At 45.2% G+C, this 108058-nt stretch overlaps 1 protein-coding gene and 2 long non-coding RNA genes across 5 annotated transcripts; 1 reads left to right on the top strand and 2 right to left on the bottom strand.

Annotated features, from left to right (window-relative positions):
* Positions 1 to 3141: 3141 nt before the first annotated feature.
* On the bottom strand, positions 3142 to 23144 carry LOC122237821. The gene is made up of 4 exons (XR_006216467.1): positions 23078 to 23144; positions 21625 to 21767; positions 4696 to 4882; positions 3142 to 4226 (listed from the first exon to the last, which is right to left on the bottom strand). It is a non-coding gene; the product is annotated as an uncharacterized LOC122237821 (long non-coding RNA).
* Positions 23145 to 30683: 7539 nt separating this feature from the next.
* On the bottom strand, positions 30684 to 97584 carry AGPAT5 (1-acylglycerol-3-phosphate O-acyltransferase 5). Of its 3 annotated transcripts, none has more exons than XM_042982862.1 (9): positions 97245 to 97584; positions 81961 to 82030; positions 76942 to 77057; positions 74441 to 74530; positions 62622 to 62712; positions 49031 to 49192; positions 42534 to 42657; positions 40057 to 40264; positions 30684 to 30883 (listed from the first exon to the last, which is right to left on the bottom strand). In XM_042982862.1, exons 1-9 carry the CDS (start codon positions 97461 to 97463, stop codon positions 30857 to 30859), a joined length of 1107 nt encoding a protein of 368 aa, XP_042838796.1. In that variant the 5' UTR covers positions 97464 to 97584; the 3' UTR covers positions 30684 to 30856. The 3 variants fall into 3 exon arrangements, with proteins under 3 accessions (XP_042838796.1, XP_042838798.1, XP_042838797.1); XM_042982864.1 differs by lacking the exon at positions 30684 to 30883 and adding an exon at positions 38119 to 39439; XM_042982863.1 differs by lacking the exon at positions 30684 to 30883 and having other exon boundaries at positions 39920 to 40264.
* A 367-nt stretch (positions 97585 to 97951) lies between these two features.
* On the top strand, positions 97952 to 104883 carry LOC107180275. The gene is made up of 3 exons (XR_001511047.2): positions 97952 to 98063; positions 102171 to 102329; positions 104709 to 104883. It is a non-coding gene; the product is annotated as an uncharacterized LOC107180275 (long non-coding RNA).
* The last annotated feature ends 3175 nt before the right edge of the window (positions 104884 to 108058 follow it).

Genomic DNA, 108058 nt, shown 5'->3' with positions numbered 1-108058 from the left:
CTAATGCCCCCCCCCCTTGCCAATCATGACTGCCACAGTCAATATAATCACTAGCTTCAAGCTATAGCAATGTCAGCTATATCAATGTTAGAGATCCTGCTGTAAGTCAAAGCTATAATCCAGATTTTAAGTTAACATCCCTCAGGGAGGAAATCTCCCATGGAAAAATACCATGGAAAAATCCGTGACTTTGACCACACAGATACATTCATTACGGCAAGACCATAATCACAACTTTGCCCGTCAGGGTTTCCATTATCAACAGGGTCTGAATCTTGGTGGAGCACAATTCTTTCCAGCTGGAGTAAACCATGGACAGGTTTTCAGCCCATTGGGGATTTTTTTGATTTGTTTACAAATTGGCAAGGCTGGGGGTGGTGGTGCAGGGAAAGAGCAAGAGGATGAGGCTGGGAATGGAATACACACTATGGACTTTCGTTCTTAGTGTATTCTTTAAACTGAAACTAAGAAAACACAAAAACCAACCAACCGAGGTCAGTTAAGGATGTCATTTAGACCTGATACTTTTGGCTTTAAAGGCAACACTTTGTCTTTAACTTTAAAAGATGGAGTGTTTGATAAAAGAACAGAGATTTTTTTTTTTTTTTTTCTTATACCTGAAGCTTAGTCAACCACAGATATGAGCTTTGGCTCTCTCTGCCTTGAGGGAAGCCACGTGACGGGGAGACCTTGTGGGAGATTCCATCCGGGTTCTCTCTGGGTTCTTTTCCTAGCCCATTCTCGGACTGTTTGTAAACCACTCGATCTCCCTGAGCCTCAGGTTCCTGTTCTGTAAGGGTGCTGTAAGTTGGCCTGGCTCGGTTATAGGATTCTTACTCACACCCACCAAGGCAAGGGTGAAGCGTCTTGCCCAAGTGACCGTAGCCTTCTGTTCTTTTCCATTCCTCATGCTGATGGCCTCTGGAAAGCCGCAGTCCGAGAGGCATCCTGTGCAGCCAGGGGTCCACTGTTTCCTGAGACCACGGACGATGGAGGCACCTTCACCCCCTGTTCTGAATATTGACTCATCCCAAAGAAAATGTGTCCTGGATCCTGAAGAAGAGTGAAGCTTGTTTTCTCTAAAAAGTTTCAAAGTAATTACTCCAAAGCCATAAAATTGTTTGGGGTCAACTTCCTATGGTCTTCTGACCTTGTTTGACGTGAGAGGCAAAAATCTCATCTGTGGTTGAAGAGTGGAGCAGAGAGACCCTTCTCAGGCCCTGTGGGTTCACAGGGTGACAACATGGCCCTGGTGAAATGACTAGGGCACGAAATGGGAATCCCCCAAAGTGTCAGATCGCTGCGTTCCCTCTCATCACCAGAACTTCTGGGAATCGTGAAGGGAACCAATTCTAGTCGTTGATCGTGCATCTGTTTGCTTTAATCACAGCCACCGTGAAGGGGCCCCTGGGTGGCTCCGTCGGTTAAGCGTCCGACTTCGGCCCATGATCTCATGGTTCTTGAGTTTTGTGCTGACAGCTCGGAGCCGGGAGCCTGCTTCAGGTCTGTGTCTCCCTCTGTCTGTGCCCCTCCCCGGCTCATGCTCTCTCTCTCTCTCAAAAATAAATAAGCATTAAAAAAAATTTAAATCACAGCCATTTTGAAGTGGACGATAAAAAGAAAGTTTTACTTGTATTAGGACCCCACTCACCATTCTCAAATGTCTGAAGAATTTGGAAGTCAATATATATTTTTCCCCAGCAGCCAAGAAGTAATGTGATTAATTTGAGTAATGGAGTTAGGTGGGCAAGGGTCCAGGTTGAATTTTGTCAGGCTACGAAAACTTTCAGGGTTTTGAGTCATTCATTTTAAACACCTGTCAGCTAAAAGCTCAATGTGGCTTACTTTTGACCTAGTTTTGAAATAAATGGCCAAATGCCTTCGTCTCTCACTTATGACAACACTCACCCGCACCCACGAGTTCCAAGGAGCCGGTCCTGGGTAGGAATGAACAGCTCGCTGACAGGTTAAGGCCCTGAGCGGCTGGGGACCTGGCTGGCGTTCCCGATGGAGACATTCCGCGGGGGCAATTAGAATAGGCCGATATTACGAGCGGAGCACACTTCACACTCATGTTTTAATTGAGCACCTGATGCCATTGTAATGTCGCCTAATTCCCAGCTCTGGGCAGAGCGTAGAGAGAGTACTTGAAGCTGGGATTTCAAGCGGCCCCCCTGAGCCCCCAGCTGCAGGCGCGCTCGCCGTGTGGCGCAGGGCCGCGTGGGCCCGGCAGGTGGCGCTGTTGCCCCTCCATCCCGACGAGGACTCGGCGTCCCGGTGTCGGTGTCGTATCCAGTTCTCCACCTCCTGTCCTATTTCAAGTGTAAACTTGGGTGGTTGATTTATCAGTTCGTTACTCTCGGTCACACACACAAACACCCCACGGGGACTGTACCCCGAGCTTGTGAACGCTTGGCACAGACAGCGCCTTCTGCATTTTCTCAGCAAGCTGGGGACCTGTCCTGGTTCAAGTCGTGTGCTTAAGGGTTTATTGAGATAGGGACCTGTTCAAATGCGGTTACACATTCCCCTTAAAGGAATATGACAAATCTCCAATTTCGATGGCAAGTGCCCTTAACTTGGAAGTCAGCATTCGTGAGATATCCAGCAAATGTCTTTCTTTTTATTTATTTAAATCCAAGTTATTTAACATACAGTGTAATAATGATTTCAGGAGTAGAATACAGCTGACTCCTTGCTCACATGTAACACCCAGTGCTCATCCCTACAAGTGCCCTCCTTAGTGTCCATCACCCATTCAGACCTTCCCCCCCCCACCTCCCCTCCAGCAACCCTGTTTGTTCTCTATATTTGAGTCTCTTATGCTTTGCCTTCCTCTCCGTTTTTATCTTATTTTATTTTTCCTTCCCCTGTGTTCATCTGTTTTCCTTAAATTCCACATAGGAGTGAATCATATGTTACTTCTCTTTCTCTGACTTCTTTCCCTTAGCATATAATACACTATAGTTCCATCCACGTTGTTGCAAATGGCAGGATTTCATCCTTTTTGATCGTCGAGTAGCATCCCATTGTATGTATGCACCACATCTTCTTCATCCATTCGTCTGTCGATGGATATTTGGGCTCTTTCCATACTTTGGTTATTGTCGATAGTGCTGCTATAAACATTGGGGTGCATGTGCTCCCTGAATCAGCACACCTGTATCCTTTGGATAAATACCTAGAAGTGCAATTTCCCGCAAGCGCTTTATTCATGGAGCTAAGCATGACGGTCCTTGAGACTGGACTGTATACATAATAGCTAGTTCGCACTTCAGATGACAGGCCCACATGGGCTGCTTTTTATCATGGGAACCTATGGGTCAGGATCCCATCGCAATTGCCATTCAGGGGGAAAAAATTATTTTCTGTGTCTCTTTAGGGACAGTGGATCCTGGATGTGCCAGCTGTTCTGTGCTGGGTCTGGCTCCGACGCTCAGGACAAATTCCATGGATCTAGGGAGTGCTTTTCACTTCTATGAGATGAAAATTATGCTCTCCTTAGACAACGGACTAATACTCAGCACTGAAGGGAAATGACCTATCAAGCCGTGACCAGACAAGGAGGAACCTTAAGCGCAAATCACTAAGCGAAAGAAGCCAATCTGAAAAGGCTATGTACTGAATGATTCCAACTATATGACCTTCTAGAAAAGGCGAAAGAACGGAGACAGTAAGAGCAGTGGTTGCCAGGGGCTGGGTGGGGAAGCGTTAGAAGGCAGAGCACAGAGAACTGGTAGGGCAGTGGAACTATTCTGAATGATACCGTCTGGTGCATGCATGTCCTTCTACAGTTGTCGAACCCCACGGAATGCACACCACCAAGAGTGAGCCCTGGCGTGAACTATGGACTCTGGGTGATGATGGTTGATCCGTGCAGGTTCATCAGCCATAACCGGTGCAGGGGTGAGGGAGCACTCTGTACTGTCCCCTCAATGTTACTGTGAATCTAAAACTGCTCTAGCAAGCAGCCTATTTTTTTTTTTAAAGCCTGTTAATTATGCTCTCTTCTCAGTGATGGACCAAAACTTAATTCTTATCAAAAGATTTAATCAAGCACCTCTACGCACCAGGGGCTGGAAACATAAGGTCTGACTCTTGGATATTGGAATCTGGTGGGAGGAAGGGGCAGAGGCTTGCTCTGAAGATCAAATGTGGCCCCTCCACGGGAAGTTCAGCACACTTTGTAACTCGTTCCTGGTGCTTTGCCAGTGGGAGCTTGGAACCTGTGGATTGTTTGAGGAGAATCCTAGATGAGTAGGGTGCAATCTTGAAAGGTCCTCAAGACCTACACCACCCTCCCTGGGGGGAAGGGGGCAAATCCCTCAAAGTCTAGTCTGGTTGTTAGTATATCGGCATTCAGTCGGTCTCCCTGGGTTTGAATCCCTGCTCCCTTCCTTGTGAGGTCCGTGACATCAGCAGCTTCCCCTTTCTGTGCAAAGCATCCCTCTCTCTAAAACAAGGGTGCCAGTAACAGCCTACATATTAGGACTGTGTGTAGAATCAAGTAGGATAAGACCCAGAGAGCTTTCAGCCAAGTATTTGGCCCAGATTAAAAACACAGCATTTAGCGTACATTATTTTTCCGGGTGAAGAGAAGTGAGTAAGCCATGAACTCATTATCTTCGTGACTATGTGTAGTTACACATCTTTTCTCTGACATATTTGAAGTCCCTCAAAACTTGCAATACCCACTTGGCAACTTTTGTGTGCCCCGTGCAGGGACCAGGACCACACCAAGCCTCCATTCTGTATCTTGTGGGGGCTCACTGTCAACCATCTGGCAGGCGTGTTCAGACTTTCCTAAGACAAATGTGAAAATCCTACGGGGTCTTTGTGGACCAAAGGTAAAGTCAAGGAGCAGATCTCATAGAACTTTCTCCTGGAAAAAAAAAAAAAAAAAGGTTACAGTGCTGTGGGTTTTTTTTCTTTTTTTCTGGTTCAGAGAGTTCCTGACATGCTTCTTCTTGTTTTTCTTCATACTTTGGGAGCAGCAGAAATGACACACAGCCCCTCCACAATCACGGGGCGCTATCCACTGGACCGTGATATATTTACTGAGAAATTTTTAATAAATAAACCACAGCCGTGAACCCATGTGCCCTTATAAACTAGCCGTTTCTCATGGGGAGAGTTCAGGAGTTTTTATGGAGCAATACCACATTCTCATGAGAATTTTATTAGAAATCAGAGACTTGAAATCCATCAAGCAGGAAATTTATGAGGTTACATGGGAACCATCCTTGCATTGTGTCATTCTGGGTTAATTTACTTCTTCATATTATGTTGATTTACTTTGTAAATTTCAGCCATGAACGTTGTTCTGAATTCCTCAGCAAATTCAAGCCAGCTAATTGATTTCTTGAACTTTTCACTTTCCATTTTTGTCCTTAAAACAAGATGGATAATTATTGACCGTCTACATAAGAAAACCCCCAAATCTGTGGGAAATGCATACTTCTGGTCAGAAACGTGTCCAAGCAGGTCTTTTCAAATGCCAAGGAATAAACAGAGCTTAGTGGAAAACATTTTTATAGCCACATGCAATTCTTTACGTCTCTAACTTTTCCGCTCAATAGTTTCTTCAAATAACTTTTTTTTAAATTGTGTTTTGCAAAGTACCCAGTTAAAATTGCACTTACCAAAAAAAATAATAATAATAAATAATTAATTAATTAAAGTAAAACAACTTGTTTATCATCATGTAACCCACGTTGGAAAATAGCCCAAACCCAGAATAGATGTTTGTGCCGGTGAAGTGGAGAGGAAGTGTTCTAAACAAGTGTTTCGTCTGGGCCCTGTTCCAGTATTTCATTAATTGTCGTGTTAATGGTGTGAGGAAGGAGGCCAGGCCAGCACTGACCTTGAGCGGAGTCGCGAAAATGACTGAGTGGCATAGAGACCAGTCTTCCGTTAACCAGCTGACCCCTTTGCTGACATTTGAGCCTGACTCCTGGGTGACATCCCAAAACTAGCTAATTCCTCTTAATCTCTAAATTTAATTCTTAAATCGTAACTGTGTTTTCCCAGCAGACACTTGCTTGGGGACTTAAAGTTTACTGAGCTGTCTCCATGGCATGGTTGTTTTGTTTTAACCTTTTCTACCTATCCATTACCCAAAAGCTCCTAGGCACCCATTTTAGAAAAAATATCCATAAGAAAACAATGCAAGAAACCACTCTGCTTGCTTGGCTTCATGTTTCTTCGTGTCAGAGAATACCAGCTGGTCTGTCCCAGCTCAGGCCTTCTTTGGACTAATGGAACGTCGCCGTGCTTCCGAAAAGCAATTAATCATTGTTGACAGCTAATCTTTCCTGAGCGTTGCCCGTGTGAGAGGCTCTGAGCTACATTATATGTATTAGCACATTTACCGCTGGAAACTCTCTCAAAGTAGGTCCTATTCATCTCCCATTTCCCAGATGAAGAGCTTGAGGCTCAGGTTGGTGAAGCAGTCTCTCCGTGATCCCACAGCAGGTATGGCTCTTACTTACCCCACTGGGCCCACTGTAGCAGACAGGACAGACGTGCTCTGCCTGCGGGAAGCACTCATCCTCATTTCAGAAATAAGGAACTCGGGAACGAGGCCCATACTCAGTTCTGGTGGTGGCTGTTGTGTGTCTGTCATTGCGTGGGGGAAAAGATGCCCTGATGGCCAATGAGCACAGGACAAGACCCTCCACATCGTCTGTCATCAGGGAAATGCGACTATGAACACCCCACTGCACACCTGTGAGAACGGCCAGAATCTGAAAGCACTGAGAACACCAAATGCTGGGGACGACGTGGAGAAACAGGAACTCTAGCTCACATCCGGTGGGGATGCAAACTCTGCAGCCCCTTTGGAAGACAGTTTGGCAATTTCTTACACATTAAACATGCTCTTACCATGTGACCCGGCAACGGGTATTTACCCAAAGGACTTAAAAACTTAGGGGCGCCTGGGTGGCTCGGTCGGTTAAGCAGCCGACTTCGGCTCAGGTCATGATCTCACGGTCCGTGGGTTCGAGCCCCGCGTCGGGCTCTGTGCTGACAGCTCAGAGCCTGGAACCTGCATTAGAGTCTGTGTCTCCCTCTCTCTCTGTCCCTCCCCTGTTCATGCTCTGTCGTTCTCGGTCTCAAAAATAAATAAACGTTAAAAAAATTAAAAAAAAAAAAAACTTATGTCCACGCATACCTCTGCACATGGAGGTGGACAGGAGCCTTATAACTGCCAAAACTTGGATGCAATCAAGATACCCCTTAGTAGGTGATGGATAAATAAATAGGTCCATCCAGACAACGAAAGAGCATTAAGTGCTGAAAAGAAACGAGCTCCCAAAGCATGAGAACACGGAGGAAACTTAAAGACGTGTTACTAAGTGAAAGAAGCCAATGTGAAAAGGCTACACACTGTATCATTCCAACTATCTGACATTCTAGAAAAGGCAAAACTATGGAGACAGTAAGAAGATTTGCAGCTGGGGGAAGGGAGGCATAGACGAGCACAGAGGGCTTTTTAGGGCAGCGAAAAGACTCTGTGTGATATCACAATGGTGTATACGTGTCGTTAGGGACTTGTGCAAACCCACAGAATGCACAACACCAAGAATGAATGCTGATATGGACTACGGATTCTGGGTGATAATGACGCGCCAATCAATGGAAGTTCATCGATCACAACAACTGTACCACTGTGGTTCAGGATGTGGATATTGGGGGAGGCCGAGTGAGGGGGACAGGGGCTAAGTGGGAAATCTCTCCACCTTCCATTCAATTTTACTATGATTGAATGGAATCAAGCAATGTCTCATTGCTCTAAAAAAAATGAACTCCATTAAAAAAAATAAAACAAGGAAACAAAAATGTCCTGATGGCTCAGGAGCAGGGCACTTTGAAGCAGGGTTGCACCATACGAAGAAACATAAAAACAAATCAAAATGACAATGATATGGAGGTCATGTCCTACGGGGTAAAAAAGAGAGCGGGGTAATACAATGGAGAACAGCAGGGAGACTTCCTGGTGGAGGAGGCCCCGAGGGGCAGGAGGGTGTGTCGGACTCAGGGCCAAGCACGGAGGCAAAGGGAGTGCCTGGACCAGAGCCTCTCACTCCGCCTGTGGTCCTTGCCTTGAGGGTTTTGCCTCTAGATTCTTCTCCCTCCCCTCCTCTGGCTCATTTTATGACAATTGTTAACAAATTGGTTTGCTCCACCTCCGGGAAAGCCGTGTTTGGCGAAGGACCAAGGAAAACACCCACCGAATAGAAACCGGTGTCTCACTGAGGGCGCCCAGGAAAGTGCCACGGGTGACCATTTGTCTTCAGCAAGCGCCCACAGAAGCAGACTCCCCAGGCCCTCCCAGGGGTCGGAGGCCCCGGGGACATTGTGTTGCAGGTGGCCCACAGAGGCGGGGCAGTAAGAAGGACTAACAGGTCTCGGCTGGGCCTGCTTCCCTTTCGCCTCGTTTGGGACCCGGGACGTTTTCAGCGTCACACAGGCACACCGAGGGAAGTCTTCCAGCCCCGGGAGGAGCTCCAGGGGGCACACCCCCCAGAATAGAGGCAGTCCAGGGCGGGCGCTGCAGGGGGGCCAGTGGGCAGCGTGGTGTATCCCCGGGGCCCTGACTGCTGCCCCAGCCTCCTCCACATCCTCACCCCCAGCCGGGCAGACCGCTGCTCCGGCCGAGACCTGGACGCTCGCGTTACACCTCAGACCCAGACAGGCTCCCCACGGGTACCCTCACTGCAGACGGCCCCCCACGGGCCCCGTTACCACGTGCACTGGGAAGGTGACCCCATTTCCACGGACTCCTGCTTTCAACCAACTGTCCTGTTGGGGACTGCCCTGATGAGGGCTGCGGGCGCATTCTTTCTGCCTAGAGAGAGTTCTGGAACATTTGAAAAGGCTCCGGCTCAACAAGAGGCAAAAGGTTATAGGGGTTGAGCACCGGTCTTGCAGTGTCTTCAGCAACAGGTGCTGACTCAGCATAGGATGGCTGGTTTCTCCCACACAGCAATGACCCCACCCGTCTCTGCCCTTTCCATCCAGAAAGCCGAGCTGAAGGCAGGACGCGGGTCAAAGCCACTGCACGGACCAATTTGGATCACACAGAAAGCAGCTTCCTCACTGAGCGGGGGCAGAAACACTGGCCAGAGGCCAGCGGTGATGACACGCTCCCGACTGAAAATTAAGCGAACTTCTTAAATGCGTTTCTGCTCCGCGAGGGACCCCTGTTGCGCACTCAGAGGAGCGGGTTTCGGAAGCATCCACAGGGGAACCCGGGCGGGCGGCTCAGTCGGTTAGGCATCCGACTCTTGATTTTGGCTCAGGTCATGATCTCAAGGTCTGTGAGACGAGCCCGCATCGGGCTCTGCACTGACAGCACCCGCTTCTAATCCCCGGGGCTTAGAACCATGCCCGGAATACCCTAGGTGCTCAATACATGTTTCCTAAACAGATTGACTTTTTTAGTGCCTTCGACTCTGCAGTGAAATGGTGATGAGACCTAGGCTATTCCTCTTTTTCATGATGAACCCAAAATGAGGGAGGCCTCCAGACCCTGGGGAGAAAGCCCCTGACACTGACTGCAGGTCCCCGTGGCTTGAGGGAGTGTGCACCTGCTGCCGAGGGCACCGGGCCCCTCCCTCCTCATCCGGCCATCACAGCCCGCTGACACTGACTGGGAAGTGCCAGACAGGGAATGGCAACTGTGAACCTTATCCTGGAGCCCTGGGAACCATCCTCTAGGCTCCTGGAGAAAAGCAGCAGAGCAGGCAACCAACTTCACTATAAATTCACCCTCTTGATTCCAAGTGAGGATCTTTGTGCTTTCTTGAAAATGCTGGACTCCCCGCCCCTCAGTCCCTGTGACGCTGGCCACGCCATTTACCCCAACACCTTCCTCTGGAGGGAACACAGAACGCCCTTGAGTCCCAGGTCTTCCCACTATAAAGGGTCCCACTATAAAGGGTTTGAATTGTCCCTCCTCCTTACAAAAACCCATCTCCCCCTCTGGTGCTTCACCCCTTCCTGCTTCCTCCTGCCCTTCCTCCACAAGTGACCCTGCTTCCCTCTCTCTAGATGCCTCCTCCCCTAAGGTCCCAAGCGCATCTGAGTGTTCTCCACTAAGAAGGACTGCCCTACACCCTTCTCTCGCCCCACTCCCTCCTCGACTCCCCCCTTCTCCACCCCCATGCCTCACCCCCTGCGGCTCAACCCCAGCCTCTGCGTCCATTGCCAGCGCTCTCCCAGACTGTGGCAGCCGCCACCGGCACGCAGGCTGTGTCTGATCTAGACGAGATCTCAGCTCTCCTTGCTAGGCTGAAGGGTGAGTACAGGTGACACTCTCCTCCCAGAGTCACAGGAGTGAAGGCGGGCTCGGGATCAGAGCCCTGAACTACTTTCCCATTCAGAGCTCCCCTCTCCCACGCCCCTCCCCACCCCAGGACCACCTAACAACGCGCTCTCTCCCTCACCCACAGCTCAGCTGGTCCCCCTCCTTCCGCTCCTACTTGGGCTGATTTTCTGCACCGGCCCCAGGGCTGCCCTGCGAGCTGGGACACTTCTTCACTCCCCACAAGCCGCTCTGGGTCAGTGCCTCCCACCCCTACACTTCATCCCTGGACGTGAAGCCCTGGCCCCTTCTCTTCCACAATGCAATGAAGGGCACAGGCTCCCTGCTTCCACTCTGGGGGCTTGCTTTTGAAATGCGGAGTCCTTCCTGCAGGAATCGTGAAAGCAGTGCACACAGACCTCCCCGGTGTGTCTCCAACAGCGCGGAAAAGGGCTGAGGCAAAAGACATTTTGAAGTAACTTAGCATCCAATCATTGGTTTGTTCATATTCATAGCGTTCTTTAAACAGCATACAGTTTTCTTTCGGGAGGGCCGGTCAGTAAGCCTATCAATTCCATCGTTCTGGCTCCCTTCTAAAGTTAAAGAGGCCCTATAGGTTTGTCCCGTAGAAAAGGTAACAGATGCACTAGAATCCAGTTGACAGTTAGGGTCAAGATTCCTCCAGAAGCAGGGCACCTGGGCGGCTGGGTCGGTTAAGTGTCAGACTCTCGACTTCAGCTCAGGTCACGATCTTGCAATTTGTGAGTTCAAGCCCCGCACTGGGCTCTGCACTAGCAGTGTGGAACCTGCTTGGGATTCTCCCTCCCTCCCTCTCTTTTTCCCCCATCCCTCTAAAATAAATAAATAAACTTTTAAAAAGGTAAAAAAAAAAAAAAAAAAAAAAGATTCTTCCAGAAGCAATTACTCTGGTCCTTACCACCTTTTCATTCATTCACTCATTCACTCTTCATTTTTCCTTTAGTTATTTAACCAATTATTTAACCAATTCTCCTTCAGTGAGGTTGATTCCTGTCTGGATGCAGCACAGACACCCATGCAGACACCTTGGATAGCCTCTGTCTGGAGAGCTAGTCAGAGAAGTCCTTTCTTCCTTTCCTTTCCCACCCATCTCGGGGTCAGTCCTTAGGCAGTAAAAGGAAACGCCAATTCTAGGACATGTTTACAGCATCCTAATAAGAGAAACCACAACACTTTGTGCCACACCGTATAATGAGGCTGTTTGCAATACTGTCTCTGGGACATTCAGCAATTTTCAAGATACTCTCTTTATGCTTTTCCCATCCCACAGAAAGATGCTATTTTTATTTGAAAATTGATGTAATGTCATTGATCGGGAGGCCTCCATGTGGGGGTGGGGAGGAGCAGACAAATGCAAACCAAAGTTCTTAGCTCTCGACTCAAGCCATCCTGCTGATGGCTGTGGCCAGGTTACCGACCTGGGGCCTCAGTCTCCTCATCCATCGAGTGGGTCTAACCTAACAGCTGCTGTGCAGGGACATCATGCAAGTAAAGTGCCTACCGTGGTGTTTGGCATTTTAGACTCATAATAAATGCCAGTGGCAAAAACAAAACAAAACAACGCAAAGAACAAAAGAAAGAAACTTGGTTGAACTACTGTGGCAGTGAACCTCGTGCTGGACATCAGCTTCTCCCCTTCCACGGCCCCCTGCCCCCACAGCACGGCGGGCTCCAGTTCCAGCCACCACCAGCCCTCATGGCCCCCCTCATACAGGTCAAGAGAGGGCTCCCCGATCTGGGTTGGGTTGGACTCCCTCTTTCCCAGACGCCTGCTGCGAAATACCACTCACACAGCCGTGCCCGGTGACCCTCCCACCACAGCCCCGCTTTGTCACACACAAGACCGGTGTCCATGCCTCCTCAGTGCCCTTGATGGATCTGGATACTCAGTTCTCCCATCAACCGGTCTCACTCTGGGCAGCTGGAGCCCCATTTTCCTCCACGCCCCAGTTTAAAAGCCCCTGTGGGGCCCGGAACCTCAGCCAGACATCCACACACATGCACCTTGGACTCCTTCTCACAAAATCCAAGGCAGACATGCCCCTGGCAGAGGCGTGGGCTTCCGCTGGAACAGGCTGGCTGGGAGGGAGCACCTCAGGAAGAACGGTATCAGCTGGGAGCCCTGGAGGAGAGGCTGTCGCGGAGCTCGCCCAAAGCAGGTGGCGGGAGCGGCCAGGAAGCAATTACTCTGAGCTCCACGGACGCAGGAGGCATCTCAAGTAAGTGTTAGTGCAGGTGTGGACCCTTTCCTCGCACCTTTCCAATAGCCCCTCAATGTGCATCCTGCCCTGTGGCCACCAAAGCTCTTAGGTGTAACGCTGTGTGGCCGCTCTTTTCGCAGTGTCTTGGGAGTTCTTGTCAATTCATCTTGGCCCGGAAAATGGAAAGCTGGAGCAGTGGAACCCCATCACATGGCCCCTGGGGGGGCATGGGGCTGGTGTACAAGGAGAAACTTCGCATGGCCAAGATGGGGGTGGTTCTTGGCTTGAACTCAAGGGGAGCGTTCATGAATCTCCCTGGGGGACGGGAAGAGGAGACTAGAGCAATCAAAACTTCTGAGTTATGGGGTCTTTTGGGAGGCGGTGGGGGTGTGGCAGAGGGCTACCTTATACAGGCTATAGGGACTAGAGCCACCTAGAATCAGGTCGTGGCTGTCTGTGACATTAAATCATAATCGCAGCTATAGTTTATTGACCCAAGCACTGTGCTAAGCACATACATGCCTCGTCTCAATTTACTTCAGTTCGTCATAGTGTCCTCATTTTCTAGATAATGAAACTGCTGTTTAGGGAAAACAAGGGTCCTAAGCTGGTAGTTGTCAGAGTCACAAACAGAACCTAGCTCCGTCTGACCATTTGCCCCTCTTTCCTCCCTCACCAACCCCACGCACCTCCTCATGGCCCCCTGTCACCCCATTTTCCCCAGACACACGCACGGCCCTCTGCAAAGCCTCATCACCCACTGATGATGCACACATTCACTTCCCTGCACAAGGTCCCAGATGGCCTGCACCTCCTCTTGGCTTTACTTATCATGCCGTACTGATTCTTTAAAACACTCTGAGGGATCCTGCCAGCCCCGGCTGAAGCCGCCTGGTGCCCACAAATGGACCAGCTCACCTGCAAGCATTGGCTTCCGATGATGCTGCTTACACTGGGAAAGAGCGTTAGACCCAGCCTGTCACAAGGCTATGCTTCAAACAAAGGCTGTATTAGATGTGTAAATATTTGGGCAATTGGAAAGTTGAGATTTTAGACAAAGATTCGGTTATCCGCATCCCAAAAAAATGCTTATATACAAAATGGTTTTAATGCAATCTATTCTCCTTATGATAGCCATTAGGGCTTTGTACAAATGTTCTGGTTCTCCTCTCCTTTCGGTCACATGGAACTATGTCCCTTTTGACGTAAAGCATGGCCATGTACGTGCTCTGCCCCGTGAAATGCGAAAGCATCTGATGTGTGTCACTTCTAGGTGGGAGTTTCAAGTTGCCGTGTCTCCATCTACTTTCCCTTTCCTGGTGCAGCGATCATGGGAACACGTGTTCCAATGGGGCCCCCATAAGTCTAGACCCCTCAGGAATTTCCAAAAGCAGGGACACCTGCCAGTCCGGCCAGACAGGCAGACTGAGCAAGAAAAAACTTTTAGTCCTAAGTTCTGAGAGTTTTTGTCTTTCGCTGTTTGTCTGTTACCATAATAACCTAGCGCACCTAATACCATCCTATCAGTGCTTTTCATAAAAGAAGGAGCCAGGAAGTGGGATGGCAGAGAGGAGGAGGAAAGAGGGGGGACAGGAGGTAGAGAGGGCACCTTGAGAGGAGGAGGGCACTCCTGACATCACACGTCATGTTCTCTGTTGTAAATGATTCGGTAAAACATAAGAGCTACTTGGGGTATTAAAACAGAGGATCCAGGGGCACCTGGGTGGCTCAGTCGTTTAAGTGCCCAACTCTTGATTTCTGCTCAGTTCATGATCTCAGCGTTCGTGAGTTCAATCCCTACATTGGGCTCTGTGCTAACAACATGGAGCCTGCTTGGGATTCCCTCTCTCCCTCTCTCTGCTCCTCCCCAGCTCCCACACGCCCTCTCTCTCAAAATAAATAAATAAACTTAAAAAACATAAAAAGTAAAATAATATGAAATTAAAGATCCATGTCATTTGGTCCGTAATGACACCTCAATGTAGCACTGGGCAGCACAGCTTTTCAGAGGTTATTTCTTGATCAAATTTATGTCAGTTAAGAAACTTAAGCTGTACAGATTTTCAATTCTGGATGATGAAAAACTTCCGGAGAGGGCTATCAAGCCATGGGAAGACCTCGGGGAATCTTAAATGCATATCACCAAGGGAAAGAAGTCAATCTGGGAAGACTACGTACTGAATGATTCCAACATATAACATTCTGGAAAAAGCAAAACTATGGACAGAGTGAGAAGGTCAGAGGTTTCCAGGGGTAGAAGGAGGAATGAATAGGTGCAACACAGGGGAGTTTTAGACCAGTAAAAACACACTGTATGATATTATAATGATGGATACATATCATTATGCCCTTGTCCAAACCCATAAAGTGTGCAACGGCCAGAGTGAACTCTAACGTAAACTGTGGACTCGCCGTGATTGGGACATGTCACTGTAGGTCCATCAGTTGTAGCCAGTGCCCCACTCTGGTGGGGGGTGATGGTAATGGGGGAGGTAGTGCACGTGGCAGGGCAGAGGGTACATGGGAATTTAGTGCCCTCCGCTCAATTTTGCTGTGAACCTAAAACTACTCTAAAACATAATGTCTATTTAAAAGGGGAAAACAAGTTCTATTTAAAAGGGGAAAATAGTGATGTTGACACAGAATGTATTTAATGCCGCTGAACTACATGGTTAGCCATCGTCTAAAGGGAACTCATGCAACTCAATAGCAAAGAAAAAATCTGATTTAAACATGGGCAGGGGCACCTGGGCAGCTCAGTCGGTTAAGCGCCTGACTCTTGATTTTGGCTCAGGTCATGATCTCACAGTGTGTAAGACCAAGCCCCATGTCAGGCTCATGCTGTCAGCACAGAGACTGCTTGTGATTCTCTCTCTCCCTCTCTCTCTCTCTGCTCCTCCTGTGTGTGCACTGTCTTTCAAAATAAATCAACTTTAAAAAGTTAAATAAAAATGGTCAGAGATCTGAATAGACATTTTTTCCAAAGAAGACATATAGATGGCCAACAAGCACGCGAAAAGACGCTCAACAGCCCTCATCATCAGGGAAACGCAAGTCCAAACCATATGAACTACCACCCCACAGCAGTCAGAATGGCTAGGATCAAAAAGACAAGAAATCACAAGTATTGGTGAGGATGTGGAGAAAAGAAAACCCGTGTGCCCTGCTGGTGGGAATGCAAACTGGTGCAGCCACCCTGGAACACAGTCTGGAGGTTCCTCAAAACATTAAAAATAGAACTACCCTATGATCCAGTAATCCACTTCTGGGTATTTACCCAAATATTAATCAGCCATACAACAAAAGAGATCCTGCCGTTTGCAACACAAGGATATAATGCTAAATACATAAATACAAATGATCAGCCAAGAGAACTGTATCCTACACTCTACACACATAATACATGGTTAAGATTTAAAGAAAGGCGCACATCTAAGTATTCATTGACATCACCTGTCTCTGCATCAAACCTCCATCTGGTTTCCCAGTGTCGTGTTTATTACGCATCTCAGTGGGGACGGAGGGGAGCCATTTGAATGTACTGACAGCACGTTCAGAGGACACAACACAACAAGAAAACGGATCTGGGCCGCCTTCAGGGCACATTTGAGGAGTATGACCAAGACCTCGAGGAGGATAGTCACCATACAAAGCAGTTTCCTGCAGCCAAGCGCAAGTTGCATTGACTCAGGACCTTGACTTTGCCAAGAGGGACAAAGCAGAGTGTGACAGGGGAGCTGGAGATGCCTGGGAGGCAGCCACGCAGTGATCAATGGTGCATCTCTGCTGGGTGGTGGGGAGGAGAGCGAGGAAAGGCACTCCAGGGAAGGACTGCAGGTCCCCAGGTCCCCAGTGTCAAGAGACGGCAGGAATGGGGGCACTGGAGCAAGCAAGCCCCAGAGCAAGAACGTGACGGCTGAAATGTGCAGTAGTGGGCGTTGAGATTCTGGAGGGATGGCTCTGAGGGTGTGGCCGGCATGAATGTCTGAGCTGGAAGGCAGACACCATTGAGAAGAAAGAGGTGAGGGGCCGGGAGTTCTCCTTGAGGAGCACTCACTACAGTGGGTAACAGTGTAGTCATTCATCTGTGGACTCTGACTCCTATACTCGTGTATAACTAGACTGTTAGCCCCTCCAGGGCGGAGAAAGGCTGTCTGACTGGTAGTAAACTAGGTCGGCTTCTGAGATGTAGGAGGAGTTGGCTAAGTTGTCGACTGAGCTCAGTTAAACAAAAAGCCAGATGGCGGGCAGGCACTGGCTTCGCATGGTTGTTCCAGAGCGAACTACCCATGCGTGGTGCTTCTCCCATTGCAGAGCCATAAGAATAGTTATTTCATGCTGGGGGTGAGTTAAGACATCGGGAGGAAGGGTGCCTTTAGAAATCTGTCTGCTGGACAAGATGGCTCCCAGCTGGCTGGGCCACACCACTCTTCTCCCTGGCTTTCCGCGGCCTGGTCAGGGGCAGGTGAACAGACAGAAACACAGAGGGGAGTGTGTGTCATGGAGGGAGAGAGCAGGGAAGCGCAGATCCCTGTGGGGTGTAAGTGTGAGCTGGTGTGAGAGAGGGAGCTCGTGTGAGTGCGCATGGATGTGTTCAGGTGTGAGTGCGTGTGTTTGAGCGTTAGTTGTATGCTGGGGCATGTGTGTTCAAGCGTGAACACGTGTGTTCGGGTGTGAACACGTGTTTGAGTTGTTAGGATTGTGAGCGTGCTCAGTTGTAAGCGCGTGTGTTTGAGTGCGAGTGTGTTCGGGTGCGAGCGCACGCGTTTGCCTGTGTTGGTTGTGTGTTGGGGTGTGAATGTGTTTGGGTGTGAGCGTGTGTTTGCTGGTTGTGTCGGTATGAGTGTGTTCGGGGGTGCGAGCGCGCGCGTGTGAGTGTGTGTTGTGGTGTGAACGTGCGCCACAGGGACAGGTCAAAGGGCAGCGGTGGTGAGGGAGGAGGGACTGATGGAGGAAGAAAGGCAGGGCCAGCCCAAGCGCGGAATGTCACTAGAGCGGACGGACAAGAGGGAAGGGAATGCCCTCACGGCCCACAAACATCCAAGAGGCATCAACAGCAGGAAAGGAACTGACTTTGCCAGCAGGTGGAGAGGGAAGCGCGAGTAGGGGGTGTGATTAAGGAAGAGGAAACGCAGTGGCCTGTCGGGAAGACTTCCCGGTGGCATCACACTGTGGACTCGGGGTACCGCGGCTGGTCTAGAGCTGCCCTCCTGGGGCCCCGCGAGGTGGGAAGGGCCAGAGCCCCGGGGGGGTGGGGGGACATGGTGGGCACGGCCCAGATGCCAGAGGGGGGGCAACGCCAGGCAGGTGCTCAGGACGGTGGTCACCTGCCAGTGCGCGGACAGAGGGTGACCCCGGGGTCCCCACCTGCGGGCTGCACCCTGAACCTGGAAGGGGAGTCCCCGTGGCCCGCCCTGCTCACCTCCCGCCTGCCAGCGAGCACCGGGTGGGTGGCTCTTGACCTCTTGAAAAAAAACAGGGTCATTTCCTGAAACAAAACCAGGTGAACTGAGCCAAGTCAGCCGGTAATTCCTACCCCTTGCAGCTGGCCTCAGCGCCAGTGTGGAAAACTACTAGGCTGCAGAAAACTTTCCCGTAGTGAAGCTTTCAGATTTGATATATAAAACTGGACAGGGGATGCCGGAGAGGCTGGTCACCCCACGCACCTGCACCCAGCTGCCATCTCCCGGACAGAGAACTCTGCTTACGACGGCCATGGTGATCCTGCCTGTGTTTTTTGTCCTTTTTCGGTCCCATGAGCCAAAGTAAGTTTTAGGGGGAAAGGCATGATTTATAAAAGGCAACTCTAGAGTAGTAACCACACATGACGATGAATGACAAGGAGGAAGTGCCCTAGGGCACGTGGGCGTGGGGAAGAGTGAGGTCTTAGGACAGATAAAGACAGCCAAGAGGTAGAAACCACCCAAGGCGGTGCGGGGAATGTGGTGCGGCCATACCCCATACCAGGGAATATCAATGAGTCTCCAAACAAGGAATGGGATCCTGACACCGCCAACAGCACAGATGAGTCCTGGGGACGTTATGCGAGGTGAACCGAGCCAGTCACTTAAGGGTAAAAGCCGCGTGACCTGACTGCACTCACGTGAGGCCCCTAGAGGAGCCAAACTGATAGAGACAGAAAATAGAGCGGAGGCTTCCAGGGCCTGGGGAGTTAGGATTTCACTGGGACAGAGTTTCAGTCTGGGAAGACGAGAAAGTTCTGGAGGCTGGATGGCTGAATAACAATGGGAATGCGCTTAATGCCACTGAAGTGTACCCTTACAAATGGTTAGGATGGTAAATTTGTGTATTTTTTACCATAATTTTGACAAGTCAATAAGGAAAAAAAGAGAGGTAGGCTGTTGTTAGCAGTCTTTTGGGGAGGCCAACATTCCCAGAGCATTTACGACGGGGAGCAGGCCAGTGCCAGGCTCAACGCAGGGTCCACCGCCCAGGTTCAACACGCCCCACTCCCTGGATGGCCTCCTCCAGGAGTGTGCAGACCATATGGTCCTCGGCTCGAAACCCCCCAACCCAGGTAACAGAGCAAAGAGGAGGGCACTGGAAGCTTTATTATTATTAACTATATATTATATTATATATTATTTATAATTTATTAGTAGTAGTCTTTTTTATTAGTAGTATTATTAGTATCACCAAGGGGCACCTGGGTGGCTCAGTTAGCTAAGGGTCTGACTTCAGCTCAGGTCATGATCTCACAGTTCATGAATTTGGGCCCCACATCAGGCTCTGTGCCGACAGCTCAGAGCCTGGAGCCTGCTTCAGATTCTGTGTCTCCCTCTCTCTCTGCCCCTCCCCTGCTCACACTCTGTCTCTCTCTCTGTCCAAAATAAATAAACGTTAAAAAAAAAAAAGAGTATCAGCAAGATGTTGACTGGCAGTTATTATAATAAAAGCCACCGTCATTGAGGGCCTACTCTGTGTCAGGTGCTTTATACACATGTTTAGTATTCAAAGCAAGCCAGTGAAGTAGGTATTCTTAGCTCCATATTAGGTTATAGGCTGAACCGTTTCCCTGAAATACATATGTCAAAGTCCAACTTCTAGTCCCTCAGAATGTGACCTGATTTGGCGATAGAGTCTTCACAGAGGTGATCAAGTTAAAATGAGGTCATTGGAGCAGGCCCTGATTGATACGACCGGTTAAACTGCTTCCTAGGACTGCTGTACCAAAATACCACGGCAGAGGCTGGGGGCTTAAACAACGAAAATGTATTCCTCGCAGTTCTGGAAGCTGCAAGTGCAAGATCAAGGTTCTGGCTGGTTCGGTTTCTAGTAAGGCTGTCTTCCTGGCTTGCAGAGAGCTGCCTTCTTGCTGTGTGCTCACACGGCCTTTCTCTGCGTGGGTGTGTGCGTGCATGCGTGTTTGTGTGTGGAGAGGCAGAGAGAAAGAGAAAGTGTGCTCTCTCGTGTCCCTTCTTACAAGGACACCACTCCTACTTGTTTTCTGAGACCAGGGAGCACAGCCAGACGCTTGCAGAAGTGGTGCAGAGATTCCCCACAATCTGGAATACAGCCTAAGTCAAGTGCACCTGCTTCTCAGGGTTCACCCTCATGTTATAGGAATCCACAAAGAGGATTCGATGGGGTTGTTTGCTCCCATTCGACATGGCGGACCCGTATCAGGTGGAAACTCACACCAAGCCCAATGGGACTCAATTGGTCTTCTTCTAGGTTTGTGCCATGGTGTGGTTGTCACTGGCCTCGTCCCTTAGTCCCTTACCCCTGGTGTCCCTGGTATCCCTGTGGGTCTTCTGTTACTCCCAACACACACAGCACAATCCGCAACAGCTCTGTAGGGGGAAACCTACTGCCATCACCATTCTTAAAAAGCAACAGGCATGTAAGGTTTTTTGAGACTTTTCCAGAAGTCTTTAGGAAACAGACTAATTCCTCCTGTACCCACACTGATGTATTTGCCGGATCTCTCCTTCAGATAAGTGGGAGCATTTGACATATATTCACCAACATACTGAAAATTTTTTCTCACAGTTTCCACAAACCTTTTGCAATCCTAACCTTACCAACATATCAGCCCTTCCCCTACTACATACTCATACATGCATGAGTGAATATGTAAATACTATTCACTTAGTATTTACACATCCAGCGTTGTATAACAAACCTTCATATTCCGGGGTTTTATTCCTCACACGTTAACCCTGTTAGCTTCTATTGCCTCATTTTACAGATGAATACCCAGAAACTGGAAAGGAAGAATATCTCAAGACCATACAGTTGGTAAATACCCTTGAGGGCAGCATGGTGTCCGTGCAAAGGCTAATTCCTACTCATCCTCTGAGCAGGGGCCCTGGTACAAACGAGGAACACCCACACTACCAGTGCGTTCCAACTTGAGTCGAATGGCTGTGGTCGGGGAAAATTCTAGTCATGTCAGACGGACTTTCACGTTTAAAACAGGGTCAGTGCTCCTGGTGGTCAGACTCTAGGGAAATGGACTAGGAAATGCTTCTGACGTCATGAGATGCAAAGGACTCCGGGACTCTGATCTCTCCCAGTAGATGCAGTTTTTCCATGTGGAAAGAAAGCAGTCACCTCAGATTGGTCAGTGGCCAGTGGGAACCATCCCCAGAGCACGGTAGACGTCACACATGGAAAATCGGCCTGCATCGTTTTGTCCAGTCACGGGAAGGGCATCCTTGAATAACTCCGCGGGCCAGAGGTATGGAGCAATGGGCTTCTACCCGGTCCCAAGGGGGGGCCTTGCAATTTAATGACAACCCACAATTGTAAATTTCCTTTAGTTCATTTGCTTGTTTACGTTTAGGAAGAATTTTTTTTAATGGAAAACCCAGCCAAAAAGGAAAATACAACTTGGGGTTTTTTTGTTTGGTTTTAGCCTAAAGACGATGGTTTTCCATTCATAGGAAAACATACCAGCTTAACATCTGCACTGATTTCTTTGGACTTCTTTCAACGAGTTATACTGTTTTCAGGTAGCAAATATTTATCAAGCACTTGTTACACGTGTCAGACATAATGCAGTGTTTCACCTGATCCCTCCAACAACCCAGCAGGGAGGGAACTGTTTACCTCTTCCCCATGCTGCTGATGAGGCCAGCAAAACTTGGAGACACTCTTGCCCAGAGCCGGAGGTCCACGCTTACGTCACCACAGGACACGGGAGCGAAACTCCACACCTCATAACTTTCCTGTCTATGCCAGCTTCATTCAACCTGGAAATAAGCACATTTTAATAGCAACCCTAAGAATTATGATCTGTTGCAGATTATATGTGGGCCCCTAACCCTGTTTTAGTTATAGTCCATAATGCTTTTCTTCCCAAGACCTTCTTCAGACCTCACCGTGTGCTTTCTGGGGCATGATTCTCCACTGTTCTGTGAAAACAAAGGCACGACTGCAAGGGGGATGGCTGAGGCTTGTCTCCTCCGAGTCCCCTGCCTCTGAAAACCCCATCCATCACAGGACTCAAAGGCCAGGCTCTCTGTGATTCTCCTCTTTGCAGCTGTCTGAAACTGTCCCTTTGCTTTATATTTTCACCGAATATCTTACCCCCTGGTGTCCAAACAGAAAGCAGAAATACCCATTTCTAGGTATCTTGCACAGTCCACCACATGTCAGCAGGACCCAAACCGGTTGTCCTTGCAACAACCAGTCTCCTCCTGAGAGATGAAAGCCTGTGCCACCCCAAGGCGGCCACTGTATCCTCAGAGGAAGAGCTGGCCCAGGTCACTGGTGCACGAGATTATGAACGTGGGTGGCTGTGGCAGAAAATGTGGGGTGGCCACACACAGGCCAACTCCTGCTTACCACTGGGAGCCATTGCCCCTTGTCCACACAGCCTGGCTCAGATTCACCTGGCAGGTGTTTAAGGCAGAGAGTTTCTGGGATCCTCTCAGACCTACTGACCCGGCCTCTGGAGGATGGACCTGGGAGATTTAGTGACCAGACCATCAGGGACGCTAACCCCATCGTCTCCCCGCAGTGTGCAGGGCTCTGCGCAGAGCTAGGCCGATGGAAAACTCTGGCTCTGTTCTGGCAGCAGCTGGGAGGCAGGAGGGAACCCGGAGGAATGTGGGATGCGGGCAGACACAAATCCCTGCAGGTCAAGCCCGGGCCTTGCATCCACAGCTTCTCTGTAAAGTAGGTCCCAAGGCAGAACCGAAGACCCGGGCCCACTGGGTCTACAGTGCTGTCCCCACCCAAGTGGGGGGCTGAGGCAGGACCAGTTTGCGTTAACACAGACCCCTGCCCGTAACTTCGATTTGCTCTGTGCATCTTTGGATTTGAACTCCTGGCTGAGGGACATGGATAAACGTCTACTTTATCTAATTCCCAGCTCATATGCAGCCTCAAGCGGCCGATAGCCACAGGGACGCCTCTCTGCGCCGCACCAGCTGGGGCCCGACCCGGGGGAGTGTGTGACCGCCCCCCTCCCCCTTCCCGGGAGGGCCGCGGGAGAGAAGCCAGAAGGGCCATCAAATCTAGAAAAGATTTGCAGAAAACGCGCCAAATACAAACGCACCAAATCTGGAGGCCGGTCTGGGAAACAATATGGCGCCGAAACAATGCGTGGGACACCGGAAGTGGAATGTTCTCGGTGAAAATCAGCACAGCCCCACCCCCACCCCGCAAAGTGCACGAGAACTCGGGCGCTCCCAAGGGGGGCCCGTGAGACCCGCAGCTTTCTGTCCCAGGGCGGCATAGGAAGTCGCTACTGGGTCTTGTTTTGCACCCGGGCATTTCGGGCCGCAGCGCCCCCCGCAGGAAGCCCCGGGCTGCTTGTGCCTCTGGGGTCCCTGGAGGGCTCGGGCGCGGTGTTTACGAGGCTAGCTGTAAATCCCTCAGAGCCAGAGCCTGCCCGGGGTCGCCACCTTCCTCGTGCAAACCATGCAGACCTTGCAGACCGTCCTTCCCGGCGCGCTGCTGTGACTTTCCACGGGGGGCCTCGCTGAGCGGCGGCGGGGCTCCAGCGGGCTGTGCCCCTAACAAGCTCCGCCCACCGGGAAAACCAGCAAGGCCTGGAGACCAGGATCAAGAAAGCACCGTTCAGCTGCTCTGCACTTCACTTTGATGGCCTTTTGATAGCGGTTTTCTTATCACATAAAGGATAGAGGCTTTTCCTCGCCCCCTAAAATACCACCGGTTTGTTCTGGGCTGCCTCCGGAGTAGAACGTTCCGAAACCATCACACCCTAAGGTTAAGCAACAACCTGCGAGGTGCTTGGGGCCTGTGGGGTGGTTGGATCCCTGACGTGGCAGCTCATTCATTCGCCTCCTCATTGGGGGGCATCCTCCTATGCGCAGAGCTGTGCCCAGATGCTTCCAGAGAGCGGCGCCAAAGCCCCGCTCCCCTCCAGGCGCCCCCACCCCACCTGGAAGCCACACAGACCGTGTCTCCGTCCGCCCGCTCTGCTGCTGTAACAAAATGCTTCAGACTGGAGGCCTGAACAGCAGACGTGTTTCTCAGCTGTGGAGGCTGCAAGTCTGAGGTCAAGGTGCCAGCAGGTCAGGTGTCTGGGGAAGTCCTGCAGCCTGGTTCACAGGCAGTGTCTTCTTGCTGTGTCCTCACATGATGGAGAAAGCCCGCTCTGGTCTCTTCCTTTGTTTACCAGGTTGCCAATTCCATCCTCATGACTTCTTCTAACCTAATCACCTTTCAAGGGACCACCTCCAAATGCCATCACATTGGGGGTTAGGGTGTTAACATATTAAATTTAGGGGGGACGCATTCAGTCCATAGCAAACTGGTCATAGGGTTTAACAAGGAGTGATAGTGTTAAAGAGGGGCTAGTCAGCTCAGCTTAGGGAAGACAAACCCCTGAGTTGGGTTTTGAGAGATGTGTAGGAGTTTGTCAAGGATGAAGTAAGTAGCAGACCAAGGGAAAGGGAATCCCAGCCAAGGATTTAGGTGGTAGCAATTTTTCTTAATTGTTCAAGGAGTAAAACAATGGACAAATCCATCCAATAAATTACTCCTCCACAAAGCATTTAACTCACTCAAAGGGGTGTCCCTCGTGAACAGCATTGAGAAGTGAGTCCGTATAGAATCTCCAGAGCGACCATTCCACTGTAATGGACCTTAAGAGATCTCCAGACGGATGGACAAGTATTGAGTTACTTTCAGAACGTCAACAATAAGAGGTATTTAGATCTCAGTGATTTGGGATGGCAGGGAGATATAAAAGCCTCAGTCAAGGCCATCTCAACTTGCCTCTGTCTGGTGCAGGTTCAGTGTATGCGGGATGTGCCTGGAGAGCTAGCCTGAACTGGTAATTAAATACAGGTGTGGAGGGGGACACCGGAGAGGCAGGCCAATCAGAGGGAAAGCATGCTGCTTTTCTTTTCTCTTCTTTTTTTTAAATGTTTTTATTTACTATTGAGAGAGAAAGAGAGAGAGAATGTGAGCAGGGGAGAGGCAGACAGAGGGGGGAGAGAGCTGACAGCACAGAGGCCGAGGTGGGGCTTGAACTCATGAACTGCGAGATCATGACCTGAGCTGAAGACAGTTGCTTAACCGACTGAGCCACCCAGGTGCCCTAATGTTCCTTTTCTGCTACAACACATACATTGTAGGTGTGAGCGCCACCTGTAGACAGTGAGGCCTCCGAGGTGGAGAGGATCTCTGTATCCTCTGTTGAACTCTGTATCAGTCAGCTCCGGCTGCCGTAACAAAGACCACTGACTGGGGGCTTAACCAACAGGAATTTACTTGCTCACAGTCCTGAAAGCTGGTGTGTAGATGCCATCTTCTTGCTGTGTCCTCACATGGTCCCCCCTCTGTGCACACACACATCCCTGGGCTCTCTTTCAATTCTTTTTTTTTTTTTTAATTTTTAAAATGTTTATTTTTGAGAGAGAAAGCCAGAGCATGAGTGGGGGAGGGGCAGAAAGAGAGGGAGACACAGAATCTGAAGCAGCTCCAGGCTCTGAGCTGTCCTCAGAGAGCCCGACTCGGGGGGTCGAACCCACAAACCGTGAGATCATGACCTGAGCTGAAGTCGGACGCTTAACCGACTGAGCCACCCAGGCGCCCCTCTCTTTCAATTCTTATAAGGACCCCGGTCAGATGGGATTAAGGCCCAATTCTAACGACCTCATTTTACCTCGCTCATCTCTTTCAAGACCGTATCTCCAAACACAGTCACACTCTGAGGTCCTGGGGTCAAGACTTCAACATACGGCTTTGGGAGGACACAGTTCAGTCCGTAACAGCTCCATGATTCCAGACCCACCTGGCACGTTGCAGAGGGGAGTGTTGACACATATTCATTCACTCAACCCAACATCCTTTTGTGTCCACGGGACTCCCGTCGGCCCTAGAAAAATGGGCTAACTTGTCAACGGTGGATTTACATAGACTAAACATCAACAGGTACTTCGAGGGCAGAAAAGGATCCATGAACTGGGCTGGGCTGGGCATTTGAGCGTGTCCGAGTGCTCCGGAAGGAGGTGGTCAGAAGCTCCTCTGCGCACAGCTCCCTCCTGGGGAAATGGCTGTCTGGTGTCCCACCTGCTGCTCATCCCCTGGGTTTCACCCTGACCGTCCGCACAGAATAACACCCCCCTGCAGACAGATGCCCCAGCCAGAGTGGATAGGGACAGACTCACTGTCTCCCCCTGCCATCGCCACCAATCAATCTTGGCCCTGGTGCCACCGGTGGCAAAAACAGACAGAGCCAACTGCTTGCTCACTGACCGCACTTGCTTTCTTCGTCGTCCATGCAACACCCCCACTGCAGGAGCCTGCCTGAAGGGACCGAAGCCATGAAAAGCAGAGAGGCACCGAAAGACAATGTGGACGGCACAGCCCATCCTTTCTGGTTGAGTTGGGACAGCGAGGTCGTGCTTGTCCAAGCCAAAACTCCCCCGAAGGAAGATGTTGTGCAAGCAGAAGAACAAGTAGAAAGCAGGAAGAACCGGCAGCAGGAAGCATCAGCTGTTCTCCGGGGCCAAGTTCAGTCCTGCCGGCAGGTGCACTCTGCGGGCAGGAGAAGGTGGGCCCGTGTTTCTCCGCCAGCTGCATACGGGTTATAATGCAGATCACCTCGCCCGCGCCCGCTCTGCGGGCAGAGTACAAACCCACATGTGCAAACAGCTTCTCAGTTAGCTGTCGGTAGTTCCGTAGCTGAGAGCGAGCTTGTGGATTAACTGTACTTTTGCACAGACGCGGGAAATGACCCAGCGCAGCAGATGCCTTGCCCGGCTGCATGAAGATGGGGGCAGGCCTGCCTCTCCTCACTTCCAGGCGGTGGTGTTTCTTGAGGCCCCCTCTGAGGCCCTGGGGAGTGTGGGGAAAGCCCTGGTTGTGGGGTCCGGGCCCAGCTGCTCGCTCTTCCAGCAACTTTGGATGCATTATGTAGCCTGTGGCTTCGTTCACCTCAGTGGTGGAAGCGGGATGAACTTCCGTGTCCTAAGGGTTTTGTGAGGAGCGAGCAGGATGAGACCCCCAAATGCCAGCCCAGGGCTGGCAGGTGTGGGCGTGGCCTGGTGTGGAGTCATCTCCTTATGTTTTCTCTGTCCCGTTCTCCAGGCGGCCCTCCCTTCCCCACGCCCCTGCTGGTGTTATTGTCCCGTGCATGTTCTGTCCATTCACAGATGCCAAGCCTTTCCTCACGTACTCTGCTTGCCTGAACCCCCCCCCCCCGCCCCCCTGCTTATCTGCCCTCTAAGGCTCGTGGGGTCAAGTGTCAGCAGCTCTTTGTGACAGTTCTGTGGCGAAGGGCATGTCTTCTCCCAACTCCGAGGCCTCCTTGGCTGTTGAGTGGCAACCACGAGGCCCACTTTATAAAACTGTGAGGAGGCAGAAAACGTGTAAAACACCTACCGTGCAGGGGCGCCTGGGTGGCTCAGTTGGTAAAGCGCCTGGCTCTTGGTTTTGGCTCAGGTCACCATCTCAAAGTTTCACGAGTTCGAGCCCCGCGTCGGGCTCTGCGCTGACAGCGGGGAGCCTGCTTGGGATTCTCTCTCTCCCCCATCTCCCTGCCCCTCCTCCACCCATGCTCTCTGTCTCTCTCAAATCATAAAAATAAATAAACTTAAAAATAAAACACCTGTGCAGTGGGCGCCCAAGATACGATAACTGACATTTGGTGGTGTTACTACTCAAGTGCAGCTCAGGGTCCATCTGTTCCACGAACCCTGATTTCCCCCTGGAAATTAGAAGCCGTTAGACGCACTTGGACCCTTAGCAGGTGTCCGGTCATTTCCTGCGCTGGTCATGCCCCCACCCCACTGGGCTGTGCTCTAGGTGCAGAGATGGTGCCCAGCCGGTACAGGTGGCCGCACTTTGGAAGCGGGAGGACACTGCTCCTCTGGGTCACGGCAGGCAGGATTCACGACAGCGCTCGGTGGCTGGGCTGTCACTTGTCACGGCAGCCAGAGCGGCGCCCGATGAAGCGTCGCTACCCTTTCCAGCGGCTTACAATCTGGTGAGGACGCATCAGCGCGGTTCGTCCTGTGACTCGGGAAGATGCCAGACACTCACCTTCAAACTGGCAGGAGTCTGGCTGAGGTTGTCCCTCGGGGAGGGACAGGGACAAGGCCCAAAGCTCCAGATGTCAAGGATTAAGCATAGCATGGTAATGTCCCTGTGCCTTCCTCTCAAGGTTAACACAAATATCCACATAGGCCCTGAGGGAAACCAGCCTGGAGGTGGGGAGGGCAGCTGTGGCCGTGCCCACGAGGCCTGGGGCCTGCACAGACTGGTGCCCTCTGCAGCCCACCTTCCGGAACATTCCTGCTGGCACTCGGCCGCTGGGAGCCCTCTAGCTCCAAGCTAGAGTCCGAGCTTCGGTCGCCAAGGTCAGGGTCCCCGCTGCTCCGGGGATGGCAGACACCCTGTCATGTGGGACTAACAGAGGACCCTGATCCCGTCCCCTCAGAGGAGGTGACTCTCCACTCTGGCCTCAGCCTCCTCATCTCAATGTCACTGCCCAGCTCCCAGATGTGGGGCTCCGGCCTCTGGAGCAGGGCCTGCCTGTCGTGTGGGCGCGGCCGGGTGGTGGGCAGGGAAGAACGGGTTTTCCAGGCCCGCAGGAACGCCCAGTGGCCTGTCTGCCCTGCTTGCGTGCAACGGCCTTGGGGTGGCAGCCTCAACCGAGTGGGGGACTGAGAGCCCATCTGACCAAGGCACCGATCCAGAGCCCCTCTTGCCGGTTCACTGACCCGTCGGAGCCACTTAGGACATTGCAGATGCTGTTCCCAAGGGCTCCGAGGGTCCCCGGGGCCTCGTGACCTCGAAGAGAATGCATCCCGAGAGGGGGAGATGGGCCAGACAAGAGTGGGCGGGCCTGGTGCTGGGTAGACGCTGTGGGTTTGCACTTGGCCTGCAGGACAGCACAGCCTGCCCCGTGGGCTCCTTTTCTGGCACACGTGGCCGTGGAAGAGGCTGAGATGAGGTCCTTCAGGTTGGGAGCAGGGAGAGAAGATGCCAGCGACACTCCCTGTGGCTTCCCTGTCTTTGGGCCGTGCAGGATGTGAGGCTGTCCACCTAGCGAGCGTGACTTCTCCCCAGAGGTCTTTGTCCCCCTTCCTGAAGCACTTTGCTGCCATTAAGTGGCCACCAGGGGGTGGCAGACAATTGTGGCAAAGACTTGGATACAAAGTGAGATTCAGCTCGGCTCAGTGCCCTGTTCCCACACCTGACTTGAGTCCCAGGTCCGTGAATGCACAGCGACCACACCACTCCCCACGTGGCCGGTCGAGAGAGGCTTTGAAGTGTGAAAACCCACAGTGTGTTTGATCCCGTCTATTAACCAGGCGTCCTCGGCGTTTGTGTGTTCATTGCGTCAAAGGTTTATGGTTTCAGTGGCAGCTTTCTCTTTATAGTTCTACGGGGGAGACCTTGTCCCGTCCCCAGCCTCAGCAGACATGTGTCGTGTTCTAGAGCAAATGTCAGGCATCTCTTAGGACTCAGCTCTGCTTTGGGATGATATTTTTATTTACTTATTTTTTTAAGTTTATTTATTTGTTTGTTTGTTTTATTTGAGAGAGAGAGAGAGAGAGAGAGAGAGAGAGAGAGAGAGAGAATCCCAAGCAGGCTTCACACTGTCAGCACAGAGCCCAATGTGGGGGCCTGAACTCGCAAACCGTGAGCTCATGACCTGAGCCAAAACCGAGAATCAGATGCTTAACCCACTGAGCCACCCAGGTGCCCCGGGATGATAGTTTTAAAACGAAATAGGTAAGTCCCTGCAGGACACTTGGGGACACTTCTCTATGTCACAAGGTTATCAAGGAAAAGAATATGTGAAGCGGTTTGCACCCTGCCCATTAGATGGTAAGTGATCCAGGATGGCTGTTCTGTTACGACGGACCATCCGTCTGAATTTGGGTATGGCTGATGCTTTGAGAATCTGTCAACTGCAAAACTTGACATTATTTGGTGGGGACAGATGAACATGGCATGATTATGCATATAAAGGTAATCCGTTTTAGAAAGTGAAGATTTCCACCAGGTGCTAAGAGACATGGTCATTGGGCGTGTTCCTTAGTGGACACTAAGGAACACACGGATAAGTCACTTATGTCTAAGTCGGCTGTCTGCAAACTGACTGAGGCTTCAAGGCGGAGATGGGCTAAAGCCTTCACTGTGCCCTTGAACAGCAAGCTGCTTGCTCACCTACGAAGCGTGGAGGGACTCTTCCGAGGTCGCCTACACCCTGAATTAACCATCAAAAATGAGAAGACAGGCGACTCAGCAGCCTGGAAAATCCTTATCATCGGTGGGAAATGTGTTCCATACATATGTGTATGTGTGTCTGTACACACATACACATATGTATTTCATATATATGAAAGTAGATTTGCATATCATATATGTTCTTTTGTACGTTATTATATTCCTTATAATAAAGTCACATCAATACTTGGTGATTACGGTTCAAACAGGCGAAGGCCAGGAAGACCAGGCTCTCATTCCATCTCTACCACTCGCTCCCTCTGCCTGGGAGATCTTAATCAGGTCCCCGCATTCCCTTGTGTCCGGACGGTCGGTTCTGTATCCGGAAAGTGAGACAGTGGGCTTGATTCCTCCTCTACGTTTGCTCCCACAACTCTCAGGTTTCCCAACGGCACCACTGCACTGAGCTATTTAGAAATCGATCTTATAGGTAACCATCAGCCTTAACCTACAGTGCCCACATTATTTACTAGATAAAAAGAACATTCTTTCAGCAATGCAAGCGGAATCCTCTGGTTTCCTACACACCTCTCAGGGTTATTAGCTGCTGCCTTGTGAAAACTCATTCTTCTGCTGTTGCCATTTTTAATGTGTCTTCTGAGGCCACTGTAGACACTGGTTTTCAACACAATTCATGCCAACTAAGTTCCTGTGGGAAGAATAAAAGAAATAGAAGTAACAAGATTTTAGTTCTTTATTATAAGCAGATGCACCAGTAAAGAAATACTTCCATTAATTACTTGGCATCGTAGTACCAGGTACCGTTAACGGATTACATTCATTTAGATACATTTAGACTCTTCACTTACTGGCAGATTATGAGAGTTTACTGATGCCCTGCACACTTGGACTAGTGATCAACGAAAAGTGGTGACTTCTTTAGTGATGACGATATGATATGGAATCATCCTCACATAACACAGCTTAAACAAAACAACCTATGTGCCTATATTTAACATTTTTAAAATTTGGTAACATTTAAAGATAGAAAAAAAAACCCACCAAGAATAGGATGATACAGTACCCACTGTAAGCCCAAGAATGACACAGTTCCGTGTTGCCATATTTCTTCAGATTTTGTTTCTTGGTTGTGCTTTATTATCCCAAACGCCGAGAATTCCTTGCTGATCCTTCCAAATCGTAACTTCCGTATCACTTATGAAGTATCTGTTGAGTGTGCCACTTACTTTTAAAAGCAATCTGTTGGCCTCAGACTGTAGAAACATGACTGCTTTAGAAAAGCTTCAACTTGTCGTCATCTGATAATGCAATTGATCGAATCGCAAAACGTCTGGCCTCAGATTTCTATCTACTGAATAGACAAACCGTGCTCAGTGCCTAATAAAAGCTGACAATTGTGGTAGACTCTCAGGATAGAAAAGTCTAGCAAGGAATCCAATGTCAGACATACACACAATTCCTAATTTTCCAGTAGCCACATTTAAAAACAACGGGTGAAATTTTAATGGATTTTACTGAACACAATATATCCAATGTTATTACAATATGTAATCAATATAAATACTACTGAACTTCATTTCTTTTTTTTAACTAATTACAAGCAATCTAATTATAAGCAAGTGCATTCTACACTTACAGCACATCTCGCACCCTTTGGGGCTCTGTGGCACACGGGATCAGGGTCACCACACGGGCAAGTGCAGGTGTGGCTCCCGCATTCCGAGAGGCAAGTTGGGAAACCGTACTGGCCAGGGGGTTTGCTGGGTAAGGGGCTGTGGAGGGTTGGGGGGTGAGGGAAGGGGAAGCCGCTGGAAGCAGAAGAAACCATCCAGTGGATTTGCCTGAGGACACAGGTGGGAGGTGCCCCCGCGTGAGGCCCGTGGGCCGGGAGGCCACTCGTGCAGGAGGGAATGACAGATGGGAAGGTCAAAGTCTCCAGCAACGAGACTCTGTCCGTGTCACAGAACACGCGGCCGTCCAGATGGACGTGACCCACCGCAGACGAACATTTCTGTGCACTGCACCACCTTGAAGCCAACCTCAGTTTGGGCCTTTGCTGCTTTATGTTTTACTGGAGCTTGGGGTCAGTAATACAATAGCAACATGTTAGGGCAGGTTAGAAAGCCGGCAGACGACCAGGAATTAGAGCCTGGTGAAGACAACCAGAGCCAGGAACTACCAGAGAGCAAGACACGTGGCGGGATGCTCTGTAGTGGATTTATTTCTCACCCCAAATGCACCTCCCCTCCTTTTTTTTTAAATCTCAACTTCTAGAAACAGAGAGAGGGGAGGAAATACGGAGACAAAAACAAAGACATTAGCACACGAGAACAGAGGATACCTTGTTTGGGCTGTTTTTAATATACTTTATTTCACGTCACAAGGTCAAGTCTGTGTTTGTCACACGCCGAAGCGGACCAACGTATCGATAACCTAAAAGGAAAATGTTGCGAGTTCTAGTATACGGCAGAACCCACTTGCAGACGGACGTAAAACAGAGTATTTGAGGGGGTTTCAGCAGAAGGCACAAGGATAACAGAATTTGCAGTTCACTACCCAGCACTGGGACGTCGGGCAGGGGGGTCGGTGCCATCACTGGGACACAGAGCTGGCCGAGAACCAGTGCTATCCAGAGTATGTGACAAAAACGAATGCAGGTACTTTACGGAGGTGACGGCATTTAGTCCTCACGCCCGCCTAGGGGGCAAGTCCCAGCATCAGAGTCTCTAGCATACAATGAAGGCATCAGAGACCGGGAAGGAGATCAAGTTCCCACAGCGAGCGAGGGGCAGGTCTGGGATTCAAGCCCCGGTGTCCTGGCCCCGGAACCCGTGCTCCCCCCCGCCACTCCTCCCCCAATCTCCTTCACAAAGAGATGTTAAAAGATAAAATGAATTCTAAAGACCCTTGTTTCCACCACGTGAACAACAGAAAGCCACGATTTTGAGAGACGCACGAATGTGTAACCGTCGGCGCGGGGTCCAGGTTGAGTCAGGGGTGCCCTCGCCCTCCGGCTCGCCCGGAGCACAGCAGCACCCTCCCTGGGTTCAGGGGAGCCACCTCCTAGGAAGGAGGACCCCCGCGGACAGCCTGCTGATGGTCAGACTGCAGGGAGGGCCGAGTCCAGTGTGCGGAGCGACTGGGCCTTCCTGTCGCCCCGAGTCCGCGGACTCGGCTGGAGAGCAGCGCCCCGGTTGGACCGGGGTCTGCGAACCACGACGCTGGTGTGGTGACAACACTGTGGGGACAGGAGGGGGCACAACATGTAGCCTCATGCTGCTCTGGCTTGGTGGGGGGGGGGGGGGAGGATGGGGGGAGATGAGGGCTGTGATGCTCACAGTTCTGCCTGGCTTTCTACTCAAAGGCCAAACTTCAACTCCCACCATTTGGAATAAAATCAAACCATCTGAAGCAAGCACACACCCCCTGCAGGTGTTCTCCAGGCAGACACGCTCTCCTCTCCCGCGGCCCTACTCCCTGACTCCCCATGTCCTCCTCGGTTCCAAGTCTGTTCCATGCACACTTTGTTCTAAGCGCTCTTCCTTCCAAACCACCTTCTCGCTCCATCCTTGTCTCCACTGCACGGACGAGAACTCACCTCCCATGGCGGCCGCGACAAAACACTGGGACGGGGCATCCACGGGGAGAACAGATCTCTGTCATCTCCCCTCCACACCCTTCCAGGGGCCTTACACAAGGAGGGCACTGGGGAGGGAGAAGACCCAGGGGTCACGTGCAATGAACTGTCCGTACATTGTAAAGAGGGGCGCCTGGGTGGCTCAGTCCGTCAGGCGTCCGACTTCGGCTCAGGTCGTGATCTCACAGTTCGTGGGTTCAAGCCCCATGTCGGACTCTGTGCTGACAGCTCAGAGCCCGGAGCCTGCTTCGGATTCTGTGTCTCCCTGTCCCTCTGCCCCTCCTCTGCTTGTGCTCTCTCTCAAAAATAAACATTAAAAAAATAAAAAGAAATTATAAAGAAACTGACCTGACCCAAATAGACAATAACTCAAGTGTGCATAGACAGACCACTGAATGACTGAAAACATTTCAAAATAACAAGTGCTAACAATCATGTGTTTGAATTCCAAAATGCATCAGAGAAGAATGGACTTATTCACACACTGTAGAAAGTAAAGCCGAAATGACTTAGGAAGAATTATAGTAACGTCTCGCATTTATGTTGAACTTTATAGAAGAATGCATTTTTACTATTATCTCCTTTGACTCACAGTAAACTCTAGGAGGCAAATAAGCAATCTCCTTATTTTATTGATAGAGCCCGGCGCCTGCTTGGGATTCTGGGCCTCCCTCTCTCTGCCCCTCCCCCATTCACACTTTGTCTCTCTCTCTCAAAAAAACAAAAACAAAAAACAAAAACAAAAAAAACAAAAAACAAAAAAAAAAAACAAAAACAAGGGCTCAAACAGGGAAGGTAGTTTGTTTAAGGTTATATACATGTAGTGATGCAACACAGACCATTTTGTAGTTTGGGATTTCCCATAGTGAATGACCTTCAGGGGAACAATTTCAAATATTACTGTTCTCTGTGCCACTATCAGGAAAGATCTTTGAATCTATTTGCCATTTCGTATCATCTTTTGTCATCGTGAGGGCTGTACTACCAATACAGGGGACAGGCAACAACCCCCCACCCCCAGCCCAGCCCTCAAGCCCAACATGGAGTTGGTTTGGAGACCATGAAATTTTCTCATGAAAGATAGAGAATCTTTCCTTTTGTAATCTCTGTATTGTTTGATTTAGACTTTAAGCAAAATATCTTTAAGTGACTAAGATTACAGTTATGACCATCTACTTTTTAAATTTTATTTTTAGAGAGAGAGGGAGAGCACAAGCAGGGGAGAGAGAGACACAGAGAGAGAGAATCTTAAGCAGGCTCCGTGCTCAGCACAGACCCTGACGCGGGGCTTGATCCCATGACTCTGGAACCATGACCTGAGCCAAAATTAAGAGTTGGACACTCAACCGACTGAGCCACCCAGGTGTCCCATGACTATCTACTTCTAAAGGCATTTAGGTGGTATGAAATACATCTTTGTTAAGCAGGAAAGAGTGGGAAGACATTTTTCTACTAGAAATATTAGTGTGACTTTGGGTATTTTATTCAAACTCCAAGTCCCCGTTTTCTCAGCTGTAAAACTGGGAGCAAGAGAAGTTGGAGGACAAGATTTAATTAGCACCTGCCACATTTCATGCCCTACCTACATCCAGAGGTTTGGTAACTTACTGCATCATCAGCAACCCTTTGAGGTAAATATATTAATTATTATCACTATTGACAGAAGAGAAAATTGGGAAACTTTCAACAGAAACATGAAGTGGAAACCGAAACATTAACCTGTCCGAGGTTGAATCCCAAGTGGTCGAAGCAGGACCCAAAACTGGTCTTCGGCCTGTACCTGTTACCCTCAAGGCTGAGCCGGCCTGCGGCCTGGGGTCCACGTGTGTGGAGGGAGAGAGCCTCAGAGGAGGTTAGCGCCCTGCCCGGCAGACGGCGAGCACTCAACACATCTTGGCAAGTATCAAAACAAAGTAAAATCTTAAAATAGTGTATTCTGTAGCTATTGTTTGGCAGTAAAACATATATGTATATAAAACATACATATTATCACATATACATGAAATGACTATCATGAAATAGATGTATTGTGTATCACCATGTAACTTCTGAGATTTAGATTTTCCTTTTTCTTTTCTGGATTAATGAAGCACCAATAAACTCGAGAACAGAAATCACAATTTATTCCGAACACATCATAAGGAGCCAAGACTGTTAGTCAAATATTCCCTCCTGCTGAACACACAGAGAATATCAGTAGCATTTTTTTTTTTTTTTTAGGACATAATGATTTATAAAAATAAAATTGCAGAACAGGTCTTTCTTACATATTCACATACAAAATCATGAGCCATTCCTAATTTGGATGGAGTAACGGACCATCAAACAACATTCACTGCGAGTTTGTATCATCTACAGGATCCTACTTTCCTTTAACAACAGAAATAACTCAAGCTTTCCATCTGGAGTGGCTTTCTGAAAAATAACTTTGTGTTTTTTTCCTGCTCAGGATAAGGTATTTGTCTCTTTGACCTCATGCACGACTACACCAAGAATGAGTCCCCGGTTGGTAAAAGTAATGGATTTACTTCATTGCCCACAAATTGGAAAATGTGTCAAATGAAATCTTGGGGATAATGTTGTGCCATAACTACTCTCAACTAAGTCAGTAACTGTAGATCTACCACTTAAAGATATCTGAAGGAAATTTTAAGTTTGATTACATGGTTATTTTACCTATATAATATCAAATATCTGAACGTTTCCAAATTAACAATTTGTATAATGCCAAGCATACTAACTGATAAGGCAACATTCTAAGTGAGCCCGTCTTTAATCTGAAGGTATGTGTAACTCACAATAAAAACTGGTCTAACCCCTCCCCCTGCCCCCCAAAACCTACTTATAAAGATATGTAACTTACTACACGGTGGTATCTGGAGGGTCGGCCATCTTGTCTTCCATCTAATACGTCAAGAACAAACACTGCTATGGTTAAAATCTATTTGTACTATACGTTTACAATTGTGCACACGAAATAGCACCGTGACAGACATTTCTCAAGCTTCTTAAATTAGTCAGATATGTATCTGGCAGTTCCTTTGTATCTCTTCCTGATGGCACATTTTGGGAGAGGACAAATTTCGTATAGACTGTATTTTTATAATGGCCCATCTATTTAAAAGATCACTTTACTGACAAAGATTCATGCAGTGAATGTAAAAACAAACCACACAGCATTACAAAAGAAAAATAAAGCTTACATAATCTGGATATAAAGGAAAGTTGGTATGACTATAAATGAAAAAAAAATCCCACGGAAATGAAATAAATGGAAGAAGTCATCAGTATGTACGATGTAAGGACCAGTCAGATGGCCCTTTCCCTACCAACCTGGAAGAAGGCAGCAGTATGTGTGATGTAAGGACCAGTCAGATCGTTACTCTCCCTACCAACCCGGCTAAATTTAGGCATTGGACAAGTCTCAGTGAGATACCCTAATGATTACAGAATTCTCAAGCAATTAGTACTTGCTATATTCATTATATAAAATATGAGTTTATATAACAAAACTAATATATTGCTTCACAATTTTGAGTACTGTATTTTTTATACTTGTTCAACATTTAAGAAAAAATATTATAATTTTATAAATTCAGAATGCAAGACCAGCCACGAAGCCTATTCAACGTAACAGAAGACCAATGGGGAATTTCTGGGTCGCAAAATGTTAAATAGCACAGACATTAGAGACCGTGAAAGATTTTATTTTTTCTTTTACTTTCATCCAAACACACCCTTTTCTGGAAAACATAAAAGCGTGCACATTGATGGCATTCTTATAAAGAAAAACTAAGTAATAAGTAAGCTGCAAATCAACAATAATAACAGAAACACAGGCTTAAAAGATATGTGAAAAGATTTACAGGGAGATACAGGGCTCCTAATTTTAGAAAGTAAGAATTCAAGTCATATCAACACATGTTAAAAAGAAGCTTCTAATTTCCAAATATTTTAATACAAAATTTTTAAACTAACAAATATATCTTATAGAACTCTTGTGAGAATATAAGTATGGTCATAAGAGACATGATGTTCAAAGTGATCTTATGCAGTTCACTGTAACTTCTTATGATCAGTTATAATCAACATAATTCCAATGATATTTCTTTTTTTTTTTTTAATTTTTTTAACGTTTATTTATTTTTGAGACAGAGAGAGACAAAGCGTGAACAGGGGAGGAGCAGAGAGAGAGGGAGACACAGAATCTGAAACAGGCTCCAGGCTCTGAGCTGTCAGCACAGAGCCTGACGCGGGGCTCGAACTCACGGACCGTGAGATCATGACCTGAGCCGAAGTTGGACGCTTAACCGACGAGCCACCCAGGCGCCCCGATATTTCTTCTTAAAGTTTAAATTTAGAGCATATCCATGATATTCAAAGTAAGTTACACAACTTACATTTACTTTGAATAAATTAGAAATCGGTTCAATCTTTAGGACTGTTTAAAAAAAGTATTAACAAAGACGGTGAGACTGATTTAAATCTCACTTTATAGGTAAGAGAAAATCACAATTTGGCATGGGAACACTTTTCAAAAGTTTTACCTACACCCCCATGCATAAGAAGACCAACCATATCCTGCGGGCACATGTCCACCCACACACACACACACACACACACACACACACACACGCGTACACAAACCAGTTCAGACTACCCAGAGCTTCAAAGGTGCTGTCTCACACTGCCTGCTCTCTGGGTCTGGAGAGTCAGTCACACAAAATTTCCCTTACTTATTATTTTCATTTTGCTCATCATGGTTCAGTTGGTGTGTTTCATCTGGGGGCACTGGCACGAGTTTACAACAAAAATCCATTAGGCAGAAAGGTTACCTTAAGGGACTAGTAGGCAACAATCCAGTTTAAGTCAGCCACAGGCCATAGTTACTACTTCCTGACTGAAAACGGCTCTTGTTCTGAGGGGGCACGGATGAACTGTGTGGGGACTCCCACTAAAACTAGTGGGGACTCCACGAGTTCATCCGGGCCTCGCGGGCTGAGCCTGTGGTTCACTGGCTTGAGGAGGGAGACAGACAAGCGTCTTAGCTGCAGCCACTGGGGCGGGCTCAAGAGAGCCTCACCGACCAAGTTCAACCCGCAGCAGGACCGAGGCCGGCTCCATGCTTCTCCCCTGCGCCCGTCCTGTGCCAGGCACCGAGCAGCACGCTGCCAGGAATCCAGAGGAAAAGAATTCAAACACAGTGGAAATCGACCATGATGACAGGAAAAGAAAAGACTTCCGCCGAACCCAAGAGTAATAATAGGCAAAAGGCACATGCTCGGAAATCCAGGCGGACGTTTGAAGGCTCCCATCACCTCAAGCATCTGTGGACTCAGGTCCCACCAAGGTTCACACTGATTGTTTTGATGTAAAAATAACAGGAAGCCTGAAGGCTTTTAAGCAATTCTGGCACAGACACTGGGACGTACTGAGGGCTCCGCTTTGCTCTTCAGAACGCCGGGCAGCGTCAAGTGCCGCGACAGCGGGCCAGGGTCACGCCTCCAACCGAAACTCAATGCTCACATTTGACACATTATCCTTTTGTGTACAATGCAGGGCGTGCAAATTAAGCTGCTTCAATAAATATTAGACATGTTAATTACTCTGCAAAGAGAAAATAAAATCAGCTAATAATACACTACAATCAAAGCATGCGCAAACCACAGCTTCTTCCCCGCAGACATTTCTTGCCCTTTTCCTTGCATCCTTCTTGATACATAAATACAAGTTCCTTCATCCACTTGGAGACATTAAGCAAAAGGCAAAATAGTACACAGCTGCAAGATACTAAATACTTCGGTGATGAGAGTTGGGACTAGTCAAGTTGTAAAAAACTAAAAATAACGAATATGGTGAAATACGCTGCAAATTAACGTTCATGAACGCAGCTGAGTCACGAACCGATACCAAAGCATACAAGCCTAACCATCTTCTGAAGATGACACTAGATCACGGAAACACCAAGGGTGGCACAGAGGTTAGCTTTCCCCTTCCAGCAGCTTGTTCTAAAGTTGCAAAACCACGTATGTTTGCCCAAGACCACCTGCAGGTCGGCTTTAGTCAGAAATTCTATTTTATCCAATGTTCAATCAACAAGGCTTTATTTACACTTCTTATTAAATTCAGGCAACAATCTGATGTCCCGTGTGGCTGCCAACAGTAAACCGTGTAGCACATTCCACTGCCTGGACACAGCTACTTGTTTATGCTTTAATACTAACCCACAAGCAGCCGATTAAGGTTCCATAAACCCACGTTTTCACATAGAGTTTCCTTCCAGCCTCGGTCATAAGCATACCAGCAGTCAAGCCACTTAGGATCAGTAATGATGGTAAAGTCTTCTTGAGACTTAATTTAGAATTAACACTTTCCCCGGGAAACTTGTTTCTTCTTTCTGGATCCAGTGAATCATAAAATTCTATAAGCAACCTAGGGTCAGAATGGAAAAAAAGAAATGTAAAGTTTCAGGTTTAGTCATTTAAGATTTTAATTTAACAGATAGCTACTAGGTGATAATTACATGCTGGAGAAGTTACAGGTCCTTGGGAACTAAAGATGAATAAGGAAAATACCCAGGGACTTAATTGGAGTTTCCAGACCTGACAAATATATTTAATATGCTCATGATTAGTGTAGATGAATTATATTATATGTACATTTTTTAAAAAGATGGCTTTAAGTAAATTTATGGGGATGATTTTGGTCTTTTAACTTTAAGTTTTTAATAATATTTCACACATGGTAATAACCCATCTCGCTTCCCGAATCCTTCCTCCTTCCTCCTAAACCTCCCATTCTACCAGAAAGTCAAGGAAAAGATCAGCAGTTCTGATAACATATATGGAGTTTCCCCCAAAACACCTTATTTGCATGGAATTAGAAAAACAGCATAGTTAACTCATGTTCCTATCTTACTTAAAAAATATAAACTTACAGAACAGACTCAGCCTAAAACTCTCAAACACAAATAAAAAAACGGAAAGTGCTTCTTTTACCAGAACACATTCCCTAAAGTAACCACCGTTTCAAAATGTCCAGACTCAGTCTAAGTATACATAAGCATCGATACCACAAAATACATTGGATATTAAACATATTGTTCAGGCTTTTTATCTGAGAACTGATTTTCATGTCAAAACACTTGTATTTCACTTTTCGACATTTCTTCCACAACCAAATTGTGGGTGGCATCGATGGTTGGCTGAATCAATTCTGTCACATGCAAGTGACAGTCAACGGAACACAGGCATCCAGCTACTTGTCTATAAGCTTCACGAAGTTTCATTTTCAATGCAGCACACTTTCAGTAATTTTCACTTCTTAGATTTAACATAGAAGGACTAATGAGGAGATAATTTTACTGTAAAACAACAAGAAAGGGGGCACGAAGCAATCTGCTGAGAAGAGTGTCAGGAGAAGGAAATAAGTAAAATTTCTCAACATAATTTTGGAAGTCTTACTTCTGAGTCTGTAAGAACTCCACACGTCTCAATGTGGTTTTAGTAAATGATGCATCCTGTAACTAGTGGACCCATTTTTTTCAAAAGGAGGATAAAAAATAGAGATGTTTAAAACGACCTTTCAAAAAACAGGGTATGTATCAGAAAGGATAAAAACCTCCACTGACAGCAAACAAACAGTAAATAAATAATATATCCTAAAATTTTCCCCCAAGAAAATTCAATTTTTAAGTATTAAATAAAAACCGAGATGCACTTTTTATCTTCCTAAAAACAGAAGAAAATTCTAAAATTTTTTCCTTTAGAAATCTGTATGAGGGGCGCCTGGGTGGCTCAGTCGGTTAAGAGGCCGACTTTGCTCAGGTTATGATCTCGAGCCCTGCACCGGGCTCTGTGCTGACAGCTCGGAGCCTAGAGCCTGCTTCAGATTTGTGTCTCCCTCTCTCTCTCTCAAAAATAAATAAACATTAAAAAAAAAAAAAGAAATTTATATTGAATCCAGAGGGCTCTGACATACTCTATTCCCCGGGGCACCTGTTTCTTCCAGGCACGTCACATCCCCTCCCTCAGCCTGACGCTAAGCTGTGCCTCACCCAACAGGTATCTAAACACACCTGTACTTTCCTTACAGGTAACGCTCAGCAAGGGTCAACACTGTTTGCTCCAAGTGATGTTATTAGCGTGGACAAACACAAGGTCAAGCCTGAAACCATTTAGGCCCCAAATACTAACAGCAAAAAGACATTTTGGTCAGAAACATGTCACCCGCCCCTTCCTCTTCCAACCAGTACACCCACGTCATTTCCACACGTACATCAGACTAACGCCTCTATCCCACAGCCTCGCTTCCCGGGAACGTGGGCAGTCCAGCTAGCCCTCAACCACAGCATCGCTTCCTCTGACCTGGGACTGCAGGTGTGTGTGTGTGTGTGTGTGTGTGTGTGTGTGTGTGTGTGAGAGAGAGAGAGAGAGAGAGAGAGAGAGAGACAGAGAGACAGAGAGACAGAGAGAGAGAGATCTAATCTCATATCCCCCCACAGAACAGTGTCTAGGAAATACCATGAATGGAAACAGAGGCCTCCTGTAATAAGTTCATGGGACTTTGTAACAGTGAGGCTTAAAACATGGACAGATTGGACTTGAGTTTATAAAAAAGCATTCTTAAGATAAAAAGACTGTATTATAGTGAAATTTAGCCGAACCCAAGGTTTCCAAGCGCAAGAACTGGTGTTACTCACTTATCTTTTATTTCAAAGCGCTCGTGAAGCCACCTTCTCATACGTGCTTGTTCTTCCGGAACATCTTTTCTGTCTATACGGTCAATGTGAATGTGAATTTTCGGACATTCTTTGCAGAGAAATTCTAACAAGAAACAAAAATATTTCATTTTTTATTGTTTTAGAACTCATGGTTATAGAAGACAATTGAAAAATGAGGTAAGAAAATTTAAATGATGAAAAACCAGATCTTTCTTTAGCAAAAAAAAAAGTTAAAAGAATTACAGACTGATGGTTTTAGGTTTCAAGCTAAAGTAGAAGAACCTGTTATAATTTCTGAGTCTACCGCAATTACCTGAAGTCATTAAGTTACATCAATAGTACCAAATGTTACCTTCCAAAAAAATTTTTTTTAATGTTTACTATCAAGAGACAGAGACAGAGCATGAGCATGGGAGGGGCAGAGAGAGGGGGAGACATAGAATCTGAAGCAGGCTCCAGGCTCTGAGCTGTCAGCACAGAGCCCGACGTAGACTCACAAACTGCAAGATCACGGCCTGAGACGAAGTCGGACTCTTAACGGACTGAGCCACCCAAGCGCCCCCCAAATGTTACTTTTCATACAATAACCTCTAGTTCTACAGATGGCCTAGGAATAGGAAGCTGGACTCAGCTGGAAGTTCGTACCCACCCTCTGGAGGGACCCCTAAATGTCAACCACCTCCAGACTCACTAATCTGCAGGAAACCACCAGTCTGCTGTTCCCAAGCTTCTCACGCACCACACATGGTCACTGCTGCTCCCACTAGACTGAGACCCAGAAGGACAGAGATAGGTCTGTCAGGTTCACTCTGCCAAAGCATCGGGGGCACGGAGGCACGGAACCCCCTGAATCCCTAGTGCCTTCCCGGGCATGTAAGCCTGTCCTCACCATCGCACTCCCACTATGGACATGGCAGAGAGATCTCTGTCCCTCTGTGACTTGCTATTGGTTTCTATTCACTGGTACCCACTGCTCTTCTTGCCTTTGCCGTATTTTCACATATTATATTCGGCTTAGGAACCAACATTCGTTTTGTGGAATAGCTATGAGCTCTTAACTGCAATTCCTAAAACATGCTCCTTTGAACAAAGCAGACAGTCTTTTTTCAGGCCTGGTTGCACAAGGGAGGAGGCCAGAATTTATTTAAAGACAAAATAGAACTCTGAGCTGGGAAATTCCCTTTTTTGTAGGTGGCTTTTGGTGAAGAGGTGAGATTATTAACATATTTAAATTCCTTGGAGAACAAGGAAACATTCCTAAGAGATCCAAGAGGAGGCTACATTCCCGCATTCCCTCGGTGGGTATGCAAGAAGGGGGCGGAGACCCTGTTATCTCAAGTTAAATATGTTCAAAGACCATGTTCTAAAAGGTGATTCGTATATTTTACAGTCTGAAGAAGACTTTAAGCTTAAGGAAGTCTCTATTCTTTTGACTCCACACACATCTCTGTTTTGTTAAGTATTCTCTACAGTTGTTTTTTGTTTTTCTTTTTTTTTACCACTGCTATCCTTAATAACACGCAGCATTTCTGTCATCAAAATGATCTCACGGTCATATACGTTAGGAGTGAACTGGCTTTGATGATAAATGCGCAAAAAGCACTGCTATAGGGAAGATTTTACTGTTCAATATTTTTGTCTTCATTTTCCTCAAGTTCCATTTTCATGTATATCATCCAAGAACTGCTTAAGAGGTATTTTAGAGCAGACCTGTGCAGTGGTTAAGAGCACGGCCAGGGAGGCAGGCAGCCAGGGTTTCGATCCCTGGTCAGCCCTGAACACATGTGTTAGCTCTCTGGGCCTGTTCCCCAGTCTGCAAAACAGAGACCCCGGGACAGCAGCTGCCTGAAAGAATCACGGTGAGGAGAGCTGGGGCCCGGGGAGCAGTGCCTAGCGCCTGGGATGCTCGATGTGTTTGTGACAAGGACTTCTCAGCCGGCCTTCGTCTTTGCATTTCTGGTACATAAAAATGCAGACCCTGACACCAATTTTCCTACCTCCATTTAATGATCCACCGCCCCCCCCCCCCGCCCACCATATCTCCATAATTAAATAGCAGTGCAAGGGACCTGGATTTCTCCTTCACACTGCACACACTGGGGCAGAGCCACAGAGCCACAGGCCATAAGGAAAAAGTGAGCATACCTCCCAAGTCAGAAATGGATGCTTGTAACCACAGTGCCTGGGAAGTGATGTCTTTCATGAGACATCAGCTGAGAAGGGAAAAGGCATCGCCTCCCGCATTCATACGGGTGCTTTTAGGGTCCCCCTCCCCTAAAATTTACATGGTACTTTCATGTGCCTGATTTCATCTGACGTCCACAAGGCTTCGCAGGCAAGAACTATTACCCCTGTAGGGCCAAAGGAGGATAAGGCCCCGAGCGACAGCAGTGGAGCCCGATCAGTCCAGGGTCTGTCGTGAGGACCCAAACATAGACCACAAGACAATCATCAGATAAACACTAAATGACTTTCAGCAGACAAGGAAGTGGCGTAGATCTTTTCCTCAATGTCTAATAAAGCTCGTGTATCTATACTTGTAATATCTATTTCAGTTGGAGCTTATTTCATATCGCATGAGCAAAAATCGCCCCATAATATTTAGGATATGTAGGGAAAAAGTATTCTAATTAAGGTATAATTTTTTCCTAATTAGAACTTTCCTAGTAGAGCCTAGAGTGTATTGATCTGCTAGAGTAATACAAAAGTCTTCCTGTATTCACACAGGTCACAGGGTCTGGTCTCGGGAGAAACTGAGTCCCATGCGCATTGGGCCTGGGGAGCCAGGCAAGGCGGAGACAGAAGAGAAAAGCAGACCTCAGGGAGCAGGGCAGAAAATGCCCATGTGGCCCTGGACCCCAACTGGCCCCCACACCGCTGGCTCACGGGCTTATTACCTGCCCCCATTCCCTCTGGGGGAAAAAAATGACCTAAATCCAAGAGTAGCGAATTGGGTAGATAAACTGTGGCATAGTCACATCAATGTCCACATCAATGGACATTATGTAGCATTTTTAAAAAATTACAGAAGTACATATACTGACATGTAAAGATGTTTATGATACCCTATTAAGCAAATAAAAGCAGGATATAAAGAAAACAATATACAAAAATGATCTCATTTAAAAAAATATCCAGAGGCACAAACATACTCCAACATATGGACACCATGAAAAGGAAGATTTTCAGGAAAACATCCAAACTGTTAACTGGGGTTCCATCTGCACAGGTGAGCCTGTGGAGTTTTTTTCCTTCTTCTTTTGGGTTACCTGTAAGTTTTATTTTCATATAAGAAAATACTAATAGAAAAAAGTTACCTAGAACCATATTAAATGGTTAAACAGAGCATCAAATGTTATCCTTAACTTCATTAATTCATTACAGTATACCACCCACTTGTAGAAACAGGATTTTAAATAAGCCCATTATACTCAGACGGGCCTGGCTCACCTCTGGCCAATGACGCCAGAGGAAGGGAAGACTGACTCTGACTCTGACAAGACCAGATGAATCACAAATGCAAGCCCACTCACCGTGTAATGAAACACACCACACAACGGGATGGACAAGGGACACCACCTGCTGCCTAGCTCTCGTGACGCCTCCTTCAGGCCCGAATCGTGACACTAGTGATCCCGAGAGTTCATCGACACTGCAGTCTACCCTCGCCTGCGGCCAGCCTGGGTCGGCGGGGGGGGGGGGGTGGAGGTGGGGGGGGGGTGGGTCTAGGGTGGTGTCTAGGGTCTAGGCACGGCCAGCAACCATCCCAGACAGTTCTGATGGAGTTCTAATGCTCCTAAAGTGCTCGAAATGACTGGCATACAGCTTATACATGAACAATCAAGCAACTACGGAAATGTTTTTTAAGTGGGCTACAAAATACAACTATTAAATGACAGCCCACCATGTGTGGGGATTATGCTTAATATTAAACTCAACCACGCAGACGCAGAATGTACAATATTCCGGAATTTTATATCTAATTAAGGAATTTTTCTATCCAATCCAATTTACATCATAAATTGAAGGTGCATCTTAATCTATACTAGATTATAAGTAGAGCAGAGTATCAATCAATTTACATAATAATGAGAGATGGGTTTTTCAAGCTACAGATCCCAACTCATAATTAAAATCAGCAGGTAACACGGAAAACCATCTTGCGCGGACAGGTATACTGGTAGAATGATTTCTCAGCAGCACATTTATAAATCTGATAGACATTGCCAGGAAACTTTTGGGGGGGCTAAACTGCACTGCACTCCTAACAGCAAAGTAGGAAAGTATTTCCCCCACAGGGCCTGTTAGAAAACCTGATACTGGGATTTTTGCTAATGATAGCAAAACATGGTATCTCACTGTAAATTTCAAATTGCATTTTTAGTATAATGAGACTGAACATTCTGTTTCCTGTGAACTACTACTGACTTATTGATCACCTTCTTATCAATCTGTAGGACTTTATACATTAAGGAAATCAGGCCTTTTTTCCGTGATCTAAATTGCAAATATTTTTCCCAGTTTGTCTTCAGTCTTTTGATTTTACTCGGGTATACTTTTCCTTGCAGAAATATTCACGCTTAATTGACTGAAATGACAGATTTATTTGCCATATGGCTTCTGGGTGTGATAGAAAAGCCAGCTTTGTCAAGAAGAGACAATCTGTAAGGAAAACACAGAACCTCTGTCAGCTAATGTGTAGGAGACAGAGGAATCGGGACAGAAGCGGGGCAGGGCTGGGATCTAGACAAGGCAACTCTGAGCTGGTTGGCTTCCTCAGGGCCTTCTCCTCTGGTCTAGAGGAGGAAAAGAACTGCCACATGCTGAGCACTCCCCGTGGGGCAGGAGGGCAGGAGCGCTAAAGCAGGAGAAAGCTAGTGGGCCCCTGGAAGACCAATGCGGGGGCAGAGTGGGGGAGGCTGCAAGGGGAGGGGCTTCCTTTGGAAAGGAGGCGTGGCCTACACAGGGCAAGGGGGATGGGGGGAAGAGAGGCAGGACAGTGAGGGTGCATGGTCCAAGAGGGCAGGCTAGCGAGGGGGTGCCGGGGCACATGAGCCTGGCCCAAGGAGCTCTTATGGTCCGGACAGCGACACAATGGAAGCATGTTGCAGAGGTCATTACGGGAATTATATGTTTCTTAGAAACTTATAATAAAAACATGTTTAATAAATCTCATTATTTAAATGGTGATAAACTGGTGACAATATCGTTGAACAACTAAATTCATGTGTTTCCAAATGTAAAAATAGGTCAATGACTCCTTTGATGTTTAAAAAAAAGAGAAAAATATTAATATCTTGCCTTTTTCATAAGAAGGACTCATGAAGGAGGGACTGGAGAGTAAGAATGCAGACTTAAATTTGCACATATGACACATAAGAAATTAAGAAAAGTGGTCGCTTCTGAGCAGGGGAAGGTGGACCCTGAGTGGGAAGGGGACATAGCAGAAAGCAAGCTGTTTCACTGTGAACTTTATTAAGTTTTGGTTTTTAAACTGTTTGATGTACAATATATTCCAAAAAACTCCAAATATATTCCAAAAAATTAAAGTGAAGAAAATCTTCAGCTTCCTACATAACAACTGCTCTGTGTCAAAGGCAACTGTGACAGCAATCGCGGTCACTACTTCGCATCTGTATTTCCTCCCACTGCGACCGATGCCCACACCACTCAGCCCCCCGTGCCTCGCCCATCCGTCCTCCCTCCAGGTCGCTATCTCCGGGACACACTGGGGACATCGGACTTCACAAGGACCCACTGACACACTCTTCCAGGCCCGGGACTTCGACCTTCAACAGCCACCAACGTGGAATCAAAAGCCCGGTGTTCTACCTCGGGCTCAGAGCTCAGGCAGCAGCTTCACAGGCTTCCCTGCATGCTTACTTATTCCCATATTTCAGTTTCTCTAACAGGCAAGAGTGTCTCTGTTTATGTTTAACTACAACATTCCACTCACTTAAAATTCTATTTTTTCTTGTCATATCTGATAGGACACATAGACAGTAGCTAAAAGGTCTTTAAAACCTAGCACAGGTTTGAAAAACGGAGCCACATTTAACTGTTTTTCTTCTTGCCAATGATACTGAGTTTCCTAAGTATTCTATAAAAGTACGTACAAAGATGAATGCTAACCATCGATGCACACCTCCGGGTGGCTAGGTTAGCACTCTACTCCTCATTCCCCCCTTTGATTTATGCAGCCTTCCATTTTTATGTGTGAAACTTTGGGTAGAAAGAGGCTGAGTTAGTGATAACGGGCCAGTCCAAAGGACTCCTATGGCAACCAGGAGATACCAAACTTAGCAGGACTCGTGAAATTCAAACTGTTACGGATTAATAAAAAGTACTTGAAAAACACATCAAGTATATCCTCGGAAAATATATCGAGTAAATGTTACAAAGCACATTTACTTACCCGTTAAAAAGAATAATGACACATTCACAAATATAGGACTCCACTGAAAATATAAACTCACCAGCCATGGACGGTGCTTCTTTCCGCTGCCCTTTATCGTCAATAGTCCCTTCGAAAGCCACTGTCACGTCATAAATTGCATCTAAATAATTCTTCAAAGAATCAAAAGCAACATGAGTTGCCTTTATTCTTGGTGTCAGCACATGTTTTAATACTGCAAGGCCTAAAAAAGAAGTCGATTCAATGTGGCCATAAGTTAGTTACGAAACACCTCAGGAGTAGAATATCCAAATTGTTTTCACATTTCCAGGAATAGACAGACCAGAATATATTAAAGCCATATTCTCATTCATAGGTACAGGGCTTGACGTTTTAGAAAGTACTCTCATGACTTGATTTCTTTAAATCAAACATTCATTTAATATGTATTTATGAAACATCTACATGTATGAGATACTTTGGAAAGCTGTCAGAAAACCAGAAACCCTTCAATCTGGTAAACCCTGACAAGGGTAAGTATTATCATCCTCGTTTCTGGCAACAGAATTAAAGGTGAGAACATCCATGGTCACTTAAGATTCAGGAATACAGTTCATACTTTCTAACTCCTAGTCCATGATTTAATTTTGTTTCTATTCAAACAGGGATGTGGGAGTGCGGAATCACCAAATGAGCCCTGCTGCATATGATACCCAAAGTGATATATGTTATGTGGAAAACCAGGCTTGATACTTGGAATGCTTTATTATTATTATTATTATTATTATTATTATTATTATTATTAAATTGTGGTATAATTTATATGCCGTAAAATCAATCATTTTAAATTGTACAATTCAGTGGTGTTTAGAACACTCGCAAAGCTGGGCAACCATCATCACTGTCAAATTCCAGACCACTTTCCTCTTTCCAAAAAGACACCCTGTACCTTTTGCAGACACTGCACATTCTGGATTTGCCCGTGACGGACATTTCGCATAAACGGAATCACACATTGTGGACTTTTGTGTGCCTGACTGCTTTCACTTAGCATTCTGTTTCCGAGGCTTCTCCATGTTGAGGTAAGTATCAGGGCTCCGTTACTTTTTATGGCTGAATAATACTCCACTGTATGGATATACCACATTTTATCGACAATCAGTTGATGGACACTTGGGTTGTTTTCAACCTTTGGCCGTTATAAATAATCCTGCCATGAACATTGATATAAACTGAATGCTAAGTAAGTTTCTGTATAGACACAGGATTTCAATGCTCTCGGGCACATTTGCATTATATATGTACACACATATATATATGAAGTTTCTGTAACGGAGAAAACACTGCAATTCCTATAGAAGAATTCATCATATCTGTGAGTGCTCTACCCGTATTACGAATTTGTTCTTTCCCCTTCCTATATCCCACTGCCTCCTTTTTTCTTTTTCTTTTTTTTTTTTTTTTTAATTTTTTTCAACGTTTTTTATTTATTTTTGGGACAGAGAGAGACAGAGCATGAACGGGGGAGGGGCAGAGAGAGAGGGAGACACAGAATCGGAAACAGGCTCCAGGCTCCGAGCCATCAGCCCAGAGCCTGACGCGGGTCTCGAACTCACGAACCGCGAGATCGTGACCTGGCTGAAGTCGGACGCTTAACCGACTGCGCCACCCAGGCGCCCCGCCTCCTTTTTTCTTAATGAGAATATGTACTGACCATTTAACAGAAAATAGTGGCTCTCTGAAGTGACACGAACCTAGACTAGACAAAATTTGATTTGGATTTTCTCCCGACTCTCCAGGGAAAACAGGCAGCATAAAGACGAACAGCTATAGTATGTTGGGATCTTCCTGCAGAAGAATTTTTAAAATGCAAAGCAGTGTGGGAAAGAAAGAGATTCCCACAACCACATATCTGACTTAAGTCCCTAGGGCAGAAGCAGCTTAATTTATTCACGAACTTATAACAAAAATCTGAATAGTATACCAGGCTGGGAAACATCTATTTGTCAATTAAATTAGTTAATACTTCCTTCTTCACTACTGGAGCTCATCCAATATTAAGTCCAAAGTTCCACAGAATCACCCTGTGGTATTTATTCAGTGAGAACAATTACAAAACTCCAGTAAGTCAGTAAGAAGATAGGAAGACAGAAAAATAGTATTTAAAAAAAAAAAAAAAAAAGTTATAGGAAGGCCTGAAAATAGCTTTGTGACAGATGAGTAAGAAATGCCCAATTACTACTGTGTGTAAAAAAAAAAAAAAAAAATGAAAAAAAAAGACTAAGGAAAATAACCTTCTTACTGAGGAATGCACTAGACACATTTTCTAGTCCAGTCTACATCCTGAATATTCCAGCTTTTATCTTCCAGCTCTTAAGACAGAACAGCCAACGAGGAAGGAGAACAAGGAGACTGGGCTGACACAGGGGCCCTGAGAAGAGAACATCTCCAGAAGGCCACCGAGACATCTGGAATGGAGAAGGGGCTGTGTGGCCAAACAAAGGCTAGGTGTTATGGGACTAGCACTTTCCGTGGAGCGGCAGGAACGGAAGCTCCAAGAGTGGGTGAAGTGAGGTAAGGACACAGCAGCTGCCAATTCTCCCGCACGGACTTACTAACTAACACACAGTCGACAGACTTTCTAAGGCTTAGAATTAGACGGACGCCCTTACCACGACAACAAATAGACAGCGGCCCTTCTCTGAAGATCAGAAGTCACTTCACAGTCGTAAGTCCGAGCCCATGACCCTCTCCGGTCCACGCAGGGAATGGTCTACAACCTCTAGATGATATATATCTCACCATCTGACTTGACTCCCGGAAATTAATTTAACTAAGGCTCAGAGAGGTAAAGTGACTTGCTCAAAGTCACATAGCTAGCTAACAAGACCTTACACTGTCCTGTTTAGTACTTTTTCTATTTTGTGTCTATTACCAAGATACTAATCTAATACTCTAAGCATGTAGGTTAAAGATTAATGAGCCAATAAAATAAACATAAGTAGCTATAACGTGGTAGAATGTCCTAGAAGAGGTACAGAATATTCCCAGAATACAAAAATGTTCCTCATACTAAAGATTTTCTTCAATCAGTCATATCTGACTGGTGAAAGTTTCAGGCTAAAGAGGAGCCTGGAGAGAGGCCAAGAGGGAGGCATGGGGCATACGAAGCGGGGAGAGGCAGACCTATGAACAAGGTAAGAAGTCAGGGTCCGGAAGGCCTGGGGAGCACAGGTACCCAGTGTGTGAGCGGCAGGACTGAGGAGGGCACTGGCATCCCATGAGAAGAGCTGCACAGCGACAGGCTGGTACTGTGGGACTCCACAGATCTTAGGCCAAAGGAGAGATGTAATCTAGGTGCCAAGAGAACCATTAGGTTTCCGAGATACTTTAGGGCATAAGTCACAGGCAACAAGGCACTGAGTTAGGACCGAACCTAAACTGGACCGGGAAAATGCAGTCAAGTGATGTTACAAGAACCAAACACACATTGATCCAGCAGCTTATCAAACATGGTAAAAAAGGAAAAGGAATAAAACATAACCAGACTTCTGCCCCTGAAGACACGAGGCTGTACCATAAACACATGGAGCGCGGCCAGGCAGGAGAGCTGGGGGTGTGCGTGTGCACACGCACGCACACGTGTGCGGACGCCCATCGTCCGAGAGCACAGGTGAGGGCGGGAGGCAGCTAAAGAAAGAAAACGTGTGTTCAACTTAGGCACTGTTGGCTGGAACACTCCAGAAGTGGTGAGAACCAGGGTCTGTAAAGTGGCAACCAGCAGCCACAAACACTTGGGATCACCTGCACAGACAGGACGGCTGAGGTACTGGCTGTACTGGCCGCCCTGAGAAAGTCGGACGGTGGGGGATGAGGCAGCCCAGGCACTGCCAGAAGCCCCGACAGACAGGAGGACCGATAAAAGGAAGCTTCTCTGGCGACTGGGGTCACTAACAGGTCACCAGTGAGCTGGCAGTGGGATATGCTTCTGGAGACTGGACGGAGTCAGACGGGAGAAGGCGAGGGGCCCGAACTCCTCCGTTAGCGGGAAGAGAGCGGGAGAAGAAAAGAGCAAAGCCACAGGGGGGCCATATGGGGCCATATGAACACACAGATTCCTTTGTATGAGAACCAGACTGTGCTTGTAAACCGGGGGGAACCCAGCAGACAGGAGCGTGGCAGTGAGGTACGCAAAAGGAAATTATTGGAGCAATCACATAAAAAGTTTGAAGTAAAGAAGGGAAGGCGTGACTGCCTGATGCAGAAGTCAGAGAAAACTTCTCCAATTCAGGCAAAGGCACTCTGAGATGCGAGGAGAAAAAGTCCGAAAACTGGAAGACATGGTCCACAAGGAAAAAGAGAAGCGCCAAACACAACACTAGCGGGCTCTGAGACCAGACGGTACAGACTGGCGATCGGCACACACTTTCACATCCCCAGCCGGAAAGAAGGGAGCAGACAAAGCAGGTTCCCCGTGGCTGAGAACCGCTGAGAATGGGGGAGGCCGCAACACACACACACACACACACACACACACACACACACACGTTGAGTGACAACCGCAGGGTGGGGCTGCGGGGCAGGGGGCAGACCAGGACCACTCCAGGCCTGGAAAGCCTGGGGGCCAAGGAAAAAGAGGTCAGAATTAAGCCAAAAGCCAGGCTCAGGGGAAGAAAGAGCGAGGAAGAGGTCAAAGCAGAACCGTCGTGGACATCATGTGCACAACCCAGTGCAAGCAATCTTAAGACCGCGAAAGCAGAGCATTCTACGAAGCAGGGATCCTGGGCAAGAGAACAGGTTCTCCCCACCTCCAAAAGTAGCACAGCCCTCCCCACACACGACTTCAGCCCCGTGAGACCCGTGTCAGACCTCCCGCCTCCTGAAGTGTGAAAGAACACATCCGCATTGTCTTAAGACACCACGTCTCTTAACGGGCTGCAGCCACGGGAGCAAACGTGCCATCTTGGCTCCCGCATGAAGGAGAAGTGCGTCTGTTCCACAAAATCTGGGCCAACACGGGACAGTAACTTCCTTTTTTAATGTTTGCCAGGTTCATGTGCGTGGGTCAGTCATACCTCTTGAATTTCCCATTCATGTGCTTTTCCCAGTTTTCTAGTTCATGTCTTTTTCTTAACTAGCAAGAGATTTTTATATGAAGTTTATTAATAAGCCATCTATTACAATTATCATTAGCTTGTCATTTGCCACCTAAATTTGTTAATATGGCATCACAGATATAACAATAATTTTTATTAAGTCTACAAAGGAGAAAAAACCTTTTGTTTTTATATTTTAAAAGGACAATTAAGCCTACATAATAGCCAGTGTTATTCACATAGTAAAAGCCAAATTCCATAAATTCTAAAGAGTTTTAAAACTACAAGGATCTTTTTACTTGCTCAATAATATGAAAATTTGAGTTATTTGGTTTGCCATTACAGATGTGTTGCTAAATTCCTCTCTTCTATTACGAGGACAATTAAGTCTAAATATATAAGTTGCTAGCTGCTATAGTAAAAGAAAGCCACCCTGGGCTCATGTTAATAGGTTCAGGAAGAAGATTAAGATACATCAGCTTCCAAATCCCTCAGTAACCAATGAAAAGCAAAATATCTAAAATGACTCTAAGGAAACTTAGTTGAAATGAAAGACTTCACGTAAGTGACAGGGGTGTAAGTTATTGCACCAGTGCCTGGATGTTTACGTGGAGCCTCCCTGCCCGCCTCCAAGTCCCCTACACTGGGTGGGTAACTGCTACCAAACTTCCCTGTCTCTGAATGCAACCTAAGTACAAAATGAAGGCTCACCAATAAATATCAGATCTGCATGTTCTGGAAAACACAAAAGTCTGACCCCACTAACCTGCGGAGCACATGACTAATCTCTTTGAAACGAGCGGTTCTCAAACTTTAGGGTGCGTGAGAATGGCGCGGAAGGCAGAACTCTACCCTGGAACAGCCGATGGAGGGGGTCTGAGTGGTACGGACAAGCCGCGTGACAGGCAACCTTCAGGGCTGCGCTGCGGCCGCTGGTTCAGGCACCGCTTCCCGCACCACTGACTCAGAACTGAGACTGCGGCTTGAGCAAATCAACGGGCAGCTGAAGCAGTGGAAAGGCTGGAGGAATAAGGGGTAATATTTGTTTTGGTAAAAAATTGTAAGTCAGTGGTATGGAAATGGCCTCAAAGAGGGAAAACCGAACTCTCCGAGCCACTGGAACATTCGCCATGTCCCAAGTCACACCTGAGAGCGTTATGGTGGTGACTTGGTCCCCCCTCAGAACACGCGGGGTTACCGGCAACGCTCCCTGCTGCTGTCACCCCTAAGGCTGTGACCTGACCCAGGCGCCAGTTGGAACCATGCTATAGAAACAGGGAAGGAGAGTAGGGCCAAAGGCTAAGAATGAAATACAGTTGCAATTCAGACCCCGAAGGAGAAGCTGTTACACAAAGTGAAATCTGTTGATGGGGAAGTTGATATGCAAAGGGAAACCTGCTGATTCACTTTGAGGATCACTATAAATTTGAAAGCTTTCTCACTCCCTTTACTCATCCCTACTTTTTCAAAAATGCCTAGCATCTAAGAATAAATAATTCTACACTGGGAATGCAAGTCCCAGTGTGGTCTTCTTGAGTGTGGTTTTCCAATGTGCTTCTTTTCTGTTTTTTATCTCCTGAGCCATCTATGATCCTTCATTCAATAGTAATCGAGGCCCCTGACATTCATTTTGTGGCCCTTCTGGGAGCAGGCAGCATTCTGCACCCACAAATCACCACAAAGATGAACAAATGGAGAGCTGACCACACAACACAACGATAAGAGCTGAAACCTGCCGCGGAAATGAGCTAGCTGGGGAGGTCAGAGGAAGAGGTCACTCCGTGACCAGTTTGTTGGACTTACATTCATCTAATCACTTAGCAAAACATCTTACTAACATATAGGATGATCATTTTTACCTATCATACCATTTCACTTATATTTATAATACAATTACATAATACTGTCTTATTGACATGTTGAAGCTTTTCTTACTAAATGTTTCACCACTGATTTGTTAAATGACAAGTTCCATGTTAGCCATTCTGAAAATAAAATTCTCTTTTCCCTAACTTACTGTTACAAAATTGAGCAGCCCTCAATATATACCTCGCTTACTTGACGTTTAGTAGTTGCTTGGAGACTCTACCTATATTTCAGACCTCTCCAGATCTCAATTTTTGTCTTGGAGAGACTGTAACTAAAAACAAAATCTTGGCTAATTTATTTAAAAATATGAATAAGTCTGCTTTAAAGAAATAACTAACATTCAGTTTTCAGTGAGAAATTTAGAAAGCATTATCATGACAAACTGAAGTAAACATGAAGAATTCATGACACTGTAACACAGACATCATCTTCAGTAACACCCCTGATAGCGAATGGACAGAGTGTGTGGCAAACACATTTTTGAAGGAAAACACTTCTAGGAAATAGCAATAACCAGAACCTTCAAATATTTAGAGTTAAGACAGACAGACAAACCATACCCATCACCCATACTTTTTAGGCCAGTCAATGTAACTGCTGACAGAAAACTGAAGAGGAAAATAAGGTATAATTATTTAAACACGTTTAAAAATCCAAATTAAAAAGGTTGGCTTTGGTTTTTCTATTTATTTTTTGTCATGTTCAAAGGAAGTTACTTTCGGAATAATAATAATGTTTTAAATATTATACACTGACAAGTGCTACTAAGATTCATCTTTCTTGAAGAAAAATTAGCTTAACAGATAAACAAGTTGTTTCATTTTTTAAAAATTAATTAGGGGCGCCTGGGTGGCTCAGTCGGTTGGGCGGCCGACTTCGGCTCAGGTCATGATCTCACGGTCCGTGAGTTCGAGCCCCGCGTCGGGCTCTGTGCTGACAGCTCAGAGCCTGGAGCCTGTTTCAGATTCTGTGTCTCCTTCTCTCTGCCCCTCCCCTGTTCTTGCTCTGTCTCTCTCTGTCTCAAAAATAAATAAACGTTAAAAAAAAAATTAAAAAAAAATTAATTTATTTACTGAGAGCACGAACAGGGAAGGGCAGAGAGAGAGGGAAAGACAGAATCCCAAGCAGACTCTGTGCTATCAGCACGTAGTGTGGAGTGGGGCTTGAACCCATGAACCGTGAGATCACGACCTGAGCCAAAATCAAGAGCTAGATGCTCAACCTACCGAGCCACCCAGGCGCCCCTCATTTTTATTTTTAAGTAATCTCAATTAGTTGTGACCTAAGAGGAAAGAAAACAGGAAGTGGTTTCCTCTTCTCTTTCCTTTAGATATACAGTTCACAAATCAATTTCTTTTGTATACGGTGGGAAATAATTACCTTTACAGTCACAAGAAAATATAGTTCTGATAGATACCGAGTTTTCCCAGTTGAAGAATTTAAAGAAAGAACAGTCAGCAATGAAAAATTATTATCTACAGGACAAATTATTCATTTCCCCCCTTTTGGTAACTTTGAGAAAGATCTACAACTCAGGGAAAAATGACAGACCAATAATTGATCGATTATAGGTGAGTGGGGGTGTTATCAGATTAAAGAGTGTATGTCATTATTATGCCATTTTGAGAATTACTTAAAAACACTTGATCTGGCATTACAAAATTAGTGTGGATTTTTAAGAGATAAGTAACTTCTGGGAGCTATATTAAACAGTCATCTCAGTAAGATTGTAAGACATAAGGTAAATATTCATCTTAACTTGTTTTAAAAATACCAAGAAACATTAGTATTAAATATAATTCCACAGAGAAAGATAAGTGAAGACCCTGTGTGTGTCTCAGCCACTCCCCGCCCCCAACGTGACTGTAGTTGGACACGGGGCCTTAAGGAGGTAATTAAGGTGAAATGAGGTCCTAAGGGTGGGGCCCTGATCCGACAGGACCAGTCTCCTCACAGAAAGAGACCTCTGTGTGTGAGCACACGCAAAGCAGGCCGCGTGAAGGCACGGCCAGAAGGAGACCAAGCTACGAGGTAGGAAGGGAAGTCTCACCAAAACCAACCCTGTGGGCACCTCGATCTTGAACTTTCCGGCTTCAGGGCTGTGAGAAAATCAGTGTCTGTTTAAGCCCCCAGCGTGCTGTCTTGTCACGGCGGCCAAGGGGACTAGCACAGGCCTGAAAACCCGGACTGAGATTACAACTCTGAATAATTATTCCACAGCAAATAAATCTATTTCCACATAAACATTTGTTTTGCCCAACTGAAAGCAGTATGGCAATATTCAAATAGGAACACACACACACACACACACACACACTCAGGTAAATTTTACAAAAGAAGTCAGAAGTCCTTGAATACTAAAACACACAAGAAGTCTACATTACTTTTCACACAAACACAGTAATCCCAGATTATACTCATTCTGTCATGCAAACTTATCATACCTCAACAAATGGCGATCTGCCCAGCGACAAGGTATACTAAAATGTCTGTGCTAACATATTTAAAATGAACGAAGCAGTGCATCACACATTCCAAGAGGCAAAACTGCTGCAAAACGGCACGCTGGGGTTTTCGGAAAGTGGATCACCGCTCCATCAGCTGGACTTCTCCTGCAGAGTCCGGGGCAGGACCTCCCACGTAACCAAGAATACTCCAGCTTCTCGCTCGTCTGCCCTCTCCCCGTACTCACTGCTCTTTCAAGAGGACGGCTCTCACGGTTCCCCTTCTCCGCCTCTCACCCATTCCTTCCCACGGAAAGGCAGCCCTTCCTCACCTCCACCTGCTGACTGTGACTTCTGTCTTGCTCACCCTACTCTATGCTCTCATCGTTCCACTACGTCCTCCACGGTCCCTCCCCACCCCTCTCTGCTCTGGTGATCGAGGGGAGTGAGTGGTCATGTCCTGAAGAGCTCAGTGGAGAGACCCGAGTGGCACGAAACGGCCAGTGAGGACCTGAGGCCTGTCGACAGCCATGTGAGAGGGCGTTTACCAGATCCTCCCTGGGGGGGCCCTGAAATGACTGCAGCCAGTGACAGTCCCGGAGCAAGAAGCCACCAGCTAAACCACACCGGGACTCCTGGCCCACATCAACTGGGAGATAACAGATGTTTACTGTTTGAGGCCACGCGAGGGCTTGGGATAATTTGTTACACATCAACAGATGATGAATACAACTCTGTTTCATTTCTGCTATTTAATTATAACCTCCTAGAAAACATCAGAGTTAGTTCTACCACCTTAGCGGAACGTTTTACATATTCAAAATTTAATAAAGATTTAATATTTAAAGGTAGAATACTGTACTGTTTTAAAAACAAAATCAGCAGACTCTGAGCATCTAATGCACTCCAGGAAACTTCTCTCAAGGCCAACTCTGTTAAACTCATAAAAAACACAAGTGTTTCAAGATGACATCGATCATACAGTAACAACGAAATGTGTCAAATTTTACAATACACGTGAAAAGCAGCAAGAAAAAAAAATCCCCACATGTTTATTACTTCCCTTTCACCTTATCTAATCCAAAACTATAATTCTGGAACAGAATTAACATGGCTACACGAGACGACACATAAGAGTAGTTGAAAATTTATATAGTGTAAGGTCTATATTCAAGTTTATCAAGAATCCCCCCCACCCCACCCCACACACAAAAAGAATCCCACAACTGACTCATCTATAAGCTATTTTAACTTTCAGAGTAAAATATACATTTTGTTGAAGTCAGAACTCAGCCATCTAGAATCTAATTTAGAGAAGGAATAATCTTAGAGACAGAATTTTCTGCAACTCTAAACATTTACCCCACAAAAATTCCAAACTTTAGTAATTTTAGATCACTGTTTCCTTTCTAAAATATGAAAATTAGAGGGGTGCCTGGGTGGCTTGGTCGGTTAAGCATCTGACTTCGGCTCAGGTCATGATCTCAACGGCCCGTGAGTTTGAGCCCCGCGTTGGGCTCTGTGCTGACAGCTCAGAGCCTGGAGCCTGTTTCAGATTCTGTGTCTTCCTCTCTCTCTGCCCCTCCCCTGTTCATGCTCTGTCTCTGTCTCAAAAATAAATAAACGTTAAAAAAAATTTTTTTTTAAATATGAAAATTAGAGAGCAGCTCAATAGGGACACCTGGGTGGTTCAGTCGGTTGTTTGTCCGACTTCAGCTCAGGTCACGATCTGGTGTTTCATGGGTTCGAGCCCCGCATCAGGCTCTGTGCTGACCGCTCAGCCTGCTTTGGATTCTGGGTCTTCCTCTCTCTGCCCCTCCACCACTCATGCTCGCTCACGCTCTCTTTCTCAAAAATAAACAAACATTAAAAAAACCCCAGCTCAATACACAAAATCAGACATCTTTACAATAGCACTTTTCTGAGACTAATACATAAATGCGAACTGTACCTCCCCAAGGGAAGGATAGAAAATGCAACATTCTCTAACACTTTTGGACATAAACCCCTTTTTTAAAAAAGCCATGTATCTGTGACTTCTGTTGTAAGATATGCTTTTATTATTTTTTTGATTTTTAACTTTTAGTTCTCCCTTGAGATAGGTTATTTTTAGGTTTTTAATTTCAGTAGGTTAACACGCAGTGTTATATTAGTTTCAGGTGTATATTATAGTGATTCTACATTTCCACACCTCACCTGGTGCTCATTATGACAAGCGTACTCCATCATCTCTTTAACCCACCCCCCTGCCCACCTCCCTCTGTACCATCAATTTGTTCTCTATAGCTAAGAGTCTGTTTCTTGGTTTGTCTCTCTTTTTCCCCCACCGTGTTCATTTGTTTTGTTTCTTAAATTCCACATATAAGTGAAACCACATGACGCAGGTCTTTCTCTGACTGACTGATTTTGCTTAGCATTATAGTCTCTGGCTCTACCCATATCATTGAAAAAGGCAAGATTTCATTCTTTTTGATGGCTGAGTGTGTATTTATTTATGTATTTATATGCACACATATACCACATCTTTATCCAATCATCAGTCAATGGACATTTGGGCTCTTTCCATACTTTGGCTGTTGTTGATAGTGCTGCTATGAACATTGGGGTGCATGTGTCCCTCTGAGTCAGTATTTTTGTATCCTTTGAGTAAATACCTAGTAGTGCAATTGCTGGACCACAGGGTAGTTCTAGTTCTATTTTTAACTTTTTGAGGAACCTCCACACTGTTCTCCAGAGCGGCTGCACCAACCTGCATTCCCACCAGCAGTGCACGAGGGTTCCCCCTTCTCCACATCCTCACCAAAGACATCCTGCTGTTTCCTGTGTTGTTGATTTTAGCCATTCTGACAATTGTGAGGTGACGTTTCCTTGTGGTTTTGGTTTGTGTTTCCCTGACAAGTGATGCTGAGCATCACTGGCCTTTGGGCTGATTGAGGGAGGTTGTCTATTGGGCAACCAAACCTCTAGGTCTAAAGTCAGAGATATGGATGGGAGAAAGGTTTTTGTGAGTCATCAGCAACCAAATCAATGGAGGCCAATGCTATGGATGTGGATGAAGCCCACAGGGAAACACGAAAATGCAATGAATGGGAGACCAGCCAACAACAGACACAACATATGAAACGGGAGAGAGTGAAGCAGAAGAGGCGGCTGGAAAGGAGACTGAGCAGGAATCACCCGACAGGGAGAAGGAAATGGAGACAAGCCCTAGAGAAGTCTAGGGAAAGAATTTCAATAAGGAAAAGTATCAAGAATTCTGTTTCAGATCACAATGAATTAATTAAAATTAACAAAGTTAGCTGGAATGAGCACTGGGTGTTGTATGGAAACCAATTTGACAATAAATTTCATATTAAAAAAAATTTAACAAAATTAAAACTTCATTTCCCCTGAAACACCACCTCATGTGGGCAGGAGCTACCACGCTGGGGAGAGCAGACAGAGAAAACACTACCATTGCTGCAGCCAATCCTTCCAGACAGCACTGCACAGACCCTGGCAGAACGCCATCAACAAGACATCTGCTCAGGGAGTGTCTGGTGATCCATGTACGGAGATCATACACTAACTCAGTCTTCAAGGACAACTTTGAAAACACGGCATGGCCACTGTTTTCTGTTGACGTCCCAGTTTGGTTAAAGTGAATAGCTTATAGGTGTATTAGTTGTCCGACATTCTAAAATAAGGACACTGGAAACATTCCTGTCTTGGGGGACATTAATAATTTCCAAGTACTTTGTGTAACATGCTCCAACAGGAACTTCACATATCTTCTAGCTTCATTCGTACACCCAGTTAGGTATACCTATGAGGTACGTGTTTCTTAAGAGACGAGAAAACAAGGTCTGTAACATGAGGCAACTTGCAGCCACATAGCTAGCAGACGTCAGAGTCTGGATTCCAACCCAGGTCTGTGAGCCCACAGAACACAAATCCTTTCCACCACACAGGAGCCACAACGAAGAAAAAGGCTCCATCTGCACAGTCAGGTACCTAGACAGATTTTAAAAAAACCCATGGCACTGAAATATGTATTTAGCAAGCACTTGAATTTAATCTTTCAGACATATATAATAACACGCATATGAATTAATCGAGAAACTTCATTTCCTAAGAGGTAATTAATAAATGCACTCACCAAAGAAATGAATCAGTGAATTCATTTCCATTGTTGTAAAACATAAATAAATATCTTCTCCAGGAAGAAAAACTGCAAAGTTTCTTTAAAAAATATTTTTTCAAATAGTGTCAAAGTTTTACTTACCTTCTTTAGCAGCAAATGTTTGACTAGCTGAAATAACTTTTGTTAGTTCTGGATTATACCTCGTTCCTTCTGGAAAAATCACAAGATACATCTGTGAAGCAGAAAGAAATATGGTTTGTTTCGTGTGAGCTTTTTTTGTGGTTCTTGTTAACTTAATGCCAATGCGAAGGGAGTAGATTCTATGGTGGGAAAAATGTATATTCATTTTACACATGATTCATTTCCAGCAGAGCAACCGAAATGCAAAAAAAAAAAAATGCAATTAAGTCTTAAAACGGATTATATTTAAAATGCAGTCCTACATACACTGGTAGGTCAATCATTAAGAATCTAACAATGTTTCTAATTACACACTAATATTCCTTAATCAAAAATATGCCCATGAAATGCTGACTCATAAAGAGCTTTTTTGCCCTAAGATTCTGAAAAACGACTTTTTTAAAAGTTGCAAATGTCACACATCAGTGTCCCTAAGTATCGATAAGAAAAGCACATCTCATTTGAGGCAATATCTAAATTTCCACAGTATAAAATATTAAGTATTCATATTGTAAAAGATTCCCACAGTGTTCTTATTTTACAGAGCTCCCTTACTGCATTTTAAATAATTCAATTTATTAGCAGTTTCATAAACTGAAATAATGCATGTATAAGTAAAAAAGGAAGGTGAATGTTTACTAAGTAATCAATTCATCTGAGCTTTTACTTCTATCTGCTTGGAAAAATACAGACAGAAACCATAAAAATATACAATGAGAAACTCCTAACTTGATTTTTTCTTTCTTTTCAAAATTTTTTAAAAAATTCTAATTAGTTAACATATAATACAACATTGGGAGAAACTCCTAACTTTAGAACTGAGTTACCAAAACTACACCAACATGGTTAAGTGACAGCCAAAAGACAAAAGTAAGGCATTCATATCAAATCTTTTCCAGTACAAACAGAATACAGGAAACAAAAGGATAGTGGGAGAGAAGGAAAGAAAATTCTGTTCATTTAATCCACCCTCATCAAATCGTAGGTAATGCTGTCTGTCTAGATGTCTAGCACAGAAGCATTCCCTTATCTGAATGATTTCTGATTGTAAAACTCCTACCTAATGAACCTTTGTGACAGTTCAAGTTTTTTCATTAGACAAGCTTATGATTACTCTCTTTCAATCTTCTAGGTGAAAAACTTGAATTAATGGTGGCTCTACAATTCTGCATTTTCAGCTTCCAGATTAACTTTTTATTTATCTATATAAATTGTCTTTGGAGCCCACTATTTTTGCCAAACATAGAAATTAATAGATTTCTATGTACCTTAATATTGGATAATAAAGATTAACCAGAGCTACCAAGAAAATGTAGAAAAATGGGTAAAATTAAGAAAAAAAGTTAAGAATTCCTTATTATATTCCAGTAAGTAGAAGGAAAAACAGGAAACAAAAATTAAAATTAGTTCCAAAAACCACAAATTCACTATCAGGAGAATACATTTTAAATAAGTGAAGTTTGTATTCAACGCCATGAAAGCAATTACTGATGGATTTTAGCTTTTAGTTCAAGCATTCAAAAATAAAATGATTCAGGGCACCTGGGTGGCTCAGTTGGTAAAGCATCCGACTTCTGCTCAGGTCATAATCTTGTGGTTTGTGAGTTCGAGCCCCGTGTCGGGGCTCAGAGCCTGGAGCCTGCTTCAGATTCTGTGTCTCCCCCTCTCTCTGCCCCTCCCATGCTCATGCTCTGTCTCTCTCTGTCTCTCAATAATAAATAAAGGTTAAAAAAATTTTTTTTAATAAAAATGATTCATGATTTGAATGATTAATAATTCAAGTGGTTATTATTTTCTGTCTCTTTACATGTTTAATTAAAAAGAGAACTGATGGTCAGCAAGAAGGCAAGAATGAACAGTTCATTCAGGATTCATTCAAGAAATATTTCTTATACACCTATTATTATGTGCCAGGTACTATAGGGGGTAATGAAATACATATGGTTTTGGAAACAAGTGAGAAAAAAGTACATTAAACAAATAAGTTTTAAAAATATAATTACACAGGAGTGCCTGGGTGGCTCAGTTGGTTAAGTGTCTGACACTTGGTTTCGGCTCAGGTCATGATCTCAGTTAGTGAGTTTGAGCCCCACATCAGGCTCTGTGCTGGGAGCCTGCTTGGGTTTCTCTTTCTCCCTCTCTCTCTGCCCCTCCCCAACTTGCACTGTCTCTGTCTCACAGAAGAGACAAACTTAACGAAATAAACAAACTTAAACGAAATACAAATAAAAATGTAATTACACTTATATGACAGTGTAGAAAAAGAGCAAGACGTTATGAAGGAGAGTAACAAGAGGGTGACTGAATGCATGGTGGGTCTAAGACCTAAGGAATGGGGAAAGAATGAGTGCTTTTGCCACAGATGTAGAACAAGGCAAGAACGCCCACTCTCACCAGTTCTGGTCAAAGCTAGACTAGAGGTTCTGGCCAGGGCACTCCAGGCAAGACAAAAAAAAACAAAAGGCATCCAGATTAAAAGAAAGGAATAAAACTGTACTTATACACAAATGACATGACTCTCCATGTAGGAAATCCTAAGAAACGTTACTATTTTTAGATGTTACTAGATAATAAATAAGTTTAGCAAGGTTACAGAAGAAAATATCAATATACAAAAATCAACCGTATGTTTACATGCTATCAGCATGTAATAAAATTTTTAAAAATGCCATCTACAATAGCGTCAAAAAACAGGAAACTAAGAATTTATTTTGGCAAATGTGGTTAACTTTTGCAAAATGTGTGTAAATTTGTATGCTCTGAAACCACGAAACACTGCTGAGAGACATTAAAGAAGACCTAAATACTGCGCTTTTGGATCCAAACATTCACTATCGTTGTGATATCACTCTTCCCAGATGGATCTATAGATTCAATGCAATTGAAGTAAAAAACCAGCAAGCTTTTATGCAGAAATTGACAACTGATTTCAGAATTTATATGGAAATGCCAAGGACCGAAAACAGCCAAGCACCGTTGAAAAAGAACAAATTTAGAAGACTTAACTACACCAGATTTCAAAACTTACTGTAATGCAAGGGTAATCAAGACAGTGTAGTGCAGGCATGGGGATACACGTATAGATCAGTGCCAACAGAATAAATGGTTCACAAACAGACCTGTATATATGAAATCAATTTATTTCAAACAATGGGGAAAAGAATAACCTTGTCAATAAGTGGTGATGGATATCCGTATTTAGACACAGGAGCCTTGGCCTTACACCAGATATAAAAGTTAACTCGAAACGGGCCAGAGACCTAAATGCATGCTGAAACTATAAACCTTCTAAAAGCAAACAAAGGAGAAAATCTTAGTATCACTGAGTTTGGCAAAGCCTTCTAAAATAGGACAGAAAAGGCAAAAATTTTAGGAGAGAAAAATCAATAAACTGCACTTAGGCAAAAATCTTAAAACTTTTTTGAAGACTGTTAGGATATGAAAGGGCAAGCCACAGATGCAAATTCTTAGCAATTACATTTTAATGCCCAAACCCGCCCGTTACTCCACAAAGCGGGCGATCTTCCATAGGAAATCATATCTACAAAGACCGTAACCAAAGCACACAGAACACAACAGTCTGGATGCTCAGTTTCACATCCCAGACTCCACTCGCAGGCCCCGATCCCCGGGATGACCTCTTCATCCCCTCTGTGCCTTAAGCTTCCCTGTCTACAAGATGAAATGACAGTTTACATACTGTAATGACAAAAGGTGATAACTTGTGTAATCTACGTTAACACAGTGCTTGGCACAAAATAACAGTGCGATTTGCTGTTGTTAAAAGTAAAACACATCTGCTTTAGAAACGTGAGATGGCAGGGAGAGGACGTATGTGGTTCGAAGAAAGGCACATGACAGGAGCAGCTGGGAGCGCGACTCCAGATGCAGCTCAGCGCCTCATTCTCGAGAACAACTGCCCCTACAGGCTGTGCGACCAAGGCAGGTCTGGCTCTCTCCAGCACCAGTGGACTGTGGCACACAGCAGACGTACAGTCAAGACCGCCAAGTCAAACTTCCTTCCTCCTTCCGCGGTTCGCATCTGATGACCTCCTCAGCACTGCGTTCACACCGCTAACAAAAAAGGCAGCTGTCTTCTTTAGTTCCCATGGAAACGGAGAAGGTGGCAACAGAGGACAGGAAGGACTAAACATGGAGCATCAGGGCAAGAAAAAACTACCACAAAGCAGTGTGACATTTCTGGACCCACTTCTCAGTTAAGGAAAATTCCCGCTCAAGGACAGGGAAGCCCCAGGAATGACAGAGAACTGACAGTTCCAAACAAACCAAATCATGTAGATTACTGCTACTGTGCACAGAAATCTTTTATTCTGCTAAAGTTTCATTTGGAAGAAACCAGAGATTCTGTTTCCTTTAACAGGGACTGACTTTGCACAGAAGATCTATATTCAAGATGCGATGAACCATTCTAAGCACAGATGCTTCAGCGTCTAATGGAAACCAGTGAGCAATTCCATATTAAAATTCCATTCAAAAAGAAAAGAGCTTCTTAAGAGTTTAAAATATACTCATATTCAACCAGTTATGGAACTGATGACTTTCTATTAAAAATAGCCTTTCCTCCATGCATTGGATAAGTTAATTTACTTTTAATTGAGTTTCAGTTTCATTCCCAAATGAAGACTCAGGATAGCTGTGAGATAAAAGGAAACACGTAAGAATTTTTAAAAATTTTTTTTAATGTTTATTTATTTTTGAGAGAGACAGAGACAGAATGCGAGTGGGTTGGGGCAGAGAGGGAGGGACGGGCAGAATCCGAAGCAGGCTGCAGGCTCTGAGCTGTCAGCACAGAGCCTGACACGGGGCTCGAACTCACGGATCGTGAGATCATGACCTGAGCCGAAGTCAGACACTCAACCGACTGAGCCACCCAGGCGCCCCTACACATGAGAATATTAAGCACCACATGGCAGGCTCTTTATATTGTTTCCTTCCCCTCTGGTTTTTAAAATTCTAGGGGCGCCTGGGTGGCTCAGTCGGTTGAGCGTCCGACTTCGCTCGGGTCACGATCTCACGGTCCGTGAGTTCGAGCCCCGCATCAGGCTCTGTGCTGACAGCTCAGAGCCTGGAGCCTGCTTCCGATTCTGTGTCTCCCTCTCTCTCTGGCCCTCCCCCCGTTCATGCTCTGTCTCTCTCTGTCTCAAAAATAAATAAAAATGTTAAAAAATAAATAAATAAATAAATAAATAAATAAAATTCTATCTAGTTCACTAAGTATTTTCAAAGCAGACATATTTATATGGGAATAGTATCTCAGAACTTAACAAACTTTGATTAGCTAGACATCTTTTAGTTACTTCTCTCTCTTTAAATGAAAAGCCATTTCGGATTGAGATGTGCAGAATATAAACAAGATGGTTCATCTCTGCTTTCCTCCCCCAAAATTAATGCAGTCTGGCAAACCACAACTTTTAAAAAAGGTTTTTCTAAAATAACGACCAGACACATTCAACTCATTACATTTACCAGAGAAAAAAATGCAAAAAAGCAGCAGGATACAAAGTAACAATCTCTCAAAGAGCTTATAATTTAAGCATGAAAGTGCTACATGTATGATTAGAAAAAAAACTACAAAGTCATGTAAATGCATACATGCATGTGGCGGGCAGAATAATGTCCCCTCCCCAAAACGTCCACATCCTCACCCTCAGAATCTGCGGACATTATGGAACGTGGCAGGGGTCTCAGAGCTGCTGACTGTGGACTGCACAACAATGAGGTTAGCCTAGAATGTCCCGGTGTGCCCCGTGTTAACAATGAGCATTCTTAAACAGGAAAGAAGGAGACCACAGAGTCAGAACCAGAATGCTGGCAAAAAAAAGACCAGCCCGGCCACTGTTGGCTCTGAAGACAGAAGAAGTCATGAGGTAAGGAATGAGGGCAAACTCTAGAATCCAAAAAAGGCAAGAATATGGATTCTCCCTTAGAGTCTCCAGAGGACCTCAGCCCCAAAGACACTGTGATTCTGTCCAGTGAGACCCAGTTTGCGCTGCTCATCTCTGGAATGGTGAAGAGAATGTTGTCACTTTTTCTAGCTTTCCTGGAGTATGACTGACAATAAAAATTGTATACATTTAAGGTGCACAATGTGATGTTTTAATGCACATAGACACTGTGAAATGATTACCACAAAGTAATTAAGATATCCACCACGTGGCATAGTTACCATATTTTTTGTGTGTGCTTAAAATCTGCTCTGTTAACAAATTTTTTTTTTAATTTTTTTTTTCAACGTTTTTTATTTATTTTTGGGACAGAGAGAGACAGAGCATGAATGGGGGAGGGTCACAGAGAGAGGGAGACACAGAATCTGAAACAGGCTCCAGGCTCCGAGCCATCAGCCCAGAGCCTGACGCGGGGCTCGAACTCACGGACCGTGAGATCGTGACCTGGCTGAAGTCGGACGCTTAACCGACTGCGCCACCCAGGCGCCCCTGTTAACAACTTTCAAGTATACAATACGGCATTACTAACTATGGTCACCATGCTGTACCTTACGTGTCCAGAACTTACTCCTCTTAAAACCGAAAGTTTGTACCCTTTGACTAACATATTCCCCATTCCCCCGAACCCCAACCCCCAAGCCACCGTTCTATGAATTCAACTTTTTAAAATCCCACCTATAGTGAGACCATGCAGTATTTGTCGCTCTGTGTCCAGTTTATTTCACTTAGTGTAATGCCCTCACGGTTCATCTCTGCTGTCGTAAGCGACAGGACTTCCTTCTTTTTAACACTGAAAGATGTTCCGTTGTGTATACATACTATATACTATTTATTCACTCATTTGTTGATACACATTTAGGTTGTTTCCATACCTTGGCTACTGTGAATAATGCTGCAGTGAACAAGAGAGCAGGAAATACTGTTTCCTCTGGATATACACCCAGAAGTTGATTGCTACATATGATATTTCTATTTTTAAACTTCTCAGGAAACCCCATTCCGTTTTTCATAACGGCTGTATCAATATATAGCCCCACCAGAAACGTCTAATGGTTCTCTTTTTTCTAAATCCCTTCCGACCCTGATCTTCTGACCTTAGCGGACAGTCATGCTAACAGGTGTTAGGTGTTAACATCCGTGTGCTGGGACTGGCATTGCCCTGACAATGAATGAGGTGGAACACCTTTTCATACACCTGTCGGCCATTTGTAGGCCTTCTTTGGATGAACATCTATTCAAGTTCTTCGCCCATTTTTTTCATTGGGTTATTGGCTTTTTTGCTAGTGAATTACAGGTTAACTTTGGAAATTAACAACAGATACGCAGTTTGCAAGTATTTTCTCCCATTCTGTAGGTTTTTTCCTTTTGTGAATTACTTCCTTTGTTGCACAGAAACTTCTTAGTCTGGTGTGGTGTGGTCCTACTTGTGTAGTTTTGCTCCTGCTGCCACAGCCAAAATTTGTGTGACTTAAGCCAGTGAGCTTGTGGTCACTTGTTATAGCTGCAATAGTAAACTAATACGATAAGCATCGTTTTCAAACATGTTACTTAATCCCAGCTACCAAATTAAGTAATTATGAATAGATGGAACATATAAGGAAAACAAGCTTAGAAAAGTTAAGTGACTTGTGCAAAGTACCAAAGTTTAAATGGCAGATCTGAGAGTCAACAAATGTGATTTCGAAGCCAACACTCCTATCCCTGAGGCTGCCTCCGTTTTAAGAAGGAACCTGAGTAAAAGTTGGAAAACCAGGGGCTCAGTCAGTTGAGCATCCGACTCTTGATCTCAGCTCAGGTCATGATCTCACAGTTTGTGAGTTCAATCCCTGTGTCAGGCTCTGCGCTGACAGTGTGGAGCCTGCTTGGGATTCTCTCTCTCCATCTGTCTCTGCCCCTCCCCCATTGCGCTGTCTCTCAAAATAAATAAATTTAAAAAATTTTAAAATTTGAAAAACAACAATAAAGTGTAAGACTCTAATATTCGTGTCATGAATTGTACTAGCTCAAATGTTGACTCTATGACTTCTAGAGATGAAGTAGTGATTTTTACAAATGTTTCATTTGCACCCACAACTGGTAAGTACCATATGAAAATATTGTCCCAGCTGTAATTACTGAGTAGATATATTTCTTAGTAATTTATAATGCAGATATATTTTTTGGAAACAAAATTCTGCAGTCTCTCAAATTATACTAATACTGAATGATAAAAGCTGATTTAATCGGGAAATAGATTCCTATGAGGATATTTAGCCCTATGCAAGTGGACTTATTTCATACGTTATACCATGTCAGTTACTTGATTAACTTCCAGAAACAACAGATTAAATAACAAAGAAAGTCTGTTTCACGGTGCTTAAATATGAAAAGCTGACGCAATTGTACAGATTCTAAGAATCCATACCTTAGACCATAGTGGCCTCAAAGCGACAACCACTCACGGCACTGCCAGTCTATTGTTCAACACTGTTGCATGAACATCAGAAAGCTAGTCTTTTGCCCTTGAAAAACAGACAGGTTCCCAAAGTAAAAAACTAGGTTATGCGAACAGGACTTCCCACTGAAAATTTAAAAAGCTGGACGTAACATCATTTTAAAACTATCAAAGAGCTGACAAGATAATAAGACCAAAATTAACACAAACACAGTAAAGCAGAAGTAAGCATACCACACAACTTTTGCTTTAACAGACTGAAAAGTGAGGGGAATAAAAATCAAAGCCCACGGACCTTCTATTAAGAGGGAGAAGAAGTGAAGGGAACATCAGAGGCTACACTCTCAGGGCAAAAATAAACCAGACATCAAAATCAGTCTCACGTGGATCTGCAATCTTGGTCCAGTTAACCTCAAGTTCGCAATCTAATTTGGATGGGCTCAGACTAGAGAAGCCTTAAGGGGGCCAGCTGAAACAAATGCAAATATTCTCTGGAGGAAGGCACTTTCTAAGCTTTGAGCTGACTTCCACAAATAATTTTCCAAATACAATCAGCAGCAAATAAAGATAACCAAGCACACAGGGAAAGAAAGTACCATGAGCAGGAACTGGGAGAAAATGACCAGGCTTCACATACTGAGATCACTAAACACATATTTACTCAATACATCTCTTAAATGATGCCTTCAACATTTAAAGAAACAAAGTTTGACGATTAGAACAAAAATGGCAGATTTGATAGTAACTGCATAGTACAGCACGCCATGAAAAGTAGAGTCAACTTAAAGCATAGGTGTTAAACGGATCTGGGGTACAGTGGACTCATCTTGGAACAAAAGAAAGGACTAACCAGTGGAAAGAGCGGAGAAACTGAATAGTCCAATTAACAGGATGACACCAACGTTTCTTAGTTTTGACAAATGTACCATGGTTAGGAAAGATTTTAATATTAAACGTTAACATTAAAACTGGGCCAAGAATAAATGGGAACTCTGTACTATCTATGCAACACTTCTGTAAATCTAAGATTATTCCAAGTTTTAGAACACATTAACGAAAAAGAGGAGGCTTAGGACAAAGACTGTTAAAAGGAGAACGACAAAACACTGGACAATCTGCAAAGTGAACCCTCCGGAGAGTTGAGGTTGCACAGCGACCAACCCCCCTGGAGATCTAAGGGAAGAAGCAATTCGAAAGATAGACGAGACCGTGCACACGTTGACTTGGGCAAATGCCAACAGATGCCAATAAAAAGATTCGGTTAACATTCTAACAAATTGCAAAAGGCTGAATGTGAGCTAGTTCTCCAGAAGAACCCCTGGGGGCTGCAGACACAGGAGGATTTACCACAACTCACAAGGTCTACTCCACAGACCACACTGTACACACACACACACACACACACACACACCCCAAAAAAGAAAAGAAAGAGAAAGAAAACCTGGGTCAGGGCAACATCTGGCAACATCACCCTGAATGAAGATGATGAGGCAGGCTTGAGGGGACCCAAAGCAGCAGCTGGGGCTCAGGAAGCACACAGCCCGGCACCCAGCACGGAGCCCTCGCCTCTCTCTCTCCCGTGGGACGACATTCTTAAATTCTCAAAGTGCTGAAAATCCCCTGCAGCTGGGGGAAATGAACAGAAAGGAAAAACTCTCCACAGAGGATGGGGCAGGAACCCATCCTAGGCACAGACTTAGAGCTGGGAGCAAGGCAGGATCGGAGAAGGCTCCACCCCTTAGACCCTCTTTCTGCCCTCTCCCCCTCACCCTCCACCCCTGCCAAACTAGGAAGATTTCTGTTGGGGCAGACGCAGAAAGGACACCAACTCTACGTGTAGTGCAAAAAAGCGAAGGAAAAATCTCCAGCAAAACACCTCCCACCCTAAACACAGAGTAACGAATGCTACAGTAATTGAAGTCTGTGAAAAACATTACTGCAATAGTAAAACCCAAATCCAGGAAAACTGACTAAATGGACTCCAGCCCTCCATGAAGTCCTAGCAAAAAAGAAAAGTGTACCTATTCTCGGGTACCAAAACTACTTCTATCTTGACTGTCCTACTCAAGAGGCCCAACTTTCCACAAAATCGCAGAAGGTATAAAAAAGCAAAGGCAAGGTAAAGCACAGTCTGAAGAAACCAAGCAATCAAAAATTTCAGATTCAGGGAGAGTCGAGATGCTGTAATTATCAGAAGGGGGATTTAAAGTAACTACTAGCAACACGACCAAGGGCCCAGTAGATGGGGTGGGCGAGCCTCATGGTCAGATGGATACTTTAGCACGGACCCAGACATGGTGACACAGCAGCAAAGGGAAACACTGGCAATGAGAAGCAGGAACAGACGTGAAGAATGCCTTGCACTGGCTCATCAGCAGATGGGGCCAAGCCAAGGGGACAGTCCATGAACATGACAACAGGTCAACAGAGATGACCTAAGCTGGAACACAACAGGGAAAAAGAGAGTGAAGAAAAACAGACAAACAACAAACACACACACAGCATGCAAGGACTGTGGAACAGAGGGCCCAAAGCACGTGTAACTGGAGAAGATAGAACAGGGCAGGAGTAACATTTAATGAACTAAGAGCTGGTAATGTTCCAAAATTAGTGACAGTCCCCCAGCCACAAATGCCAGTTCAGAGAGGACGAACCGGGATACACGGTCGAAACAACCAGACATGTCTACGGGCAAAAACTGTGAATGTCAGGGCCTCCGTCAGCTGACTGTGGAAACTCGTCTTTAAATACGAGCTCTGGCCTGCCACCCACGAGCCCTGCCGAGGAAGGAAGGCGGAGAGAACACGAGACCTGACGGGGGGACACGTGCTAGGCTCCCAAGCGCTGGACTACAGGTCAAGGTGTCACCGGCCGCAATTAGCATTCTTCGAGGAGAATATGGAGATTCCTTTTTTAGGGAGCAAAGGTTTCCCAAATTGCATTTACACTGAATGATTCTTCACTTGCAGCTCTTCACACCCTTTGGACTTTTCAAATAACTCACTACGCACAAGCAATCACTGTTTACGCGCACGCACAGGAAAGCTGCTTCCTCCGCGACCACACGCGATACTGACGACGAGGAGTGAGCAGCCCAAGGGCAAGGTCCCGCGTGCGGCCCGGGCTTCCGCTCACGGCCCAGACACCCGCGTTCCTGCCGCGCCTCGGAGCCGGGACCCACGGCCTCCCGCAAGCACGGACTCGTCTGCTGCCTCTTCGCCTCGGCCCGCCAAGATCTCACCTGTATCCCGAGGCTTCTTACTGCCTAAACAAAGCTCAGTGGTTTATGACCGGCGGACTAAACAATTCTTAACTTGTAATTTAGTTCTTAAATTAAACACTAGACTTGGAAAGGAAAAGAGAAACGAGTATCATCTTACTGGAGTCTCTGCGTTCATGTACCTCCGCAGCTTCTTTCTCATCTCCGTTTCGTTAAACTTGGCGCTGCGCTTTACGTAGATCCCTCCATGCTGCCACGTGGAAAAAAACGGGGGTATTTACTATTAAAATATCCAGCGGCCAGTCATCCAAAACGTAACTTGACTCCCCAAAAGTAAAGAATAAAATTACATCCTAGGAGTTGAACTGTTCCTAATACACTGAAATATTACCATCTAACGAACATTTAGCTGAAATTTCCCCCAGGTTTCAACATAATTGAAATAAAAACTGTGTGCTACACAGTCCCAGAAAATACAGGAACATACAGTTTTGTTGACAGTTAAAACAAAAATACTTTCTTTCTCAAAAATATATTTTTAAAATAAAAAACTCGATCAGTAACATAATTCTTAGCTTTCAGTTTTTCCAATGATGCAGAATCACTCAAAGTGTCCATAAAATGTCAATACTCATGATCTTTAGGGATTTTTTAATAAATGTTCATTTACCTTTAAGAGACAGAGAGAGAGAGAGAGAGAGAGAGAGAGAGACAGACAGAGAGACAGAGAGAGAAAGACAGAGCATGAGCAGAGGAGGGGCAGAGAGACAGGGAGACACAGAATCTGAAGCAGGCTCCAGGCTCTGAGCTGTCAGCATAGAGCCTGATGCGGGGCTCAAACTAGCAAACCAGAGATCATGACCTGAGCCAAAGTCGACTGAGCCACCCAGGCACCCGGATCTTTAGGGATTTTTAAAACCGACCCAGCTACAGATGTTTATGTAACACTGTTATGAATGCAAATTGTGTTCCTCCAAAACTTGTATGTTGAAGCCCTAACCCCCAAAGTGATGGTCTATGGAGATGGGGCATTTAAGAAGGTTAAATGAGGTCCTAAGGGTAGGCCCCAATCCAGTAGGGCTGTGGCTTATAGGGAGAGATTAGGACACCAACAGGTACGTGCACAGGTAGGACACAGAGCAGCCAACTGCAAGCAAAGAAGAGACACGGAGGAAAAAGGGATCCTGATGACACATGCACCTGGAACCCCCAGCCTCTAGAACTGTGGGGCGATAAATGTCTGTCATTTGAGACAGTCTGTGGTACTTTGTCAGGGCAGCCCTGGCTGACTAACACAGGCACTTTCATGCACATGAAGGCATCCTTATTTAAACTTCGTGAGTGTACTTCATCAAAACTTTGCATCAGGTCACCATATTACCTGTACCTGCTTGTGCTAATTCGAACTTGTCTGTAAAATAAACCAGCTGGCTGAATTTGACTTTGTCTTAAGCAAAAATAAGAGGAAACACACAGAAAGAAGCAAGGAGGCGGTGATCTCAAGATGGGCGGAGGTGGAGTGGCCTTCCAGCTTGCTTGTGGTTCCCTCCAAAGAGAAACTGGCTTGCCTGGGTGCACAGGAAAGACTCCAGGTGCTCTACACAATGCATGTCATTATCATTATTCACCCAGAGAGGACTGTGAAGAAGAAACTCCTTCTTCACCAAGTCGTTAGAATTAAAAGCCACGGGATGCATAGACCACGAGTAAAATTTCCCCGAGTTGGGAGAGACCTTATGTCTATTCTTTACATACTATTTCTCTCCTGCTGTTTAACTTGCTTATTACAGTCTATTTTATTTCAAAAACATCTGTGTTCTTTCCCAGGTATATGGAAGCTACAAAAGTGAAAAACAGGTATATTTCCTTAAGGAACTTAAAAAATCATTGGTGCAGTAAAATACATATGCAAGAATGATAACGGGAGAATCTGAGGAGTGTAATAATAAAGACAGCCTAAGATAAAAGCAGGGAGGAGGAAACTTCCAGGCACAGGAAGGGTTTCATAATAGCATCTAAACTGGGCCTTGGAGGCAGAGGAGAGCCTATTAGCTTGAACTAAAGGGACAGCCTGAAGAAGGATAGGGAGGGAGAAACCAATCCAGGCTTGAAAAAGGAAAGTGGGTTCCAGGGAGATAGGTCACGGTGGACCGTGAATGCCTGCATAGCAACTAGGACCTAATGCAGCTGAGAAACACACATTTTTGAGCAGACAAGTGGCTTGACCAAATTTATGGCTTGAGAAGTAAATAAAAGGCATTTTGGAAAATTTCATTTATTAAATATTAATCATGTGTCTGACACTCATGCTAAGCACTTCACATATACAGCTCCCTGTTTTTTAGTGTGTTACTGATCATGATTAGTTTTTACTATTAGCTTCTTAAGGTAGTCGTCCTTCAAATTCTATGCCTTTAATTTTTCCTAGTTGTTTGATTTTTGTACATTTGTATTTATGCTATGTACCCACCTAGGTGATCAGATATGTATATAGATACCCACCATTTAAAATGCCAAATGAAATGACTTCCATTTGGAGTAAGTTATTGAACCTAAAAAATAAACAAAACAACCTATACATTTTTTTTAAGTGCATGTTAGCTTTCTAAATCTAAAATTTTTATAAGGTACAGATATATGAAAAAGTATGGAAAAAGTTACCTGAGAAAAATAACACCCATACAGCGGAAGCCACTTTAACCCATCTTTCAGCACGTAACGTACATGTCCAAGAGCATTCTGCCTGATGGCCAAAATATCCGCAATAATCCAGTCAACTGCAAAGACATAAATTAATGCATGAACGATCCATATGTAAACTCCAGCATTCCCTTCACAGAGACAGAAAAAGCCTCTTCCCAAGATTATACTAGGAATGTACTTGGAAAGTATGATTAGAATTTTAAAATTACTTTGTAACAAATGCAGACTTTTAAAAATTACAAATTCCATTTTTTAATTTTTTTTTGTTGGTGTTTTTTTTCCCCGCATTACTTGAGAGGCTTTTTATTTCAGAGATAAAATACAAAAAAGTCACAAACCACTACAAGTGACACAAAAGTGGTGTGAACAAGGAATAAAGCTCCTCTAATTCTTAGTCTAAAAAACAGGACGAAATTATCAGCAAAAAGTGGTTCAGTGAAACGGTGAGGTACAACTAAATATTGTGTATGTACTAACACGCACAACAGAAGGCAAGGACACTGTGTCCTGACTGAAGAATTTCGCAACACGATCCTAGGCTATAATGTCAGAATGAACACCCGCTTGAAGTTCACAGCTGTGCTGGGCAGGTGAGTGGTCCTTACAGAACCACAGGACACGGACCCAGGCTGCTAGTAAGTGTCATTACACAGGTACCTTACTACTAAGGGGTCACAAAAATAAAAATAAGAAGACATGAGTGTGTTAATAATAACACAACTTCTAGGAAGAGAGAAGAAATTCCCAGTAGAAGGACCAGCCCTGGCCGAAGCAAAGAATCAGAACCGGGCAAGCGTGTGCACAAGGTGGTAAACTGAGGACACGGTGCAAAGAGTCAGAGGAAATGACACAAAGGGGGCAAACAGTAGGAAGTCTTGAAGCCCAGAGATTCTGCTTGGAAAGCCAAGGGCTACGAACTACCCCATCTCTTCAAGAAGAATGAAAACTGAAGCAGAGAATGGGCTATGTGGAAAAACAAATCAGTAAGAATCTCTCAAAAATATACAGTCCTACTACCACAGGTGTATCCAGGGCCTGAGAAGCCGGAACAAAAGGACTGAATTAGAGAAAAAATGTTAAAATCTGGGGCAAATAAAAGCCTGGGAATTAAAGGAGCTAGTGTTAGTTTAAACCAAAAAGGACAGCCCTTCGCAGAGTCACGGCTGTGTGAATCCTTTGGGCAACACATCATACCAGGGAGAATACCCTGAAGACTTAGCCACTGGAACTCCAAAAATTATTCTTGGGGAAAAACATTCCATCGTTGTAAATCTCTTTTTAATCTTTTTTCTCATTCACAAGTTCTTTCTCAAGGATCTAAGTTAAAATTACACGCATGAATTCTATTAAGGCTCTCCTTGGACAGAGAGAGTGATGCAGACGCTCCCCTCCGAGCAGGGACCCTAGGAGCCACGTGGGCTGGACGTCCCTATGCTAAAGACCATCAACTACCACCTTACTCTCCAGCACGTAACTTCCTATGGAGGCCAACGGCCAACCCCCTTCCTTCCAATTAAAATCACCTAAACAATACTGATAAACACCTCTCTTTCTGATTATGTCCCGGAAACCAAATGAACCAGCTTGTTATAATGGTACCTAATGTAAATAAATTCTGAGAACTAAATGCATGGTTCCAAGGCTGTAATACATCCAGGGACATATTTGGGATTCTAAATCAAAGGCTAAAAACAAGACAGGGTATCTTTTCCTGGAACAATTTCTTTTTAAAGTTTGGAGGGGTTTTCGTGACACATTTTTACATTGAAATAAGCATGGTATACAGGGCCAAGAAAGCATCTCCCAAGGACTCCGAAGACGAAGTGTGAAATCCGTCGCGTCGGTATTAACTCTCCTAGGCTAGGACTTTAAACTTTTGCAAATTTTAGTGGAAAAGCTTTAGTAGTCAAAACACACACACTCTGTGCCATCAATTTTTGCTACTCGATGACCTTTACTTCTCCTGCCTGTTCTCAACTAGGTTTCTGATAGGGTTTCTAGACTACAGCGGAGTTACTGAAAGCAGCGATGGTAATAGGTACCTTTACAGTAACTATTCACCATTTATTTTCCGGCAAGAATACGCTAACGAAGAGATCAACAAATGTGGCTACCTAAGAATTCCTCAACAGCGATCCAGCCAAGGCAGTGTCATCATTCCCATCAACTTGTTAAAAGAGAGGGCAGTGAGGAGGGATAGCAAGAAAAGCCAGGCTTTTCTCAGCTACGTTATTATGTAACAAGAGGCCCAAAGTCAGACACACCAGGCAGGACGCACTTGCATAGGGTGTATTCAGCACTGCACTGCTCCTCAGCCGCCACCACCACCATCACCATCACCATCATCACCACCACCTCCTCCCACCCGCGAAATGTCCCCAGTAAGCCAGGCAGGCTGAGGAACCAGGAGCTAGCCTATGGAAATTGCCCCAAAACCCTGAGCAGTAGACATCACTCACTGCCTACGGGGAAGGCTGAGAAGCTAGGTAATCTGCCCACTGTCACACAGCCTGTTGCGGAACAGCTTATGAACGAGGGTCTGACTGCAAAGCCCGTGTCTTTTTATGATCATCTACTCACCACATATGCGGTCAGTCAAGACAAATGTCACTTAAACCAAGAAAAGGGTGCATTTCATGAGATTGAGTTCTTGACTCATGAGTGTCAAAAGCAGATCTTTAAACAGGCTGAGCAGAAGGAAGAATGGCCCCCATATCCTCACTGCAGAGAAGTTACAAGAGACTAAGAAGGACACATCAAGTGAAAACAACAGAGAAGAGAAACTAATTAAAATGTCAGTTGTCTGGAAGGTCAGACCAAGAAGAGATTCGGATTCTGGCAGGCCTTGTAGATGGTGCGCTAGGAAGTCTAAGGTGAACACAGAAATATTCTTTCTGCTAATTACGTTTTTGGATACTCATTTGCGGTTAATAATCTCAGAGGGGTTTTCAAAAGGGCACCCAGACACCACCGGCCAATGACCCGTGGACATGCATAAGCCTTGGGGGCCTCTGGAACCGGGAACTACACACAAATTTGTATGTGCTCATTTTTCTGGGCATATTCCTTCATATTCTGACTAAAACTGGCAATTCTAACGTAATTTAAAATCACTATCTAGTTACGTTCCCAGGCTATGGGTTTTTAAACAGGCATTCAGAAAAGCGCCTTTCTCCAATCCTGAAGACTGACTGGTATAGGACCCACTACCAGGAAGTCTGAGGCCCTCGGGGGTCAGCTTAAGGGGACAAGGGCATGGCTCTCCAACCTGGGAAGTGAGACCTTTCTTCAGGCCAGTTGTGGGCTGACTGTGGAGCTCATACTTCCCATATTGCTTTCTAGCTCCAAACACAAGCAGGAAACAAAACAAAACCGCTCTCTTCCAAAAGTCCTCCCTCTGAAGTAACGTATATAAAGGCCAGCGCGTAGGAAGCACCCACATTGGCATGACAGTAGCAGTTCTTATCTTATTGTCACTATTTGTCCCACCGCCTCCAGGAATGTGTTCACGCTAGCTCCACGGTGCCATTAATCAACTATTTCCACACCGAAACCTAGAAAACGGGGGGCGGGCAGGGAACCTGAACAAGGAATCTGAAGACAGAATCCTCTTAGGCCCAAAAAAAACTTTAATGAAATTAACCAGTGGGTCAATGCAGAGGAAATCTGGGCTAGCATGAGCCGCTCCCTACCCTGGACCCGAGTCCTTCACATTCGGAGATTGGAAGCCCGGGAGAAATGTGTCATCGGCAGCAGACAGCAGGAGCAGGACGCTGGTGGTAGGGAAGCCCGGCACGTCCGGAGAAACACTGAAATCCCTGGCCTGCCCTACAGGCCAGCGTTAGAAGCAGACACTGACTGTCATCTGGTGGCTCGGCTGCCTCAAAACTCCTATCAACCCTTGTCCCATAAAATCAACTCTTGTCCCATAAAGCAGAGCATAATCACCAATGAGCGAAACTGAGAAAAATGCATTTCAGCCTCTGCCTCCTTCCTCTACCTTACCTAGGGCACAGGCAGTGATAAAAGCAACCAAATCATGAGCGTGAAGGTACACCGTTGACAGGAGGAAGATAAACAGCCAAGGCTGAAGTGATCTTCCATTACAGTACAATCGTCCATCAGGCTGGTGTGGCTTTGAACTCCTGGGTACTACACTTTTTAAAGTAATAAAAATGGACTTTGGCGAGTGCGCATCAGAAGCAGTTACGGGTTTGATAAAAAGAAGTGGGATTTTCTCTGGACTGAATTATTTGTTGAACTAAAAAGTACCTGAACCAGGGTCAGTTTCTTGGGTTTTGATAGTGTACAACAGCTACATAACACGCCATCCCTGGGGAAATTGATTAAGAGGTCATGGACTCCATATACTATTTTCGCAAGTTCTTGAGAATCTATAATTATTTCAAAATAAGAAGTTTTTTTAAAAGTGCCTTAAAGTATACACTGTGCTATAATCGAAGACCAGAGTCTTCTGTGTTTCTTCAGACAGAATAGCAAGCTATAATTAAAGCAAAACATTTGATGAGGCAAAAGGAACTGCAGATATTAGAAATTAATATAGTACTGTCTTTAGGGAAGGAGTAGTCACTTACTAGCACAAACTTTCTGCAACTTAACAGTCAAATATGTAAGATGTGTATACCCTTTGACCCAATTTTACTTCCAGAAACATAACTTACAAAAAGAAGGCATAAATTATTTAAAGAACTATTCAAAGAAACAGAATAAATGAAAGAAAATGGCTTATTTACACCCATTCAAGGGAGAAGGGTAGGTTTAGGAAAATCCAGTTTTCATATTCCTGACTTTCCAAAAAAGTAAAATCATAAAAATATAAGATCATGATATAATGTCTGCATTGAAAATTCATGTTTCAACAGCAACAAAAATTCATTTAAAGGAATAAAAACATTACTCTGAAAGCCCATCTACTTTCTGTAGAAAACCTATATTTCATGCAAATGAAATACAAACCTGTGCTTTGATGATTTGCTAAATATATTATGTTTTCTTTATTTTTTGGCAAGTCTCCATATAGCAATATCTGAAAGATAAAACAGAAAGAAACGTTACTTTAACATCTCAAAACATGCACCACTATAACAAAACAGGTCAAAGAATCGGCAACGTCATGAATATCTCCATCCAGGATGAACAAAGATTAGATTTCTCTCAGAAGCATCAGAGACCATAAGTGGCACAGGTTTATCGTAGTTGAGTGCAGAGCAGGTCATAGAGTGGAACAGAATGATCAACATCCTCATGAGAAAAGCAGAAGCATTTACTGACCGCTTACAATCTCGGGAACCCTTTTTGTAAGATACGCCCCCCTTCAAAAAGCCTACCGTGTACCGGAAGAGACAGCCATGGATACATACAACTGTAATGAGACGTAATGCAAACTTGATGAAAATATGGCACATTTTATGTTGAAGAACTGTCAACTGTGGAGCAGAAGCAGCATCCATCAGCTGTGATTTCAGCAAATGAGACGAAGGAAGGATGTTCATGAAAAGGTGGACGAAGAAATGGAATCGGTAGTGTCTGAGACCTGTTGAGGCATCTTAGCGGCATCGCAGTCAGACCAAGCTACCTGCAGGGCTGGTGAGCTGGAGCAGGGGGACCCCACAGAGACCCGAATCAGAATGGGAAAGTCTTCTGAATACCGCACTGAAGACTAAAACATGATTTTGTGAGTAACAGGGAAACACGGTTCATGATTAGGACTCTCGGTAGCTCTGTGAAGAACAGAGAAAAGCTCGCTGGGGTGCCTGGCTGGCTCAGGCGGTGGAACATGTGACTCTTGATCTCAGAGTCACGAATTCAAGCCCCATGATGGACATGGAACTAAGTTAAGAAAATTAAAAAATAAGAAATAAAACAAAAGAACATGAAAGTTCAGGATACATGTGACTTCCAGGAAAGGCGGGAGGCTTCAACATGGGAGGGTACACAGTGGCTTCAACTCTTAGAAGTCATGTTTTATTTCTTAAACCGGATGGTGGGAACATAGGTGTTTGTTATAGTTTTTCTGTAGTTTTGCATGTCTTAAATGTAAATGTTTCATAATAAATTATTTAAAGAAGTTAAAAGTATATTTTTAAAGACTTTAAAAGAAAGGACTGCTAACAGTGGTATTTTTTTTTACTCAGGGCATTTTTGTTTCTGTACCTTGTGATCATGGATTATGCAAGATTATGAATCAACCAAGGCTTTTTAGATATCCACACAGATATATTGGTGGCAACACTCTTCATTACTATCTTAACAACAGAAGAAAGAAAATGACATTAACCCAGCATCTCTGTAGAAAAATGGAAATAGAGGGCATAGAGGTCTGGACGTCAGGAACTCAGACTGAGATTTCTATTATCTTCCTCAGAAAACTATTCAGTGCTATACATGTAATTTATAATACATATAATTGTTTAGATATTTGCTTAAGTTTTTATTAATAAAGGAAATCAGTGCCAACAAAACAAAACAAAACCCTAAACCAATAGTTTGATCTACGCAGGGTTATAATAGGGAGTTCTTGTTTGTGAGCAATCCCCGTTCTCTCACCAAAAAGCCAGAACTGCTTCGAGTCCATTGGCTACAATGCACTGGCTTTATGGCACTGCAGCGATGCGACTGTTTTTTGGCTTAAGTTCCTTGGATGACACACTCACATTTAAAGGTTACTACTCTTTGGAGACCTGCCTGCCCTCAAGCTGAAGTCAGCACTTGAACCATACAAGAAGAGACCCTCCTTTTCCTATCCTGCTCTGGGCTTGGGTAACAGACTGCTAGGCTGTAGCCTCTGAAGGGCAGATAACAGACAAGTTATGAAAAGGTGTTATTTTAGATTGATTGTGGTAATTCTGGTGTGTGCTGATTAGATGGGGGCCGGTGGCGCAGGCAGTGAAAGGATTCACCCCAGGCAGAGCAAGGGAGATGGAAGTTTACTGAATACACTGCAGAAAGCAGCAGGCGGGACAGCAGAGGAGACACTCTTCCAGGAGGTGATGGTGAGGGGCTTTGGTTACAGGGTGGAGTGAGGAAGGATGGGTACGTATGCAATTTTCCCGTTTTTGGTAGCCGTGCCTGGCTGTCAGTAGCCCGTTGGTTGGTTAGTGCCTACGGCCATTCCTGGTGGGTCACTTAATGAGCCTCTTTGCATTCAGCTTGTGGTCGCTCTGGGCCCTTTTGCCTTGAGTTTCCATTGCTCAAGCCTGCTGCCTAAAAGTGGCCTCTACAGTAGCTAGAGACAGTAAGATAAGCAATGAATTTTTTAAAACTTTTTTTAATGTTTATTTATTTTTGAGAGAGACAGGGAGACCCAGAACATGAAGCAGGCTCCAAGCTTTCAGCTGTCAGCACAGAGCCCAACGCGGGGCTCGAACTCACGGGCCGTGAGATCGTGACCTGAGCCAAAGTCGGACGTTCAACCAACTGAGCCACCCAAGCGCCCCAGATAAGCAATGAATTGGGCAAAACAGATAGAGAAAATGTAGTTCTACTGCTACACCACTCAGAAGGGGGGAAAAAAACCACAACAACGAATTCATAGCCACTTAAGGGAAAATACATAATACATCATTCATAGTTTTAAAGATTACTCTTTGATATGAATAGTATCTCACTGAAATAAAAGCTATTTCCAAATGAAATGCAGGATGGTACAAAAGTGGGTAAGCCTTTCACAAAACATAATTTAATATCTTAAAGTAGGTATTTGGATGATTGCCTATTTAAGTTTTTTCATTTGCCACTGTAACTTCAACAGAAATAAGTTAGAAAAGAGTAGTCTTCCTAATTAAAACTTGAAAATATCTAAAAGCAAAGTAAATGAAATTATGAACTGCAAATCTTATTGTAATAGTTGCATATCATTCTTAAGTACTTTGAAAAAATGTTGATTAACCAAAGAAAGGAACGCAGAATTACAATGTTAGGTATCATATATATGAAGTTTTAAGGTCCTTCACTTGATTTACCAGATTTCAAAGAAAAAACTTTTCGTTCTAATTTGAAATTGTCAAATTTCTTTCATTAGGTGGAAAGTTCGTTTTTCAATTTACTAACATGGAGAGGAAGAAAAAATTTTCATTTTTTAAGAATGCAGAATCTCAAAATACTTAACAGCGATTACTACCTTACTAAGTATACAATGAGACAGGTGTAGTGTTCGCTAAATGTAAAAGAAAAAGTTTCTAAGAATTTACAACATACCCATACACATAAATATAAACACAAAAGGGCAGGCTGCCCCAAGATAGCCCACTTTGGCAAAAAGATTATTTCAAGTTCAAAGTAATCAAAACCCAGCAGATGCAGGAAAAGATACCTGTTTGCCTCTCTCCCCTCCTCTCAACTGCCTAAATTTGCATTGAAAAGGGGAGCCTGTACGAGGAAGAGAGCAATTAACAGAGACTCCTCATTACCTAAGAAACTTATTTGCATAATAGAGCAGCCTTTGTTTTTCAAAACATCTCCTTTAGCTTCCCGCTAAAGGCCTTCTCCACTTTGGATCTGCAGACCCTTCCCTTGTCCTCAGCTCCTGTAAGCATCACAGGGCCTCACTATCTTCGCAATCTGCCTGTGTGGAGTCCCATAAATATGCCTATTAAGTTTGATTTTCTCTTGTTCATCTGTCTCATGGCAACTTGAGTCTAAGTCCAGCTGGAAGGACCACAGGGCAGAGGAAGTTCTTCCTCCCCGACAATTCTATTGACGACCTATAAGCCCACCTGCGCCCTCTCATTCTAACCCAGAGCCCAGGATTAATCACATTCCCTTTTGCACCAGGACGAACCCTGTTCACACCCCTATGGGAGCATCCACACGCTGTGTGCGTGTGTGCGTATCCTATCCCTTAGAGCTCATAAGCTCTTCCGTGGCAGGGTCTTCTTCAGTTTTCTACCCCAGGGCTTAGCACTCAGGTGGTTTTGAGCACAAATTTACTGAATCATTAAGTTGCACTTTTATTTTTCACAAGTAGATAAAGCTGCATCTCATTTTCAGCAGTAAGAGGTTTTGGAATAAACAAAGTAAAATGCTGTAAGGGCACCAGTGACTTTTTAAGGCATCCATTCTGGGAATCTTCTAGTACATGTATTTCGAATCACATTAATCAGGTTTTTTTGCAGGTGATTTGTTCCTTCAAAATCAGGCAAATGAAAAACATACGGCTTTTTTGTTATTCCTAACTCTTTAATTTTAGACTCATCATAATTGTTCGATTTTAGGCTCACCCATTTCTTAAAAGCGCATCTAGAGTCCTTTTTCCTTTTCATTTTATTAGAAGGGGACAATAAAAATGCTCCATGAATAATTATCTTCATGGCAACACTCTGGTGACTTCTGCTTTAGTCAAACAAACCTGCCCAAAGGGCTATCAGAAGAAGGCATGAACTGAGCTGGACTTCTTTCCCTCTCCATGATCTTTACATTGTTTACTCTTCTCCATGATATGTAAACAACCTGAAGACTCTCTGTATCCTGAAAAGAGGTAGTGAAATGGAATCGAAAGCAATCACGTTTAACACAATAGAAGTAGAATACCCAACTGATGACACCACCAGGACACGGATGAACAGCATTCTTTCTTTGTGAGAAAAAAAAAAAACACCAAGATTCTTCATTTATCCCAATAATATCCATTTTCTTTCAGCAAGCAAAGTGAACTTTTTAACTTTCTCACTGCCCTTAAGTATAGAGTCTGTTGAGGGGGGTCAGAGCATGCTACCCCCAAATATGCCCCTTTGGCACAGGATTACTTTGAGCTGAAGGCAAGTAAGGAACAGCAGACACCCCTTCTGCCTGCCTGAGGCATGAACTTTCGTTTTTCCAGGTGACATTAATACCCCTTCCTAAAGGTGTTCCCTTCTAAAGTGCCAGGAAGATCAGAGGCAGCCGATGAGTCTGCAGAGCAAAGCTTAATAAACCACCCTTTTCTAGCACACATTCCCCAGGGACCTTCCCACAATTTACCAGCCCGATAAAGGTCCGAAGCCCTTGTTCTATCTAGCCATGTTTCCACAAGTTACTGCCCTTTGTTAACATGACATACAAACCCCTAAGCCGAGTCTATTCAGTTCTTTTGGTCTCCACTTCTTTTCTGTGAGGCACCAATGCATGTAAAAACATTAACATCAGAAAATGTCTTTTCGCCTGTTAATCTGGCTTTTATCAGTTTGATGCGCAGACCTCAGCTATAAACCTAAGAAAGTGGAGGAAAAGCTTTTCCTCCTCTGCAGTGCAACATAACAGTCACTAAGAGCCCAGGCTAAAGTATTTGATTTGAATTAAGACTCGGATGTGAAGGGCACCCGGGGGGCTCAGTCGGCTGGGCATCGGACTCCACTCCGGCTCAGGCCACGATCTCATGGTTCCGGAGTATGAACCCCACAGCGTGTAGCCCACTGGCGATCCTCTGTCCCCTCCTCTCTCTGCACTCCTCCCTCCCCCACTAGGCACTCTCAAAAATAAACATTAAGGAAAAAAAAAAAAAAAAGACTTCGATTTGAATCCTAGTCTATCACCTTACTATGTGAACTTGAGTAAAAGTACCTTACCTCTCTCATCTATTTCTTTACAAGTAAAACGACTGTAATAACAGCAACCACTCCTCATGCGGTTGTGGTGAAATTTATGACACTAGTCGTGCCATGCTTTAAATATAGTAACTATCCCTCCAAAAGCGAATGTTGTTCTTACTACTGTCCAATAGTGAAGTTTTTTATTCAAAACTGTGTTAAGTGATGAATAAGAGAAAAAAAGTCTCTGATTACACAGAAATGTGTATAAAGAATGTGTTCTAATAAGATTACACGCATAATCTACACTGTTTATAATCATTTAAAATGAATTTTCAACAGTATTTTTTTTATGCCAATGGAATATACTACCGGTTAACCAGTACAAGATTTTTACTGCAACGCAAACAAAAACACTGGTTTTTTTCTGCTCAATCTGAAACAACACTTCACTGAACAGGAAGTCTGATGCCCCTCAGAACCAAGATCAAATTATACACATAGCCATTTGTCTAATCACCAGTATGTGAAAATAATGATCGAGCAACATTTAAAATGGAACTTACGAATCACAAAGCTTTCTTGTACATTCCTCATGTAAATCTCTTGGTATTGTCCTTACTCTCTAGGGTGTGTTTTTCTGAGCATCTACAATGCACCACTCATTGAAGGCAGTTTCACATATTATCTCATTTACTCTTGAAAATAAAATGACAGTAAGTAGTCCACTTAAGGATGAGAATATGGAGTTGAGACACTGACTTACTCAAGTCGACACACACGGTGGCAGAGAACGAGGAATCACGCTCTGGTTTCTCACACCAAGATCCAAAACTGTTTTGACGGGCACAAAACTATTCTCTGCAAAAATTCCAAATACTAGGAGCTTATGTGATTTTTTTCAATCTGAATTCTAAGGAGATAAGATACTCATGAGAAAAAAAAGACATAAAAAATTTTCCTCAGCACCTGGGTGGCTCAGTGGGTTAAGTTAAGTGTGGGACTCCTGGTTTCCACTCTGGTCATGATACCACCGTGGTGGGACAGAGCCCTGCATCGGGCTCTGGGCTGACAGCTCAGCACCTGCTTGGGATTCTCTCTCTCCCTCTCTGCCCCTCCTGTGTGTGTGCTCGCTTGCTCGCTCTCTCTCTCTCTCTCTCTCTCAAATAATACATTAAAAAAATGTTTTTCCTCCAGAAATACAAGTTAAGGATGGGAGCACAGCAATCTGTGAGCTGCTGAGCGCTGGCATCCATTCTGCAGGATCCAACTTCCGGAACCACCTGCTGATGCACGATGCTCCCTACAGCGAAGCAAGTGCTGGGATTCACACGCATGACTCCTCAATTTCCTCAGCTCTTTATTCACTTCTTTCCTTTATAAATAACTTATCTCATATACACTTTTTTAAAGTGACTTCCTCCTACACTGCCGAATTGTGTGTCACTGGAGAGTAGAGACGACTTTCTTAATCTAAAACCTGAGAGCCTAGCATGTGGTTAGCAGTTAAGGTGATGCTCCTTTCTAGGTGTCAACCCCCTCATTTCTTTGTGCTCTTGAAATTCCCACCTGGAGACCAGGCAGAGTAAGGCTGTCTTAAGATACCACTTACGGGGGCGCCTGGGTGGCTCAGTCGGTTAAGCCTCCGACTTCAGCTCAGGTCACGATCTCACGGTCCGTGAGTTCGAGCCCCGCGTCGGGCTCTGGGCTGATGGCTCAGAGCCTGGAGCCTGCTTCCGATTCTGTGTCTCCCTCTCTCTCTGTCCCTCCCCCGTTCATGTTCTGTCTCTCTCTGTCTCAAAAACAAACGTTAAAAAAAAATTTAAAAAAAAGATACCACTTACAACACCCTCTAAGACACCCAAGCGCATCGCTGGTTCCCACAGAGAAAGAGGAACAAACCTTAGAGAACCGCATAGGTTCAAAAGCAGCAAAAAGTACAGGTGTTTACTGACAAGTCAATAAAGGTTTCTCTATGTTGCTGACTGTTCCAGAAGGCCCGCTTTTATTTATTTTTTACGTTTCTTTCTTTCTTTTGTGAGAGAGAGACAGAGGGAGGGAGGGTGGGGCAGAGAGAGAGGGAGAGAATCCCAAGCAGGCTCCGTGCTGTCAGCGACAAGGCAGACTTCCTCGATCCCGGGAACCATGAGATCATGACCTGAACCAAAACCAAGAGTCCGACACTCAACCGACTGAGCCACCTGGGCACCCTTAGAACTCCCTCTTTTACAAAGTGTCTGACGTTATTCTTTCTCAGTGGTACCTCTGAGGGTACAGTTCATGTCTCTTTCCCCTTTACCTACTTAAGAATACAATCAGACTCACTAGACCTGCTGTCCCTGTTAAATCAAAACCTGTCAACCAGTAAGGTCCTTCAAGAATCCATCCCCATTAACAGTGGATCCACACTTCCACAGAAACCCAACCAGACCAGCATCCCAAGTACTTCCGCCCTTTGGTTAAAGGCAAAAATCGAGTCAAACTATTCTCCCCTTGATTGCCATCTCCAAAAGGTTACAGACAATCTTGTGGAGAGGGCAATACAGACGTAAAATATGCTAATGTTATGTTAATATCACGTATGCGATCCTGACACCAAGAGGGGGTGAGGAAGAGCTGGGGCCTGAGTTGGAAGAAAGTAGCTAAGGAAGAGTGGTCCAAAGGCACGTGGCTGAAAACACACCGGGGCCTCTGGGGCCTGGGGAGGAAGCAGTGGTTGGCCTACAGTGAAACCAGTGAAAGGAAAAACTGGCCAGGGCAGAATTTAGACGGCTTTGAAGGCCACCCTCAGGAATCTTCATTTTCGTTCAGTTATCAATCGAGGGCCTCTTTCTCCTAAGCATGCCGTGATACTTAACTCCTGTTTGAAATAGGATTCAAAGCAGTTCAGGATAAGTGACACAGCCTTCCTGAATAATCCAGGCAGCTGTCTCACCTTCGTGTCACCAAGCTGACAAACACGAACACTCCCATCTCAGGATCAACCTCTACTGGGATTGTTCGTGCATGCTTTTCCTGGCACGAATAAAACGAGAGTGGGATCTCGTTCCAAGCAACATAACCACACCACCTGGCAAAGCATCTTCAGAAAATGGATCCTGAAGCCGGAGCGCCATATACGGAATCCTGCCTCAGCTACCACACATGTGAACTCTTTGTGCTCTGTTCCCCAGGGTAAAGGGGAAGAAGGCGCCTACCTTGTAAGGGTGGCAGGCCGATGGTAGCACAACACCAGGCACACAGTCAGCACTCACGAAATGCCAAGTTGTTAGGAACCCCTTCCTCTCCTTTCTCCTTCACCTCCAGTCACAAGGCCCCAGCTACCTTGAAGATGGATTCAGGGTTCTTTCCATTCTTTCCATGTCCACTCTGCCCATTACTCTGACCACCATCTCTCGCCGGGATTACTACAAACCCTCCCACACCAGCCCTTTGTCAGAGCTCTGTGCAAATGTCACTTGCTTGGGCAAACTTCCCCAGCCCCCTGCCCTCCACCCACTAGTCTCAATCTCATAGAGCACGGTGCATTGTAATTCTGTTGCTACTGCTTGTGTCCCACCAGAGGGTGAGCTCCATGAGGGGAGGGATCTTGTCTCCAGTTTCCCCACCTACCCCTTAGCACCCAGCACAGGACTGGAACAGGGTGCACACTCCAGTACTGTATGTATGAGGGAAGGAAGGAAGGAAGGAAGGAAGGAAGGAAGGAAGGAAGGAAGGAAGGAAGGAGAAAGGAAGGAAGGAAGGAGAAAGGAAGGAAGGAAGGAAGGAAGGAAGGAAGGAAGGAAGGAAGGATAAAGGAAGGAAGGAAGGAAAGTTTCTGGGGACTCCTTAGAAGTTACTACTTAGTTTGGGGTTGTATTAAACCTGTGTTTAAGAAACCATAATAAAATGAGAAAATATCGGGGCGCCTGGGTGGCTCAGTTGATTAAGCGTCCGACTTTAGCTTAGGTCATGGTCTTGCGGGTCGTGGGTTCAAGCCCCGCGTGGGGATCTATGCTGATGGCTCAGAGCCTGGAGCCTGTTTTCGGATTCTGTGTCTCCCTCTCTCTCTGCTCCTCCCCTCCTCACGCTCTCTCTCAAAAATGAACATTAAAAAAATTTTAAATAAAAAAAAAAAAAGAGAAAATATCAAAGTAAAAATAAACTTGTGATTTCATTTAGGAAGAGTCAGCTCTCAGTTCATTCAGCTCCACAAATTCAGACAAATTCACAAAAGAGGGAAAGTACTGGATCTTTAGATTCATACTTTTCTTTTCCTCATCGTAACAGCACAGAGGTGTCCCCAGGGGTCACAGGCATATACAGCGCTACTACAAAACCCATCCAAGGGTGCCTGGGTGGCTCAGTCATTAAGCACCCAACTTTGGGTCAGATCATGATCTCATGGTTTGTCAGTTCGAGCTCGGTGTGGGGCTCTGTGCTGACAGTGCGGAGTCTGCTTCAGATGCTGGGTCTCCCTCTCTCTCTGCCCCTCCCCTGCCCTCTCTTTCTGTCTCTAAAATAAGTAAACACTACAAAACAAAACAAACAAAAACATCCAAAAGGTTAATTCATTGGGGGAGTCTTCCCACAATTTACATTTATTTAATGAGAAGAAATCTAAAGTTACACACCAAATTGTTGCATACTTGGGAAAGGTGTGTGTGGGTGGAGGGAACTTTAACTTTCTCAAACTACTGTATCAGTGTTTCAGTATTTTATTGTATCTGTGATTTAAAATAGAAAAAAGACATTAAAAGAAATCTTACACCAATGCAACCTAAAATAACTTGTTTGCTCAATGGGGGGGCTTTATTTATAGAAAGTATAAAAGCACGGCTCTAATTACATTTCTCTAAGATTTTCTTAGAAGTCTATTCCCTAGCCAGACTTCAAATGTGTTAGACTAACATCATATTTGATTTGGGCAATGTTTAATTTCCTCTCTGAAAGGCCGGTGTCATTCTTGAACAAGCAAATGCCTAAGCACAAGCCCATCTGGCCAGCTCCCTTACACCCACTACACTGAAGGAAGTAATCTAAGGTCTTTTAAGGTCTTCACGTGGATGATGAATAGAGAAAAAGGAAATCAAGGATACAAAATATTTATATCCTCTTTAGGACGACTGATATTCAAGACGTCTCTGGGCAATGTTTTAGCAGAAATGCAGACAGCATCCAGATGCAATAAAAAGGAGGCCGACTCATAAAGGCCCTTCTCTTGTTCTAAATAAACATGTTTCATTCTAATAGATTAGCTACAGACAGAACCAGTTATAAATGGTCTTAGAGACCATACCTAGCATAGGAAAGCTTTGGTTGTTCCTGAGGAACTCAAAATAATGTTTTCATTAAAGGTATGCATTATCAGAGATTTATTTAAGAGTATTCTAACTGAGCACATTTAAAAAAAAAATCAAAATCTTAGGCATAAATGTTCTATCTTCTTTCCAGTGTTTTTTGGACTATTTTGTACTTGCATTAGGTCAGTTGAAAAACTAAATTTTTTGTATCTCAAAGTCCACATTTTGTTGTTACAATAGATCACGTTAGCATTTGAGGAAAAGCAAATTAGAAGATAGGGCTATTAATGTAAAATATTTTAAAGTAAATTCTGAGTGGTACAAAATGATTTAAGCAGGAAAAAAATTTGACTCAACTGTTTATTAGATGTTGATTAGGAGACGTGTATTGTATCTCTAGATATTTTTGTCCTGCCAATATCAATGATCAGTGTTTAGTGCATTCCACTGGAAGGAGGGGAAAGAGTAGAATTGTTTTTGAAAATAATGACAAGAGAATTCTGACATTTAGAAAAAAAGTACATGAACTTTTAACAGCTTCCAAAACAACATGTTTGCATTTTTCATCATCTGCCATAACTATCACAATTACTGTTTATGCAGGAATCTCAGCATTCAGGACAGCCCCCTAGGAAAGAAACTCCAGACTACAGTAATCACATCACCTTCCAACCCCTGAGTCCTCACCACTGCCTCTGCCAGTATTCCCCACTTTCTTTTTAGCTTCCCACGTTTCTCTTGAACTCCAGCTCTAAGAATAAGCAGAATTGAGCTACGTAGCGGGCTGAATGCTGACCCCACAAAAGACTGTCCGTGTCTTATGCCTGTAACCTGTGAGCGTGACCTTACTCAGGAAAACAGTCTTTGCATTTGTGACTAAGTCAATGGATCTGAGCTGAGGAGCTCATCCTGGATTATCTGCGTGGGCCCTAAACCCATGACAAGTGTCCTTAGAAGAGAAGGCAGAGGGACATTTGAGACAGAAGAGGAGGCGGACTGTGGACTTACATGGCCACAAGTCAAGGAATGCCAACAGCCACCGAATGTGGAACAGCCAAAGAAATGACGCTGCCACAGAGCTTCAGGAGGGAGTGTAAACCAGCAAACACTCCGATTTCAGACATTTGGCCTCTAGAACTGTGAGATTAAATTTCTCTTGTTTTAAGCCACTAAATTTGAGGTGATTTGTTATGGCAGCAACAGAAAAGAAATATAATTATTTGAATCGGTGCCCCTCAAAATGATAAAGAAGTGTGTATTGATTTTCAGTGAGTCTCAAATTGAGAGATATACGAAACTTTTAGAATCCTTTCTTTAAATTTTTTTTAATGTTTATTTTTTAGAGAGAGAGAAAGAGAGAGAGAGAGAGAGAGAGAGCAGGGCAGGGACACAGACAGAGACACAGAGAGACAATGTGAAGCAGGCTCCAGGCTCTGAGTTGTCAGCACAGACCCTGACACAGAGCTCAAACCCACGGATTGTGAGATCATGACCCGAGCTGAAGTCAAGATGTTTAACCAACTGAGTCACCCAGGTGCCCTGAAACTTTAAAAACCCTACTGCTTATTGCAAACTAAATGGTGAAGGTACCCAGTTGAATCTCAGTACTAAAAAGATTCTAGGAGAACCTAAAAGGATAAATACTTATAAACAGTAACTTTAGCAACAGTGATTGAAATGTTCTCCTGTGTCAAAACCGCACGGGAGGGGTGTCTGGGTGGCTCAGTCAGTTAAGCGTCCAACTCCTGATTTTGGCTCAGATATGATCCCAGGGTCATGGGATCAAGCCCCGGTGTCAGGCTCTGCACTGAGCGTAGAGCCTCCGTAAGATTCTCCTTCTCCTCCTCTGCCCCCTCCCCTGCTCATGCACTCCCTCTGTCAAAAAAGAAATTAAAAAAAAAATGCATATGAAAAGAAAGTAGTAGAAATAGGAAGAACAGACATTTACCTAGAATCCAATGGAACGTTCAAGTATACGTGCTGAAATAGGTTTACCTGCCAAGGACAAATCATGAATTTCATGGACTTCCGTTCCTTCAGCCTAAAACTCCTATGCATAAAAAAATATTGTTACGCTACCATGAACCATTTCTTTTTTAAATCCAGAATAAAAAGCATTAAAGTGCCATTTAAAAACATTCTAATTTATGCTCAACACCACTAATTAACATGCAAATGCAAATCAAAACCATAATGAGACATCACATTACACCTGTCAGAATGGCTAGTATCAAAAAGACAATAAAAAGTTTTGGCGAGGATGTGGAGAAAAGGGAACCCTCACACACTGTTGGTGGGAATGCAAAGTGGTGCAGCCACCGTGGAAAACAGTATGGGGATTCCTCCAAAAGTTAAAAACACAAATACGATCTGATCCAGTCATTCCGCTACTGGGTATTTACCCAAAGAAAACGAAACGCTAATCACAAAGACACGATATGCACCCTGATGTTTATTCTAGCTTTGTTTATAACAGCCAAGATATGGAAGCATTCATAGACAAATGTGTAAAGATGTGCCACACACACATACACACACTGGATTATTACTCAGCCATAAAAAGGAATGATCTTGGCATTTGGGGCAACATGGATAGATGCAAAGGGTTTTACACAAAATGAAATAAATCACATAAAGAAAAACAAATGCCAAATGGCTTCACTTTACATGTGTCATCTAAAAAACAAAACACAAAAGAAACAGACCCATAAATACAGAGATCAAACTGCTGATTGCCAGGGGTGCCTGGGTGGCTCAGTCGGTTAAATATTTGAATCTTGGTTTCAGGTCAGGTCATGATCTCATGGTGCTCTGTGCTGACAGCGCGGAGACCGCTCGGGATTCTCTCCCCCCTCCCCCACTCGTCATCTCTCTTTCTGTCTCTCTCTAAATAAATAAACATTAAAAAAAAAAAAAACCCTTAAACTGGAAGCCCACACTGAACAAGGTATGAGGTGAGCCACACAATTTAGGAACTCTGAAATTTTGCAACCATTTTTAAAATGGGAAACTTGCTAAGCACGCAGTATGTCACTGGTATATTACACATTGCACTGCATGCTCTATTCTCTGAACAAAAACACAATGATCCACCACAGGAAGCACCATTTTTCTAAAAGGTAAGGCACTTTGTCCTAGGTTCTGTCTTCGTCCTAGCCCAGGCCGGCTGTCAAGTGATGTGAAGTTAAAGATTTAATCATGATGAAGCCACCCGTTTAAACCAATGTGGCGAAGTAAGAGCACAGGGGGTTAATGATTGACCCGAACTCCTGAAAATGTTAAATGAAGCCCACTTTAAAAGTCAACGAGGAGGAAGCCATGATCTGGAAGAGCAATCTTTCTCTCCTAGGAAGCACTTACAGACACTGGTTTAAATGTAGGCCCCGGCTTCTCCTACTTCCCTTCCCCCAAACAACCTCCAACTGGGGCAAACTCCCAGTCATCAGGGATCCACAGCAGTGCAACTGCAAACTGAAAATAGGAGCTGGTCGACAACAGGGTGAAAACAGCTGCTCTGGGGGGGAGGGTGGGGAAACGGCATAAAAGACAAAACCATACCAGGGCACTCCCTCCACCCCAAGCCTGACCACGGGAGGGAGGGGTGGAGAGGAAGAACGGGATGGACATAAGGCATAACCAAGAATCAAGCTCTTTTGTCCCAACTGGGAAATAAAAGGAAAACTCGCAGATGTTATTTTTGTAAAAGAGGCTTGAAATAAAACCAAAGAGGGTCTTATCCATTCCCCTCCCCACAAAATTTTAATCTAAAGATCCAATCTCCACCAAGTAACAGAAGCGAAGTCATCAGAGAAAAAAATGAGCCGCACATTTAAACCTAGTGTAAGTTGGCCAGAATTTTAAGTACCGTAGGGCTTCTACAGTAACAAATTATTAATTTCCTCGTCCAGCTTTCATTCACACTGGGAAAGAACGCAAAAAAAGAAGAAAAAAAAAAGTTGTACTTGCTGTCCGGATAGTAACACCAACCCGTTTCAACACAAGGTCTCCGGCTTTTCACAGCGCACTTTTGACCTCAAACATTACCAACCTTCTTAGACCAAACGCCAAAAACTGTCAACTGCTTGCCCTACTTAAACGTCCATCTGCATCGACTCCGCGAAGCCCCGAGACAGACAGTTACAAAACCTGGGGGTGCCACTTGTAGCCTGCGAACAACAGAACTACAATCACTCCAAGATCCTAGCGATCTTGGGGTATCTGCAAAGAAGCATGGGGCCAAAGCCTACATAAGACCGTGAGACTCCCCTCGCGGTGGGAGGACGAGGTGACGGCACGTGTTTCTGGCGCCGGATCTGCCGGGCAGACCCGAACGATCCTAAAGTCCCCCGGGTGGGGGGCGGGGCGCCGGTTGGAAGGTTCCGAGCCGAGAACCCAGGTGGAGAGGCGGGAGGAGGCAGGTGCGGCCGACGGGCGCCGAGCGCGGGCAGGGCCTCACCTGCACGCCGGTGTAGTTCTCGAAGAAGAAGAGCACCATGCTCTGATAGACGCAGTAGAGCCGATCGTCCACCGCCTGGTAGAAGTGGGAGGGCAGGAAGGCGGAGAGCAGCCGCCAGGCCCCCCAGGCCAGCACGTAGGTGGGGGCCGTGCCCAGGAGCACCGCGGCCGGCAGCACGCAGCGCATCGAGTACATGTGGAGCACCAGGGACAGCAGCATCTTCCCGGCTCCGCGCGCAGAAGGCTTTGCCGGCTGCTCCCCGCCCGGGGCGCCTCCAGGCCGCCCAGCTACCCTCGGCCAGCGGCCAATCACCGGGCCGGGGCGGGCCCCGCCACCGCCCCCTCACCTCTCCGGGCCGCCGGCAGCACCTGAGACGCCCAGCCCGCGCCCGCGCCGGCCTCCGCCCCCAGCCGCATGGGCCGCGCCGCCGCGGGACGGTGGGTGAGCGGCCGAGTGCGGGGGCCGCGCGCGCTGATGACCGCCGCGGGGCAAGGGGATGCGGCGGCCCTCCGAGGTTCAGCAGCTCAGAAGCGTTTACACCCCATGACCCTCGCCCGTCACCCAGTACCCCTATTGGGGGCGGGGCTCCGCGGCAACAACACGCCGCCTGATTGGCCTCCCGTTGCCATAGTCCCCCCCAGGGGGCGGGATTCCGTGAAATTAACACATGCTCTGATTGGTCGAGCGCGCTGACGGTTGAAGCGCTTCTGCCGACCGGACGCGCGGACCGTCAGGCTGTGCCGCCGCGCATGCCTCAAAGCTCGGCCTCGCCGCAGAAGCGGGAAGGAAGGTGGAGGTTGCCAGGCCCGTGGGGTGAAGGTGGGTGCGGCCAGGAGAGGGGACCCGGGCGGTCGTGTGCGCCCTCCGTTGGAGTCTGGGCCCGGGTTGCTTTGAGGGCATGCCCCACCTGCAGCTCGCATGCTCTGAGTGCCCCTAGGTCCCCGGGATGCGCCCGTTAAGCCGAGACGTCCGTCCCCTTACTCGGGGTGCACAGATGACGCGCTGTGTATCTCATGCGTTGCAGACTCTGCGGTCTCCAGTCAAGAGGACTCATGCCTTCAGCAAATATTTGTCAAGCTTGGTTTGGGAAGGCCAGAAAGACGGAACTGGAGCGGTTAGCGCCATCAAAGCTCCGCCCCGGGTTATCTGTCCCCGGCTAGGCTTAGCGAGATGGCTTCAATCTCAGGGCGGCTCCCACACCCTCCGCCTTCTCCGATGCTTCCCCTTCTCCCCAGCAAGTGCACAGGACTCCCTTCCTTCCGCTGGGGTGGTGCGGAGTCAGGCCTCCTCCTTCCATCACAATAATAATGATAATTACACGTTAACGCACCGCTGGCCGGCCTCTTCGGGAGGCTCTTACACGCTTGGATCAGACCTTTCCAATTCACGCTTGCTTCACCCCCCCCCCCCCCACCTCAGGGCCAGGGCCAGGGTATATATATAGAGAGAGAGAGAGAGAGAGAGAGAGAGAGAGAGAGAGCGCGCCTCATTTTGTGTAGTACTTAAAAAGTACCAGGACTGTGCACAAAGAATATGTAAAGTACTGACCTACTTGGGTGACCTTCACAAAAGCCTGCGGAGGCAGGGCATTTTTATTCATGTAAAAACAGATCCAGAGAACTTCTGGATCCTTCTACTGCCTTTGGCTTCACTACAAAAGGTTTAAAATGTAACTCTTTCCAGGGAGAGTTGCACTTCAAAAGAATGCCAAGGGCTTTAAATGATAAAATTTTGCTTTGTTTTTCTCTTCTTGGAAGCCAGTGAGGTACCTTTATGCAGGGAGGGATTTTAATGGAAAATTGGAATCCGGGCCAGGACAGTGGCTCCTTTCTCTGACTATCTGTACATGATTGACAATCATCTGTACGATGATTGGTAGATGGTTATGTTAGGAGAGGAAGCCAGGTGGGCAGAGAGTTCTCAAGGCACCAAGTATTTGGACAAGTATACCGCCAACAGGAAGCGTTACACAAAAGGAAGACACTGCAGGGTTTCCCCTCTCTTTCTATGGAAAGTAATGGCTTGTACTGTGAGAGGAACTAGATTTCTTTTTGGAGGGAAAGAGTCATGGGCATGGATAATGTGCAAACCCAGTGCCGCTCCTGCTTCCTTTGATGGAGACCAGACATCCCTACAATTAGAAAAATGTATGAAGAGGTAAAACAGGCTCGGCGTTCACATTTCGATCTGTGTATATGGAGTCAGTAATTAGTGGACGTATGTAAATGCGTTTTTTCTGTGAATTACGCCCCAGTTACTGTTGGTCACCGGTCGTAAAGCTCTGTGCGGTGTTTTGGCATGGAGACTCTTGAGAGCTGAGCCTCTCTTTCCCGTTCGTGTCGAAACCCAGCCCCTCCCTACCTGGTGACGGCCGGTGTGCTCTTCTCTCTTCTAACAGTGGCAGATTCACTTTCCCTTTTGGCTACTAGCAAACCCCCCTCCCCCAAGCTGTAATCAACCCACATCCTCTGCTTCTGCTTCTCACTTTGTACATTTTTTTTTTATTTGGGGAGGGGCAGAGAGAGAAGGCGACACAGAATCCGAAGCAGGCTCCAGGCTCCGAGCTGTCAGCACAGAACCCGTCACAGGCCCGGAACTCACAAACCGGGGAGATCATGACCTGAGCCGAAGTCGGTCGCTCAACTCACGCAGCCACCCAGGCGCCCCTGTACATTTTTTTTTAATTCCTTGCAATCTGACTTCCTTTTGTACCACTCTAGAAAAATGGTTTTTTTCGAGAAGCACAGCTACCCTAGCCTGCAGACACTGCCCCTGGGATACAAACAACAGTGAAAAGACCGGTTCTGTGTAGGCCTTCCTGGTGCCAAGGTTCAGTGAGGGCTTACACGTGGGACCGGGTGTTTGCAAACAGGATATTCGGATAGGGCAAGATATTAAGGAGATTTTATTTAGTCTGGGGACAAAGAAGCCTTCGCGAACAGTGACGCTTATGATGCAGCTGAACAGTGGAGTTAGCTAGGCTGCAGCTGGAGAGGAGAAGCCTCCTGAGTGAGAACGCTGTACCTGAAGGGCTGAAATGAGAGCGTGCAGTGTCTGGGGCCCTTGGGTGGCTCACTTGGCTAAGCGTCCGACGTCAGCTCAGCTCACGATCCCATGGTTGGTGGGTTCAAGGCTCCCATGAGGCTCTCTGCAGTCAGCACGGAGCCCGCTTGGGATCCCCTGTCCCCCCACTCTGTGCACATGTGTGCTCTCTCTCAAAAATAAATAAACTTAAAAAAAAAAAAAAGATTCTCTCCTTCTGCCCCTCCCTGCCCCCCCAAAAAGAGTGTGCAGTGCCCTCAAGCTCTGAAAAGCCCCGTGTGCTTTTGCTCAAAAGCTTCAAAGCCCATTGCTCTGAAAAGCAATGGAATGGGCCACACTTTTAAAAAATTGTCTGGATGCCCCCTAAAAGAAATGTATTTCCCTCACACATTTTACAGTTAATAGCTAAAGTTGTTTTTATCATAGGTTTAGTTACAAAATAAGTTCTGATGAGTTACACTTTATTTCTTTTAACCTTTATTTTGAGGGAGTGCACGTGCATGTGGGGGAGGGGCACAGGGAGAGGAAGGATGAGAATCCCAAGCAGGCTCCATGCAGCCACCACACGGCCTGACTTGGGACTTGTCCTCACGGACCGCGAGATCATGACCTGAACCCAAACCAAGAGGCCAACCTTTAACCGACAGGGCCACCCAGGAGCCCCCAACATTTTAAAGTGATTACAGAAATCTTTTAAATGGTCTGAGTGGATTATGAATACCATGCGGATTTATTATCCATCATCATTTATTTAAATACTTAAGATTTTTACTCATTAGGATTTTATAGTGATCCTTTCTTTTTCTCCTTGAAAACATATTTCATTCCACTTCTATCACAGAATTTGACTTTATGGAGTACCTTCTTAAGACTCAACGTCTTTTGCCAGTCTCATCTCAGATATCTAAGAGTAAAAATTCCTTCTGGATTGAGCTCTTACTTTTGTTAGCATCATACAGTGTAATCAGCGTGTGTCACAAAATCTGCTAATTATTGCAAATAAAAGTAAAGTTTTATTGGCAATGCATGCCTTAGTGATGCCTTCATTAAAAGAAAGTTTAAATTGTCTTTTGCCATCCTCAAGTTACACCTTTCCACCTCCCTGTAGTACCATATAGTAAGATTGGAGGTGGGCCAGGTGGGTCTGGCCTTCCAGGAGTCTTCATAGACCAGCTTTAGGAAAGTTAAGCATCCGAAAGTCCCATTCCTTTAAAACTACTCATGAACACATCTTTACAGACTCTCAGGGTCATCCCGTGGAATAGTTTGAGAACTGTTGGTGGAGAAAGTGGGCGAGGGAAGGAGACATGATAGCGGTTGAGTCTGGAAAGGACGGATAGGCAAGAACCACATGACAGCAGAACTTAGGAGATGCAAAGGATTCTAGACGTTATCTTAAAGGATCTGGAAAGCTATTAAAAGGTTTTAAAGAGGGAAGTGACATTAGGCTTGATTTAAAAAAAAAGTTGTTCTAGGCAGTGTGGAAAGTAGATTGGAAGCAGTTGGGAGATGTGCTAGACTCCTAGCTAGAAATAGTGTGGGCTTAGGCTTTGTTAGTGACCATGTATGGAGAACAAGAAGCTAATTCCTCAGGTACAGCATTGTTGGAGGGAAATTTGACAGTATCTAGTAAACCTGGACAGATACCCTTTGAGTCAACACATCTAATTAAATGAATGTCCATAGTAGAATGATTACATGAATTCACAGAGATGACCAAGTAGAATACTATGCTGTAGATAAAAAGGAACAAAGAGATCCAAATGAACTGTCCTAGATCTCCAAGACATTAGGTGGGAAAAGTAAGTTGCTGAATAACATGTGCAGTTATTATCCCATTTCAGTAAAAACTAAAACCGTATATTTCTACGTGCAAATGTCTAGAAACCACTGATGGCCGTGATTATCTCTGGGGCAGGGAAGCAAGCACAGATGAAGTTCAACTGGACTTGATTGTTGCAAGTTTTTACAAAGAAATACTGATTCCACAAATACGTAGCCACTGCTAATTGTACATTCCACCCACTCTGCTTGGATTCAAAGGTAAAGATGGAGAACAGGCAAAGGCCCTGAGGTTGTGACCCTTGTGAGGTGTCTGTTCGGGGAGGGGAGGAGCTGGGATTTGCTTATTACGTGGGCAAATAAAAAGCCAAGAGGTGACCTTTTGTAAGAGGTAGCTAAGAGGTGTGATCCACAGGAGTTAATTGACTGGTGGTGATAAATGAGAAAGGGAGGAGTGAACGATGCCTTCCAAGTTTCAGGCTTGTGTAGCCAGGTGGAATTTCATTTCGCCTACAGATGGAAACAGTCCCGTGGGGCGTGGAACTTAGCTGGTGGTGCGGGAGCCTTTTAAAAAAACACAGGTTACAAAAACAAAATTAGATTTGAACATGGATATTTGTTTAGAGTGAAAAAAAACCCCACAAAAATAGCCGGTGGATCACAAAAATAAAATATCCAGAAAAGTAACATTATGTAACTGTATCATGTATCTGCAAATAGAGTATGCCTTTCGATTATGAAAACCGTATTTTTTACATACAGCAAGAGAAGTAATAGTCGCTCCTCTGACATAAATGGAAGTGGGGTTTTTATCATCGTTACGATGAATAAAATGCTCAACCTCACACCTTGACTTTAATATATGTTCACTAAAACTCGAGATTTTTTGTTGTTGTTTTGAGAGGAGGTGTGAAGGAACAAGATAGAGTATAGTGGGATCTTGGCAAATCCATTCGAAAACTCATGAAAGAAAACAACTCGAGAAATTTTTTTAAAGGAGGAATACTGAATGGCAGACAGAATGATGGCTATCCAAAGATCCCAACTTGAACTTGTGAGTAAGTTAATTCACATGGCAAAAGAGAATTTGGGACTCCGTTGGAGTTAGGATTACCAATCAGCTAACCTTGAGAGAGTCCTGGGCTACCTATCCAGGTGGGTTCCACGTAATCACCAGGGCCCTTACAAAGGGAAAGAGGGAGGCAGACAAGGAGCTCAGGCTGATTCAGCCTGTTTGCTGGCTTTAAAGATGGAGGAAGGCTGCAGAACAGATCCCTTCCCAGAAACCAGAAGGAAACAGGCCTGCTGACACCTTGACTTTAATCCAGTGAGGCCCAATTTTGGACTTCTGATCTCCAAGATAAGACATTACTTCAGCTACTATGGTAATTTGCTATAGCAGCAATAGAAACATGCTAGGGTGGATTTCTCCAGTAGGTACCACAACGTGCTCTAAAATACAGTCATAGTATTTTACTAGTGAAGAAATAGAAGGTTCAGGTGAGCAAAATGAAGAATTGAGAAACCCATGTACTGTGTATTTTGAATTTTTTGAAAGTGGGTTTTGAAACAAAGAATTAGTCAAAAAATGTTGATACTAGTGTTCATGTTTTGGAAAAATGTAAACAAACATGACAGCTAACAGCAAAATAAAAACCAGACGGTATTTAAACATAAAAACGTTAACAAAAATTAAAAACAGGAGCATACTAGAAAAAATAGAAGACAATACATTTATAATATTCAGATAGAGGAGATTTTATCTGGGATGATCCTAAGACAATCCTCCTTAAGTATAGATTCTCAAGAGATCTTAGAATCTCCACAAAGTAATCTGACAGCAGAGTTAAGTAAGCAATTATATTTATGCTACAAACTACAGAATATTCACCCTGAATGCTGTGAGATGTTAGAGTGTCACTGAGGGCCTTGAGGAACACCCAAATTGAATCCACATGAGCTCAGGTGTGGAGTGTCATGAAAGCTGTAACCGAATCGGTTATACTGTAAATAGACCCTCCTGGGTGGTAACAGAGGGTGCTGATCTGGGTGTAGTGTCCTTAGAAAGGGATAGAAGATCTCCGAGTGAGTGATAGAAGATCTCCAACGAGAATACCTTCTATTCACGAACAACCTAAACTTGTTAGCCCAACACTTGGTCTCTATTAGTCAGCTACCATGCAATCCTGTGTTTTGACTTGTAAAACTAAAACAAGGCAACCTTGTTCCAAAAGACTTACACAGTACTTTTTCTTTTTTTAATGTTAGATGAAATCTGGAAATCTCTTTCGCCGCTGTCCCAAGTCCTGACTTCTCACCTAGAAGTTAGAGCTATAAAAACTTTCTAGTTGTTTACCTCTGTCTCTTAGTGGATGTTTGTCCATCCATGGCCCTGTTCCCCTCTTCACATGAAGATTTTTGAGCGGATCCAATCCCCAACGAAGGTGCCATATGGGGGGAAGTTGACCCCACCTGTGCTCTGGGGATGGGCCAAAATTAGCAGGTGTCAAGAAGTGGTGTCTGAAGTGGGGACCTTGAACCCCTGAAGCTCCCCCAGGACACATCCAGGTGTCCCCAGGTGAAATGTTTCATGATGGTACTGTATCCTGATTTGCCTTTCTCACTGTGTTGACTTTTCAGGGACGACTTCAGGTGAACCTGGTAGCACCTTAGCACGCGAGTGCCCAGGTGCCCATCACCACGGACTCGCAGCAGAAACACACTCATTTCACTTAATGTCCTTGATGAAGCAAAAAAAAAAAATCCCAAGCTTATTGGGGTGCCTGGGTGGCTCAGTCAGTTGAGCGTCTGACTTCGGCTCAGGTCGTGATCTCGCAGTTCGTGGGTTCGAGCCCTGCGTTGGGCTCTGTGCTGACAGCTCAGAGCCCTGGAACCTGCTTCAGATTCCGTGTCCCCTCTTTCTCTATGCCCCTCCCCCACTCATGCTCTGTCTCTCAAAAGTGAATAAAGATTAAAAAAAAAATTAAAAAAAAATCAAGCTTGTTAAATCCTTACACTTTAACACTGTGAGTAAATGGAGAGTTATTTATGAAGCACGTGTGATTTCACCAAAATACAATAGTTCTCTGGATGGGAAAAAAAACACCTTTTTTTTCGAACTGAACTAGCCACTTTTTTTTTTTTAATGGAACATCTTTTTTTTTTTTTTTACTCGGAAGAATAACATAAGCTATGATTATGCTGGAAGATACTTTCTCAAAAATGAACCAAGTGTCACTTCAAGGAAAACTGATGATATGGCTGATAATAAAACTTGAGCTTTCAAATGAAATTAGAATTTTGGGAAGCTCAAGTTTGCTCCCATGAGTTTGTCGTGTTCCCAATACTTCAGACTTTTAAAAATTCTGCGATAATCACCACAGTGACTTTTTCAGTATTTTATGTCCCTATCTGGAAGATAGGCAAACGTCGGTGAACCAATAATTTGTAAGCCAGTGTTTGGCGTCCAAGCCATTGCATGGGTAAAGGGTTCTTTCAGAGCGCAAGACAGAGCAAAGGATTTTAATATTATAGGGTACAAAAACGTCCTATAGTAAGCTCCACGTGGCTAGTAACTTCTAAGAAACTACCAGTTGCTGGGTTTTCCTGTAATTGACTATTCTTTCTTATCTGGAAAGGCCAATACAAACCGTCCTTTTTCCAATCGCATATCTGGTGGAGGCTGGATATTTTTCATTTGCCTCCACCAAAAAAACCATGGCAACAGAGTGAATGGAGACAAGCCGGGTGTATGCAACTAAGCCAGACATCAAAGAGACTTGAAAGACCATGTAAAACTGTGGCCACTGTTCTTACTAAATCTCCTTTTCAAAGTCTATCTTTTTTCATGAAAATATCGTTAAAATGTAACAGGTTTAAAAGTGTTGTTAGAGGAACTAGATATTTTTAAGTTTCTTGTTTTAAATTTCCAATACGGTAAATATCAATAGGTATAACTGATCTATTTATTTTTATTTTTTAATGGTTTATTTTTTGAGAGAAAGAGAACGTGCAAGCAGGAGATGGGGGGGAGGGTGGGGGGTGGGCAGAGGATCCAAAGCCAACTCTGTGCTGATAACAGTGAGCTGCATGTGGGGCTCCAACTCACGAACCCCGAGTCATGACCTGAGCTGAAGTCAAGACGCTCAACCGACTGAGCCACCCACGTGCCCCAAACTGATTTTTTTTTAAGAGTTGTCTACAGGTTTCATGAACCATTGGTCTATTACAAAGTAGCCCCACTTGTGTGGCCACAAAAATTGGTTTAGGAATGAACCCGTGGGGGCTTCTGAGACCCAAAGACAACTGGGGGAATGTGGAAAACAATCCTGTCCACTCTGCTAAAGGAGGTGCCAGATGAAATGCCCCTCTCTCTCTTCCAGTTAGTGATTTGACTGGGGGGACACCTGCATGTACATAGTCCCTTTGCCACGTTAAGGAAGGTCAGTTTGGGGATGTTGCTGATGCCCAGCAGAGAAACAGACAAGTCTTTGATGAAAACCTCCAGCTACTGAATCAAACGAAACCCACTCTCAACCCCGTGGTTACAGGAGCAAGCAAATCTCTGTGAAAGCCAGGTTGATGTGGGTTCTCCTCTTTTCTGCTGTCTGCTCAGTCCTCCACTCTAGAAACATACGGGTTACTCTACATTTATCTGTTGCTCACCTGTTGGCACTAGGTCCTTATCCATTCGCCGATTCAATCTGTTAGTGAAGGCTTGTTTGCAAGGCTCTGATGTAGGAACTGCTCACACAGCCTTGACCAAAGCAGGTAAGATCCCTGTCTAGGTGTTACTTCCAGGTCCGTGGTGAGAGATGAAGAATAGTGTATCAATGAATTCTAAGGGCAAGCAGTGAGCTAAGACAACGTGATGTGATCGTTGTACATGATAAGGTCCAGAAATGCCTCTCCAAGGAGGAGACATTTAAGTTAAAATTGGAATGATGAGAAGATTTAAGATGAGAATATTTCAGGCTGAGGGAACAGTAAGTGCAAAGATCCTGGGGCAGCAAGGAGCTGAGTATGTCGCAGTTTTAATTTATCACTGGCTAACTCTTCATAGTCCTTCTTGATTCTTCTTCCCCATCCTGCATGCAATCCATCAGTAAACTCTTGGCTTCAGCATCAAAATACACCCAGAACCCATTCCCTTTCTACCTCTCAGTGACCACCTTCCTCCCAGGTGCCACCTTCTTAGCTATGCAACTGTAATAGCCTCCATTTTATCTCTCTACCAATACTCTCATCCCTCACAATCCTATTTATCATATTTGAATTGTGTCCTTGAAATTCGTATGATGAAGTCCTAACCCCCAGAATCTCAGAATATGACATTTGGAGAGGTACAGAGGTAATCAAGTTTAAATGAGGTGCTTTGGGGGCCTTAATTCATTAGGACTGGTGTCCATATGAGAAGGGGAAAATGAGGGGACCTGGGTGGCTCAGTCAGTTAAGCATCCGACTTCGGCTCACGTCACGATCTCATGGCTCGTGGATTCAAGCCCCGTGTCGGGCTCTGTGCTGACAGCTCAGAGTTTGGAGTCTGCTTCAAATTCTGTGTTTCCGACTCTCTCTGTTGCTCCCCCTCTTGCACTCTGTGTCTCTCTCTTTCTCAAAAATAAACATTAACAAAAACTTTAAAAAGGGGGGGGTGGTTGGGATTGAGATCCATGTACAGAGGGAATGTGACGCGAAGAGACACATAGGATAAAGACGCCCTCTGTGCAAAGGAGAGCGGCCTGGGTCGGATCCCCCCTTACAGCCCCGTGTCGGAACCAGTGCCACTACCCTGTTGCCCACAAGCCTCAGCCTCCAGAAGTGTGACCTCACAAATTTCTGTAGAAGCTACCTAGCCTGTGATGCTTTGTTAGGACGGCCCTAATAATGAATACAGCAGGCAGGTGATCCTTTTTTCCTTCTCTGCTCGAGACACTCCCATCTTGGAGTAAAATCCAAATTAAGTCCTGCCTGGGGCCCACCAGCCCACACGA

Source organism: Panthera tigris, chromosome B1 (assembly GCF_018350195.1).
Source record: "Panthera tigris isolate Pti1 chromosome B1, P.tigris_Pti1_mat1.1, whole genome shotgun sequence".
Lineage (NCBI taxonomy): Eukaryota > Metazoa > Chordata > Mammalia > Carnivora > Felidae > Panthera > Panthera tigris.
This window is presented reverse-complemented; position numbering and strand designations above follow the sequence as displayed.

Bases quoted from the DNA above. Each gene is read 5' to 3' on its own strand.
- AGPAT5 (XM_042982862.1), bottom strand. From the start codon at position 97,463: ATGCTGCTGTCCCTGGTGCTCCACATGTACTCGATGCGCTGCGTGCTG. The intron at 77,058-81,960 runs GTTTGTATTTCA...ATGTCTTTGCAG, and splicing joins AGCAAATCATCAAAGCACAG to TTGACTGGATTATTGCGGAT. The intron at 49,193-62,621 runs GTAAGTAAAACT...CTTCTTTTTTAG, and splicing joins AACATTTGCTGCTAAAGAAG to GCCTTGCAGTATTAAAACAT.